Source organism: Euleptes europaea, chromosome 7, assembly GCF_029931775.1.
Source record: "Euleptes europaea isolate rEulEur1 chromosome 7, rEulEur1.hap1, whole genome shotgun sequence".
NCBI lineage: Eukaryota > Metazoa > Chordata > Lepidosauria > Squamata > Sphaerodactylidae > Euleptes > Euleptes europaea.
Window position 1 is genome coordinate 48,070,921 of NC_079318.1, and position 118,973 is coordinate 48,189,893.

Consider the following 118,973-nt stretch of genomic DNA (forward strand, 5'->3'; position numbering starts at 1 on the left):
TCGCCAGCAGCTGTGGCCGGCATCTTCAGAGGAGTAACACTGAAGGACAGTGTCTCTCAGTGTCAAGTGTGTAGGAAGAGTAATATATAGTCAGAAAGGGGTTATTCCAAGACACTGAAAGACTGGACAATTCTACCAACTATTTTGTCAGATTGCACAGAGAAGCCATTGAAATTCATAAACATCAGCACAACTTTAACAGAAAAGAAGTGAGTTTAAGAATAAGGCTTGGCTTCCTGTCCTGAAAACCTCCAGACTAACAAAGACTACAGTCCACAATAGCCATGCAGAGTAGCTTTGGATTTCACACATTAACAGATCACTTCAGGATACAATGGTTCCATATTAACATACCACACCCTCATTAGCACATTATCTTGATACTTACAGGACAATGAGTAGCACATTACCTTTGATACTTTTTGCAGGACAATGATTCAGCTCAAACCCAATCCCTTTCTGACTATATATTACTCTTCCTACACACTTGACACTGAGAGACACTGTCCTTCAGTGTTACTCCTCTGAAGATGCCTGCCACAGCTGCTGGCGAAACGTCAGGAAAGAAAATACCAAGACCACGGTCACACAGCCTGGATAACCTACAAGAACCAATGAACTCTGACCGTGAAAACCTTCGACAATATAATGAAGGGCAATTTTTGCTACTTCATCCTTCTTGCTCAGGAACAGCTTTTCAGAGAAGACACTAAGAAAGGGAAAGTACTGAAAACCCCTACTGTTAACTTCCTCTGTTCACACAAGGATTGGATCCAAAAATTTAGAATTAACTTCTTATTAGCAGCAAAAGTATAGCCTTGTTCAGGCATTACAATTGTTGGTGCTCCTACCTCATGCATCTCATGTATGGGGGAGGGCACACTATGTACAATCTTCATATTTCATAGTTTTGATATACACAAATGTGTATAGCTGCAACATACCTTTTTTTCCCCAGTTGCTCTTACTAAAGCTGGAAAATATGCACATTGTTCAATTCATACAAAATCGTGACTGTGCGTCATGACCAAAAAATATTTCTCTCACAACTATCTTATCTATAGCTTGCATATGTATAATGCGTTCTTCTGGTACACAAGGTAGGAGCGGCAAAATTGTAACAGCAGAACAGTGCTTTGTAGCCCAAAGTGAAGTATGCTTAGCCATTTGTTATGGTTTAGTACATGGACGTGTTGAGAAATCACAATTATACAACAACTAATGGATTTGGTGTGCACAGGAATGTACATGTGTTGACATTTAGGCTGTACTTCTAATTTGCACTAACTGTCACAAACAAGGATGGCAAAGACCTGACAAATAGGAAGCAATGATGTGCGATCAAGTTCTGATCAAACACTATTCTTGTTTAAGCTGTATCCAGTAGAGCTACCTTATTAGAGGATAGGGATACGGGCATTGCTTGCATGGCATTTTCTTTACCAGTATTTGCCCTGTGGCTAAAAGCTTCAACATTAAGGAACATGATTTTATGATTTAAAAAATAAAAACGTGTGAATTTTTGAACACCATCATTACTGATCAAGGCCACAGAGAAAGAAGTGTAAAGGTAATAGAGCTGCATCGACTGTGACATGCATTGAGCTATAGGTAGGATAGAAGTGACAGAAATATTACTTTGGTTGTCATAGAAATGACTCAGTTCCAGACATACAAAGGAGGGGGAAACAGCTTATGATGCAGTTCAGAATACATGTTAGAAAACTATGTCACAATAGAGTTCTTAACAGAAACCAGGGGCTTTAGTTACCAAATATGGAAAACAGAATTGTTCAGAAAATGTGCCCTGTATAACAACTTGGCCCTGACCTGGATGGCCCAGGCTAGCCTGATCTCATCAGATCTCAGAAGCTAAGCAGGGTCAGCCCTGGTTAGTATTTGAATGGGAGACCACCAAGGAATACCAGGGTTGCTGTGCAGAGGAAGGCACTGGCAAACCACCTCTGTTAGTCTCTTGCCAAGAAAACCCAAAAGGGGTCGCCATGAGTCGGCTGCAACATGATGGCACTTTACACACACACATAACATCTTGATCCTTACATCTTCCAAAGTATCTCCTATGCTAAAATACTATCAGCAATGTCATGTTGAATAGCACTGTATGGCCCAGCTTTCCCAGCTCTTGAATTCCTCTCTGTACGGTTACATTCTTCAGAGATCACATGTCCTCTCACGTACCATCTCCTTAAGCGACAGTGCTCACCCTCTAAAGTACCAGACTAGGAGCATGGAAATCTCATGCATAGCGGTGCCATCAGATACAGAGAAAGAACTCTTTGAAAGCAATGTCAATCATATTTGCTTAGGCTCAGGTATGGTTAAGTACAGGGTGACATTTGTTTCTATATCTCAAGTTTTGTTGTTTTGTTTTACATTCAGAACTGTTCTCAGCCTACAGAGCAGGTTAGGTAGACATTTACATTTGTATATACATATATAATTTTTTTCAGGCTTTGCTGCCAAGTGCTAGTAAACTGTACTGTTATGGTACAGTTACAATAGCTGTTGCATTGTGTCTTTCAGTAAATCTAAAGGTGGTTTCCTACTTGAGGATCAAATCCTCAGCGCTCTGATTCAAAGGACCCAATGCCTCCTCCAAGAATTCACAAGTCAAGAAGAACATGGATCTAGATTGCAAGCAGTGCTCTTCACTCTCCAGAGCCTTGTCAACATCAGTCAGGGAAACTAGACTGAACCGATCCAGGTAACAGTGATTACATGGTTCTACATAAACCTCTACCACCTGTGTACTGATTAATTCAGTGTCTAATGAACAGAAGCTTTTACTGGCAAAGTACCATGCAAAATCATCACAAATGCCAAATCACTAACATGTAGAGATTCATTCCTAGGAATTATCTGCTGCCTAATTAAGCTAAATAATTGCACTGGATGCAATTCAGCCGATGCAATGGAAGTGGAAAAATAAGAGTTCTTTGCCTCATAGGCTTTCCAACCATCTCTATAGCATGTTCTGTAAGATTTGGCCCAGTTTTCTGCCACCATTGATGTCTACCAACCCTTCTTGATAACACCCTCAACTCACCTATGAACCAGGGGGCTGGAGTTCTGTTTGAAACCCATACAAGATACTTGGAGGCAACCTTGTCCATTGTCTATTGTCTTTTAAGGAAGAGAACTATCAAAAAGTTTGGACAAGTATAAATGAAGATATACAGAAGTGGGAAAAGCTAAAAATTTCATGGTTAGGAAGAATCTCTGCAGTTAAAATGAATATATTACTGAGGCTGAACTTTTTATTTCAAATGTTACCAATTTATATAGATGAAGAGACATTAAATAAATGGCAGAGAATGATAAATAATTTTATATGGAGTGGAAAGAAGCCAAGAGTAAGATTTAAGGTGTTACAAGATGAAAAAAATACAAGGAGGACTTGATGTACTGAATATTAAATTGTACCATCAACCTGCAGCAGTAGTCTGGATAACAGATTGGGTTCTGGATCTGAAACAGAGGAGTGTAAAATTGGAAACGATATTAAAGTATGAATACATAATTATTTATTGAGTAAGAAGTCATTAAGAACAATCCAAATGCAAGACGGAAGACATATTTTCAGAGATGGTTTGTTAAGAATATAGTTTCAATGCAGAGGCATAATAACAGCCCATTTCTGAAGGGGTGTGTGTGAAACTCCTTTGGAGCCGGCATGACCCTGTGCCAGCGTAGATGCCACCTTGTCATGGAATAAAGTGGCATCTATGCTGGTGCAGGGGCAAACACACCGGCATCCGGGTGCTGCTGGCCCCCGCCACCAGGACATTACCAGAAGGGAAAGCCCACACCTGTGTGTGGGGGCATTCCTGGGGGTGGAGCTGCCTTTAGACAGCTTCCACAGTCCTTTTACCCCGGGAACATCTCCTTGAACACTTTGGTGGTGCAGCCTTGTTGTTTTCAATGGGGTACCGGTATTTTCCCCATTTCCCCCTCTTTTAATTTTAGAAAATGCTTTTTTCCCTCTCTGCCACAGATCTACCCCCCTCAGGACTGTGCTCAAAGTTCCTCAATGTCACCTCTGATATCTCCCATTAATGCGTAGTGCACAATTGCACATGGTTGAAAACGGACTGTATAATTTATGAGAATATGATTGATAAACAAGGGAAAATAAAATCTTGACGTACAGTTAAAATAAAATCTTGACGTACAGTTAAAGCTGAAGTAAAGATTATTCTGTGGTTATTATATCATCAAATATCCTCAAAATTGAGAGAACAAATAACAAGAAAAGGTGGATACTTAAGAAAGGAGACAACTCTTGAACAATTAATTTGGAGACTTAAGACATTTATTAGGGGAAATTTATAAATTGTTATTACAATATGATACTGAAACAGAGCAAGTAAAAGACTGCATGATAAAATGGATGCAAAACTTTGGAGGAAAGATCTTCACTGCAGTAGCCATTTTTGTGGCTAGCTCCATCTCCTGCAGCAGCCCATCCTCACAAGAAACCTGTGCAATAGGTAATTAGGCTGAAAGTGTGTGAGTAGCTCAAAGTCGTTCAGTGAGCTTCATGACCAAGTTGGGATCTGACTTTGTTTCCCTGAGCTGCGGCTTAACACCCTAATCACACTCAAGGCTGGCTCTCCATGCCACAGTCTATCAACAGCAGAAGGCTACTGAGTGTTATTTATTTGCAAAGGCTATTTGACAGAATATGTATCAAATTCTCAGGAATAAAGACTGCACCACTCACAGACCATTTGTAAACAGAAAAGTAGGCCAAAATTAATTATGTATAAGGAATGTTCCATCCATTGTTATTGTGCAGCAAATATGCCTATGTTCATGTTGTTAAGGTTAAGTGCGCTGCCAAGCATCTGAGTGCAGCTCCCCCACATGAAATTCTCAGAGATTGTTAAATTTCCTTTACTGACATCCCACTTTTCCTCATTAAAGGCCACAAACACTGTATGTGTCTCCTCTCCCCTCTCTTGCTCTTCCACCTCCTGATCATATTCTTGCTGCTTCCTTCAGATCTGGGACATCAAAGTCTTATTCTAATGAATCCAGGCACTGAAAAGTTGCACTTCAAATATACAAATGAATATTTTTGTTTGGGCGATGCTTTCTTAACAAGATAGTAACAGTGCAGTATATGGATGTGTCAGCTTTGCTTGGAATGATGACATCAAAGCACAGAAGGCCATAACTTTTAACTACTTTTCATCATGGGAATTCAGAGACATACATGCTTAAGAGCCCATAGATGAGATTCATTTTTAATGGCTGCAGGAGAAAAATGCATTTTTTGAACACCGGTTGCAAATTTCAAGACAGTAACCAACTGCTCTGTTTTGGATTGTACATATTTTGGGTTTGAACAAAATTCAAATTCTGTGGTGGTACTAATTCTGAAAAGGAAAAGCTTGATACATTATTCGAATTAAGCATATTGGTATACAATTGCTGTGCATAATTTATTCTGCTATTGCTAGTGGTGAACAAGAGTAAGCAGGGCACTGGAGCCCTGCTACCTGACTGGCAATCCCGTCAGTCTCTCTACACATTGAAACCTAGCCCAAGGCTCTAGAAATTTGCTTTAAAAAAGAAAAAAAATATATGGAGAAGATGAAGAAGAGTTGGTTTTTATATGCCGACTTTCTCTACCATTTAAGGAAGAATCAAACCGGCTTACAATCACCTACCCTTCCCCTCCCCTCCCCACAACAGACACCCTGTGAGGTAGGTGGGGCTGAGAGAACTCTAAGAGAGCTGTGATTAGCCCAAGGTCACCCAGCTGGCTTCTTGTGTAGGAGTGGGGAAACCAACCCAGTTCACCAGATTAGAGTCCGCCACTCATGTGGAGGAGTGGGGAATCAAACATAGTTCTCCAGATTAGAGTCCTCCACTCCTAATCACCGCTCTTAACCACTACACCACTCTGGCTCTCAGAGTTTCTTAGGATATTGAACACTGCACCCACTACCAAGATAGTAACTGTACACATTGTTGACTATTTTCCATTAGCTGTAGTCTCTTTATGGACCAGATTTAATTGTATGAGCACATGGATGTACAAATGCTATGATGGACTGCGTTCTTTATCTACCCATGGGCTAGGTCAGGCAAAAGAAGAGCAAAATGTGAAGAACAGAGAACCATATGGTTAGGGTTAACACTGCTCAGTAAAAAGATTGGGTTTGACATAACCAAGGAAGTATTTCTTCACACAATGCATAGTAAAATTATGGAACTCCCTGCCCCAGGATGTTGTGATGGCCGCCTTTAAGAGGGAAATGAACATGTTCATGGAGGATAGGGCTATCCATGGCTTCTAGTCAAAATGGCTACTAGTCATGATGCATACCTATTCTCTCCAGGATCAGAGGAGCATGCCTAATATATTAGGTGCTGTGGAACACAGGCAGGATGCTGCTGCAGTCGTCTTGTTTGTGGGCTTCGTTGAGAGGCACCTGGTTGGCCACTATGTGAAAAGACTGCTGGACTTGATGGGCCTTTGGTCTGATCCAGCATGGCTTTTCTTATGTTCTTATAACATAGAAGTTTCAGGGACCAACATTAGAACTATGGTTAGAGCTAGATAGAAGTCTGATGCGATGGCAAGAGGCCTTCTGCTGGTAGCTCCTGTGGAGATGCATGGATGCAGAAGGCAGCAAGATCCCTGACTGAAGACACATCAGCCCTGCTAATCACTTTTTACCGGTCCGTCATTTTCACTGGGAGTATATCAGATATAGGAGCCCCACGGCGCAGAGTGGTAAGCTGCAGTACTGCAGTCCAAAGCTCTGCTCACAACCTGAGTTTGATCCCGATGGAAGTCGGTTTCAGGTAGCTGGCTCAAAGTTGACTCAGCCTTCCATTCTTCTGAGGTCTGTAAAATGAGTACCAGCTTGCTGGGGGTAAAGGGAAGATGACTGGGGAAGGCACTGGCAAACCACCCCGTAAAACAAAGTCTGCCTAGTAAACATCGGGATGTGACATCACCCCATGGGTCAGGAATGAACTTGTGCTTGCACAGGGGACCATTACCTTTTATATCAGATATATGTGTTTATGGCTGGTGATGTAGTTACGTTCTGGAAGAGAAGAGTACAATTTTTTCTCAGTCCCTCAATCTCATCCAGTATTGGCAGAAGCAAAGACAGTGGAAACAATTATTCATATTATAGTTTGGAATTGATGGAAACGTAGCAATTCAGGTTTAAGTAAAGTTAAAGTTGGACTTGAATATCTGAAGTTCATCAAATGAAATTGATTCAAATAGCCGGCATGTGGAAGCCTCCGGCTTCTTCTTTGCATCATCAGGCCTCTGTTAACCTCTATAGTTCTATATTTTGTCCACATTGAATCTCCTGGATAGATTTTTGTCCCATTATTGTGAGAACTGTTCAACATCATATAACCATCATAGTATCAGCTACCAAGAAATTGTATGCAGTTGCCCTATTGAAGCCCCATCAAAGTCCATTAAAATATAGGGCTTTTCTACATGGGTTATTTGCCCCAAAATCAATGTTTTGGGGAAGCGAGATTTCCCCCCAGTTCCCCACAATACTGGTGCATTCTTGTACCTCCAGGGGGAAGTTACCCTGGTTTTTGTCTGATCTTTCCCAAACTTTCTTTGCTGCAATGTTTTGGGAAAGGTCACAGCAAAACTGGAATGGCTGCCATGTAGATGGTCTGGACATTGCCCATTCCTTCCGTTGTCTCTGAGGGTGGCCATTCTCTATGTGCCAATGGGGTAGTTGACTTATTGACATGTCACGGTCTTTGACATAATTATGGTATTTTGTGTACATGTGAAGAATTAATTCAATGTAGAGCTTGAACACAACATACAAACTGAACCACAAACTGCAGAGGTTTGTGTAATGAAAAGCCTGGCAACAGCTTGCAAAATGCAAATGTCCTTAGAACAGGCTGACTGAATTCTCTCAAGGTCTGAATTCTTTCAAGAGCTAACTAACTTACCCTGGTCTTGTCCTTGAAGGGAGAAGAACACTGTCATTCTTCACTTTCTGCCAGAAAGGTGTATCTGAAAGGTGTACCCTTCCTGATTCAGCTGCCAGCTGTCAGCTGCTCATATCTCAAGAGCAGAAAAGTCCTGTTATCCTCAAACCTTGAGAAGGTCTACTCAAAGACCTCAAGGCTATAAGTGCAGTAAGCGTCTTCCTGAAGGCTATGTTTCCTACTGACCAGATGGTTACATGTTACAATGTGAGCAATAATTTTTTTTATGATTTATATAGTTATACATTGTATTGTAGATTTCTAAATAGTCTCATTTTATGTGTGTTGCACTGAAGATGAGAATGGTATGAAAATTGAGTGTATGGAGTGATCATGGAGCTCAGAAATGATTGTTTATACTTTAAGCAAAATAGACTGAAAGGAAAGGAAGCCCATATTTGGACATGGGGAGAAGCTAATAACCTGAACAGCTGCAACTAAGACATTATTGCACTGCTCATGTTATCTGAAAGTGGGGAGGAAGATATCCCTCCTGATGGTAAAAATCAACACTCTTAATGAGTCTGAAACAGTATAAATACGGCCACAGTAAGCCCAGAGAATCAGAACCTTCCAAAGGCTCTCAAGAAAAGGCTGACTGGTATGTATGGCTTAAATACATTACTCTAGACTTTATGAATTAGATACTTTGAACTGAATCAGAATAATTTGACTGTTATATTTTAGAAGTTGGATTTTGAAACTGAATAGTATGTAAGACTTGCTTGCTTTTACTTCATACAGTGTAAATACATACATTGTACTTTGACAAGTTTTTATAGAAGTGTTAAAGACTTGATAATCTGCATTTACACATATTTTACTAGAAGTATATCAATACAAAGACTTGCTTTTTAAAAGTAGGTAAAGTTATTGAGTCCTGCTTACCTGATGACTGGCTGAATAAGATAACTTCACTTCTCAGCAAGTGATACATTCTAAGAGCCTGTCATCTGAACAGCACGACCCGCTTCAGACACACTGCTACAATGGTGTATGGCCAGTAAAACAGTATCCTCAGAAAAGAATCCTGGTGGTGCTAGGGGTGGGGAGGAATAGCCATTGTGGGGGCTGGGACAGGGAAAATGTGGGTAAACCTGCCCTCTAGAAGCCCCACTACCGCTGTGCTGCATTGGCAGCTGCAGCAACAAGGGGGCTCCCACAGGAAAGCATTGCAAAGGTATGCAAAGGTCAGAACTCTGAAGGGAAGGGGAACTTTGTCCCACAGTTGAGCAACTGAATGAACCTCACTTACATGAGAACATAAGAAAGACCATGCTGGATCAGACCAAGTCCAGCAGTCTGTTCACACAGTGGCCAACCAGGTGCTTGATCGATGTACTTGAAATATTGATCTTGATCGATGTACTTCAAGTATTGTCCAACTCTACTTAATTCTGTATTGCTACGTTTTCATAAATTTCACAATTACACAAAAGTGTGAACAACTACTATAGGGGGTATTTATTGTCTCTTCAAAAACAGAATTCATATATTGAAGGTTAGAAGTTCTGGATTTCATTTTTCAGTTCTGAAAATTTTTAAGCACTTTCAAAACTGGCTACATTTCAATTACCATTTGTGAATTTCCCATTTTAGAAATCTGCCTGTCATGTTGCTCTGCTGGTTGCTTAGCAATGGCAGGTCTCTGTAGATGGAAGAAAGCATGTAAATCTGGCCTTGAAAGGTGGGGGGAGAGCAGATAGATCAACTCCCCCCAGTCCTTAAAACTGCAGAAGCACTGTGTGAAAGTCATGAATATTTAGAAAGACAAGATTGCCTTTCTGTGGCATAATTTAGACCACTCTATTGTTTATCACAAAATGTTTGAGTTTCAAAACTAGTTTAGCTTTTTTTAAAAAGCAATCCCTGGAGGATACCTTTGAAGCAAGTTTGGAAAACTGACTCACCAACGACATCAATTTATTCAAACCTGCTGGTCAAACATGCCCCAAACATGGATTTTTATCCCTAGCTGAGGCCTAATCAAAACAATGGAGAACAGGAGGAAATTTCAGTGACCTAGATGTTGGCTCTCGCTCACTGAAGTTCAGTTTGGGTAGAAACAATAATTCATTTACTGCATTATTTATTGCCTTCTTTAATGCATTGCTTAATAACTCTGTGCCTTGGTAACTGCTTCACGCAAGCATAATCCAAGTGGGACATTATAGAAATGAACAATGTTCACTGCGATCTCTCTCCCCCCCACACACACACACACACAAGATAATGGAACAGCCAAGTGTCACTACCCAAAGATAAACAAGGCTGACACTGGTAGCAGTCCAGAGTTCTTGTGCAAAAGCATGACTATTAAAGGCTTACTTTAGTTCAGGAGAATCTTTAGGATGAGTCGAACAGAGCACTTGCTGTAACATCAGGCTGTTTGGCTCAAAATACCTGGCTGCTCTTGGCATAAATTAATCTTGCATCTTGTTCTGTGTATATGTGGGGGGAAGGAATAATAGTGCCCTCCTCAAGGTTTTGACAGTTGCAGTCTTCTTTCTCTGTTCCATATACAAAAATAGAGCAAAGGGATGAGACTTTTGCTTCATTAACTTGTACAGGATGACATAAAGGGCAACATTCATGTCATCCTATAACAGCCTGGTGTAGTGGTTAAGAGCAGTGGTTAGGAGTGGTGGACTCTAATCTGGAGAAACGGGTTTGATTCCCCACTCCTCCACATGAACGGTGGACGCTAATCTGGTGAACAATGTTGGTTTCCCCACTCCTGCACATGAAGCCAGCTGGGTGACCTTGGACTAGTCACAGCTCTCTTAGAGCTCTCTCAGCCCCACTTACCTCACAGGGTGTCTGTTGTGGGGAGGGGAAGGGAAGGTGATTGTAAGCCGGTTTGATTCTTCCTTAAGTGGTAGAGAAAGTCAGCATGTAAAAACCAACTCTTCTTCTTTATAAAAATGCCCTCCTGATTCAGTTTTTCATAGCTTGTAACATAACAGGAGAATGGAAGCCTGTCTGATGTCCTCAGGCAGGCCATTCCATAAAGAGAGGGACAGAACAGAGAATGAATGTGTATGTGTAGTTAATGATCTTGCCCATTTGCAGGGTTCCACCTGCAAAAGGCCCTTCTCAGATAACTGAAGCTGTCATGGTGGAGCATAGGGGAAGAGACAGATATGAGGATTCAAGGCCGTGAAAGACATTGAATGTGATAGCTGATACCTTGAACTGAGCTTGGCAACCCATAGAATAACTGTAGAATGGGGCTAATAGGCACGATTCACCTAGCTCCTAATAATAACCGGGCTGCGTCATTCTGCACCAACTGTAGTCTTTGACTTTGAGTGCATTAGAGTAATCTAGTTTTGATGTTACCATGGTGTGGATCCAGGTGGCCAGATCGGCCAAGTCAACATAGCACATCTTCTGTGTTAAACTACAAGAAGGCTTTTTTTGCAGCGCCATTAACTTGTTTCTCCAGCAGCAATGTTGGATCCAGTCCTAAGTTCTTGACCTGGCCAGCTGAACCCCATCACAGGTGGGAAGCATAATCTCCTTCAAGATCTTTGCCTTCCCACCCAACATTACCTCTGTTTTGTCAGGATTTATGTTAGCATCCCACCATTTCCTCTGCATGTGAATGTGGCAGGTGTGCATTCAAAACTGTGAGTTTGCTACCATCACATGTAGTTCAGGCCTTACATCATGCTATCTCAAGAGACCTAAGTGGGAAGGCAAGCAATTTGGCTGGAGCTATGGATTCTTATTCTTTCTGGATTGGCCCGTCCCTGCTTAACATATCTTTCCCCCCTAGAAACAGTGGAAACTGTACTTATTTTAAGCTGTATTGTTTTAATTAAAATTACAAATCATATACAAACCTCATTTTGTGATTTCCCAAACTAATTATATTAGATCTTAATTTTGCTTCATTTAACCAGATAGCATCCCTGAACAGAAAGACTGTGGTATAGCAGAGTGTCTGAATAGATCAGGGAGTCCTCGATTCAAATCCCCATGCTAATATGAAGCTACTCGGCCAATCTTGGCTGGCTGCTACCGCTCAGATCAGCCTACCTCATAGAATTATTGTAAGGTTAAAATGAGGGGGAATCCATGTATACTGCTGTGGTTTTCTTGTAGGAAGGGCAGGATAAAAATAAACTTTCAAAAAATGCCACAAACAGAGATGACTCAAGGTAATTTGTTTGGTGCCTGAGGCAAAATTTCAAATGGTGCTTCTCACAAAGGTAAAAATAATAATAAAGTTACTCAGGTAGACTTTGGTATTCTTTAATGGTATGCTTCATCTTCCATTTGAGATGAATAAGGCAGTGAACCTAGTACCAGTTCCTGAACATTAGATTTTGAAGTCTAAAAAAATTAATAGCAGAATATTAAAAGTAGGACAAATCGAGTTCAGCCAAAGTACTTCTTAAATTCATCCACCCATGGGTGACTTTTAATATTAAGAGCTCATTCCTGGAGGGGGGTGGATCAGTGGCAGCCGGGAGTGGCCCAGCCAAGCCGCTTCCTCAGAGGCTTCCCAGCTGTCATGGAGGGGAAAAAGCACTTTTTAAAAGTTAAAAAGAAAAAGTGGGAAATATGTCCCATACTGAGCAGTGAGATGGTGCAGCCAGGTGGAGCAGAAAAAGGGCTGGCTGCCTAAGCAAAGACTCCAAAGTACTGGGAAGCTTTTAGAACACTGTAACTTCAAAGTTAAACAGCCAGGCTTAGAATAAGATCAGCTAGTGCATGCATACAGCGATGGACAGAGGAACTGAATTTTTAACCTTTCTTTTGTATTTCTTGCTCAGCCTATTTCTGTGCAGAGTATGTGTGTGTACATTTTACTTTTAATGAATTCATTACTATTTTGAATGCCAGTAGTCGTTCTTCATACCTCATAGACTGCCACTTTTTGAACAAGCTATTAAAAACTGGCACCTTATCCTTTAAATCAATGTTAATCATTTTGTATATTTGCTGGTCAATGACAGTAATAAATTGAATTGATTGAACTGGCACCAGGAAAAGGGAGGCAATCATCTGGCAAACTGCTATTTCCCCAGGAGTGTGCAAATGTGGTAAGCTGTCCCCGTGGTAATCGGTTGCAGGATAGCAGGAGACACAGGCACCAGGCAACACGCAAAACGAAGCTGAGAGCATTGGTCCGCTTGGTGGGTAATTCCTAAAACAGCCAGTCAGTGGCAGCAATTCCAAAATAGGGAGAGAGAACCCCCTGAGCATCAGGAGAGCTGGGAGAGCACTGCATCACCAGGTGTTACTGCCTAGATGCCTCAAAAGGCTGGACAAAGAAGTGCTCATGGGTTAGTGGGACCATTCTACCACAAACCCTGTCAGAGGTTTTGAGCCAGCATTGCTCTCTGGTCTGAGCAAAAATGGGTGTTGTCCTGACCTCACCTCTTCCCTCGTTAGTACAAAATGTAAACAGGGGCAGTAGGATAAAAGAGGTTATTTTTCCCTAGTGTTTCTGTTTCCAAAATTTCATTTCCATTTGTTTCTTGTTTTTGCATTAACTGGCTCTTATTTTCTATTGGTTTTCTATGCAATTAGGATGACGTGTTCAAGGATTGTTCCCTTTGATCAAGGGATATTCTCTGCCATATTTCAGACAGACTGAAGAAAGGTTCCCTTTTTATAGGTAATTAAAATCAAAACACATTTCAGAATGTAATTTATTTTCCAAAATGGGATGAAGGTCTTAGAGACCGTACTCATCACCCAAGAGATCTTTTCTGCCAACTTTCAGGTAGATAGAAGAAAGGGCACTAGTTTTATAGGCAATTAAAACTCTCACTTACATTGAGTATCCCCAAAAGAATTTGCTTTTTAATTAAATCATCATTTTAGGGCAGACACTCAAAGGGCTTTTGTAAAAGTACCGTATGTCATTTAGTAATCCATGATAAATGTGAACTGTGTTTATGTATTTACCTGACTGATATTTCCAGTTAATCCTCTATTACTGCTAGGTTTTTAGCTAACATTTAGGCCTTTATTAGACAAAACACTTGTAATCTGAACTTTTGAATAGGTGGGTAATTTCTTTGCTCAACAAGAATCCTTAAAACTTAAGTGGATACTTTAATCATTTAATCATGGACACAGGAAACCAAAGTGTGTTTTTAGGGGGTTTGTCAGATTCTAGGACTCCGTTGCCTCTCAGGAACCATCAACTTTACTCCAGACGTTAGCAGAGAGTTAAAGTAGAATTTATTTGAAAGGAAGAGTACAGTAATCTATAAAGCACAACGTTACAATGGCGCAAAATCATTTGGAGGGCATTCTTATAGAGTACACAAGCTAGAAATGTTTACAAGTAAAAAGCTTTGAAATGCAAAACATTAGAGGTTCCCCAACACCAAGAGAGAGAATTCACACCTTAAGATCAGAGCAGAATTACAATCAGGAAGTCACTTTGAAATGGAGATTTCTCGAGCCTCCGGCCGTTGCCCCTTCCTTCCTTCCCACGGGAAGGAGAGGTGAAAAGAAAGTCACCTCGCTATCCAGGGTTCGATTGCATGCCCTCGCTGACACTCCGCCTCCCCAAAGGCCCCCCCCCCAGATTTCCTGGTTTGCCAGGGTAATGGCGATGGAAATCCGCTACAAGGGTGGGAGCCTGAACGTGAACAGCGGACACCCACTCATCGTGACTGGAATTTAAATGTTTCCAACGCACAAGATATTCCAGTCGCCCCCTCTGCCTTCGAGAATCGAGCACTTTGGAGATTTCAAAGTGTCGTTCGCCCAGCACCATGATGGGAGTTGCCGCTTCGGGTTCGGGGTGCCATTCTGGTGCTTGTAGAAAAGGTTTTAGCAGACTCACGTGAAACACTGGGTGCACCCCTTGTAAAGATTTGGGTAGATCCAACTCCACCGTAACCTCATTGATAACTCGGGAGATAGGGAACGGACCCACGAACCGTTGGCTCAATTTTTTGCACGGGCGTAAAGACCTGAGATTCTTGGTGGAGAGATACACCTTCTCTCCGACCCTCAATTCCCACTGAGGTGCTCTGTGTTTGTCTGCTTGTATTTTGTACCTGTGTTTAGCCTGTTCCAGGTTTTTTACAAGCCAGGGCCAAGTGTTCCTCACTGTGTGAGCCCATTTAGACACCTCAGGGGGATCGCCTTCTGGTGGTGTAGGTACAGCCCCTAAGGGTCCAAAATCCACCCCATACACCGCTTTGAATGGGCTTATCCCGGTTGCAGAGTGTATTGTAGGCATATTCTGCCAGTGGCAGCAGATCAACCCATTTGTCTTGGTGATAATTAACAAAACAACGCAAGTAACATTCCATCACCGCATTAACCCTTTCGGTCTGCCCATCCGTCTGGGGGTGATAGGCAGATGACAAACCCAACTGAACACCTACAATTCCTAAGAACGCTTTCCAGAACTTGGACACGAACACGGAGCCCCTGTCACTCAGGACCTTCCGTGGAAATCCGTGCAATTTGAATATGCAGTGCACACCAGCCGCTCAACCTAACACTCATATTGCGGCATGCGAGACAGTCCGTCTGCTAGGCAGTTTTCTTTCCCGGGCATGTGTTTGATGGTGAAGTTAAACTTAGAGAAAAAGGTCGCCCAGCGCACTTGTTTGGCGGACAGCTTACGCTGCCCCAAAATCGATTCGAGGTTACGGTGATCTGTCCAAACCACAAAGGGCTCGGCCGCCCCTTCCAGGAACTGTCGCCAAACCGTGAGTGCATGCTTAATTGCCATGGCCTCCTTTTCCCCAATCGGCCAGTTGAGTTCAGGGCCAGAGAACTTCTTAGAAAAATATGCGCAGGGTCTAAGTCTCCCTTGTTCATCCCTCTGAAGGAGTGCGCCTCCCATCGCCTTGTCTGAGGCATCCACCTGTAAGGTGAATGGCCTGGAACAATCTGGGTGTGCCAGCACGGGTTCAGAGGTAAAGCGCTCCTTAAGAGTTTCAAAAGCCGCCTGACACCTGGCGGTCCAAGGCACCTGGTATTGTGCAAAGGTAGCCTCTTGCCCCTTCCCTTTGGTTTTAAGCAAATCAGTGATTGGCAAAGCTATCTGAGCGAAATCCTGAATAAAACTTCTATAAAAGTTAGCAAACCCCAAAAACTGCTGAACCTGTTTGCGAGTTTTGGGAGGTTCCCATTCTAATACTGCCTGCACCTTCTCCGGATCCATGCTTAACCCTTGGGGAGATATCACATAACCCAAAAACAACAATTGGTCCTGGTTGAACGCACATTTTGATAACATAGCATACAAATGATTGTCCCTTAGACGACACAACACCTCCCGCACCAACTCCCTGTGCTCTGCGGGATCCTTGGAGTAAATAAGCAGATCGTCAAGAAAGACTATCACACCTTTAAATAGGAGATCGTGTAGAATCTCATTAATTAACTGCATGAAGCACGATGGCCCCCCCGGACAGACCGAATGGCATTACCATAAATTCAAACAAACCATAGCAACAAGAGAAGGCCGTCTTAGCTTCATCCCCCTCCTTGATCCGGACCCTGTAGTAGGCTTCCGCCAGGTCAATTTTCGAGAAAACACAACCCTCCTGTAATGCACTCAGGAGGTCTGGGATTAAAGGAAGGGGGTAGGCATTAGTCTCAGTAATCGCGTTAAGCCCCCTATAGTCTACACACAGTCTGAGATCCGATGTACCTTTCTTCTTCACGAAGAAGCAGGGAGAAGAAAATGCAGCCTTGGACGGCCGTATGAAACCCCGCTTCAAGTTCTTGTCCAGAAATTCTCGCAGCACTGTTTTCTCGTGAGGACTCATGGAATAAACTCGGGCCTTGGACGGTTTAACGTCCTTAATCAGTTCGATGGCACAATCCGTTGTGCGATGAGGAGGCAATAAGTCACAATCCGTCCCCTCAAATACATCTGCAAAGTCACTATACTCCGGGGGCAACGTGGGCGCCTCCAAAGCAGCGGCGTTCCCCCCTTCTCCTCCGGGTAAGTCGTCCCGGCTGTGTCTCTCGCACTGGGGAGCTCCAAATACCACCTGCCTTTGTTCCCAATCAATGCTTGGGTTATGCCCCGCCAACCAATTGATGCCGAGAACCACCGGGTAGGAAATTTTAGGAACTACCGTGAAGTGGATCTGTTCCCAGTGGTTTCCCACCCCCAACCACATCTTGCGAGTGCGCAAATGAACCGCCCCCCCCCCTCCCGCAGGTCACTCCCATCCATTTGATGGAAATGTAGGGACTGGTCCAGTTCTCGAGTCCCAATTTTCAGACGTTCTACCACCGCCTGATCAATTAGGGTCCGGGAGCACCCGGAGTCCAATATAGCCACAACAGCCACAGGTTCCCCCCCTGGGGGTTTCGTAACACCACAGGTATCAGCAATGTCTCTCCCTGGTCACTCACCCTAGATGGAGCCGGTTTGGTTTCTTCCGAGGGCGCCCTTTGTGCCGGTTCCCTCACAGAAGGCCGTCCTCGTTTTTTGCCGGTGAGGGACTTCGGAAACTATCTCGGGTACAACGGTTGTGGAGATCCGATGAGGTTTCAGCTTGCAGGGCCGCCGTCCCACGGAGACCGTTCATCCCCTCCGCTCTCCTGTGCTCCAGATTCCGAGGTGGTGTCGCCTCCAGCTCTTGTGTCGCCCTGTTGCTCGTCCCTTCTGACGGCGTGCTGGTACATTTTGCTGCAAAATGGCCCATCTTCCCACACTGAAGGCAAGCTCCCTCCCTGAACCGACATGCCCTGTCGAGACTGTAGACTCCTCGATGTCTTCCCTCTCGCCGGGAGCCTGCTGCGTTGTCCCCTCTCGCGGGCAGGATAGGGATCGTCTTCAAAGGACGATCCTTGGAGAACTGGAGGGTGAGCTTGCGATTCTCCACCAGGGCTGCCAAACTTATCCACTCCTCCACCGACTCTGGATCTCCCAAAGTCAAACAGCCATCCAGCACTTCCCACCGCAACCCTTCGCGGAAGTGCTGGACCTTTGTGGCTTCACTCCACTCCCGTATCTTGCACGACAAAGATAAAAAGTCCTGTGCATACTCACTTACTGAGCGGGTTCCCTGCTTCAAACGACGCATGGCAACCTTTGCCTTTTCCCCCCGGTGGGGGTCCTCGAACCGGCATCGCAGAGCAGACAAGAACTCATCCAGGGATGCCAAAACCCTAGGCATAGTTTCTGCCGCCGTCACAGCCCACTCCACCGCCTCCTTCTCCAGCAGGCTGATCACATACCTGACCCGAGCTTCTTCCGAGGCAAAGGTCTCCCCCTGGTCCTTCATGAAGCCGGAGATTTGGAGTAAAAAGTGAGACAACTGTGAGCTGGATCCGTCGAAAGACACCTTCAGGTCTCTGGCCGTAGGGCGTCTGGGCGTGGGAGCCTCCCCAACAACGAGCGGCCCTGTAGTGGGCCGCGTTTGGGGTTGTTGCACGGGCTGTCCAAGCCTCCTCACTGCCCCTAGAACAGCTGCCAGGTCCCGCTGCAAGGTGTCTAGCTGAGTCTGCAGTCCCGATTCTGCAGAATGAGCATCTGATTCTGTCCGCGTATCAGAGTGGCCGCTTCTGCAGTGAGGGTAGGGGTGTGAGCGAGCGTGGGGTCCTTCCACCCTTCCCCTTCTCCATACCAAGCGGCCAGCGGTCCCCGGTAGAAGTCGCCTCCTGGTTCTGACGCTGCTCTCTGCCGCTGCCCGGCTCCCAAGAGTCGGGGGGTCCACGTCAGCCTCCCAGGGACATCGGTAGGCCCGGGTGGGCGCTGCTCCGGGGTCGCTTCTCTCTGGCCAACCTCAATATCGGCGGGAGTCTGCCGAAGCTCCTCTCCCGCGTTGAGCGGCACCGAGGGTGGTACAGACATCCTAATACTACTTCTAACCCGAAAACAAAAAAGGTTGGGATTGTAATGTACTGTCAGATTCTAGGACTCCGTTGCCTCTCAGGAACCATCAACTTTACTCCAGACGTTAGCAGAGAGTTAAAGTAGAATTTATTTGAAAGGAAGAGTACAGTAATCTATGAAGCACAACGTTACAATGGCGCAAAATCATTTGGAGGGCATTCTTATAGAGTACACAAGCTAGAAATGTTTACAAGTAAAAAGCTTTGAAATGCAAAACATTAGAGGTTCCCCAACACCAAGAGAGAGAATTCACACCTTAAGATCAGAGCAGAATTACAATCAGGAAGTCACTTTGAAATGGAGATTTCTCGAGCCTCCGGCGTTGCCCCTTCCTTCCTTCCCACGGGAAGGAGAGGTGAAAAGAAAGTCACCTCGCTATCCAGGGTTCGATTGCATGCCCTCGCTGACAGGGTTGCATGAAGACTGTTCCATATCATAGGGGCTGTAGTTCTATACATACTTAGTTGAAGGGACCCTAGAAATATTTTTAAGGAGACGGTGCGAGTTCCCAATGTGGTCAGGACATGATTAATGCTGTCTGTGCTTCAGATTCATTTATTTAATAGGTAAATAATAGTTATGCACTATAATATTCAATATTGTTTAAATGAATTTATCACACTCGTATATAAACTTGAAAAAGAACATAATACCAACACATAACAAGAAATCTAAGAACCAGTAATTGCTCCAAATGTTCAGACTGATCTCAAAGTGCTTTATATTTATATTCTACTCTTATCTATTCCAGCATATCCTCACAAAATAGAGTTCACACTTTGAAGCTTTATAACAAACACACCTAACTTTCCTTTTTTTCATACACAGAGAATTTATACTTGAAAGATTCATGATGGAATTCACTCTCTGCCTTAACACCTTCTTCCCCCTGTAACCTATTCTGTAAGACAGGGGTGGGGAACGTCAGGCCCGGGGGCCGTTTAAGGCCCACGAAATCATTTGGTCCGGCCCTTCGTGGGTCCTGGCAGATCTTTAGCTCAGGATCTAAGACTGGTCATCCGCCCCCTCCCGCAGACAGGAATAGCCTCTATTCAAGACGGATGTGAGTTTGTTTTGCAGAGAAGGAACCTCCCCCCCTTGTAGAAGAGTTATTAGCTATGGAGCTGCTAAGACCGCCCAAGAATCTGTGTTAACCCTTTCTCACCCAGGCCGTGGAGAAACATATTACCTCTGTACAAGAGGACTGGGAGCGGAAGTGGCGACAATGGAGGGGTTAAAGGAGACAGAGACAGAATGCGCGGGGGGGAGGAGTTCTTAGCCGGTGAGTCCTCATTTCATCCCTGCAGGCGGAGGTAGCAGGAGCTGACTGTAGAATCCAGCCCCGACCATGCAGAGCAGGAGCAACTCTGGTGTGTGGCTGGATGGCTACACCCGGCTGGTGCAACAGACCATCCTGTGCCACCAGGTGGGCGAGTGCGCCACTGGTTGGAGTGCACCTGCCTGCTTGCCCATGCCGGGGGGGGGTGTCATCTGGGGAAGCTGTCTGCTTGGGGCTTGGTCAGCTAATTTTTAAATTGATAATTTTGTATGGCCCGCGAATGATTATAAATATCCAAATGGCCCTTGGCGGAAAAAAGGTTCTCCACCCCTGCTGTAAGAGGATTCCCACATATCTGAACTGAGCTGTGACTTACAAAAGCTCCTACTGTTAGTCTGTAAGGAGCCACTGCACTTTTGTTATCTTCACAATAATGCTAGTGAAGTAGCATTATGGGTAAATTAAATGTCTTGCAATCTTCCTCAAACTCAAAACTTAAAATCACATGAAACTCTACCACAAAATATTCCTAAACTGCTTTTTGCCACTCTATAATAGTGCAATACTAAGCATTAATCTCTTACGTGAATGGTGGCCGGGCTCAAGCCTTCCAGGAACGGACTGAGCAGTCCTTATTACAAGGACAAGAGTCATCTGGCACTCTATACATGCTCAATGGCATTTCCATCTTTACCATTCGATCCCACATGTTCCAAACAGAGCTCTGTGAAAGCTGAAATATTATATACATTTATTTGGGAGTAATCTGGCTAGAACAGGGTTAAATGTAGAACCTCTTATTATTAAGGGTTAGAGCAAGATTTTACCTTTCATCTTTTCTGGTCAGTTCTAGTACAGCATTATTCCTGCAATAAATACCTACTTTCTATCTGCATAGAACATTTTTATTCCACTTTTCCTCCAAGAAGCTCAAGGCAGCATATGCGGTGGTTTGTTTCCCATTTTATCCTCATAGGAAAATTAGGCAGAAAGTGAGTGGCACCATATCATCCAGAGAGCTTCATGACTGAATGGGGATTTTAACTTGGGTCTCCCAGATCCTACTTTAAAATTCTAACCATTGTTTTATTTATTTGCTTGATTTATCCCATCTTTTTCTTTAATGAGGATCCAAAGCAGCTTATATAATTCTCTGCTCCTCCATTTTATCCTCATAACAACCCTGAGATAGGTTAGGCTGAGTGTGTGGCTGGCCCAAGGTCACCCAACCAGATTCCTTGGCAAAGTGGGGATTCAAACCCGGGTCTCATAGATCCTAGTCTGAGACTTTAACCACTATACTACATTGACTCTTAACGTATATGAAGCTTTCTACTAATCACACCAATGGGTTGGTCTGAGTGTAGTCAAATCAAATCAAATTTATTAATACGATCAACTGACCAATCACATGCCAACACATCAAAATGTCCACACTCACTAGTTTTGCACTGCAGAATTACAGACGGCCCGTACAAATAAAGGTGTAAGATCAATAAAAACAACCCCTGATTAAAATTATAACCTTAACATTTAAAAATTGTAAAATATTTTAATGATCATTCTGAGCGTTGTTAACTCTGGCAGGCGGCAGCTCTCTAGGATCTTAGGCTCACGACTATATAAAATTGCTCTATACTGAAATAGCCTATTGGGTCTATCAAGGTCATTACTGACCACCCTGACAGTTGCTCAGAGTCCTAAATAGAGGTCTTTCATATCACAGGCCACCTGATCCTTTTAACTGGAGATGCCAAACCCTGAACCTGGGGCCTTCAGCATGTAAAACAGGTGCTCTCCTGCAGTGCCATAGCTCCATCCTGCTAGACAAAGAAAGGTCTTTCCAAGCAGCCACTGCCAGTACCAGTGGCTACTAGCCATAGTGACTAAAGGGAGTCTGCACATACAGATGCAGTAAACCTCTAAATACCAGTGCCAGGAGCCAACATCAGCAGAAGTCCTGTTGTTGGTCCTCCATAGTAACTGGTTGGTCACCGTGTGAGACAGGATGCTGGACTAGATGAACTAATAGTCTCATCCAACAGGGCTTCAGTTGAAGATGCCAAAGATTGAACCCCAATTCCTCTAAAACAGGGGTGTCAAACTCAATTGTTACGAGGGCCAGATATGACATAAATGTCACTTGGTCGGGCTGGGCCATGCCTCGCCAGCCCAGGTTGAGAGTGTGTGTGGGGGGGTACTACCTTGGCTGGCTCACGGGCTGGAAAACAGTTCTCAAGGGGGCCTTATCCGGCCCCCAGGCCTTATGTTTGACACCCGTGCTTTAAAACTTCGGTTGTCTTAACTGTTAGAAGGAGCAAAAGCAACACACCAGCAGGTTGCTACATAGCAGGTTGCACTTAGGTGGGGGGGGGCTTTTCTCTCACTGTAAGCACTACAGCCAATGACAAAGCAGCATTTCAAGGGGCAAGGACTCAAATGCTTCTTGATTTGAGCTTGGAGACTGCCGGTGCACAGATTCCCAACAGGAAAGTGCAGGGTCCAGCGAGCAACAAACCTCAGGTAAAACTCCCATGCATAAACAACCTTAGTTGGATGTCATTTATCTCCATACCATGAGAAGTCCATTCCTAAACATTAAGACTTTATTAAAAGGTGAGGTCCTTTCTTCCTTCTAGGTGCCGGCAGCCCTATCTAGCGCCTATCCAGGAAACTTGGCGAAATCACCACCCTACGACTAAGAGCTTTTGCAAATTCAGTAAATGTCCCTGCTGCAGAAATGACCTCTTACTTACTTATACTGCAAATACGCAGAACTAAACGTAACAGTTAAAAATAAATGCAAACAAACCCCCGATGACCTAAACAGGCATTGTATGAGTGCGTAAAGTGCCATCAAGTCGCAGCAGAGGTGGTTTTGCCGGCTTATTCACAATTGTTTGCTAATTTCCTTGGAAGAAGTTATAATCCGTATGCGTATGTAATGTTTAAGTGTATGCAATGTTTAAATGGTTAATAATTTTTTAAAAAAATAAATAAATAAATAAAATAAAAATAAATAAAGCAGAGGCTCAGCTGCAAGCACCCCAACCAAAAAGTCAACCCACTGCGCCATCCCAGTCAAAACACGGCCGGCGGCACCGCGCGCCTGCAGGCTGCCCAACAAGCCCCGCCCCGACTCTCTCCCCCGCTGACGTCACGCGCCTAAGACTGAATCACCGCCACAGAGAACCAGCAACGCCGCCCCTCCCAGGGCCACGTGATCGGCGCCGTCGTGCCGCTTCGGCGCCCTCTCTTTTCCCGGACGCGCTTTCCTCTGCGCGCATGCGCAAGAGCGTCGCCTCGGCTTCCGGGTTGGGTTGGCAGTAGGGCGGAGGGTTCTCTGGCCGGGGGTGGTCGCGGTCGAGGAGAGGGTGCCCCCCCCCTTGACGCCATGGCGTGTGCCCTCGTTCCTTTCTGCAGCTTCCAGGACCTGGAGTCGGCGCGGGACTTCCTGTGTTCGCACCTCCGGCAGGGCGGCGCTAGTGCAACCGGGGGCGTCAAGGAAGGTGGCGGCGGTGGTGAGTGCGCCTGTCCGCTTGCTGCATTGGGAGCGGAGCGGAATGAGATGGTGGTGGGGAACATACCCCCACCCCTCATCCCATTGTCACTGCTGCATGATGAGGAATCTGCCCCTTTCAGTCCCTGTGCATCTTGCTCTCTTAAATGGGGAGGGAACGTGTCCGGTGAGAAAGGAGAGATTGGGGGGGGGGTCCTCCCCCCGAATGCATACCCCCCCTTTTCACCATGCGGGCTGGTTCTCTTGCAACAGAATAAGGGGTGAAGTTCTAAAATAGTGTGTTGGATCCTGCCTGCAACTCGAAGAGCTTGTTGTTGTTTGCATTTATCTTTGTATAACTCTCCATACAAATACAAAACCAGTATGGTAGAGAGTGGGCTGAGCTAGGGCCTTTCTCGCTGAAGCTTTTCTCACTGACATGTCAGTAGATCCTTACTTGCAGGGAGCTTTTATGGGGGGGAGCAGTCAAAAACCGTATGCAACATCTGCAGCCTGAACACACATGAAGCGGCCGTACACTGAATCAGACCCTTGGTCCATCAAAATCAGTATGGTCTACTCAGACTGGCAGCGGCTCTCCAGGGTCTCAGGCCCCTACATACCCTACTACCTGGTCCTTTTAACTGGAGATGCTAGGGATTGAATTTAAGATCTCTGTCACTGGAGATACTCTGCCATTGAGCTGTGGCCCCTTCCCTAACTGAAGGGGTGCAGTCCATGCCACTGTCTCTGAGTTTTGCCTCATTCTGCTGCATATGTAGCCAAACCTTGCATATTGTGTTGAGGAAGGAATTTGTGTGAGTAGTCACAGATAGTTACAGGTAGCTGCAGGTGGTGGTAAGGGGACTATGGGGCACTATGCTGTGTGGCCTATCAACTTGGTCTGGTACTCAGTGAGCTGAATATTTAGTGTTATTGGCTGAAGTGACTTTTTGGCACAATTCTGTGGCTACATAGAGCATTTATGTCAAAATGGGCTATCCATGCAACCTTTCTAGTGGTGGTTTGGAGGTTCCTGTTGGATCCTACTGATGGGGTTATCCTAGGAATTTAGATACAACTTCTTGTGTAAGGTCATTTCAGTGGTTATTCTGAAGGTTAAAATAATGTATTGGAACAAGTCCTCACTCGTATTTTCCCATGTATTATGTTCAGCATCCATCAGGGAAGCAGGTTCCTAATGTGCAATTGACTTATGTCTTAGTGCAGCTTTCAAGGGGTAAGTTGTATTCAAGAGAAGGGGTGAACACCTATAAGAAGGGTGGTTATGTAGATGCATGTGCCTGTTCTTGTTCCTTACAAGCTGCAGATGAGTAGATGAACTTGTGTCTCGTCTTCAGAATGCAACTGAGGACTTGCATGATTGATTTGCCCTTCAGCACACAAACAAACAACCCCCTAATGCATAGAAAATTGACATGCCAGAGAAAAGGGATCTATCTAGCTTAGCCTTCTCTCTGACATGTTTGCTTTCTATGTAGGAATTTTTTTTTGAACACAGTAATGTGATGCCCCAACTACAGTTTGAAGTTGTACACACCAGAATGGGTTTACTGTCTTGTGCGCTAGTATGAGAAGAGGTTTGCTTTTCCTCACTTTCAGGGATGATGTCTTTACATCTTTTGGTCCAAGTGTGATCCAAGTTCATTGATGCAGTGGGATACAGTATTGTTCCTGTTTTAACATGCGGGCAGTTCCTTGCTTTTAACCATATCTGTCTTGGTTAAGTAGAAAAGAGCAAGAGTCCAGTAGCTCCTTAAAGACTAACAAAATTTCTGGCAGGGTATGAGTTTTAGTTTTCGTGAGTCACAGCTCACTTCTTCAGATACTGACTCGCGAAAGCTCATACCCTGCCAGAAATTTTGTTAGTCTTTAAGGTGCTTCTGGACTCTTGCTCTTTTCTACTGCTACAGACAGACTAACACACCTACCCATCATGATCTGTCTTGATTGAATAACATTTTATCTATTTAGGGTGCTTAAATACACTTGAATTTGCTCTTGTAACTCATGTTCAGATATGCATTGACTCTTTTAGTACACTTCTCAAAAGGAAGGAGAAAAATGTAGTAAAGGGTGTTATAATTCAGACACTTAATTCTGCAGCAGCAGCAATTCAGTCTTCTTGCAACTACTGTTTTATTCTCTCTTTTTGATCACACGCAGTAGAAATAGGCAACTGTGTTTAGATCAGCATCCCTAAATACTTGATTGAAAAGAGTTGGGTATTTCTGGGGACCTCGGTCTAATTCTGAAATCAGTTTTTTAAATTCACTTTCTTTTGCATCACTAATTTATTTTATTATTAATTAGAATTTTTCTAAGCTGCTTCTTCAGAGTCCTGCTTGAGGCAGCTTGCAATTAAAACAACAATGTAAAATAAGAAGCCAATTAAAAACAAACAATTTGACATAAAAAAACTATCCACAAAACAAGCCTCAGACCAGAAGCAAACCTTTTTTAAAAAATTGGTAAGATAAAACCCTTAATTAAAAGTCTGAGTAAAGTGATGCCTTTTCACCTGGCACCTAGAAGAAAGTGAAGTAGTCACCAGCCTTAAGGGGGAGGACATTCCAAAGGTGAGGTGCAACCACATAAAATGCCCTAATTGCTACCCACCTTACCTCTGAAGATGGAGGTACAGAGAGCAGGACTTGAGAGGCAAGTCTTAAGTGACAGGCTGGACAGTATGGGAGGAGATGGTCCTTTAGTTCTTGCTCCTGCTGATTTGGTCACCTTCTGATTGAGTTGTTTTAGATATATGCTTTATTGTAATGGAGTTACATTTACTTAAGAAGAGCTGGGGATTATAGAATAGTCAAAATATTTTCCTGTTGTCATGTGAACATCGGATTTGGAAATGAGAGGAGTGACCCTTGAAATTCAGCAAAAGTGTAGTAATCCTCTTATAGAACTGTATGACAGATCTTATTTATGAGCTGGACAAGGATTATTACAAGAAGTAATAAGAGTTAAATCCCAGCCTTTCTTTGGAGTTCAAAGTTGTCTGACCTTCTCATTAATTTGGAGTCAATTCAAGTGTAGATTAATTAAGCAGACTTTTCACTAAAGGCAAGCTTTCTTGGGCAGGGCCTTGAGCAAGTCTAGTTTTGGAGGCGGGATTCTAAAGGCAGAGGAAGATCCACATCAGACCGGCTTCATTTAACAAGATACACAAGCACAAAAGGGTATCAAATGGGTGAGAACTCAAGGTGAATAAACTGCAAGCAAGAGCTGGGGCATGCATTGCGAGTAAACAGGGAAAGAGGAAGTGTTGGTGAACTGCTCTGCTTTCTTCACTTTTCATGTAATATGTGAAGTGGGACTTGTAAAGAGATCCATAAACTCAAAATGATTTCTTGGAGCACTGTGGGGCATATTACAGCAGAAGTGGTATTTTAAAAAAACATGAGTTAACTCATGGCTCTCCTGTTCTTGCTTCCGGAGATATGGAAGATCCTTTCTTCATCTTAAGCAAGAAACTGAACGAAAACAAGTTAAGTCACAGCCAAACTGTGAACTCCCTGCTCCTAGATGTGGTGATGGCTGCCAACTTGGAAGGCTTTAAGAGGGGAGTGGACATGTTCGTGGAGGAGAGGGGTATTCTTGGCTACTAATAAAAATGGATACTAGTCATGATGCATGCCTATTCTCTCCAGGAGCAGAGGAGCTTGCCTAATGTATTAAGTGCTGTGGAACACAGGCAGGATGGTGCTGCTGCAGTTGTCTTTGTTTGTGGGCTTCCTAGAGGCCCCTGGTTGGCCACTGTGTAAACAGACTGCTGGACTTGATGGGCCTTTGTCTGATCCAGCATAGTTTTTCTTATGTTCTTATCAACTAGACCCATGCCAAAAATGTAATGACTAAAATCCTTGCATGGACTTTAAACATGCAAGGTTTGCAAGAACAAAATAATGGTAGGTCACAGGAGGTTGAAAAACGAGTAACAGCAAAAGGAAGGAACCTTGAGATTTAAGCAACTCATACTCGGCTTTATAAACCCAGCTTTTGCATTCTGAAGTTTACATTTAATAACTGCGCAAGTTTGGAAGCACTGGTATTAATTTAGTTGAAACTTGTAGTCAAGATTCTAGAAAACATTTTAAAAATATTTTCATGTATGTCAGTATTTTCCTCTAAAGAATATTAAATTCAAAATGTGAAACTTGTTCAAATAGGAATGGTTTGCCTTGAAGTTGCAGCTGACTCATGGCAACCCCAGGACCTTGGGGTTTTCAAAGCAAAAGCTGAGCAGAGGTGGTTTGCCATTGCCTTCCTCGGGATAGCAACCTAGCCTTCCTTGGTGGTCGCCCATCCAAGTACTAACAATGGCCAACCCTGTTTAACTTTCAAGCTGTGATTAGATTGGGGTAGGCTGGGCTGATGGATCACAAATTATGTCACTACATTGCATTATGTGTAATGCGTTTGCTGTGGTTGCAGCAAGAACCTTTTTTACCTGATCAGGTGATGAGTCACAGCTTTCTCCCATACCTGCATCCTTGGGATAATCTTCAAGGAGATCATCAGCCATTGTTATTTAAGCCTCATGTGACTATTTCTTGATTTACCACCTCGGGAGGTGGTGGGCTCTCTTTCTTTGAGGGTTTTAAAGCAGGGGCTAGATGGCCACCTGACAGCAAAGCTGATTCTGTGAACTTAGGCAGATCATGAGAGGGAGGGCAGGAAGGGTTGTGTCACTGCTTGGCTCTCGTGGCCCTTTCTTACATGCCCAGGGAAATGCCAATTACCACTTTGGGCTCAGGAATCAATCTTCCTCCAAGCCAGATTGGCCAGGGATCCTGGAGTTGTTGTTGTTGTTTTTTTGCCATCTTTTGGCCATAGAGTAGGGGTCACTGGGGGTATGTGGGGGAGGTAGTTGTGAATGTCCTGCATTGTGCAGGAGGGTGGACTAGATGACCCTAGAGGTCCCTTCCAGCTCTTCTATGATTCTATGATTGGTTGCTTATTGCAGTTCCATAGGAACTGGAAAGGAGCTTTTCACACCAGCATATGCATCATGATTACGATTGGCTAAACTAAGCTAGAATACTTTTAATCTTTTCATATTAGGTAAGGCTGCAAACTGGGAAGATGAAGACTGGGGCGGTTGGGATGAAGGAGGAGAAGTGCAAGAACCTGTAAGTCTCTTTTTGCTTCCACGATTAATTGTGCACTCTGTAGATGGATTTCCTTTCTTCAGTGCTTTTCAGAATAATTGGAATAATTTCCTGTAGAAACATTCCAGTTAAGTAAGATTGATTTCACATATCCAGTGTACATGGCGATACCACATCTTGTTGCATGCAACTTTTGTTTCTTGTTGTTGGGTATAGCTAATTTGATAGTGTTGTGTGGAGGAAGTCATAATACCAGGAAAATATTCTTGTTTGTGGTTTCCTCAAAAGCTGTCTTTTTTTTGTATGCATTTTTTTGAAATGATATAAATACATCCCTGATAATTAATAGCTTTAAAAATCACTGTGTCCAGGAAGAAGAAGAAGAATCTGCTTCCAAGACACAGGCAAGTTCCTGGCTTCAGGACTGTGTCGTATCCTTGTCGCCAACAAATGATCTCATGGTAATAGCTCGTGAGCAGAAAGCTGTGTTTTTTGTGCGTAAGTATGCTGTATGTGTTTTGTATTCATGCTGTTGTGATGGTGATAATTGCAGCTTTCGGATTAAACTGCCTTGGGACTCATGCGCTGAAGGTTAGATCCAACAGAACATTTCTGCGTGTGGCTTTATCACCTCCCTTCTCCCACTGCAGCTCCAAATGTCCCCCTCATCCTGTTCCTGGGAATCCCCAGTCCTCCAAAAGCAGTTTTTTCAGGGAAGGGAGCATTTGGGGCTGCAGTGGAAGTGGAGAGGCGGGAAAGTGACGGGCCATGGACAGAAATCCTTCCATCCGTGGAAATGCTCTGCTGGATCCAAGCCTGTGTCTTGACTTATCTGTAGCTACAGGTGGTTCTCGTTCACCTTTCCCCTCTGTCCTCCTCCATTTCTTCCAGGGAGTTGCTTATAGTGACAAATACCGTACTTTCTTTATTTAGAATGAGAGCTATAGGAGCAAAATGTTACATTACCTTTAGCAGATACTGTGGTTAGAACTGACATGGCATCTCCCACATCAAATATAAGTGTGGATGTCACGCATGGCTTGGAATCTTGATAGGTCACTTTCTCCAGATGGACTGTTTAGGGACTTGTATGTGTCCTGTGTTAGCTGAAAAATGATACTAAGTAATATTGATGTATATACAGAAATGGTTTGCTCTTAAAGTAAAGCGTTGTCGTGTGGCATATAACTGGGGACCCATGACCTTCTGCAGAATATTTTTATTTTTATGAAGGTTGCATTTCATACATAACACACAACTGTTAATGCAGATGTGCAGGGATGCCATGTGTTTAATATACTTGTGGGAAATCAGCTCACCAGAATGTTAAAATGGACAGCTTTGCTTCTTGTAAAAAATTACATCCCATCATTTCATAAATGTAAGGTTACTATGTATGGGTGTGAAAGCTGGAAAGTGAAGAAAGCTGATAGGAAGAAAATAGATTCCTTTGAAATGTGGTGTTGGAGGAGAGTGTTACGGATTCCGTGGACTGCCAAAAAAACAAATCAGTGGGTTATAGATCAAATCAAGCTTGAACTGACCCTAGAAGCTAAAATGACTAAACTGAGGCTGTCGTATTTTGGTCATGTCATGAGACGACAAGAGTCACTGGAAAAGACAGTCATTCTAGGAAAAGTTGAGGGCAGCAGGAAAAGAGGAAGACCCAACAAGAGATGGATTGACTCAATAAAGGAAGCCACCGCCTTCAATTTGCAAGATCTGAACAAGGCTGTCAAAGATAGGACATTTTGGAGGACTTTCATTCATAGGGTCGCCATGAGTCGGAAGCGACTTGACGGCACTTAACACACACACACACACACGCGGTTACTTACAGTATCAAAAGTTGAAACCAATTCATCATAAACCACTGTGAAAACAATTTAAAAAATTGAAAGAACATCATGGTTCAGCATAAAAACCAATAGTCGTTCCTGTCTAGGAAGGCTCTAAGGTTTTAGAACTTAGCCATCTTTCCAAACTCATTGTCTAGATTTTTGTATGATCGATAGAGGAGCTTCCCTGCATTCCTTTACACCTTAGCATGACTCATTGCCGTTTGATACAAGCTTCATCTATCATTTCCAGGCCCACACTGAGGTGTACACGAGTACAAAATGAAGATCAAACATAACAAAATGGGGGTCCCTGTGGGGTGAGGGCCTCAGGGGCATTGGCCAGCCATGACAAAATCTTGCCTAATCCCATAATATTCTCATGAGTTCCCTGCAAATTTGTTCCAGTACCCATTCATCCAATAAAATTCACACTAAATCACTCGCTTAATTTTCTTGCCATTGCATGAATGAAAGCTATTTTCAATTTTGTGAATTGCAATTTTCAATTCTTTGAAAGTTGTTGTTCTGCTTAGCAGCATGTGGGCCCTTTCAGTCTCTAGCTGAAATGGGAGAAAACTTGCCTGTTTTCTTGTGTGTCCATAGTTTTTCACTGCTGTGTGAATAGAGACCACCTCCTTTCCTGCTTCATCTGGAGATTTAAAGGGCACCGTCCATCTGATATGAGAAGTAACTCTAATCTTTCCATACAATTTCCTTTCCCATTTTTGTGGTGGAACTTGAAGTTTTGCTTGACTGTCGAAATTCCTTGTGAACAGATGGTAATAGTAACGGTTTCTTAATATATTACGAATTTTCCTGTAACATCATGAGTATCAGATTAAAAACTGGACACAAACTATTATGCATACATAGGGCTTTGACTTTAAAGAAGTTCCTCATTCAAAATGTTTTTTTTTAAAGAGATCAATGCTTTGATTGACCTGCTGTGAGAGAAATTTTAATTGCCCTCTGTATGGTAGTTGTTTAATTATGGGCAGAAAGGTCAGCTGTGACAACAAATAAGCATGATTATAGATGGAAGTGTAAGGGTAGCATTATCAATTTTAATTTTTGCAGAAACGTAACTCATTAAAGAACCAAAACAACACCTCATGAACCACTTGATTAAGTTTTGGTAGCTTCTGGTAGCCTTGATGTAATAAATTGTTATTGAAAATAATAATTGTCATTGAAAAATTGGTATTCTTCCCTGAACCATATTGTGTTTCGGTTTGCTTCCAACTGTTGTTCAAAATTTAATACTACCCAGAATGAAGAAGTAGCTTCTAATAATGCAATGATCACATTGTGAAAATAACAAGACTAGGATGGCTACAAAAACATCTGTTTAAATTTTGCTTTATGCATTGATAGAAATATTAGTCTCTATCTCATTGCTACTAAGTAGAGCAAATTAAAATGGCTCAATTACCACATTAAATAATTTCAGAGGAAAAGCTTTTATTAGGCAAAGCCTTTGTACTATAGAAGATAAAAACATAACTGGGCTTGAATGCCTGGGAGCGGAATCCAAATACATTCACACTAAAGATCAAATGCAGATTTCTAATAATTTAAAAAGGCTGTTGAACAGCTTAACTAGGGATTTGAGGTATTTTTTTACATTGCACGTTCAACAATGTTAAGCCAGAAATTACAAGCTTTGAACTGCAGGACAGATTTTATTAGATGTGTTAATGTAGCCCGTCAAACTAGACTTTGATTGGCCTCGTCTGTAAATCCTGAGGAGTATGCTGTATACTTGACAACCTTCAAACATGGGCAGAGAAATCCTGTGAGGCGCCTGCGCAGCAGTGGCCAGCTGTGGCGTAATTGTGGCACTGCTAGTCTGCTCCCTAAATGGGTTTGGTTATGCAACGGCCAGCAGGAAAAAAGTGTCAGTAGTTAGCTTTCAGTAGCCGCGACCTCGTTGGCATCCATAGCAACTGTGCCGCTGTATTCCTTGGAGGTGTTAGGATGAGGTGGCAGAGCTGTGACAGCCAGGACAGCCAGAACCCATCAGGGTTCACCTTGCACGTGGTCGGGGGGGGGGGGGGAAGCCAAGTACACATCAAGGCCCAGGGTCTGAAAAGGATGTGGCCAGGAATGCTGGCTTGCTGTCAGCAGCACGCCCCCCAATTAAGGGGTCCAAGTCCTGTCACAAGCCCCTGGGCACCTGCCCGTGTTGGCACGAGCCCAACATCCCCTCCACGGACTCCCCAAGCCGGCCCCCTGACCACACAGAGCAGCATGTGCCCACATCTCGGAAGGGGAAGGGGGAGGTGTCATGGGTCGTCTGTGCAGTTGTGGGAGCCCTCTACTCATCAGCGGCCGCGCCTTCCACCTGGACAACCATTCTGCCAAGGTGCCAGCTCACCATCCCTGCTGGGGCGGGGCATAGCGCGGGGACTTGAAGCTCCTCCGACCGGTCTCCCAGCAGCCTCTTGCTGTGCACCTGTCCCTCCTCTACGTCCTTCGCAATGGCAAGCAGTCCCTCCAGGTGTCTGGCAGCCACCATCACAGATGCTGCCAGCCCTTCCGTTCACTGTGGAGAAGGCTTCCCACCACTCTCGGTGGCTCTCCAGCCGCTCCCGCTCAATCACCGCCCACGCAGATAAGAGGGTGGGGGAATGGGCTGAGCTGGGCGTGGGCCCCGTGCCCGGGGATCAGGCAAGGGATTGGAATCCCCTGCATTGCCTGGGGCACCAACAGCCACGCCATCCAGCTCCAGAGGACGCAACTTGCCTCTGCCCCCCACATTCTCCCCAGTCTCCACTGCCCCCACTCTGCTGGCATCTAAAAACATCGAGTCTGCCCTTTGCATGGGCTTATCCTCAGCCGCTTGCCTCGGGATTCTGTGATGTCCAGTGTCCACAGGACGACTTACCTGGCCGCCACAGCTAACCTCGTGGGGGTCAGGGCGTCAACTGCAAATGTCAGGGGAAAGGGCCTGGTGTGTGTGTGTGGGGGGGGACACAGAGAATGGAGTGTCAGCCTGTGTGGGCACCCATTACCATCTGCTTTGGCATCACCACTCGGCCTCACAGTCACTTCACCTCTGTTGCCCCCCACCTCTGCAGCCTGGCCCCTGTGGTCCTCCCCGTCGCTTAGCTCAGAGAAGAGACAGAGCTGACACCCATCCGGGCAGGATTCGAGGCAGTCAGAGGCTTCCTCAACATAGTGGGAGCTGTGGACTGTACCCTCATAGTCCCCCTGTGGACAGTACCCTCATAGACACAGGTATACCAAAACCGCCATCACTTCTACAGCCTGAACGTTCAAGGTCCTGCAATCCCCAGGGCATTTTCACAGACCCCACGGCCAAGTTCTGAGGCAGCATTTGTGATGCACAGATATTTGGCATCTGTCCTCAGCCGCCTGCTGGCTGCGTGGCCAGAAGGCCAAAGATGGCTCCCAAGTCAGTCGTCTGGGAAGGGGGGGCGGGCCAGCAGGCAGGAGGCCTCACTCCTGATGGGTCTCATTCTATCCACACTAGGTATCCGTGGATACCTCCTCCCATACTTGCTGACCCCGTGTCTTGACAACCTACCAGACAACCAAGCATACAACCAAACCCACTGCCAAACATGCATGACCATCAAGCGGGCATCTGGCCAACTGAAGGTGCGATTCCATTGCCTCATCATACAGGATGGCGTCGGGCTATGCAGCCCCTGGCAGTTGCCAGTCCCTTTGATGTCCGTGTGATGCTTCACAACATGGCCATATGCCAAGGGCTGCTACCACCCCTTGTTGGGGGCTTGGTGGAGGGCCCCCTGGGTTGGGGGGGGCACCCAGACCACCTTTTGGGGAGCTTCGCCCTCTGGCACCCTTGGAGAGGGATGCTGCAGCAGCCACCGGATGAGCAAAGCCCAGTTGTCTCCACCATTCGTAGGGGATCTGCACGACTCCACAACATCACTCACTCCCACAGTTGCCGTTTGTGGCCCCCATGCTGCGCCCAAGGCATTTGGGAGAAGTCGCCATAAGCAGGGAGGGCTGGTTTTGGGGAGCCATCCCCGATGATGTTCCCTCAACTTGGCACCTGCACAGCCTGGCTGGAGGCACCTGTCCGAGAGTGTGGGGAGGGGTGAAGCTGTGAGCTGCTGCACTGACCACATCCAGCTGTATTCTTCTCTATAGGCATACGTCACCCTGAGCCAGCCAACACAGATGAACAAAGGGGATGGCTATTAGCAGCCCAGTAGGTGGCAAGAGGGGCTTTCCAAGGCCCATTCCAGAGTTTTGTGTTCTGCCTTTTACTTCTCTTTTGTTTCCCTGAAGAGGGGATGGGGCGACTGTGTCTTCAGAACTAGGAACTCCCACATTGCGCGAACAGCAAATATTCTGCTTCATCAGTTTGTGGGTTCGTTTCTGCTGGCAAAGGACATCCGCAGCAGCTTGAGTAATTTGACAAGGTGTTTTCTTGAGTTTTACTTTGAAAGTTAAAATATGAAAACTGTCCATGAACAGTTCTGTGTTTTTTTGTTTCTTTCAGCAAAGTGGAAGCACAGTGAAAAAGGGAAAGAAGAAATGCAATATGCCGTTGGCTGGAGTGGCTCTTTAAATGTCGAAGAAGGGTAGGGATGGAACTAGAAATGCTGTGAATGACTATATTGTCCCCTTTTTATTACTTTGCTGGTGAAACTGTTAACCTGGGATGTGATCCAAAGGTCTTAGCATACACAGGCTGCATATTCTTTCCAGTTAAGAAATAGGCTTTTTTCCTACTTTGCACTTGGAGTTTCTCATTCATAGAGGAGAATGGGAGAGCCTGTGCATGTGCAGATAGACATATACATGAGACCTGTTAGGTAGGAATCATGGGGTTTTAAAAAAAACCCCACATTTTTATTATTCCACTCAGTACATATAATTCTGTAAATACATTTCAGTATATCAGCAACGCACCAATTGTACTGTACAGAAAAAAATCACCAAAGACGAATACACGCACAATCTTAGAACACTGCAAAGAAAATGGCGGTACATTGTTTTGGAATTTATTATTCCAGTACATCCCAAACATGGCTCATGTTTCAGTAAACCGATTGGTGTTAGGCCTTCAGTTAATTCTGGTTCTGGTGCAATATCCCACATCCTTTTATTGAAAGAGGAGGCTGCATTTTCTTCTAGCAGGAGGCAGAGATTAAGCCCAGTTTTTTAAACGACCCCTCCATGAATAATATTGTCAAGGTTAGTGTGTCCTACTGTGATCTGGGAGACCCAGGTTCGAATCCCCACTGTGCAGTGATGCTTATGGGGTCTCCATGGGCTAGTCACTGTCCCTCAGCCTGATCTAACCTTCAGGGTTGCTATGAAGGTAGGATAGGGAAGAGAAAATCATGTACTCCACCTTGAGCTCCTTGGGAATAAAAATGTCATTGACAATATTTAATTATTAAATGTTGTGAGCATACATTTATTACACTGTCCATTAATTTGAGCTATAGGCTTTAATAGTTGATATGATGCAGTTAAATGATTTTAAATATTATAGATTTAAAATTTCTCCTTTTGATCAATTGCTTGCAATACTTTGAGAGTTCTGAGTTCTGCAGACTCCCCCTCCCCCAAATCCTATTTTAGGTGCTACTCTGGTTGGTGTTTAAATTCTCTGCAGCTGCTCTGGGCAACTGTCTCCGACATCCATTTTAGGATCTCTGTGGTACTGCCTGAAACTCACTAGGCAGTTGAGCACTGAGCGCTACTGAGAAGTAGCAGGAGGAAAGGCAGGGAAAAGTAGGAAGGATGGTGGAGGAACAGCTATAGGGATTCTGTTTTGGGCTTCGTTCACAAGATGAGGTTAAGTGTGCAGCAGTTCACGTTCTTGAATTTGGGATTGATGGATCTGAGAAGTCCGCTTCCTTGACACAGGTAACTAGCAAAGTTGGAGCTGGAGCTAAACGAGTAACTTGTCTTATTCATCTGCCTGTGATACTTTACTATGTACACAGATAGGTGATGTCTTATGTGAAAGAGGACCTATATGAAACATTTCCTTGGTTCTAGGTTCCCTGGATAGTACCTTAGATGCTAAAATTCTCACAAGCAGTGCCCTTTTTAAAGCAGTCAACTGAAATCTAAAGAGAGATTGCCTTTGATTTTGAGTCAGCCATCTTGGGTGGCTTTTCACATTATCTGGTACAGAGAAACAGCCAGAGAGAGGGTATCGTCCATACAACATTCCCCAGTATGTCACGTGTGTTTAATGCTCCTCTTCAGTCTGGTTTCTCATGAAAGTAATTGTTTTGAAGGGACAAAGCTTACTGTGATTGGTCTGTGTTATTTTTTTTTCTGGACACTTTTCTGTTCTTCCTCTTTCATAGTTGAAGGCTTGTCCCCCCTTCTCCCCATGACAGTCCGTTTGCACTTGCCTTCACACAGACAACTGGTTTCTTTTAGCAGAACCTAATTGGCTATTTAACATTCTTGGAATCCCCCGCCTCCAAAATTCCATCCCTTCTCTCTCTCTCTCCTCCCTCTTTAGCATACTTGTGGCTTACAGCTTTGGGGAGGGTGCACAAGTTAGGTTGGCACTGTGATAAAAAAGGGGAAGCCTTGAGCCTGAAACGCTGAGAGGAAGATGCATATGTGGAGAGGAAATGCACAACATTTAGTAGAAGAGAATGGGGCACTATAGTAAAACGCTGTAAGAGCAGTTCTGAACCTGAGCATATGCAGGGCTGGCTTAAAGGACCGGCACAGCCACTAACGCCGAATTAGCCATCAGCAGCTCTGTCTCACCATTCTATTCAAATTGCCTTTTCTGTCCTCTGTGCAACAGAGTCTGTCACAAAACTCTTAAAATCCTTTTTCCCCCCTCCTCTAGTGAATGTGTAAGCAGCACATTGTGCATCCCGCTGGCAAGTCAAAAGAGGTAAGTATAGAGTATTTAAACCCTCAAAGAGCCTGGGTGAAAAATAATAATTGGATGTGTGATATAACTGAGAATAAGAATAACTCCTTTTATTTTCTTTGTACGAGACAGGAGCTCCACAGGCCGGCCTGACTGGACCTGTATTGTTGTAGGCTTCACCTCTGGCTATGTTCGCTTCTACACAGAGGTTAGTTATTTTCCCTGTAGTTTGACTGCCTGCAAAGGACTGTTTCGTACACCACATTTTCCTCACAGAGGTAGTCGATAGTGCTTTGGAACGCAGTGCATCTGTTTGATGTGGGTTTTCCAGCGAGGCAGCTGTGTATAACAGATGCCTGTTTGCAGGGGGAGATGCTAGAGCCCTGTTACAAAACAGTGTGAAGGAAAATCTGTGCAGTGATCCCTACAGTGTTAGGAAAATGTAACATGTCGGGGGTGGTGGTGAGGCTGTGGCTTGTAAACTACTTTCTAGAGGGCATGTTGTAATGCCCCCCTCTGGTCCTTTACTCCCCTAATCCCTAGTATGAGAGAGATTACATATTAATGTTTGTGTCTCACCTTTTTAGAATGGAGTATTGCTTCTGGCACAGCTTTTAAATGAAGATCCAGTCCTGCAGCTTAAATGCAGAACGTACGAGATTCCCCGGCATCCTGGAGTTACTGAACAGGTACTAGGTATTTTTCCTACAGTGAAATCATCACAAGACCTAGGCTGCCATCCTAAGAACACTTTTCTGAGAGTAAGCCTCGTTGCACTGCAAATGGTGGCAATTGCTGTTTTTCTTTCACTGTAGGGGCTGGTTTCAAGGATAACACTGAAGCATGAGGGAGATGGTTCCCCCCAGTTGGGAGTGTAGTACTTCCCGCAGGATAGCAAAAATTCATAAGTTCATCAGGATAACAAAAATAGCAGTTTACCAACCAAATACATTTACCAACCAAATACATTTACCTGACATTCTCCTTAATTTTTTTTAACACAGAATGAGGAAATGAGTATCTTATATCCTTCTGCAGTTGTAACAATTGATGGTTTCAGCCTATTTCAGTCCCTCCGTGCTTGTCGAAATCAGGTTGCAAGAGGTAAGTCCAGGACTGAGGGCACTTTTACCCGTTTCTGTTGGGCTTTTCATGATGGAAGGCGTTAAACTGTGTTACTCCTTGTCAACACCTAAGGGGATGTTAGTAAACAGTCGTGTGTCAGAAGGAAAGGCTGTTCCACTTGGAATTCTGACAGTTCTCAGAAAACCGCACAGCGGCTCCTACAGAGCAGACCCACTTTGGGGGAGGGGGGATCCCCCCCAGCTTTCTTTCATGCATCTGCTCTGTTAGCTGCCTCTGGTTACTGAGTACACTCTGAATGCTGGATATTTCATGGCTAGGGTTGCCAGGTCCCTCTTCGCCACCAGCGGGAGGTTTTGGGGGCAGAGCTTGAGGAGGGTGGGGTTTGAGGAAGGGAGGGACTTCAACGTCATAGAGTCCAATTGCCAAAATGACCATTTTCTCCAGGTGAACTGATCTCTATTGGCTGGAGATCGGTTATAATAGCAGATCTCCAGCTTGTACCTGGAGGCTGGCAACCCTGCTCATGGCTTGCACCACCTGCATTTGGCGGGCCTGAAGCAGAACCTCTTCCTGGATCAAGGAATCATTGCCAGTTTGACTTTTCCCCCTGTACAGTGGAAATAAACAAATGGCTGTAGAAAAGGAAAAAGCTTTAAGCATTATAGCTTATTTAGACTTCTTTCCCAGCCTGTCCTAAGGGCTCGTAGCTAGTTACAATTTCCCCTGTATCTTGCCCCAGGTTAACTCCATTCAGTTTCGTTCCTGAAGAGGGATTTGGACATAGATTGCTCCCTTCTGTAATAGTATCACACTGGCTAGAAGCAGAAATACCGTGACTTCAAGGAATTACTGAACAATTGTGTGTGAACTCAGTAGGCAAGACAGTTCGACAGTATGCATGTTTACCAGTGCTGCTCATTGATATATCCATATACTGAGGATAGTATTCTAGCTAATAATTCTATGTAATCTCTATACTTTTTTCACAATATGGGCAGCTACAGCTTCAGGCAATGAGAACGTTCAGCCACCTCCATTAGCTTATAAGAAATGGGGCCTGCAGGATGTGGATACCATAGTTGATCATGTTAGTATTGGTAAGTACTGTCATGTTGGGCAACAACCATGAATGAATAGTTCTGATCCATGAGTCACTAAATGAGCAGTTTAGAGGATTAGAAATGAGCGTTTATATAGTATTTCAAAGCGCCTCACATGCGCTAGCACAGTAAGCCTTACGACAACTCCATAAGGTACATCCATCCATAGGATTATCCCCCTCTTGCAGTGTGGCTTCACTAAGGCCTCTTAGCGGGTAACTGGTGGAAAGTTAGTTTGAAACAGGAGATTCCTAATTCGCAGGTTGCATTATGTGGCTGTTTTCCAATGTAAGCGTCCTATCATCCCTGTGTAAAGGTTTCTGATGCTACCTTGCTAGACCAAGAGCCAGTGGAATAGTAGTCCTCACCAGTATTCTCCCTTCTCCTGGCTGGGTCATGTTACTGACAACCCTTTGCACTATGAGGGCTGTACTGTACTCCCTGAATTTATGAATTGCTGCAGCCCTGTGCAAATCCTTACTGCATGCCATTCTGTTTCTTTCTGTCTGTCTCGTCTTTCTTTCTTTGGCTGAGGTTGGTTAATTGTCCAAAATAAAGCTCAATAATAATTGTTCAAAATTATGCTCAATGAAATGTCTAAAATGTCAGATTTACATATTCTATAAGGGCACTTACAGAGCAATTCTATGCCTGGTTACTCCAGTCTCAAGACGCATAGATCTGCATAGGATTTTACTGTTTTCTTAACAGTTTCAAGAAACTGCAGATCTGTTTTCCCCCCTGAACTTAGGAACATGTTTGGACCTTATTTCTTGTACAAATTTAGAATTGTCCGTGCTGAACTTTTTTTTAATAATAGGTATCATGACTCTGTCACCCTTTGATCAAATGAAGACTGCTTCCAACATTGGTGGATATAATGCAGCCATAAAGAATAGCCCTCCTGCTATGTCTCAGTACATCACTGTAGGGTCAAATCCGTTCACTGGTTTCTTTTATGCCCTTGAGGTAAGCCTTGACCATAAATTGGTGGCTGGGAGCAGAACATTGCCTTGTGTGGTTAACTTGGTCTTTAATCGGTTTCCTTTTTGCTGACATTCTGAGATTTTTTGGGGGTGGGAGGCCAGATGGGAGGTGGCACAGCCTGGCAGCTTGCTTCTGAAGTTCAGTGCTTTTGAAAGTGTAGTGATATGTCTTGGATTTAGCTGTCTGTTTAGATCCAAGTAGGTTATTTATGAGTCCCTTTCTTAAAGGAAAAAAATTGACAAATGGCTTTAAAGTAAGAGTTTGTTTCTAATAAAACATTCTTTTTTTCAATATTATCTTTTGCTATATTCTGGGGTGTGAATCTTGAGCATCCAGCCAGTATGTTCCACAGTAAACAATGTCATAATTCTTTGGAAAACCGGTTAACCTTTTACAGTACTTTCATTACCTGCATCTGACAGTATTTTTTAAAGGGAAGGGGCTTCTTAGGCATGATTCAGATGTAGTGGCAGCTATGGTTTATCATTGTGTAAACAAGCCTGGCGGTTCTTTGAACTTCCCTCTCCAGTGTGGTGTAGTGGTTAAGAGTGGTGGTTTGGAGTGGTGGACTCTGATCTGGAGAATCAGATTTGATTCCCCATTCCTCCACATGAAGCCAGCTGGGTGACCCCGGGCTAATCACACTCTCTCAGCCCCACCTACCTCACAGGGTGTCTGTTGGGGGGAAGGGAAGGGAAGGTAGTTGTAAGCTGGTTTGATTCTTCCTTAAGTGGTAGAGAAAGTCGGCATATAAAAACCAACTCTTCTTCCTTTTACTCTTTGTGTGGGACTTTTGCTTTCATGAAAAATCATAACTCGTTATTGCATCCAGTCCGCAAGTAATGGTTCACACGTTTCCCTACACATTTTTATTTAATATGTGTTATTGAAAAGAGCGCCCTGACCTGGATAGTCCCAGGCTAGCCTGATCTCCTCAGATGCTAAGCAGGGTAGGCCCTGGCAAGTATTTGGATGGGAGACCTCTGGGGAATACCAGAGTCATGACCTGGAGGTAGGCAGTGGTAAACCACCTCCGAATGTCTCTTGCCTTGAAATCCCTACGGGGTCGGCTTAAGTTAGCTGTGACTTGATGGCAAAAAAATAAAATTAGAGAAGAGCACAAATAATAATTAATGGTTTGAGTGTAACAATAGACTTGCTGCAAACCAGAGTCGTCTCTCACTCTGTGTTTGCCAGTAGAGGGGCTGAGGGTGGAGGGACAGCATGAGTCTGAGAATCCTCTAAGCTCATTCTCATAACTATAAGACTCTTACTGTGCTGACTGCACCTTGAGTAGCAAAGTTGCCATATGGGGAGCTGCATTCGTGTTGACTTTAGTGCAGGAAAGTTATTTCGTGTGTCTGTGTGTGTACTTCCATTAGTTGGTGCGATAATTACTGTGTGCGGGCAGTTGGTTACTTCGTTTGTTCCCTGTGCACTGTGTTGGCCTTTCTTATGCCTACAGTAAAAATTCTCCTCTATTTTTATTTATTTTTGAGGTATTTATACTCTCGTTTTCTCTCTGATGGGAGAAAGAGGTGTATAACATTGTTCTTCCCTCTTCCATTTTACCCTAGCCTATGAAGTAGTTTAGGCTGAGAGAGAGAGAGAGAGAGAGAGAGAGACTGGCTCAGTGTCACCCAGTGAGCTTCCATGGCAGAGGGAAGACTTAAATCTGGGTCTCCCTGATCCTAGTCCAACATTCTAGCCACTACACCATGCTGTGTGCCTCTGAAATGCATCTGTGTATTTACCAACCAAGTGATAGTCTCTTCAGTTTCCCAGGAAAACAGCACAGTATAAAATGGAGGTCCTTTTAGCAAAGTCCTGCAAGGCCTAGAGATTGTCAGGATCACAAAGTTTAACTAGTTGAAATATTGGGTAGTTTGTCAGAGGGGCTGTACGAAAATGACATGTATGAAAATGTACATGAAATGTACGAAAACGGCATGAAATGTAATAGATCTTTCAAGGTTTTGGTCATTTGTCCATTGTTGTAGCTGGGGACAGTTTCCTGTCTGTGGGCAATGTGCCCTGAGGATGTTAAGGAATTGTTGATTATTTTGATAATTTATCAGCCCCTTTGTGTCTTTCCTTAGGGTAGTTCACAGCCGCTCTTGTCTCATGTGGCTTTAGCTGTCGCAAGCAAGCTGACATCTGCATTGTTTAATGCTGCCAGGTAATGACGGCCAATACTGTCACATAGAATGGATGGACGTTTCAATGACTTAGCGTTTTCTGGGTGTTTTCTTGAAGTTTTGGCTGTGACAATGCTGATTTTTTTCTATTTCCAGTGGTTGGCTCGGCTGGAAGCACAAACAGGAAGAAGAGTCGATACAGAAGCAGAAACCCAAAGTAGAGCCTGCGACTCCTTTAGCCGTAAGGCAAGTGTTAATAGGAATTAGTGTTAACCACATTATATGCATTTTTTGCATGGTCTGCCGATTCCCGTTTCCCCCCCTTATCGGTTAAGAAGGCACCCAGACATGAGTCATCTCATCACTTAAGTGGTGAAGCAGTAAGAGACAAAGGCCACTTCTGTAGCTGTGGCTTACTGCTGCTCTGATTCAGTATAACACAGCAAACAACAGCACAAGCTGGTAAATGGATATCATGAGGAGGACGCTAAATGGTAACTTCAAGTAAATCAGAATCAGTCTGTACAAACGAAAGTAATAAAGTAAAATAGAGGTGGCAACAACCTTTTTTATAATTGCAAGGCGGTATTCAGGGAAATATACAGTAACACCAGTAGAAATACAAAACAGTACAGCCGGTTAGAAACAACAAAGCATCAATTAGAGCAGCTGGTTTGGCAACTGCCTTGATTGTAATCACAAAGCAGCGTTCAAGAAATTATCCAGTAGCAGTGATAGCAATACAAATCAATACAGCCGAGTAGAAGCAACAAAGCACCAATTAAAGCAGCAGGTACGGTTCGTCTGGAGTAGTCTAAACCGTTTCACACAGGAAGACTTAACTTGAGAACATTTTGTTGCAATTAAAGGGCTTGCATATACGCAATGCTTGTAAGCATCAGGGCGAATGGTTCAAGACCAGTGATTCAGTATAAGGCAGCTTCATGTGTGTACTAATGCCGCTTCTTTGCCATTCAATGTATCCTCTGACCCCTGTGGATCAAGAGTATGGGTTGGTTTACCCTAGCTGCTGGCTTCTGGTGGGAACATTGGCAGGCTTGTGTATGAATACTGGTTGCATTTAATATGTTGTCCATTTTTTTTAAAGAGTTTTTAACATTTGTTTTCATTTATTTTTCAAATTTTTAGCCTGCCCTGAGGCCGGGCTCAGGGTGGGTTACACAAACTGTGAACATGAGCTGTGAAGTTCAATATGATTTCAGAGAGCAAAACATGCAGCGTTTTTAGGTTTTTCCTCACTACTGCTGTTTTCCCTGACATTGCCGTACTTGGAGGGAAAGCATTCATTTCTATCTGCTGAACTCATGTACTGATGGAACTTAATAGATGGTCTGACTTTAATTTTTGCTTAATGTCTGAAGCTATCAAGCATATCATTTCTGAACATTATTTTATACTTTTAGTTTTGTTTGGTTATAGGTTTGGAATTCCAGATTCCCGCCGTCATGGCGAGAGGATATGCCTTTCTCCCTGTAATTCTTTGGCAGCAGTAACTGATGATTTTGGAAGGATTCTTCTGTTGGATGTTGCAAGAGGACTTGCTATTCGCATGTGGAAGGGTATGACAATTTTGGTGGGCCTTTGGAGCGGGGAGGTGAGATGGTAGGCTGTGCATTTTAATGGTGTTTAATTTCATTTTTGGCTCGTTTAATTGTATCATGGTGGTTACTGGTAATATTCCAAAGTAGATATTCTGATTTAGAAAGGATCACAAAGAAAGACTTTCTGAAATAGTAACTTCTATAGTGTGGTGGTTAATATCTCAGGCTGTTTCTTCATGTGTACATAGACTTACATGGACATGTTTGTTAAGTGCTGTCAAGTTGTTTCTGACTCTTTGTGACCCCATGAATCACTGTCCTCCAAAACATCCTATCGTTAACAGCCTTGTTCAGGTCTTGCAAACTGAGGGCCGTGGCTTCCCTTATAGAAGCAATCCATCTCAGGTTGGGTCTTCCTCTTTTCCTGCTGCCTTCATGGACATACACAGATTTTGATTTAAAGCATAAACCAGCCCTCCATAAAACAGGCCCACAGAGTGGGTTGTGAACAACAAAGATGCCAAGTCAAGACTTATTTCTATACAATATCAGCTGTAGGTAGAAAAATATGCAATAATATCTCTCAGAAGCAACAGTTTAAAATATTTCTAAGAACCTCCGTGGAGGGTAGCAGTAAAGCAACAGAAAAGTCTTATTGTAGCTCACCAAGGGTCTAGGCAAATAAAATCACTTTAATTTATTCCTAAAGGGCAGAAGGGGCGGTCGGTGCCAAATAAATGGTTCCTGGATGGGTAATCAATGGTAGGGGTGTCCAGTGAATGAAGGGATTACAAACAGGCAGGTTTGTTTCAATGGGCAAACATCCACATTCTCTTTCTCTCTCACCGCTTTTACATATGCTGAAGTTAAGACTGGGGCAAACGGGTGAGCTGCAAAGGTGTATCGAGGGAGGATCTCTGGCAAAGCCTCTCGCTTCTCACACTGTGAAGGGAGGGAAAGCTCATTTCTGGGCGTTACTGACTGAGGGGCGAAATATTCTGCCACAGCCTGTTCATACTGCAGACGCATTCAAAGTTCAAAGAGCCTTTGGGTTGTTTTTTAAAGCTCGCAAGTCGGTGCTGCTAGTCTTTATGCCTTTGTGCGTTTTAAAATACATCCCTGGTTAAAGAATATTTCCTAACCTGAGCAAGTGGAGGAGTGGATAGAGGAGGAGAGGCATGGTATGGTGGGGAAAACAGCTGTTCTGAAAGTTCCTTTGTAGATAGAACAATATCAAGTGGGGTTGGCATAGCTGGCTGATGAAAGTAGAGTGCCCAGATTGCAGCCCCTAAAGTGGGTGATGCTTGGAAGAAAGCAAGCAGGCCCTAACTTTGCTCCCCAACCTCATTGTGCTGGTCTGGAAATTGCTGCCTTGCTGGTACTACTGCCGTTTTCAGTCAAAGGAGCACAGCATTGCAGTATTATGGATGTGGTTGTGCTCTGGTTTAAGTGTACTTCCTAAAAGCCTGGAATGTGGGTTGCTTTATATGTTTGCCTGCTCCCTGTAGGACAAAGCATACTGCACGTGCAAGGTGTTGTTCGTGTGTCTGTTTTAATGTGGATACAGAATTGTCGTTGCAATTGCTGTTGAATTGTCAACTAGTAACAGCAGAAGCAGTAGCCCTGTGGAGTAGGGGGCGGGAAAGTATTTGGGAGGGGGGCTGTGAGGTTGGCAGTGGAAACAGGAAGATCTTAGTTGAGGAGAGCTGGGCTTGAGGAGGGTCTGCTTTAACATGGCCAGCAGAGGCTGATGTGCACTGCTTAACTTAGGAGATCCAGTGGCAGCGCATTTAACCAAGAGAATCGTACAGGGTGTCTGCAAGTTAACGAATTCCTTTCCTTTTATTCTCAGGTTACCGTGATGCCCAGGTTGGGTGGATTCAGACTGTGGAAGATCTTCATGAAAGGGAAGCTGAAAAGATGGATTTTTCTCCTGTGTGCAGTTCTCAGGGGCCAAGCAGAGTGGCTCAGTTTCTTGTAATTTATGCCCCCAGGAGAGGAATTCTGGAGGTGTGGAGCACACAACAGGGTCCAAGGGTTGGAGCCTTCAATGTTGGAAAACACTGCAGGTAAGAACTGAGAACAGGTTGACAGAGAAGCACAGAATAGCAGTGTAGAAGAAGACGGGAAAATTTTATTTATTTACAACTTTTATACCCCAGTTCGGTCTCCAGCGCTGATCTTCCTTCCTCCATTTTATTCTCGTAACCATCCTGTGAGGTAGATCAGGCTGAGAGTATGTGACTGGCCCAGGGTCAGCTATCAAGTTTCCATGGCAGAGTGGAAATTTAAACCTGTCTCCCCCAGATCATAGCCTGACACTAACTGTTATACCATGCTGACTCATAAAGCCACAAAAACAAAAAAAGCGGAGATTTAATAGCCAGGCAGTTTTCCAGGGAGTATACAAGGGTTAAATCAAGCATTTAAAGATGCAGTTATCCAAGGCAACCTTTTCAGTGCAGTCCCAGCCTTGAAGTTTTAGGTGTATTTTCTAAAAATCCCAGCAATCTCATTTAGGATTGGAGTAAGATATATCTGCACCCAAATTTGTGTTTCTCATCTCTGTTGGATAGTAATTTGTTATAAAAAGGGAATTGAACGTGTTCAGCCGGCGGAAGCAAATGTCTCTGTTCTTTGTCTCCATTTGTTAGGTTTGTGCTTGTAGAGATCTCTGCATGCATATTAAAAACTTGTTCAGATGCAACTGTGCCTTTCAGTGCCATCGAAATGAAACAAAATCAAAGCCCCTTGAAAATTAGCTATTTGTGTGCCAAAAAAACCTAAACAACATTGGGGGGGGGGGAGTTTACACAGAGAAGCGATTTTGAATTTTCTTTCTATTTGGTTTGTTTCCCTGTGAGAACTCCTTTTCTTGGGGCTGCACACATGCAGGCCTATGGGAAAGAAAACATTTCCCCTGGTGTTCGCTGTCTACACAGACACGGAGGGAAGAACAGGGCAAAACTTATCTCCAAAAAGCATGAAAACCCCTTGAACTTTCCACTGGATCTCATGCTGATCTGGTTTCATTCCAAAGAGCAGTCTGATGAGGGAGGACCAATATTTGATTGGGAAATTGCCCTAATAGTGAGTTGTGATCATCCCTTGATATTTCACTGGTCTGGTGAAAAGTATAAGTGTTCCCTGAGTGAGGGAAAACAATAGTTGTAATGGCACTGCTTGTTGTTCTTTTGCACTATGCAAAAAAAAAAAAAAAGGCTCCACTATTCACTCTAATGATTAAATTTGTGTTTTAGGTTACTGTATCCTGGCTATAAAATAATGGGCTTGAACAATGTAACGAGTAAGGGCTGGCAGCCTCAAACTTACCAGATCTGCCTTGTTGACCCAGTGTCAGGAACAGTGAAAACTGTTCATGTACCTTTCCATTTAGCACTGAGGTAAGGCTTACTGAACAACTACTGTATAGCTGAAGCAATTAATGCAATATTTTCTTAGGGCATGGATGCTGTCTTTGTGCTGTCTGATAATCCAGCAGGTTCCTCTGCTATTTCAGATGTGTAGTTGTTGCTGCGCTGGTGTTGTGGGGAACCCAGACTTGAAGGGATGCTGCATTTTCTCAGCACTCAGACATAAATATTATTCTGAGGGGGAAATGAAGTCTATTGTGCTCAGATATGGAAGAAGGGAACCCAACCCCCCAAAAAGCAGGTTAGGAACCAAAAAGGTTGAGCTAACAAAAAAATAACGAAGTAATACTTTATTTATTGTGTGCACCAATTCATAAAAAGATTAAAAATCAAAGCCTCATAGAGGTATTAAAACTGCCATATATAAATGATACTATTTAGTAACGCACATAAACCACTATGACCAGATGCGTTTTGGCCGAAAGGCCTTCCTCAGTGGTCTCAGAAAATGTGTACACTCATACAAAGATAAATTCTATTTATCTTTATCTGTTTACTCTATGGTTGGTTCATGCATGGACACACATCACAAATAGAACAACAGCCATGAGCAGTACGGTTGTGGCACTACCAAACAGACTGATGGGGACTCCTAGACAAGTTCAGGTCTGATAAAAAAATTTTTCTTTGAGTCCTTATTATAATAATATATGGTTTAACATGCAACCTGCTCAGGCTTGGAAAATAACAGTATAATTTGTTTGAATTTTCAAAAAGGTGTCGTAGGTATTTGCTAGTTTCAGAGACTGAGCATTCCCCACAGAATTTGCAAATAATCTTTTACCAAAAAAAGGTAAAAATTAGGAAGTTAATACTCAGAAGAAGAGTCTCAAAGTGGCTTACAGTCACCACAACAGGCACCTTGCGAGGCAGGTGAGGCTGAGAGAGTTCTGAGAGAACAGTGACTGGCCCAAGGTCACCCAGTTGGGCTGCATGTGGAGGAGTGGGGAAACAAACCCGGTTCTCCAGGTGAGAGTCCTCTGCTCTTAACCAATACACCATGCTGGCTCTCAGAGGCAGAAGACCTTTGAAAACTGGTTGCTGAAAGAAGCAGAAGGAGAATGTTTTTGCTCTCATGCTTTGCTTGCGACTTCCTTGAGGCACCTGTCAGGTTGCTTCTGGAAACCCAAGGGCTGGATCAGGTGGACCTTGGTCTGATCCAGAAGGGCCCTTCTATTCCCCACCCCACCCCACTTTCATAGACCCCTTTTCTAGTTTAAATAGTTATTTGAATGTAATGTGCTCCTCTTTTTGTTGCTGCAGTGTTCATGAAATTATTTTGTATTTAAACAATTTCACTGTCTGCTTATTTAAAATATCTTCCAGCGATAAGAAAAGTGAACGAGCAAAAGATGTGCATCTAGTGAAGAAGTTAGCTGCTTTGCTGAAAGCTAAAACATTAAATCTTGGTAGGTTTAAAAACAACAACGATTTCTGTCTTGGAGTCTGTTTCAGTCTTTTTGAGGGACACACTAAGGGCTTTAATTTATTTATTAAAGTATTTATACTCTGCCTTTCGTCTTGGCTCAAGTGCTTAGTGGAGATGTGTAAACTGGTTGGCATAGCATGGAACAATAACCAGTAATTGGGCAGAAAGGCAGCATACACATTTTATAAATAAATAAATAATAAGCATTGTGGGAGAAACTGTTTTCTGTGTAAAATCTTTGTGGGTTCAATGCTAATTAAACATCTTTTCCCACTCATGCAGAGGCTGTTCTGTGCAATTGGCTGAACTGACCAGTAGACAGTCTGAAGGCGATATGGGTTGGATCCCTCAATCTGCTGATGGTTGCGGATCTTTCCTGCATTCCGCTTCCCTCAGCAATTCTTTCCAACCCTGAAAAGCCTTTCTGGAGTCGTGGGGCCTGCGTGTGGACTCATAGTTACCTGGGTTGGTAGGCTGCACTGGGGGTGGGGGAAGGGAACAATATTGTCCCTTCTGCCTCTTTCATCAGCACAGCTCTGCTGGCAGGAGGGCAGTTTTGCCCCCTTTCCCTTCCCCATTGCAACCTTCTGACCCACGTGGCTGTTAGACCACATGGATCCTGCAACCCTGGGAATACATTCTCCCAGGGTTGGAAAGGACTGCTGGAGCAAAGGGCGCTTTGGAAAGATCTGAGATGTTTGTGTTCGCAGATCTCTGGATCCAACTCTAGAACAGCTTCTGTGGAGCGCTCCCTGCTGTTCTGTGTTTTGATGGCTGCCACTTGATTGGTGTAACATTTGACTGGTCTCCCGATTCACTGGGAATTTTTCATATAAAACCTTTTAATGCGAAGGGGTATTACAGTAGTGTTGCTTATGCTGAAGAAGTCTGGGGAAATGTGGCTTCTGCTGTTACTTGCTGCAGAGGGTTCTTTTGCCCTTGCACTTCACTGGAGACTTGTTCTGAAGTGTGTATTTTTTTAATTTCACGTGCTGGGTTTCAGGGAAACATGGCTTAATGATTTCAAAGGGGTAGCTGTGTTTCTTCCAGCATCACTGTTTTTGAATCATAGAATCGGAAGGGACCACCAGGGTCATCTAGCACATACAGGAAATTGACAACTACCCTCCCCCCACACCCCCAGTGACCCCCCCACTACATACACAGAAGATGACCAAGATGCGTTCCCTGACAGATGACCATCTAACCTCTTCTTAAAAACCTCCAGGGAAGGAGAACTTACCACCTCCCGAGGAAGCCTGTTCCACTGAGGAACCGCTCTAACTGTTAGAAAATTCTTCCTAATGTCTAGACGGAAACTCTTTTGATTTAATTTCAACCCGTTGTTTCTGGTCCGACCTTCTGGGGCAACAGAAAACAACTCGGCACCATCCTCTACATGACAGCCCTTCAAGTACTTGAAGATGGTTATCATATCCCCTCTCAGTCTTCTCTTCAGGCTAAACATACCCAGCTTCTTCAACCTTTCCTCATAGGACTTGGTCTCCAGACCCCCTCACCATCTTGGTTGCGCTCCTCTGGACATGTTCCAGCTTGTCTACATCTTTCTTAGATTGCGGTGCCCAAAACTGAACACAGTACTCTAGGTGAAGTCTAACCAGAGCAGAGTAAAGCGATACCATCACTTTGCGTTATCTGGACACTATACTTCTGTTGATGCAGCCCACGACCGCATTTTCCTTTTTAGCTATCGCATCACACTGCTGACTCATGTTCAGATCTCTCTTCTTCAGATGCAGGTGGAATGAACATTGTACAGGAACACTTAAGGTGGGCGGAGAGGAGGAGTTGGGGCACATTGTAAATCCTTCAGGTTTTAGTCTTGGTGTGAGAGACAAGAGTGGATATCGTTGTTACACTTAATGAATGATGGGGGAAGTCACAGGTTCCAGCCTCCCATGGGGTTCAGTACAGAGAGATGAACCAAGAGGTTTGAGCCGTCAGCTCAAGGATAGGAGCAGTGAGCTTCCCAGTCAGGAAATAGACTCTCTGGAGAGGCAGCACAGAAAATTTCTAAATACATAAGTAGGTGGCTTCCTTGTCTGTGTAAATTTAGCAGACGTATCAGCATTACAGAGGGGCCAACTTATCTCCAGATTACCTTTCATTGGGGGTGTTTCTTTAGAATTCTAACAATTTTGAAATGGCCTTAAGCAAAAATACGGTGAAGGGAGCTTGCTTAGGAAAGGAGATCCTGAAACAGGAAGGGGGGAAAATTAAAGATCCAAGAGTTTATGAAACACTATTTCCAAAGCGTACTTTTTGTGCCCTGGTGATGGTGGTGGCGGCGTAATATTCAAGTTACATTAATCCGTGTTGTATTGTAGGTGGGATCCTCCTAGAGGGCAGGTTAAATGAACCTTGCGGTTTCTTAGCACAGCCACGTGATAGTTTGTAATCTGAAGAAATTAATTAAATTGGGCTTCATATTCTCCATTTGATTTTAATCGAACAGGCTCCATCAACTCTGTTTCCGTGAGCAACATGTTGATTTTCACCAGTGATTTTGAAATAGCTGTTTATCTCTTAAACCCCTAGTGGAAGTCAAGCCATGTGCATGGGCCTGTAAGACGTGAGATGTTCTGCCAGGCCTATAGTTGAGGACAATGACTGTTTCTATCTTAGCTGGCTTCCTTTCCCTCCTCCCCTTCCACCCCCCTTCCTTTTACCTACTTATCTACTTTACCTACTTCTATCCCCATCCCTTCCCTTACTGAGGGTACCTCATTGTTCCTCCCTTCCCTATTCTTTCTCTTCTTGGGATGGTTCCCTGCTGTTGTCTATGGTTTAAGGGCACCATTGGAATTTTTAAGGTATACTGAGGATTCTTAATTGTAAACTGATGTGACTGTTGTTGGATTCTGCTGAAAGCCGCCCTGAGCCTGACTTGGTTGGGAAAGGGCGGCATAGAAGTAGAAATAATAAATAAAATGACACATTCTGACAACCTTTTGCATGAGAAGTGCACCTCTGCCACCCTTGATATCCTCAGGAAACGCTCACATGCCAGGATGCAAGTTTGGCATTGTCATCCTAAGCAGAATTACACCCTTCTGAGCCCATTGACTCCAGTGTATTTAGAAGGGTATTGGTCAGCGGGTGGCACTGTCACTCTTCTTGTATTTGACTTTGGTCCAGATCAGTAGCCTTTTGGGGGGGGATAGTTTAATTACTTGCAAAATTCATGTGTGTGAACTTATATCAAGTGACTTATTCCCCCTAGTGACTATTAGCGAGTCTCGAAAAGAGCTCTGTTTATTTAAATTGCTTTTTCAAATCCTCTTGGTGATTCACCTCATTCTGTTTACAGATCTGGTTGAGGCTGAAGTGAAGGAATTAATTCTTGATATTAAATATCCTGCTACTAAAAAACAGGTAAATATCCACCGCACGTGGCTTGTCATGATTTTTTTTACATGCCTGCCAGTTCTGCTGCCATGGACAAACATTCAGTTCTTTAAACAGGGAGTTAGTTTCTACCAACTTAAACAATGTATCGGCTTGGATCCCACCTAGATTTCTGCTGGTGTAATGGGGGGGGGTGTGTGTTTGGTGCTGCCTCTCTGCTCCCATTGGTGACCTCTTGTTCCCCTGAGCATCATTTGGGGTGGTGTTTGTGGCTGTTGGGGGGGGGGGTAATTGGTGAAAGACCTCCCTTGTGCCAGTGGAACTCTAGGCAGGATCTGATCCACTGTACTGTTTTGTGTGGCATAGTGGTGAGAGGTGAAACTTGATCTTCTGGCCCCACCAAGATGCTTATATATGGAGAAGTTCTTGGCTTTTGGCAACAGCCTTTACCTCTTTAGATAGACTCATTTGTCAGTTCAAAAACTGTTGTAATGGGTAATTTTTTCCATTGGAGTGGCTTACACAGTCTCTCCTTTGAATGTATAAATCTGGTTTGTGAGATCAAATCCATTTACATAGTAAGATCATGACACAGGACATGTAGGCATTTTATTTACAACAACAGCATCACCACCTTTATTGGCATATATTTGCAGTGCAAAACAAAAACAAGAGAACACAGAAAGCTAGGGCTGAGCAAAATCAGGATTTATTTTGCAGTCCTGTTCTATAAGATGTAAGCAGCCTCAAGCTTCTAACCCACCAAACATTTCCATTCCATTCCAAGAGAAAGAAACATTAAGCATTATTGAAAATAGTTCTGGTTTGTGGTAGTGTGTGATATCTGTATTTGTTCTTTAATCATTGCTTGGAATATTTGCTGTGATGTGTATTTATTTATATTAATACATGTATGTATATTTTCTAAGGCTTTGGAAAGCATTCTGGCAAATGAGCGCTTGCCACTTTCTTCTCTAACAACCATCACACAGACATTGATGGATACCTTAAGAAATCAGGGTAAGAGAAAATGTATTTTGGAACAATCAGTTCTATGACTGGGATCCATAGTAGCAATATTAGAAGAAAAAAAATAGCTGTCTGGTTTCCTTGAAGACTTCTGCAAATGTCAGAACTTTCATGTCTCCATTTGTGAGTAGCAGTTAATGGAAAAGTGACTGAATTTCATATAAGAGAAATAAGAGGGACCTTGGAAGGAATTGGGGGAGGGGCTCTTTTTTCTTTCTGTCCTTCCTTTCTGCAATGAATTGATTAGAGCAGAGATCATCCTTTCAGAAAGCTTCCTTATTTATTAAATTTATTAATTAAAACATTTATAAACCATCCTTCTCTACGTAGTAGGCTTCAGAGCCTCCCATTTTCTGCCTCCCATTCCCCTGAAGTTGCTTTGGCAGCAAAGGGAGGCTGAACCCCATGGTAGCTGTCCTGCTGGAGTGAGGGAGAGCCAGTGCTTTCATATTGCCTCTCCTCCCAGGAAAGCAAGCATGTGCTATCTTTGTGGCTTCTGGAGAGAGATGTTGGCAGTCATTCTAGCACCCTCTATTGCAAGGGTCTGCAAGGGTCAAGGATCTCTAATATTAGTACAGATCCCACCCCATTTGTCAACTTCCATTCTTTACAAATCGATCACGATTTGTAGGAAATTCCTCAAATGTGTAAGTAGCAATATCAGTTATCAAATATCTTTTGTTGTATGAGTTTCTGATGCAAAACAAATTCATCGTTGTATGTAAATTTGCAGCAAATAGACCTTTCATTTGTACTTGTATTGGTTTGCAGTAATTTTCTGTTTATACGTATGATGGATTTACACATATAGTGACAAAGGTGTTGTCATTTCCCCCCTCTCCGCACTGAAACCAGTGCAACAGTTGAGAGTAATCTGCTTGAAAAAACTCAGTATGGCTTTTGTGTTATACTGTATGTTGCATCCTAAGTGGGAACTCATAAAGGTAATACCCCCTTACTACATGGGACTTAAACCTGCATTTTGAGAATGAGCTAGTGAACTGAATTAAGTAATCGTGCTCATTTAGTTAATTGTCAGAAAAGGCTAGGAAGTTGCTTGATTTGAGACTTCCAGTTTTGAGGACTATTGATTTTGTTTATTGAGAGATAAGCATGAATGTGCTTATCACGTGTGGCAGTGTATGTGTGGAAAATAAGGTGTTTCCTACATGGTATTACTGTGCAGGCAGTTTGCTTTGGACATAGGTGTCATGAATTGGAAACCCTTTAAACTGGTATTGGAAATCTTCTGGATAACACACTTGTACTCAGGGTTGCATTTGCTGTCATGTTAAAACTCTGTTTTCAGAGCGACAGTTCCTTTGTCTGTAGGCAAAATTCACCCAAGATGGACCCTCTCTGGATTAAAAAAAATGTCTTGCAATCCTTGTGTTCACTGGAAATATTGTTTCACAAAGCATTCAAAGAAACTGCAAAGCGATTTCGTTTAAAGAAACTGCAAAGCGATTTCACAGCTTTGTTTACACATTCATTCAGACTAACATGCCTCTTTATTTCTGTTGGCGTCTTTAGAGGGAGAGTGTGTGGACGAAGGGCTGCTGCAGTTCTGTGCAAACAAGTTGAAGCTGCTGCAGCTTCATGAGTCTGTCAGCAAGATAAACGGTGTGACTGTGCCGCTGGAGATGGTACCATCTGATAATGTGAGTGACTTGCAGATATATTTTTTTGCTAGGGAATAAAATGAAGCCTCTTTGCAGGGAGTGCATTATAGAAGAGGAATTTTCAAAAGTATTCCTTTTTACAAAGAAGCTCATACATCCACGAAATTGTGTCTAATGAACCCACATTCTGTCCAAGGCAAGGTTCTGAGCTTGTGTCATAGAATCATAGAGTTGGAAGGGACCTCCAGGGTCTAGTCTTAGTTCTTATAAATGGAGCTGGTATTCTGTATCAAGGAAACCAGGTTCTGTATTTTAAAAACAAAGGTACTTTACTCAGGTTCCTGTTACCTTGGTTTCTGTCCCAAGGTAGGTATTAAGGATGCTCTGTATATGGCATATTCCTACATGGAAACCAAGTACCCCACCTGGGACTCTCTGTGCTTGGTTGGGGGTGGAGAGGGAAACCTAGTAGATGTGGGGCAGCAAGATGGGCCCAGGCATGTTTGGAGGGGGGATGTTGGTGCCTTGCAATGCAGGTTGGAGCCAGTTATGGGGGCAGCACATCTGGGGCAGATCAGGGAGGAGCCTTCTCTTTTCCTCTGTGGTCCATATTTGACTCAGCTTGGGTCATGGCCCGCTCCTCCCGCAGTCTTCCTGTTCTCCAATCTGAGTCTTTGTTTACTTGTGTCGGTTCTCCTCTTCTATGGACCTTGCATGGTCAGACACACACACGCACGCACGCACATCCACACCCTTACCTCAGGAATCCCTACCATATTGTGAAGGCATCCTGGGAGACTCAATTCTAAATATGCAATAAGATAATAGATAGAAGGTGGCAAAGTGCTTCCAGTGAACACTGTTAGAGAATGAAACTTTGTGACGAATGGAATCAGTTTTTACAGTGTTTCCACCTGTATTGGGTACTCATGATCGTCACTGTTCCATGTTTGACATGTCTCATTTTTAAGGACTTGGCTAAATTACTCAGGTTAGATGAAAAAGAGTTCGCTAGGCTGCAGATGCTCCTGGAGAATTACAAGCTGCAGGACACCCAACTTTCTGTCCATTTTGCGGAGGATAAAGATGGAGTGCTGCCGGTGAAAACTTTCTTAGACCATTTGGAGTGTGAAAAAGACACGATCGATGTGAAGAAGCTAGAGGAACGAGAATATGTGGCTTTAGGTAAGAGCTTTTTGCTGCTAGGCACTGCCTTTCCATTTATGTACTTGTTTTCACCCTTTTCCCCAACCCAATCAGTTGGGCTCCCTAAGTGGTTTTGGATTAACTATTAATACAGGTATCAGCTGCGATACAGTTTGGAGTGAGATCTTAATCCTGGCATGGTGTGCGTGTGCCCGGCCTCTCTCTACCAGATGGTAGTTGGAAGGAGGTCAACTCTTAGCCAGGGCTACTTAATCAGTGCTTCAGAGGTGTGGTTCAGTCCTGTGACTTCTTGCAGGTGTAAGGACTCCAATGTACGCATGGAAGTTCCCTGCTTCCAGGGGATCCTCTGAGTAGTGAGCACTACTCCATCTATTGAAATTAGTGGTGGAGTTCCCTGTGTAAGCACCGGAGTGAACAAGGGGCTGTGGATGAGGAAGATACTGCGATCCTCTTGAGGCAGCCCTAAGGGATGCCTAGATTTACTGAAATGTTTACTGAGCACTTCTCCTTAGTCAGATGTGTGGTGTGGGAATAAATTTAGAAGGAGCAGAAAGGAGCATATGTAGCCCTCGTTAGCATTAACTGGTGGCCGTTTTAGCTGTCCAGACCTCTTGAGTGCTGCTTGCTTACTGGTCCCTGAAAAGGAAGACAGTCGGTTCCTAGAAGAAGCTTCCCTTTTAATGATAGAAACTGTGTTTGGTGTTCTGTCTCTCTCTCTCTCTCTCTCTCTGTGTGTGTATGTATAGGAAGCTTTTTTTTCTGGAAATGTTTACATGGCAAAAGTTCAACAGAAGAAATGTGCCATATCCTGGTGTCTGCAGGATTTAGTCCCCAGCGGTTACTGGTGAGGAGCATGTTATCTTTTAGGGTTTTACTCTTAAAATTGGGGCTCGGTGGACCTACTTTCTAGGTGTTGTCTGCTCTTGAGAAATCAGCTACAAGTCTAAAAAGGAAGAGAAATAGCTTGGGGTTAGGAGGACCCAGAAGATGCTGCTGGGAATGTGTGGCAAGAGAAGGTGGCTGCACCTCAAGGGGTCTCTTGCTGGTGTGTATGAAATGTTTGTCCATCGTCACTTCTGAGGTAGCAAGTGTAGTGAAGGGTGCTCCTGTGAAACATCTCTTCCTTTCAGATTGGCCTTGTGTAGTGCAATGCTTCTTAAACTGTGGGTCGCGACCCCATATGGGGTCGCATAACTGAATCTGGGGGGTCGCCAAAAATTTGCTTTCATCTTTAATAAATGGTAAAATTATATTGTATCCCAAAGAATTGTTTTAAAATAAATTTCTTTATGATTTATTATCAGTAAATGTTTGATTTGTATACCTGTTTTATATATCAATATACCCGGGGTCGCGTAAAAATTTCTCCAGCGAAAGGGGGTCGTGAGTGGAAAAAGTTTAAGAAGCCCTGGTCTAGTGGGCTCAGCTGGCTGAGCGTGGAATGGGTGCCTCAGTATGGATTGAAAATGGGGTTGGTGTGTTGGGTACATCAGGTGTGTAAGGGCCTGGATGGTGTGAAGGAAGTGTGTGTGAGAGACAGAGAGAGACAGATCCAACCCTTGTGAAGCAGCAAATTGAAATAGGACGGGAGTTTGTTGCCGTGGGTGTTGTGGAGGCTGTCATAATCCGTTGGTGGTTTGTTTCTAACCCCCTTTAGAATTGAAAGCTCAGGAGAGGCACTTTCTTGAATGTATTTCCGTTGTTAAGAGAAGGCTTTCTCAAAGCAGGTTATTTTTTTCCCCTTCTCAGTCCCTGCTTCTCAGTGTGTGGCTTTCCAAGGAAAAAGACATTCTTCATAGGACACAGTCCATTTGCTGCCTTCACGCTGCATTGTCCCTTCTGAGCAAAATGACTGGTAAGATGAGCTCACAGGATGGAAATGAGCCAGCCCTTGTTCCTTGGAAATGTGCTGTAGCCCTGATTGTGTTAGTCATAATTAAAACCCAAAGCCAAAGTTAGTCTTGCGTTAAATGCATTTCAGAATAAATGAGCCAATGAATCAATTTAGAAGCCTGCTTTGGGAGAAGTGTGGGTTTAGCTGTGTTCTCGTCACGGTATCTAGAAGGCCTGAACTTTTGCATAAGGGGATACAGCAGCCCTTTTGAATGACCAGTTGAACTGCTGGTGGAAACTTCATCTGAGCTGCTGTCTCCCTCTCCTGCTGTCAGCCTGGTGTTATGTTCAAGCAGTGGCATAGTGTTGCAATGTCAAATTAATACTAGGGGTTCAAGCTGAAAATTATGTCTGCTATAATCACCACTGCCCTCTCATCCAAGTAGTGCCTCGGTATGGGCTTGACCAGCATCTTGGTGTTCAACTTCTCAGCATCTTGTGAAGTGGATCAGTGTTCCCTATTCTACAGACAGAAAGAGCACCAAATTAGAGTCCATCGCTCATGTGGAGGAGTGAGGAATCAAACCCGGTTCTCCAGACTAGAGTCCACCACTGTTAACCACTACACCACATTGGCTCTTAGAGGAAGTCTTCATCCTCCTCTTCTCCCAGAGCAGCGGGTGTCTGTTCTGCGAATAACACCAGAGCTCGCTAGTCCTGCGTAATGAAGCAAATCCTTGTAATGGCAGGCATTGTCCTATAAGATACATTACCTTGTGTGTATGAGAGAAGAAGAAATACTTCTTCTAAGGCCCAGTTCACACATGCAGGAGAATGAGGTGATAGAAGGGAGTGTCCCACTTCAGATTGCAGGTCAAGAATCATTGGAGGATCACATTTTTGAATGCTCCCCACACGTAAAACCCTGCATAGAATCTTGTATGTGAAGGAAAGATTCACAGCTTGGAGTCTGAAGTTACAGTTCATTCTGCCACTTCATTCCCACTTCATTCCCTAGCATGTAGGAACCAGCTCTAAGATGGTATTTGCTGCTCTGTAAGTACTTATTTTTAAAAAAGTTTTCTTTCCTTAACAATCGGGGCCACTTTTTGGTCTTGGTATTTTTTAATCACTTAGTTTAATGCATTCACTGAACTTCATGTCTACAAAACTGCTGTGGCATTGAGTCTGCTGGCTTTGATTTAAAAAAAAAAGCAGTTTCTTTTCCTTTTAGACAGTATTGGGATCTGCCTAATTTTAGCTCACAATCTGTGTCTCCCAAGTGTCTCCCTTTCTGTTTTAGTTGATATTGACGAGTCATGGGATTCCCAGTCAGTCTCCCCATGGTGGCAGCAAATGCGCACAGCCTGTGTTCAGTCGGAGAATAACGGAGCTGCCTTATTATCAGCTCACATAGGGCATTGTGTAACAGCGCAGATAACTGATAGCATAGCTGAGAAAAAGGTAAGTAACACTTAGCTTTCTTTACCTTGGGCATATAGCAACTGATGTCTTCCTAGAAGAAAACTGACCTTCCTTTCACTTAGCATTAGGGTTGCCAACTGCCAGGTACTAGCTGGAGATCTGCTAATTCAACTGATTTCCAGCCGTTAGAGATTGGTTCACCTGGAGAAAATGGCTGCTTTGGCAATTGGACTGTATGGCATTTAAGTCCCTCCCCTCCCCAAAAACCTCCCGCCGGTGGCAAAGAAGGATCTGGCAACCCTACTTAGCATTATCTGGAACCCTTAGTTAAGGGGTTTCAGATTCACAGTGATCTGGAGAGTAATGGCCAAAGTCCCGTTTCTGGTGTGTTTATTAATTAAAACATTTCTACCCTACCCAAGGAACATAAAAGCAAACCTCTTGTTGCAGACCCTTGTCTATTAAAGGTATTGGTTGAACAAACAGCAGTTTGCTTTCATTTTCAAATTTGTAAAACATGTATGCATTTTACTTTCTCAGGTGTGTTCTTACTGTTCCATCCTTGGGGAGGAGATAACTTTAAATAGATGGACAGTTGCCCAGAAAATTCTCTAAACAAGTTGGTCTAATAGTTCAGTTTTAATACATATATATCTGTGGGGAATTTCTTCCAAGCTCTGAGAAGCACTCACTTCATACCATCAGAAGTGACAAATTGGAAGGCTTTGTTGTGGTCACTTGAGTTTCATGTAACTGGGCCTATATAGGCACCCAAGACACCCCCGAATCTCTCAGAAGTGGGTTGTGTGAGACTATCTAATCTTTCTGAAAGCACTCTGGTGAGAATCTCATAAATTGTAGTCACTTGACACCTGGAACTTATGACAGTCAGAGGGCTGTTACCCATATAGATCAGGTATCAAAGAGAATAGTCATCTCAATATAGCCCTGTGATTCAAAGATTAGTGCATTGCTTTGGAACAGGAATGAGACCCTTTGTTTCCATGTCTCTTTTTTAAAAGGAATGCTTCTCTTACGGTTTTCACCTGTTACACACTAGTAAAGCGGCCTGGACTACTAACTTAAATTGGATTACACATTCCCAAACAGGTTGTTCAAATATGCTTCCTGAGGGTTTATAGTCTGCACTGAAAGTTAATACAGTTAAGAGTTTGCAGTCTTCTCTGAAATGCTGGGTGATTTTGGGATAGAGAGAGATTACAATATCATTTCCCTACTTCTGTTTTAAAAATGGTAGCAAAAGTTGATACTTATAAACAAGTATTTGTCATGTCTTTCTTAGTGGAATGACCTTTTTGTTTAATTTAGGGGATTTCTGCCCCATATTTTTGTTACCAAAAAACACAAGGGCATACAAGTAAAACAATGACAAGAAAACAGATAAAATTAATGAATAGTTCGTAAAACTACAGCAAATCAGACAAATAGAATAGCAAGCAATAAAATCATAGAGGGCATCAAATCAGAAAAAGAAGAGTTGGTTTTTATACCCCACTTTTCTTTACCTTTAAGGAGTCTCAAAGTGGCTTTCAATTACTTTCCCTCCCCCTTCCCACAAAAGACACCTTGTGAGGTAGGTGGGACTGAGAGAGTTCTGAGACTAGCCCAGGCTTCACGTGGAGGAGTGGGGAATCAAACCTGGTTCTCCAGATTAGAGTTTGCTACTCTTAACCACTATGCCATATTGGCTTTCTGACAAGCAGCCTTGTCAACTGATAAAATCAACAAAATGCTTAACCCAAAGTGTCAAGCAATAAAGGTTCTTTGGAACAAGACAGATTTACCTGTTCCTGGAAGGTCATAAGCAAGGGTCTGGGGTAGGGAATTTTACAATTTAGGGATGGCCCCTGTAGATGTCCTGCTTCTTACGCTTAACAGATGCACATCTCTTGTTGATGGCATGCAGAGCACCAGATGATGACTTCATATGGATGGATATGGACCTTCAACTGCCCTGGTCCAAAGTTGTTCAGGCTTCCAGACTTGGGCTTGGAAGCAAATCAGCAGCCAGAGCAGCTGATAAAGCAATGGAATAGCATGTTCACCATGCCAAGTTCCAGTCAGGGCAAAAGTCTGGATCAAACCCATTGCCGTCACATTCTGGACCACCGGAAGGCTTGACCGATAACTTTTGTGATTGCTTTCGCTCTGTGTTTCCTCTCCAAGGGCCACATTTTTTTTTTAAGGTGTATACACAAGATGTTTTGGTGTAATGTCAGCTGTGCATGTGACAAATAAGTGTATTTTACAGGTTGTCTGATCAGGGAGCTTCATTTGGTTGCAGCTGTCTGTGCAGTGTACACTCAGTGAGCTGCCTTGCTTCTGCGTAATGTGTGAAATGATCATAACGTACCAGTGCAGCCACCTAGCTGAATGTCAGAGTTAACAGATGATTTCCCCCCCTCTGCTAGTTTTCCCAGATAACAGTAGGTGCTGACACGGACCCTTGGGAAGCGCTCTCCCTTGACACGGAGTACTGGAAGCTTCTGCTGAAGCAGTTAGAGGACTGCCTAATACTTCAGACCCTCCTGCATAGCAAAGTGGGCAAGAAAAGAAGCCAGTCATCCTCTGTGCAGACTGAGCCGCTTGGCAGACTCTCTGTAAAGAAGCTGCTCGAAGGAGGAAAAGGTGAGCTTGCCAAAAGAGCTTGGGCATTTGTGTTCCACCTTCTCAAGACCAAATTCTCTGACTTGTATGTGGACTGGCGCTTTGCAAGTGTCCAATGAACTGCTCCACTTAACTCACTAGCGGTGAAATTCTAGGCAGAAATTCTAAGTCCACTGAAGTAAATTAACTTTAAAGGCTGTAGTTCTCCTTAGGATTGTATTGTAAGTGTTGTGTCTGTCATTTTACAGCTGTGCTTTGTTCTTCAGTGTAGAGCTTTTATTCCTTTATATTGTTTGGCCAGCATTGAGCTGATTAAAAAAAAGGAAAGGAGCGGAATCAGTGAAACTAAAGTCATGTGACTTTTTATAGTGGGGTGAAGATTTTGGGGTGCCTTTGGGAGTCCTCTAAAGCTGTCGGCAGGTGCCTGCTTTCAGGAGAATTGCCATGGCGTGGATAGGTATGAAGGGAGAGGTCAGAGAATGTGTCTTCTTTTTTATTTTTTAACAATTTTGAATATCCAGTCATTGCAACTTTCTATCTGAGACAGAAGAGAAACTCAGGGTATCAAAATTTCAGTCAGATGGAAAACCTACATGGATCTTTCATAACCACTAGAATATGAAAATAATCCATTATCTCCTGGTAGTTCTCACTGTTTAAACAGTTCATCTGTTTCTAAATCAGTTTAAACAGAAATCCACATCTTCAGTGTAAAGACAGAGAATACAGAACTTGCCCCAAGCTTTTCCAATGTGGGAATGGATTAGACAGTAGTATCTAAACTGGGTGAGATATGAAATGAATTTCAGAATAAGAAGGTAGTTGGGGGAAAAAAGATGTTCAAATATGAATAATTCACATTGCAGGGAATCAGATGGGTTTTCGTCCATATTGGTCTTAATTAACTGCAAGGTGGTAAATCTCTTATCTGGGATTTGTGTTCCTAGTTAATGTGGCATATGGCCTTGTACATATGCGACAAGAGGAAATAGGATGCAGTACATTTTGATGTTCTTCCTTGTGAGCAAGATACTAAGATTGTATTACATTATCTTAATGTAAAAACAAAATATGCGGGAAATGACATTACTTCTTGTAAGTGGTGACCGTGACTGCCATTGTTTGCAATTCTTGATAGTTGTCTTCTAGAGGAATACATCATGTGAAATACTGTGAATCACAGCTGAACTGAATATAGCAGAACTTTCCCCTCCAAGCAGTTTACTAAGGGGCAGCCCTGACATGTGCAGAGGGGAATTGGCCCTCTCGCCCAATTCCATCTAACAAATGGCCCATGAAGAGTTTCGGAAAGAAAAAACTGCTCAGTTAGTTGAATGAGAGAGTGGGAGATGTAAACGCAGGCGACATTAGTACCACACTTCATTAAAAAAAACAAAAACCTTTTCTTGCCGCTTTCCAGGATGATACAGATGATCAAGTTAACTCAGGTTGAGTGTATTCCACATGAGGCCGGTTGGTTGTCATGTTTAAAAATTTCTGGAACAAATTCCAGTGTTTTAATTTTTAGAGGAACAAATTTTCCATTTCCGTTGAGCCATGACACCAACAAATGGATGCCATTGTCAACGCAATGCTAGGCAAGCATGACAGTTTCAGAGTTGCAATTAGGAATTGCGTAAGAGAGAACCTGTATGTTTTATTGTCAGTGGGATAAAAACGGCAAATACATACAGTAATCCAAATAAAAATCAAGTTATACGTTCCCCTCTGCAGGTCAAATCCCAAGCAGAGCTTCAATTCTTACTTGTCTCCTCTCTTACATGGCTTAAGGGATATCACAGTCCCCTATCTAATTTAGAACTAACAAGTGACGTTATGGAAAATGGTGAAATGGAGGTATCCCAGTGACCTCCATGGGACAGAATTAAATTATGTTGAAATATATGGGTGGATGGTCATGCCTATGACATATGCACAGTTCTTTTTGTGTGCTAAAATTTGTGTGTCGTGGTTTTCAGTGCCTGCAGGTTTATTTCCTTAAAATTGTTGGAAGGAGCACTATAAATGGCAGAATGTAATGTCTTAGTTTTCTATCCAGGCATGGATGGGACCATAAATGTTGAATGTGAAACAGTTCTGCTTACTGCATCCTCTAGGCGTGTGCTTGTGTGTATTTGCTTATATGTTTGTACCTGCATCAGAGTGTGATGTATGTAGTTGAATGGGTCCAGCTGCTTGGGGGTATCTTGCCCTGGTAGCCCACCCCCCACCCATCCTGGTGCCGTCTGTGAATTTAGGAACCATCCTAGGATGGAAATGCCTGAGGACTGGTGCAGTATGTGTGTCAAATACCCCCCCCCCCGAAAAACACCATGCATTTGCTGAATCATACGAACGTAAGAAATAAGAAAGGCCATGCTGGATCAGACCAAGGTCCATCAAGTCCAGCAGTCTATTCACACAGTGGCCAACCAAGTGCCTCTAGGAAGCCCACAAACAAGACGACTGCAGCAGCATTATTAACTCCATGAACATGTTCTCTCCCCTCTGAAAGTCTTCCAAGTTGGCAGCCATCACCACATGCTGGGGGCAGGGAGTTCCACAATATATGCGTTGTGTGAAGAAATACTTCCTTTTATATGTTTTGACTCTCTCACCCTCCAGCTTCAGCAGATGACCCTGCGTTCTGGTATTATGAGAGAGGGAGAAAAGCTTCTCCCTGTCCACTCTGCTACCATGCATAATTTTTATAGACCTCTATCATGTCTCCCTTTAACCGCCTTCTTTCCAAGCTTTCCAAGCTCAACAGCCCTAAGTGTTTTAACTGCTCCTCGTAGGGCAGTTTATTTCAGTCCATTTTCTTGGATTAGCCACACCAGTCATTTTGGCGATGAAAGCTATGGGCTAGTCAACAGAATCCAGTGGTAAAACGTTTCCTGGTGGTTTCACATGGGAGCATTCAAACATGCCACTTCTGCTCTGTAATTTGAAAACACCCCACCACACAAGAGCTTTAATGCTTGATCCTGTTTGTATAGACTGGCCCTAAGCTTACCTTACAAGAGTCTGGATTTTTATTTTTAACTTTCAGGAGGCATTGCAGATAGTGTCGCAAAATGGGTTTTCAAGCAAGACCTCAGTCCAACCTTTCTTCGATTGGGATGGAAAAAAGAAAGTGAAGAAGAACCTCTGGAGGCTGGCAGTATCCTTCTAGTTGAGGGTGAGGAAGACCAGGCTGGACTAGAAACCATACTAGGTAAAGATGTGAAGCAAACTTTTGAATGTCAAGTAATTTTGGAAGTAAACTGAGGTGGTTCGCTAGTTTCCCTGCTGACAAAGAGTGAAAGAACGAAAAAACAAACAAACAAAAGCTGTTCATGATCTTGTCTTACTTGCTTTCTAGAATTGCTGCATTTAGCATATCAGCAGTTTCCTTGCAGCCTGGAGCTGGATGTACTCCATGCGCATTGCTGTTGGGAGTATGTTGTGCAATGGAACAAATACCCGGAGGTAACGGGACATTTTAATTTCTTATAGCTCCCCCTTCCTGTGTCATCTTTGTGGTAGTGGAGGTCCAGGTGAATAATGTAAAGTGGTGTTGATTAAAATTAGACTTGGAGAATTTAGGAAGAAAAAAGCTTCTTTGATCAATTTCATTTTTGAACATTATGTTACTGCATACTTCATTTTCTAGCCCTTCTGTTTTGCATCTGCCTGTATTTCTGTTGCAAACGGCAGGATGAAATGGCATTGCATTTGTATATGGACAATTGAACTGTTAGCTGACAGCATACATCCAGTCAAGACTCTAGCTCCCGTTACCCTGCAGCAGGGGTCCCCAACGTTTCTGAGCATGTTTGGGATTTTGAAGGAGGGTGGGGATGCCACCACAAAATGTCTGTTGCAGGAAGCAGAACCAGCTACAAAATGGTTGGCACAGGAGGTGGAGCCAACCACAAGCCCCCCCCCCCCCACACACATGTGAGCAGGGAAGAGAGGTTTGGGAATATAAACAGAAGAATATGGAGGGGGTAATAAAACACACAAACCTCCAAACAAGTCCAAGGGTGGTATAAATGAGGCATAAAACATCTACACAAGAAGCCAAAGGGGAAATAACATGGATAGCGCATAGCGCAAGGGGGTGGAGGAGGAATAAGACGCAAATAAGCCAAACAAGGGGGAGAAATGTTTTACCCCCTTTCGGCATTCATTTTGTTTCTTGCTTGCTGGCTTGCCACCCCCCCCCCCCCCAAGCTGCTGGAGCACAACAGGAGGAAGCTAAGCATTTCTCCTCAAAGCCAGAGCAAGAAATAAAGTGGAGAAGCATTTAACAGTTTGCACGGGAGGCAGTGCCCTTACCTGGATAGCCCAGGCTAGCCCGATCTCATCAGATCTCAGAAGCTAAGGAAGGTTAGCCCTGGCTAGTATTTGGATGGGCGACCTCCAAGGAATACCAGGGCCATGAGGTGGAGGCAGGCAATGGCCAACCACCTCTAAACATCTCTTGCCTTGATAACCCCACCAGGGGTCGCCATATGTCAGATGGGACTTGATGGCACTGTCCACCACCACAGGAGGCAGCCATGCTTAACTTGTTTCTCTTGTTGCATTGACCGATTTTAACGCTTTCTCCTTAATCCTTTTATACAAGGAAGCACACTTCCTCACCAGGTCTATAGATCATCTCAAATGCATTGTTAATGCTCATATCCAGCACGGTGAGTATAAAACACCTGTTCAGCAGAATGTTGCCTTTCAGTTAATGTCAACTTGCAATCTATGTAGGGTGGTGTTTTTTTTTAAAAAAATAACCAACCCATACTGACATTATGTGAAGCCAGCCTCCGCTTCTAAGAGGGATGGACCTTAAATCTGAACCTCAGGAAAACCATCCGCCTGTCCTCAACCAGAGCCAGGGCTTTTTCGTTTCTCACCCCAGCCTGGTGGAATTCTGTCCAGTGAGACCCGGACTCGGCGGGATGTAGCTCAGTTCCGCAGCGCCTGTAAGACAGATGTTTCACCGGGCTTATGGTTGAGGGCAGCAACGGTATAGATCAAGTGCTAGCCTCCTTTCCCTTTCTTCCCTTCCCTTCCCTTCCTTGGTCCATTCATTATCACCTTCCTTCTGTCCTTCCTTCTCCCTCCCTTCCTCCTTCCCTCTGTTCATCCATCTCCATCCTCCCCCCACTCCCTGGATAGAGTAACACCAATAGTGGGTGTTGCTGCATGGCTGCCTTGAAACAACATCCTCCCTAAGATGGAGTAGTTGGGTGCCTTTTAAGATGACTAGTTGTGTTTTTAACACATGAACACATGAAGCTGCCTTATACAGAATCAGATCCTTGATCCATCAAAGTCAGTATTGTCTACTCAGACGGGCAGCGGCTCTCCAGGGTCTCAGGCAGAGGTCTTTCGCATCACCAACTTGCCTGCTCTACCACTGAGCCGCAGCTCCTCCCCAATTTAAAACCAATTTTAGATTGGGTTTAAACTGTATATTGTATGAGTAATAAAAATTTATGAGTAATTGTATGAGTAATAAAAATTTGGAGACACTGTCCTTCAGTGTTACTCCTCTGAAGATGCCTGCCACAGCTGCTGGCGAAACGTCAGGAAAGAAAATACCAAGACCACGGTCACACAGCCCGGATAACCTACAAGAACCAATAAAAAATTATTTTTGACATCCCATCCTACTTGACCTTTTAATGTCATGTTCTTGTTTCAGGAATTGCTCTAATGATGTGGAACACTTTCATAGTGAAAAGGCTTTCTGCTGCTACCTACTTAATGGACAAGGTAAATGTTAGAATTCCCCATTTATTTTTGTCAGACGGGGAAAGGATTGAGGCCTTACATTTCTAAAGTGACATTTTTAACTAGGAGTGTTACCCTTAGAACAGGGGTGTTGAACTCAATTGTTACGAGGGCCAGATATGACATAAATATCAGTCGGGCTGGGCCATGCCTTGCCAGCCCAGATCGAGGGTGGGGGGGCAGCTGCCTTAGCTGGCTCGTGGGCTAGATAAGAGCTCTGATGGGGCCGGAACTGGCCCCCGGGCCTTATGTTTGACACCCCTGCTGTAGAAGAAGTCTCAAAGACCAGCTTCAGGAGATCCATGCTTAGAAAGCCTTGTGTTTCTGTTTTTACTTGACGTGGGGCTCTGGATTTGACTGGAGCAGCATCCTTTTTTCCCTGTGCTACTTCCCCACTATCAATTACAGTAGAAGAAGAAAGCTGGCATGCCAGCACCACTGCTCCAAACAAATTGGAACAACCCCCCCCCCTCGCAGGTGCCTGACTTAAAGTAAAAATAAAAAGCATGGGAGATCTGATCTCAGATTTCCTGTGCCCTTTTAAATCTTTAAATTTGTGTGTGAATAAGCTGTGCTGAAAAAATGAATGCAAGAGAGTATGTCCCTTCACCCATGTAAGCAATGAACAATGGCAGGGTGTACTGGCTGGTCTCAGCCTGGCGTCTTGGCTGGGGTTGATACTTGTGCTTCCAGTAGCTTCAAGTTGAGATCTTTGTAAAGGTGCTGTTCTAAGTCACAGGTCCGGTGCAGTGGCTCTAATTGATGAACCACCATTGTTTGTGTTAAGGAGCAGCACTAAGTCTAGGGGAAGGAAAAAAAACCTTTCTAAATTACCTGATGGAATGTTTCCTCTCATTTATCTGTTTTGTGGGAGATGAGCATTTCAGGGTTTGTGCGGAAAGAGAGAAACTGGTCCTTGATGGAATCGGAGGAAGGGGTTGAAGTTTAATAGCTGTTACCAAATGGATTATTAACAAGAGAAAATTTTCTGTAATAGGTTGGGAAAGCGCCGAAGGACAGATTATGCAGAAGGGCAAGTAAATTTTTTTACTGTTTATTGAAGAAATGTGTGACTGACCTGATAATAGCCTGAGATGAGAGATTTCGAATAAGCTCACAGGTGTGGGAAGGAGGCCTGAGGCACTTTCCCTGAGCTCAGGCTGAGAGAACCTGGCCAGTTTATCAGTCTAGTTCTTGCACACCTTTTTGCCCGTTGACTGTCCCACCACGTGTCTCAAAGCTGCACTTGGAGTGCACCCCTAGCCTGGCCAGGGACCAGAGCCATTGATTAAGCTGGTCGTCCAATTTGAGCTTTACTTTAACTACCAATTTGAAGGGAAAAAATTGCAGCAAGACAAGGGAATGTTGGCCTGAGGCACAGATTTCCTCGTTTCTACTATTTCGGTAGCTTCATCATAAGAACTCTTTTGGGTAAGGGATAGATTTTGTTGGCAGAGTGCTAAGTACATAGAGAAGCATCAGACTCACCAATTAAAGATAACGTTGCTCTTTATTGAGGGACCTATATTTTAGGATAGGAAAGCTGAGAGACAGAGCCTCTAGCTGACTAACTAGCTAAGGAGGGAGGGGGAGAGTAGAGTGACTTCCCAGAAGAAGTCCCTGAGGATAGTCAAGAGGTGTGAAAAGGGTGGAAAGGTCTCTAGCCTTACAGCCATAACTAACTGACTGCTCACCTGCCCCCTGCCGGGTCTTCTTCTCAGCCCCTTTGCACTCTGGACATTGCAACTCTTCCGACATATTTAACTGATGTTACGGAATATTTTAGATTTTTTTTCTGTTACCAGGTTCTTGCTATTCAGGAGTATATTTTGGCATCAAGCCTACTAGCTCTTGATGCAAAAATGTTTTTAAAACGTATTCAGGAGAAATCACTCTGCACGGGCTAATGGCTCTTTCTCCAATAGGACGTAGGGATGAGCGATGCCGCCGTGACGTCTTTCCTTGGCTGTTGCTCAGATCTTCTTCAGACACTCATGGAGGTACTGCACTTCCTTTCACTTATTCAAAATTTCTCCTAATAATAGGCTTGGGCATTTTGCCTACTATGGGCAGAGTTTTTTTTAAAGCTTCTGTATAATAAAGGGCTCATATGTCACTCAAAGCTACAATTGACACAAACACTTTCTCGCACTGTAAACTTCTTCTTTTAGGAATACAGTTTGATAAGAAATACCAATGAAATTTCTACTAAACTGTGATCTTAAAAGGTAAAAGGTAGCTTTAAGTGAATTTGCTTTTATTTCATTTGGAGCATTTAATATTTTTACAGGTGAAATTTTTCAACTCCTGGTTTTGCACTTTTAACTATTGAAAGCTGAATCTCTCTGTAAATTAAATTTGTTTCTATTAAAACACGGCTTTACTTGGTCACCCCCAGGCTGATGTACGGAGTGATGAAATGCAACTTCCTGTGCTGGACATGGAAGATGCTTGGGCGTCTGTCGAAGGCCAGATCTCATTGGTGGAATTAGCCCTGGAGCAGAAACACATCCATTACCCTCTTGTGGAACACCAGTCTGTGCTCAGCACTGTCCTGTACGGGATCATGAAGTTTTCACTGAAGAGTGTGAAACCCCTTTCTCTTTTTGACAGTAAGGTATGGCTATAGAAGACTTGTTATAAGCAATAACGTAGTCCTGTCTTGCCTTCTGACAAAATACCTAAGCTAATAAATTAAACATTTTTAGTACAGGGAAGCCAAGAGATCAGAAGGAGATTGAGACTGGGAAGGGCAGCCATGAAGGAGCTAGAAAAGATTCTCAAGTGTAAGGATGTGTCACTGGCAACCAAGAGCAGGTTAATTCATGCCATAGTATTCCCCATTACTATGTATGGGTGTGAAAGCTGGACAATGAAGAAGGCTGATAGGAAGAAAGTAGATTCCTTTGAAGTGTGGTGTTGCAGGAGAGTAGTATGGATACCGTGGACTGCCAAAAAAACAACAACAACACAAATCAGTGGGTTCTAGATCAAACCAAACCTGAACTGACCATGGAAACTAAAATGACTAAACTGAGGCTATCATACTTTGGTCACATTATGAGAAGACAAGAGTCACTGGAAAAGACAGTCATGCTAGGAAAAGTTGAAAGGAAGCAGAAAAAGAGGAAAACCCAACAAGAGATGGATTGACTCTGTAAGGAAGCCACAACCCTCAATTTGCAAGACCTGAGCAAGGCGGTTAAAGATAGGATGTTTTGGAGGACATTGATTTATAGGGTCACCATGAGTCGGAAGCGACTTGGTGGCACTTAACACACACAGTACAAGGATGAGAGCCCCGTGGCGCAGAGTGATAAGCTGCAGTACTGCAGTCAAAAGCTCTGCTCACAATCCGAGTCTGATCCTGACAAGTTGGGTTCAAGTAGCCCCCTCAAGGTTGACTCAGCCTTCCATCCTTCCGAGGTAGGCAAGACGAGTACTCAGCTTGCTGGGGGCAAAGTGTAGATGATGGGGGAAGGCACTGGCAAACCACCCCATAAACATATTCTGACTAGTAAACATTGGGATGTGACATCACCCCATGGGTTAGTAATGACCTGGTCCTTGCTAGGGTACTGCCTTTACCTTTTTAGTACAGGGATGGGAGGTTGAAGACTCAAAATTGAATCCAAACCACTGCCTATGCATATATAAAATATATCCAGAGAGAGGTTTGTCAAACTTTTCCAATTTGTATTAGTCCCCTGTGGCCCCCCAAAAGTTGTTCCTAAAGCTCCCATGACCCTCCAGAGCAGCGTCTGATACGGTGCTGGGAACTGAAGCCAGAAGATCTACAACCGTGCTGTACACTTGGAAGCACCGCAGACTGCACGGGTGGCCTTCTCCACAGCTGTCTGGGCTGCTTCCCATTCTCAGAGCGCTTCATTTAACTTGCACGTAAATTACACGTGACAATTGGGTATGTGTGGTTTTGTTCAGCGCATACGTGCTGATGCAGTTGACCACATCTTCCATGCATGTGTTTTTTATTTAATTGCCCCTCTATTTCTAGAATAGTTTGGGAAAGCACCAAAGGGCAGATTATGCAGAAGGGCAAGTATTTTTTTTTTTACTATTTATAGAAGAAATGTGTGGGCTCCCACAGCTGCAATTATATAAAACATGCACATGGAAGATGTTGTCAACTGTATCCTGCCAGCACATGTAAAGCTTGAACACCAGGCCTGCGATTAGAAATGCCTACAGAGGAAAAAAACGGACTCTTTCAAGTGCTTGTACTGTTTAATCTCCCATCTTTATTACTGAAGAGGGTGTTCTGTTCTTGTTCTTTGCGTAGGGCAAAAATGCCTTTTTCAAAGACCTGACTTCAATCCAGTTGCTGCCCAGTGGTGATGTAGATCCTGCTCTGTTGGTTGCACGACTTCAAGTGAGTCAAACCCCTGTGGGAAACTGGTAACTCCGCGTTTGTCAAACTGAAGTGCTGCTGACATGGGGATCTTTGTTTTCCTTGCCAGTTCTTAACCAAGCTGCTGACTGCGGTGGTGCAAGCCCAGTCTTCATTCCAGAAAAGCAAAGGTGGCCCAGAGGAGTCGGTAGTCCTGTCGGTGAAGGACAGAGATTGGCCGGCACTGGCTGTGGATTTGGCTCAGCGCCTTCAGGTCAACGAGGACGTGATCAGGCAGCACTATGTGTGCGAGCTTTATAACTATGGCCTGGATCATCTTGGAGAAGAGGTAAACCGATCGCAGGACGGTGCGGTAATGACCTCGGTTTCTCTAGGGCTGCAGCAGACTTGCAGCTAGAGAGGGCAGCTCTGGATCCCACCCTAATGCATTGCATGCTCTTCAACAGCTCAATTTAGTTTTAGGACATAACCAAACTTGAATTTTTTTTGAAGGGCGGAAAGTAGAGCTCTTCTCTTTCAGAGTTGAAAACATAGGCCAGTTGCCCTAGGCTTTGACAGTGCAGTGGAGGGGGTCTCAGGCATTTTGCTTGCGGGGAAGAATCACTGCCTTCTGTGTTGCTTTTGTTGGCTGGACAGGCCAACACTGCAGTGGTTCCTCCTCTTCTGTTTCTCTGGAATGCACAGATCTCAGTGGCAACACACACAGAGTGTCTTGATAAGAGTTGAACACATGAAGCTGCCTTCTACTGAATCAGACCCTCGGTCCATCAGTCAGTATTGTCTACGACTGGCAGCGGGTCTCAGGCAGGGGTCTTTCACCTAACCTACTTGCCTAGTCCCTTTAATTGGAGATGCCGGGGATTGAACCTGGGGTCTTCTGCATGCCAAGCAGATGCTCTACCACTGAGCCACAGTTCCACTCCAAGGATTAGGCTCCTGAAGGTGTTTTGTGTAGTGTTCTGTTCAAAGCCGACCATCACATGTCCCAATGTCAGTAGAAAGAAACAAGGCAGCCACCCAGTCTGAAATTCATTCCCCATCCCTTTTTTTTCCTGGCTTCTGTATTAAGTGAGCAGCTTGGGAAGCAAGCCAGGCAGGCTTTTGTCACTGGATTAAAAAGAAGCCTTGACTGGGAGTTCTGTTGTCTTCTCATACTCAGGCCATTCTTCAAGTACATGACAAGGAAGTCCTTGCATCTCAGCTGCTGGTGCTGACGGGCCAGAGGCTGGCCTATGCCTTACTGCACACCCAGACCAAGGAAGGCATGGAGCTGCTCGCCAGGCTTCCTCCAACACTCTGCACTTGGCTTAAAGCTATGGTGAGTTCCTTCGACCGGACACAGATCAAGTCCTGTATCCAGCACTTGTCATTTATAAAGTGTTTCATGCGGTAGGCACCATGCAATGAAGTTCTAGAAGAGTATTTTATATGTGTAAATGTTGCCTCCATAGCAAGACTCACTTTGCTCTTAGCTGTGTATAAGGCAGCATCCACTCATCCAAATGAAGATACAGGCACCAAAAAACAACACCCCTCCAAAGATCTGGACTACTTTGTAGAAAGGGACTATTAATCTTTAGCCAGAAAATGCCACGCATAACATTGGAGCGGGACTGAATACACAAGAATCTCTCGCTGGCATTAAGAAAGCACATTGTCTAGTACTTGTTGGGAGGAATATTGAGAAATGAGTAATAACTTCAGGAAGCCTCTCATTTTCTCTTTTTGCTCTCCTAGCAAAAAGTTCAGTTGAGGACCCCTGATTTGGAGGATGTGTAAGAATATTCCGCATAACTTGGAAATTATCCCTCCTGTGTGTTGCTTAGAAAGTGCAAACATGAAACTGGCTGATAGAAGTGAGTTCCTGAAGGCTGTGTGCCTCTCCTTCCACAGGACCCCCAGGATCTTCAAAATGTCGAAGTGCCGATCGCTATGACTGCAAAGCTCGTTGACAAGGTGATAGAACACTTACCTGAAAACCATGGGCAGTACAGTGTTGCCTTGAATCTAATTGAGGCAGTGGAGGCCATGTCATGACAGCAGTGCTACCAGTTCCACTGATCGTAAACTGTTCTCTAGGATAAGTTAAACGCATGGCTCTTTTACATACAGAAGCAGAAATGTCACTTGGGATTCCCCCCCCCCCCAGATCTTTATGAACTAACATAAGTATTGCGTTTTCAGGAGGTGGTATCCTTGGGACGTCTGCCATCCTGTGGTAGGCACTACCAGCAGTCTGTCTCTTGTATATTTGTCTATACCCTTAAATATTTATTTCTAATTTAGTCACCTGTGCAGTAGTTTAGGTTTCAGAGCAGCTTTCCTGCTGCTCCAATTAACTTGCTAGGATTTCCCTTATGCTGAAGGTAAGAAATTAGGTGTTGCTTAATGACAAGTTAATCAGAAGCCAACCCCCACCCCAAACTCCTGCATTTTATGAATGTTGCTTAGAAGAGCTTCTGGTTTAACAAAGGAAAGGGCCTGACAAGAAGCCTACAGCACACAAACATCATGTTAAGATCGAGTGGCTGCTGGGTGGGCCTCTGATGTTTTGTGTTCTACATTGATGTAGAACTACAATCAGGAATCTAATCAAGTTCTACAGAAACACCTGTCTTTTGTAACTCTTCCCCCTCCATTGTTGTACAGCTTACTGTAAAAATATTGTAAATTGTGTCCAGCACTAGATTTCCTGCGTTGAAACTTCCTGCCTCCCTTATAGCTGTTCAAGATATTGAAATTGTCAGGATTGTTAATCTCCTTTGGTGTGTTAATCCATACCTTGGAAGGCTAAAAAATTTACAGGTGATGCCTGAAAGCTCTGAATATCTACAAACGGTAGCACTACAGAAGCTGTTCTGCTTGCTTTGAAGGCGTGTAATGCTGCTGGCTCTTCAAATGAAGCTAGCAGTCATGTGAAGAACGCTACAGAGTCTAAGAATCATTAGCCTGAGACTTGCCTCTGATAGGGTGGTTTTGCTTTAAGTTAATCATACTGAGGGAAGGGACTCAATTTGGAGATGTAAGCAGTGTGGAATTAGGACTAGGGGTGAAGATGGATGGTGTTCTCATTACAAGGTCAATGTAAAAACTGCCATGTCAAGCAAGGATAGAATTGACTCAAATCTGTAATGTATTAAAGGATTTTCTATACTAATGTTGTTGGAGTTGTTACATGTTTGTGGAATGCAACTGTTAATTTACAGCTTGTTTACATTAAAAAGTAAAGGTCCCCTGTGCAAGCACCAGGTCATTCCTGACCCATGGGGTCCCAACGTTTACTAGGCAGACTTTGTTTTCGGGGTGGTTTGCCAGTACCTTCCCCAGTCATCTTCCCTTTACCCCCAGCAAGCTGGGTACTCATTTGACTGACCTCGGAAGGCTGAGTCAACCTTGAGCCGGCTACCGGAAACTGACTTCCGTCGGGATTGAACTCAGGTCGTGAGCAGAGCTTGGACTGCAGTACTGCAGCTTACCACTGAGCTACAGGGCTCCTTGTTTACATTAGTGAGACCTTAATGATGAGATCAGCAACCACTCTTTCACATGTCCCCTTCTGTCCTTTCCCTGCAGTTTGCTAATGAGAGGCTGAAACTAAGTTCAGTCAGTAGGAAACATGCAATTTACCGCATCCCGCTACTTTCGACCATGGTTAGAGTGCTCAGCATTATAGCTACTCTCACAAGAATAAGTAGTTTGATAAAACCTAGTTGCAGTATTCTTTGCTCAGAACAGTGAACAATTCTGTTCCCAAACGCATATGTAATAGATTCCTTTTTAGCAGTTTAAGCTGCTGAAAAGTGCTAGTACTGGTCAAGCATTGAGAAATGTGTAAGTAGTACAGCATGGACCACTGAGCATCTTTTAAGAACACTTTATTAAGTATACAAGTATGAGTGAATATGCTTCTCAACACTATCCCCCCCACAGGAATAGCAAAACCTTCTCCGTGTACATTTCTACATACCTTCCTGTTTTCCAGAAAGGAGGAATCTAGCAAATGTGTCCATCTACTGTAGCCATAGCATTAAGTCTGATTGGGACTTAAAATGTTCATCACTTCCCCCCAAGGATTTCCATGCAGCGTGCACATGGTGTTTCTGGGGAATCCGCAGTGTACTTTCGACATCGGAGGCATTTTGACTTAGCAGCTGGCAGAACTATGACTTTATACGAGGACTCTTCCCGGATGTCACCACCTGTTGAAAGAATCCAATTAAGTATCATTTGCAGCAAGGGAAGTCCAAAGCACTAGCTGCCACCACTTGCACTTACCTTCCAGGTTAATCAAAAATGTCCCCTTTATTATGTTGTCCTCAGCAACCACATCTCTAGGTACTTCGGTCAGCAGAGAGGTCTGTGATGCCATCATTATTTCATTGAGCTGGGATGTACTGGAAGACTCCTCCTGTTGGAGCACCTGGGGAAGAATTAAAACTGAGTGGTAAAATCTTCTGCAATGATAATACAAGTTGGAGCCTGACAGTTCTGTTGCTCATGTCAAGTACATTCCTCCAACTTTTTTTGTGGGGAAGAGTGGCAGCATTCTGAGCTGATAGGAGAAAGCGCAAGGAACGCAACTCCTAAATGAAGATTACCATTAGCAAGTTCTAATCTAAGGGAAAAGTCCAGCCGCACATCCGCAGCAGTACTCTTATGCAGCCACTACGCTTACACTTGCCCAAAACCCACCAAAAGAAACGGTGGTCATGATAAACACAACTATAGGAGAGCCTTTCGCTCTTAATAGACACAAACAGGATGATGGGAGTTCTTCATAACCTCCATACCAAAAACTCACATCACAAAGACAGAAAGAACAGAAGGGCACATGGCCTAGACATGCTGTGGACATGTGCGGGGTTTTGCCTAAGGCAGAAGTACTTTATTATTGTCACCAGTGTGGAGGGGTCATTCATAAAACGACAGGGAACAAAGACAGGCTTTATGCTACTGTTACATGCAGTGAACGATGCTTTCCGAACTAGACTGGAGGAATCAAGCCCTGTCAGGTTTTCTTCTTCTGCTGACAGAGGTATTAATATGATTTTGAATCTTTAAGGCATTATAGTTATCCAGTGCTGTAATGTACTGCACAGAGATGGGGCAAAGAATCAGAAACTACAAAGGCAAGTCGGGTAAACAGTCGACCTGAACCAAAAGCCAACTTTGGGAAACTCAGTGTGGCCTCTTGTGCTGGGAAGGGATGTTGTTCCCACAGCAAGGTGTTGCTTTTGTAACTGTTCAGTGTATCGATGCTACTGGCCCCAGAGCCAGGAAGGGCCCTTTCCACTTTTGAGAAGGCTAGACCAAGGAACCTATGTGAACATGGTTAAGGGGGCTGCAGTGAGACAGAGGACGAGATCACCACTTCCCCTCTTGTGCCAGTAGACAGCCTAGTAGGATGTAGCCCTTTTCTTAATATTCAGGAACATTCGAGACAGCTGCCGTGGCTGGAGTTCAGATTTCCCAGGTAGGCTGGTGACGATTTTTCACACTCACCTCCATTAATTCAAAGAGCAGGCCAGGCTCGATGACCAGGATCACCTGATGTTCCAAAAAGTTTTTGCCTGGGATCGAACTGAGGAAGGCATCTCGCATGGCACAGGCTCCTTCCACTGCCTCCTCAAGGCCTGGTTTTTTCCATACGGGGCTCGTGTTCATCCACCCAGAACGAAACACACTATCTGACTCTTGCCAAGGAAGGGGAAAAAAACGAGTTAGCACCAGAGGCTCTTTAATAGCTTTCAAACTCTTGCTGCACCACACTGTGGATTTATAAACTTTAAGAACTGAGGTTAGCAGTTACTTTAATAAAAGCCCTACTTGTTCTTAACAGACTTATAGCAAACTCCATTTTGTCTGTAGGCTAAGAGCCACCCACCTCCCTTTTTAGGGCTCAGCCTGCCCATTTACTTCCTTTTTCCTACCAGAATCTGCTGATCCTGGGATACACTAATTTGTTTCCCCTGCCCTTCAGTAAAGCTCAAAGCAGTACACACCTCAACAAATGACATGTCTCTTACAGTTCTCTGGGGACCTTCCACCTTTCTGGCAAACCATTGTTGCATCTGGAGTTCCTCAGGTTTTTCACTCACAAGGTATCTGGTGGTTGTACCAGGTTTCATACTGTGTTGGCGTCCTCCCCACCTGATGTGTTATTTAGTTCTCTTATTCGGTTAAAAGCCTTTTTAACCCACATTCCAGGAGCCTGCACTCAGGATCTCTTGAATTGTGTGGAAAGTAAGGTCAGTCCCTCCCTGTCAGAGCTCTTAAGGACCCCGCAGACATGTTCAAGCCAATGCCTTCCCAGTTGCTGCTTTGTTCTAAAGAAGCACACGCCCAACTCCACTTTCAACATGTCTCAAACAGAGTGTCTAAAGTGTAAGTCAATTCTGTGGGGCCTTATCAGGTTAGATGGTGAAAGAAAAACTTTGTACATGCATTTTTAGGAGGTTTGTTTGTATTTGTCCCTGTCATTATGATTTCCTGCTATCGTTAATGTTTTACCTTTTTTGCTTTTAAGTCTGTGTGCTTCGGATGTTTTACATCATGCTTTGGTCACATGTACTAGGCTGTTCCCCAGATAACTGGGAGGCTCTTTGTAATAAAGGAAATGAAGAGGTACCAATCGGTGGCCAAACAACGGCTCAGGTGATGGCAGCTTTGACGTGTATGCCTGTCCCTGGTTGGAGCTATGATACATTAAGTCTGTTCAGTCTAAAAGATACGCTGCACATGCTCAGCAACCTGGAGCTTCGCAACTGGGATGTCTGGCACTTATCACATTTAGACTAGAAATTGCACCCTTATGTAGGCCATCTGACATTCCAGCTCAGCAGCCTATGTTCAGCCAACTGACTTCCCTTCCACCAAATCCAACAGATTTGGGACTGTTGTTTTGGGACTGCCATCACTTGATGAAGCTCAATTTTATATCCATGGTTGCACAAGCAACTTACCTTTTGTATAGGGAAGGTACTGGAATACCTCCTCAGCCAGATGTGGAAGGATTGGGGCAAAAGAACGAACCAACGTGTCCAAGACCTCTGCTAAAGCTGTTTGACAGGAACGGCGTTTAGGATCTTTTTCTTCTTCACAGTAAAGTCTGAAATAAAATGGAGAGACGTGGCACTCACCCACCTTTAATTTCTATCTGGATGCAACTATAAACCTAAAAATCGGACTTCTAATTGAGCACTAGACTTTCCCCTGGGGGGGACTTCTATTCAACCTTCTCAAGGCAAGTGAGCTTGACAAAAAATGTATTACTCAGCTGTACATATTAAACAATAGAAATAAAACTATCGGGGAGAAGGTAATGCTGGAACAATCAGAAGTTAATAATGATGATAGTCAAGTATGCCTATTCCATGTCTCCACACATAACAAAGAACAGAATTCCTTGCATGGACTAGAAAGGAAGGTACACTGCAGCACAACTGGAAGATCAGAAAGACATGTTTCCTTAACACAGTAATAACAGGGAGTGTGACTTATCATACCTACCTGTCCTTGACTATACTGAAGTAAAAACTGGAGAGCTCTCTAGAATGGAAGGCTTGTAGTAATCGAATGACTTTGCCATAGTCATACTCCTTATATGCACCTGTAACCTGGGGCAAGAAATGCAAAAATACACAGCTGAAAAACAATGCCAATGATAAGAAGTCAGAAAATAGAGGAAGGGAGACCTCTGAAATCACACCATAGATTTGGTGACAACGGTGTTTTACTAAAAATGTCCGCTAACCAAGTGTGGCATACTGCAACCCACAGACTTGCATAGTTATCACTGGTACCACCAAGATTAAATCTTGGTAAAAGGGGAAAAGAGTTATGCAGCAAGGTCAGGAAAGTCTGTACTGCACTGGATCATGAATTCCTTTCCAGCACAAACCATGAAGCTCCCAGGTTCAGGTATCTTCAGTTAGATCTCTAGCTGAGATCCTGGACAGCCACTACCAGTCAAAACAAACAATACATTGACAGATGGGGCCCTTAAAACATTCTGCAATAACTATTCTAAACAACTGTTCAAAAGATGATCCCAACACACCTAAAGTCCTCTAAATCTGGATTTTATTTATTTTACAAAATTTATACCCACCCTTCTGCTCTTGTAAAGGACACCAAGTCAGCTATCAAATTAAACATATATAATAAAATCACATCTGAAATATTAACACCAACAAAAGATACATTAAACCTATTAAAACCAGAGATAAAATACATACAAAAGAATAAAAAAAATTAAAACACTGGAAAGAAGGAGGGATCATTGAGGGAACACCAGACAAAATAAATCCTTCACCTGCTGGCAGAAGATGGCAACAGAAGGGGTCATGCAAATCTCCCTGGGAAGAGAGTTCCAGAGTTTTGGTGCCACTACTGAGAAGGCTCTCTCCTGGGTTGCCACCTGCCTAATCTCTGAAAGTGGGGGCACCTGAAGCAGGGCCTCTGAAGATGCCTGCAGTGGTCAGATAGCTCCATAAGGGCAGTCCTTCGGGGCTGTTGGTCACAAGCCATATAAGGATATGATTATAGCATGGATAACACTGGCCAAATTTGGCTTTTTCTAGGAAAGGATGCAGCTGGCAAATCAGCCAAAGCTCATTTAAAAGCAGTATGTGCCACAGATGAGATCTGAATGTCCACTGGAAGCAAATGCACCTTATACCACCCCCATTCTTTCAAGTGGAATGCAACTCATCTAAAAGAGACTGTTGTCTTAACCTATGATCAGAATTATGGCTGACAAACAGCACCTCGGTCTTGTCTGAATTAGCCTTTTGTTTATTGGGCTTCAACCCAGAACACTGCAGTCTCCAGCCACCTACTCAGAATGTCCATCTCACTGAACCCTCCTGGAAAAGGAATTATCTGCCACCAGCATATTGATGACACCATTCCAAATCTTCAGAGGACCTCTCTCAGTAGGGTCAAGTAGATATTAAAATATCTGCCTACAACTACACCGACAGTTTTAGCAAACACCCAACAAGCTAGTAAGAAATCACCTCAGCGCTTCAAAATAACACTTCTTGCCAGGTGATGGTTCAGTGACCCGTAAGCCCCACACCATGACACCATCACCACCCAGGAACGCCATGAAGTTCTCCCCTTGCTTACCTTGTTTGCGTAGCCCTGCAGCAAGTGGAGCATATACTGGTCTATTACATACATCTCTGCAGTGGGGATTGCATCTGTCCCTGGATCGAAGCCAGCCAGATTGCCCAACAAAAACCGGAGCGTATTCCGAAGCTATCAACAAACCATTTCAGTAATAAGCGTTAAACAAAGAAGCATTCCACAAAGTCCAGGACTGTGAAGTATTAATGTCAAGACAGCCAAAGCAATTTCTAGATTTTATGCCCCCTCTCTAAGGCTCTTTTCTATCACAAGGCTTATCATGACACACTGAGAACAGAAGGAAAGAAGCAATTCACACTGCCTGGAAGGCACCTATGGAAGCTCCTTAATGCTGTCAGGATTGGGCCCAGTCGTTGCTACATGACCTCCAAATGGGGTTTTTTGCCCTTCTGTCCTCAAAGCTCCAAGTGAAGCTCTGTGCATGTGTATTAGAGCAAAGCTTCTTAAACTGTGGGTCGTGACCCCATATGTGGACGCATAACTGAATATGGGGTCGCAAAAACAAGCACATCCATCTCTTTAGTATGCAAATTTGCTTTTGTCTTTAATAAATGGTATAATTATATGTATACCAAATAATGGTTTTAAAATAAATTTCTTTATGATTTATTATCAGTAAATGTTGGATTTGTATACCTATTATATATACCTATATACCTGGGGTTGCGTAAAAATTTCTCGGGCAAAAAGAGGTAGTGAGTGGAAAAAGTTTAAGAAGCCCTGCATTAGAGCATCAAATATGAAGGCTGACTGCTTTGGCTGGTACCCAGAGCTCAAGCTGAAACTAGATGTTAAGGCAAGCACGGAGGCTGGTGCCCAAAGAAACAGCCCCCTCCCTCGTTTTCCCCTGAAGGGCTATTATCAGCTCCATAGATGATGCAATGTCATTATACTAATAGTTTCCCTGCCCTGAAAGTAGCAGAATGGCAACATTCAGCATGATGAAATCACACAATGAACAGCTTCAGATGCTAAGAGAGAGGGAAAAGAAGGTCATGTTGAGGCACTCTGACAGCAGCCTTGTGTTGCACTTTCAGAAGTCCCAGTAAGAACCACTAAGCAGAAATTTAGCAAACCGATAAAAGATGGCATGAACAAACGGTTGAAGGCAAAACATGCTAGAAAAGATTTGGTTATCCCTTGACACCAAGTTATACGAGCCAGGCATGCACTAGTGTATTATTCAAGGGAAAAAAACTTTTTAAATAGTAAAGGCTTGAATACATTCTTTCTAGTTACGCACTCCAAATGCCAAGCTAACATTTTCATTCTGGAATGGCTTCTAGTCAAGAGGCATCATCGTTCAGTTTTGCTTCCTACCTTGTTGATATCATCTCGTGCAGAGTTAAGCACTGCTGGTCCAATCAGTACTTCCGTAAAAACATTTGACTCAGCCACCCACCAGCGTAGAGTATCAGCACCATATGGAGGGTTTGTGCTGTGGTCCTGTGTAGTGATGAGATGTGACAATTTTAATGCTGTAAAACTACCCAATGAAGAACATGACAAGTACTACAAAATCCTCAGAACAACAGACTTTTAAGTTGTCTCTTATGTTGGCAATGAGTGCATTCCCTCAAGTACATCATAAGTATATCTAATCCTAAACATGGCTCCATTGTGGATACTCAAACTCAGAGATTAGAGCCATGGACAGACAAGACAGACTTTTCTACAAACCTGAAAAATGCTCAAGATTTGCAGAAAGATCTGAAATATTTAAAGAACACAGATGGGTGTTAAACCCACCCAAAGTGATAGAAGAAGCTTTAAGAAACAAAGGCCTTCAGTGGCCATTACTAGTCAACAACAACTTTAAGCAGCCTTCAAGCCTTGGCTTCTGAAGAAGTTCTCATTCATTTACTTTTAAACCTCATTTTTTTATTTTACAATGGAAACACTTCTCAAGGTGTACCAACAGTGGTGTATGTGAAAAGATTTTGTCTGAAACCACACTAATGTGATTACATCCAGTCTCCAAACAGGAGAGTGGACGCTGTGCTACATATTAACTATATATGAACTAGTGCTCATATGTGTCAGGGTTTGGTGGATTTCCCCCCTCTATCTCCCAAATTACTGTACTGGGAGAGAGAAAAAAACTCCTACCATGCATGTATGTGCAGTAGTCTAGTAGGGTACCCCTCCCTCAATGAGGCAGAAACTGTCTGAAATAGCACCGATGCAAATAAAGTGGGGAAAGAAATGTAACCAGTCATCCCTACACCACAGCTGTATGACAGCACCACAGTGAATGGCTTGCTCAGGAACTCCTCCCCAGTTACTGAAGTTTGAGGACTCAAAGGCCAAGAAGCCTTCTGAAGCATTTTAAGAACAATTCCAATGGTAGTTTTACTGTTCAGTATTTGATATTTTAATAGGCTCTTTGGTCCTCTCACACTGTTTTATCATTCAGTTTCAAGAAAGGGGAAAGGGCAAAACTCTAAACACCCCCCCCCCAAAAAAACCCATCACAACGGTTCAGCAGGATTATACACTGCGAGGTTAACAGCCTTGCTTGCAGTAAGAACTGCAGGCTTGCAACAAGTCAACACATTCTTTCTTTTGGTACAGGACAGAGTCCTCAAGGCTCCAGAAAAAAAATGCTGTTGTTTATAATCTACCAATTTTCTTTCAGCATGAGCTGCTGCCAGACTCCTCCCGTTTGATCATTATTTCAAACAATTGCTTTGCAAGGTGAGCTTCAATAAAAGAACTCCCCCTGCTGAGTGAGACATCCTGAACAGATCCTCCAGTCAACTTAGTAATGTATATTCATACATTTCAACTTATGAGACAATGACACGGGGCTGAATCCAAAGGTTGCTGCTTTCTGGCTGGCGTTGTCACTTCTGCCAGTGAAAAAGCTGGGTGGTTTTTGCTGATTCCCCACCCCCACCCTGCTGCAATTCATTGGGCTTCTCAAAATGGTGCTCTTGGGACGCTCAGGAACAGAAGAAGAAAAGTTGGTTTTTATGTGCCAACTTTCTCTCCCTTTTAAGGAGAATCTTGGAATACAAGAAGGCAACCAAAAGGAGAATCAAGCCGGCTTACAATCACCTTCCCTTCCCCTCCCCACAACAGAGACCTTGTGAGGTAGGCGGAGCTGAGAGTTCAGGCAGAACTGTGACTAGCCCAAGGTCACCCAGCAGGCTTCATGTAGAGGAGTGGAGAAACCAACCCGGTTCTCCAGATTAGAGTCTGCTGTTCATGTGGAGGAGTGGGGAATCAAACATGGTTTGATTAGAGTCCGCTGCTCTTAACCACCACACCACACTGGCTCTCATTAGAGGTGATCTGCAGCAGAAGGGGGGGGAATTAAGCAAGTGCCACCTCCCCCTTCTGTTGGGAGAAATAACTTACCAGCAGAAAACAACCACTGAATTCAACCCATGAACTCTTCCTCATTATGCCTAATGGATGCAAGCGCCAAAAGAAAAGCACAACCATCAAGTGTATCAGATGTAGTTTTTATCTGCAATTAAGCAGTTTCAAAGAGAATCCTGATATTTAGTGCACAACAATGACGCATCAGTTCAAATGCATCTCAACAATCCAAAACAGAACAAGGCTCCTAAAAGCTCCTTGGAATTGTTTCTTTTTGCCTGCTTTGATTGTTTCTCTGGAACTCCCTGCCACCTCCTGCACTCCAAATGGGACTACAGATGACCAACAGTAAAATGCACAGGCTTATGTAAGCCAGTGAACAGTGAGGGAAGAAGGTAATTTGGTAGCAACTGTAAGCCCCTAAATTTAAGATTTTTTCCACCTCCCACAAACACTTGCATGAATGAGTATATACTCGGGTATAAGCCGACCCCCCCAAATTTGAGGCCAGAAAAGGGAATTTCTTATTGACCCGCGTATAAGCCGAGGGTCAATAAGAAATTCCCTTTACCGGTAATGCTGCGCTCTAAAATGGCGGCCGCCATTTTAGAGCGCAGGGATGATCTCACCCCTGCCCCAGGTCGCCCTCCCGCCGCCCTCCCGGGCCCTCCCAACCCACCCCGACCCCAGTGCCATCCAAGGGGGGGAGGGGGAAGAGCCCCTGACCCCCTACTCACCGGGAGAGGCGGCGAATCGGCGGCGGCGGTGGCGCGGCCTTCCTGCCCCTGCAGGCCGCTGCCGGCCGCAGGAAGCCGTGCGGTCCCGGCAGCAGCAGTGCGGCCTTCCCGGGCCTGCAGGAGGCCCCTGCAGGCTGCTGCTGGCCGGAGGAAGCCGCGAGGGCCCGACGGCGATGGCGGCGGTAAGTTCCCCCCCTCCTCCCCCCTCTACCGTATTGACCCGCGTATAAGCCGAGTTCGGCTTTTTCAGCCCTTTTTTTGGGCTGAAAAACTCGGCTTATACGCCAGTATATACGGTATATATCAGGGGTGGGGAACCTTTTTCCTGCCAAGGGCCATTTGCACATTTATAACATCATTCGGGGGCCATTCCAGGTGTAGATCTCCCGGTGTGGGAGGGAGAGGCTAGATTTGCCAGGTCTCTGGCCACCACTTGGAGGTTGGCAACCCCAGGGGAGGCCACGCAGAGAAGGCCTGGAGGGTGCCCCCGCTCCCCCGGTCCTCCCCCCCAGGCGGGAGGGTAGCCAGCGGTGGGCCCGAGCAAACGAGGCGCCAGGGGGGCGCAGCACGCGGTCTATCAGCAAGGGAGGAAGAGAGGAAGGAAGGAAAACAGAGAAAGAGGAAAAGGGAGAGAGGGAGAAAGAAATGGAAAGAGGGGAAAAAAGAAAATGACCGAGACAGACAAAGAAAGAGACAGAAAGAGAGGGAGAGAGAAAAGCCTTCCCCCCCCACACACACACACACACACCGGCCCCAAACAACCTGGCCCCAGGCTCCATGCCCTCCCCCCCACAGAGTCCACAAAAAGCCCCCGAAGCCCGATCGGCTCCTGCGCACATGCTCTGCCACTGGGAGCCGTGGGCCTCTTCCCCCCCCCCTCGCTGCTCAACAGCCGACAGGCAGCGAGAGGGGCTTACAGAGTGCCCTGGTGTTCCTGCATGCTGCAGCTATAGGGGGCAGCCTTGGGGGAAGCGTCCTTCCTCCTCCTCTCGCCGACCAACAGCTGTCAGTCGGTGAGAGGAGGTCCAAAGGGCGCCGCAGCGCCTCTGCAAGTCATGGTCCCAGGAACACCCTAAGGGAGGGCTGCCCTGCCTTGCCCCTCCGTGGCAGGGCCCCGGAGCTCCTGAGGGCCACAAAAAATGTCCTCAGGGGCCACATACGGCCCCCGGGCCTGAAGTTCCCCATCCCTGGTATGTATATTTATTGATACAGTCTGTTCAGCCAGCCAAAAGTTAACACATAAAATTATCTGACTTAATAAAACCGTAAAACTAGTATAAATAAAAAATTAGATAAAAGACTAATGATGTTAAAATGTAGGATATTAAAACAAATCACAAGATTTAACTTAACAACTTAATATTTCTAAAAGTATAGCCCGGTTTAGTAATTTTTTTCCACTCTATTTTTGCAAATTTTAATTGCAATGACACAGAATTTGGCAGTTGGGAGTGAAAAGTGTGGAGTTTCACCCATCAGGAGCCTCTTAGTCAGGAATTCTACTGGCTTATCGGGGAATTCACTGATTAGGGGAGCAATGAATCTAATACGGGAGCCAGCGTGGTGTAGGGGTTAAGAGCGGTGGTTTGGAGCGGTGGAGTCTGATCTGGAGAACCGGGTTTGATTCCCCACTCCTCCACATGAGTGGTGGAGGCTAATCTGGTGAACTGGATTTGTTTCCCCACTCCTACACACAAAGCCAGCTTGGTGACCTTAAGCAAGTCACACTCTCAGCCTCACTCACCTCACAGGGTGTCTGTTGTGGGGAGGGGAAGGGAAGGTGATTGTAAACCGGTTTGAGTCTCCTTTAAGTGGTAGAGTCGGCATATCAAAACCAACTCTTCTTCATGGTAGAATGAACAGCTAAACAATACATGCTTGGTGGTTTCGATGTCTGTTGACCTGCAGGGTCTGCATGAATGATTTCCTTAATATACATCAGAATCTAAGGGCCAAACCAGATGTGATGGCATCCTCAAGGCTACCATCAGGATGCCACCACATCTAGTTTGACCCCCCTCCCTTTACTACATCTAGTTTGACACACACACCCATGTCTGGACAGGGAGGACAGGCGTACAAGTATCAGCCCACTGAGCAAAAGATTCAAGCTGAGCTCCAGTGGAGCATAAAGCCATCAAGCCTGGAAACCATCCACCCAATAAAGCAGGCACTGATAACCAAGTAAAAGGAGCCATAAAACATTCTCTATTTTTATGATGGCCGGGGGGGAGGGTACTGTGGTCACAAGCAGCATGAACATCAGTACTGTACAGAAAAGGCAATCATAGCTGTGACTTTCTAGCTCATTTCAGTTTACTGTTCACGCAGGAGGGAGGTGGGAGATTTCATCCAATTCCCCTTGCTTACTGCAGCCTGCCATGTCATCTATCAATGAGGCTCCCCGACCTCCAGCATTGGCTTTGGTGGGAGGGGTGTGTGTGACTGCAAGGGGAAACATCCACCTCTGCAAGTGAAACACTCATAGGATCCAACCCACTGTCTCCTATATCTTTCACAAGTTATTCACATAGGTGTTGGATGCTATTTTATTTATTTTGCAATGCCAGGATAAAAAGGACTTACCCTTTTCTTTAAAGTAGGAAGCAAACTGGAATTCTCAGGGAGAGGGAAATTCCCTAAAGGACCACTACCACTGTATAGTAGGTCATGTATACAGATGACTGATCAAATTCAGGTTTCGCTGTTGTGGGGAGCAGTTAATAACTCAGTGTTTCTCAGAAAGGATTTTTTGGGCATTCTCATGAATAATCCCGAACGGCAAACAGGAGCACTCTTCCCCAGGCACCACTCAATTCAACAAGGTTCGGCGGGTAATTTTCTTGGCAGGGTGTGTCCAAAAATCCCCTCGCAGAATGCTAGTATCCCACATGTCTTGAATTAGGAAAGCTATATCGCTCGAGTGTGGCCAAGTGCTTCACCCGGCCACTTTGCTTCCTCTAGGGCTGCTTGGATCAGGAAGATAACTTCACTATTAAAACCAACATCTTGTCACTATTAGCATCAACATCTCGTCACAGATTACTAAACCTGAAAAGGCGACGAATAGGAATTTAATTAGCCTTTCTGTCAGTCCTTCGGTCAGTGATGAACAGGGGTAGGCTGAACGGAGAAGCAGCCTTTGAGGCTGTAATGAGTGGTAACAAGCTGACACTTGGGGCACCTCTCAGTGCCATATTTCAGGGACTAGTGGACTATATTTTCAGACTGGGAATGCAGCCATGTAATGACTTACGTTGCCTCCATTAATAACCACGTCTGGGTCGACGACGTTTCCAATCGATTTTGACATCTTCTCTCCTTTTTCACCAAGAGTAAATCCATGAACCAGAAGGGCCCTAAAACAAAGACCTCCGGACAATGCAATTTTTCATAACGGATCCAGTAAACAGTGCCTACTGCTGTTGCTGCCCAAGGTCAATCGCTTCCCATTAATGTTCTGCTCCAGAAACACCGACTTACTTGTAAGGTGCCTTTTTTCGGGTCGCCACGCTCGTCAAGAGAGAAGACTGAAACCAACCTCCCAGCTGGTCTTTTCCTTCCAGGTATAGATCAGCCCTTTCACCTACATCTGAAGACACACAGAAGCAGGGCATTTTAAAACAGGATCTTTACATTGCTAGTTGGATGCTGGCAGCTTCTTGTCCTTTAGCTTCAGTTCTGATTTTTTTTAAAGCCCCAATATCAAAGTTCAGCAAAATTTATAGAATCTATTTGCTATAATGATCTCAACATACATCATACATGACATTTCTTACTATTTTAAAGGAATATACCTTTTCTTAAAAGTGTTTAGGATTTAGGTGGCATTGAACAAGCGACCCATGCGTCCTATGAAGATGAGGGAACGGGATTTTTTCTTTTTAAAACACAGTGTCCAGTCACTCCTTTTACAAGCCCATTTAAACAAGCCTCTGTTTACTAAACGTTAAATTATATTTACATCCAACTGTAACAAGTACAATGGTTTCCAAATGTGACCAACTACATTCTATAATGAATGTGGCATTTTCAACAAAGCTCCCCAATAATTGTTAATGTGAAGCATCACTTGTCAAAATGAATTTGAATACATGAAATTTGTTCTTCAACTCAATATTAAATAAATAGAAGAGGCAACCAAGATGATGGTGTTTGTGCCCCATGCATGGCTGTGAGATTCAACATTTATTATTTTAAAATGTCTATCCCTCCTTCCGTCAATGCAGATCTCTAAAGAGGCTGACAGTATACAAGCAACAAAAATTAAAAATAATGAAACACAAAGGAACAATAATTCATTTAGAGAAACGTAAAGGAAACCATTGTCAACCAAAACCAACTTTAGTTGCCATTGAAATATTGCCAGATTGTCGAATAAAACGGGAGAGTGAGTACCAACATCTGGCTGCTCCCTCAGAGAAGGTCCTACACACATAGCTAGGTTTTCTGCAAGATCTTACCACTTCACCTCAGGCAGAAGCAGCTGCATTTGTGGATCCATTCGTGTTATGGATCTGCCCCGACACTGAAGGGAACGTGCAGACCTTGCACATGACCGCTCAGTGTGCACAAGAGACCTCCAGCAGAGATATGGATTGGAGAGGGGCACCTGAGAACCCCAAGCTTTCAATTAAAAAGCAAAAATCCTTTAACTGGATTAAAAACTCTGGCCTAGAATTTCAGGGAGGGGGGCTAACTCTGATTAGCCAAGGCACCTACATTTGTACCTCTTGGTAACCACTAGGCTTGGATCCTATCCCTTTCCATTAGCATGGCAGAGTCCTCCATTGCAAAGTGTGCTTCTCCAGCATTTTGGTGCTTTCTTTTTTCTGTTGCCCCAGAAGTTCAGACCAGTTGCCCCAGAAGTTCAGACCAGAAGTTCAGACCAGAAACAACAAAAATTGAATCAAAAGAGTTTCCGGTTATACATTAAGAAGAACTTCCTGACAGTTAGAGCAATTCCTCAGTGGAACAGGCTTCCTCTGGAAATGGTTGGCTCTCTTTTTTGGAGGTTTTTAAGCGGAGGCTAGATGCCATCTGTCAGCAATGCTGATTCTGAGAACTCAGGCAGATCATGAGAGGGAGGGCAGGAAGGGTTGCGTCACTGCTTGGCTCTCGTGACCCTTTCTTACATGCCCAGGGAAATGCCGATTGCCATTTTGAGGTCCGGAAGCAATTTTCCTCCAGGCCAGATTGACCAGGAATCCTGGAGGGCTTTGTTGCCATCTTCTGGGCATGGAATAGGGGTCACCGGGGTGTGGGGGGATGCAGTTGTGAATTTCCTGCATTGTAAAGGGGGTTGGACTAGATGACCCTGGTGGTCCCTTCCAACTCTGATGCTATGGTTCTCATGCAAGATGCTGTGTCTTGTATGAACAGAAAGCATCTAGAACTAGAGGTGTACACTCCACAATGGAGGACTGCACTTTGCAAGAGGAAGGAAAGTACAGGATCCAAGGCTGAGTTCCTCACTGGGATTCTCCATGCAAGAAATAAGGGGATGGGGGAAGAAGGCTGAGTGCCCATGAGAGCACTGCAAGGATGCCAGGTTGAGGCATGGCCTGGTTTTACTTCTGGGTACAAATGTGACATATGAATGCTGTCTGAGTCTGATACAAAAAAACACACACATCTCTTAGGCAATCACAAAGCACATAAAACTGAATACAATTAAATTGCTCCGTCAAATGTAAAATTCATTGTCTGTCTGAAAGTCAATTCTTGCTCAATTATCAGCTCCCAACTGTTCAAACACCCTCTGAGATTGCAGAAAATGCACTCTATTCGTCTTAATTTATTGCAAAGGGAGAAGAATTCATTCCAGTTGTATACACATTGGATGCAGACAGCTCTGCCCCTTTCCTGTCCCTCCTCCCATCCAGCATATATTCTAGCAGCTTGTGTTTCACACGCTTGAAAAGGGGGCTAGGAAGCTTTAATTATGGTTATTATTTACAGTTCAGAGGGCAAAGGGCTTTAGGACTTAATAATCATTCTTCATTTTGAGTTCAGTATCTTTGATCATAAAGGACTTTAACCTACAGATTAAGCACACTGTACTTTAATGGCAACCACAATTATCCAGGCCTTTCCCGGAAAATGCCCTGTCAGCACATAAGCTCAAGCAAGATAGGCTTGTTATAAAACAATCCCATTCGTTTAGTTAAACATTAGAAGAAAAGCTCCCAGGGGAATTATGCTGCTGAAGGCTGGAGTTCTGGCAAGAGACACATTTTGGAGCTTGGACCAAACAATTTGGCCGCAGTGGTTGCCTGGTGCCCCATCTTCGCACATCTTTAAGTACAGGCTTGGCAAGTCATTTTGCATAAGGAACCTGGGATACAAGCATGATTCAGAAAAAGGCAGATTCATGTGTTCATTCAGGCCATCTAGTCTAACCCCCTGCTCAATGCAGGATTAGCCTAGAGCATCCCTGACAAGTGATTGTCCAGCCTCTGCTTAAAGACTGACAGTGAAGGGGAGCTCACCACCTCCCTAGGTAGCTGGTTCCACTGTCGAACAATTCTTACTGTAATTTTTTTCTCCTGATATCTAGTCGGTACCTTTCCTCCCACAATTTAAACCCATTATTGCTAGTCCTATCCTCTGCTGCCAACAGGAATAGCTCCCTGCCCTCCTCTAAATGACAGCCCTTCAAATACTTTAAGAGAGCAATCATGTCCCCCTTCAACCTCCCCTTCTCCAGACTAAACATTCCCAACTCCCTCAGCCTTTCCTCAGAGGTCTTGGTCTCCAGGCCTCTGATCATCCTCATCACTCTCCTCTGCACCCGCTCCGTTCTCTCCATATCCTTTTTTAAATGAGGCCTGACAATTTTTAAGACAGGCTAAAGCCACGTAAGCTTCTCAAATGACCACTGCAGCCATGTGGACAGATAACAATTCACCACCACTCTGCAACTGCTTACAACTTCAAAGGAAGTAGAGAAATTGTAAACATGGAACATGTTTATGGACTAGAAAGCATTTCCCAACTTGGCCACAGATGGCATGCATTTTAAGCAGGGGGTACATAACTCCTGGATCAGTGTGCACTCAAAATACACACGAGGAAGAGAAAATACAGCACCAACGCAACACCATGCGATTATGAACTCTGATGGTAAAAACCTTTCTTTCAAAAAGAACAGACAGAAGTGAAACTTTATTAATGAATTCTGTACCAATTTTACAACTGCAAATCAGCTCTGCAAAATTCATTATCGTTTAACTGAACAGTTTCATGACAGGGTGCAAAGAACCCTTAGATAAACCCACTGTTTGCTGATGATACCATTGCTTCTCTGTGTTGCCAGGAAATAAAACCCCTGGGCCAATATGCTTTACAATTGTAACAGATCGCTATCAGAGGTTTGTGTATTCCAGGTTTAAAGTTCAAAAGCACTTGATGCCCTGGACAAGAGTCCTACTCATAGAAGTTCTCTTTCACTATTCTGGACACCACTGTAGACAATGGGTTGCTTTTCCACCATTGCACTGAAGCTACTTCCACAAATATTCAAAAACTTTCATACTTGAAGCACACAACTGCAGACACAGTGACCTACTTGACAAATGAGTGACCTAATCTACAAGGAACCTACTATCTGTAAGAAGTCAATCTGTACTTAAGGTACATGTTAATTTTGTTGCCTGAAGGAGGAGAAATATGCAACACACAAAATTTCGCCAACTCTGCAAGATATTCTGAACATAAAATGTGATGATATCTATACATTCTGAGAATATCTAATCCTTTAAGGCTGTCATTAAGTTGTATTTAAAAAAAAAATCATGGCCTTAGATAATATAGAATATGAGCAGATGGATACACTTAGATGCAATTCTTTTTTTCTTGCTCTCTCCATTCCCCAGTAGCTCCACCCAAGGCCCCCCAAATACTAATGCTGGAGGTGTGAGATTTGTATGAACAACAACAACAACAAATACATGGTCTGGGAGACTCACCACTGACAGAGGAACACAACTGATGAAAGGGGAGGATAATTTAACATTTCCCTTTTCCTACTACAGCTTCCTGAACTACGCAGATCTTTACTTAACATCTGACATATCCAGCAGGAGTCTTCTGAGGTCTCAGGAAACTGCTGCAGGAAGTGGATGGGTAACAATGAACCACATTGTAACCTTTCACACTTGCACTCCATGAGATTTATGTTGCAAAGGAGTCACTTATCAGCTTAACCTATCTCATGCCTAGAGACTAATGTTGCAAGCTCAGGTAGCTACAATGACCCATGGCATGATTCAAGACACAACCAATTTAGAACTTACCTTCTAAAACATGAGCCCAGGATGTTCCACTGTCAAACCAGATATCGAGAACATCCTGCCCTGGTACATAATCTTGGACATTATGGGCACCAACCTGATTCAGAAATAGGTAGAAGGATGTCAAAAAGGAAAATCAACAGAATTCTCCGCAAGTTAGATTATGTACACAGATCTACGTTCTTCCATTTTTATCCCTTATGTTCTTTACATTTAAATTCACAAAGAATCAGCTACAGAATAATCTTTTGGTTCATTCCTAAAGAAAGAGGCAGAATGGGATCATCCAGTTTGCCATGCCCATTTTATATAGATTGCTTTGGCCAGCTTACTGACATCCCTTTCACAAGGTGATGGTTGCTGGTGTAGTTACCCTAGGCTAGCTCAGATCCAGCTACCTTGGCCTTCTGCTCAATTACCCCAGCCAACCGCTACAGATGGGACTTGAATCAAAATAGTGAATTCAGGGTCAAAATTAACATGAGCGACTCTGTGGACAGACCTGGTCTTCACAGAACGACCCCAAAATTACCTTTGCCAAAGCCTCACTGGGAAGAAGCTGCTCAATAGGAAGAGTCCACCAGGCATCGCTGCCATGCTGCTCCACTATTTTAATCACATTCTCAATACTTTTCCTGTGAATGAAATTAAACGGTTTTCAACAGGTCAGGAGATTACTATTATCTCTTCTTCAACATCACTCAGTCCAAGTTTTAAATGTGAATGTATCATGTAAATAAAAATGGCCCAATATTTATTTACTTACTTATTTAAAGTACTCCTTTTTCACTGAGACACAAAGGGGATTAGAGAATTAAAACAACGCAACAGTATAAAATGTACGGCAGTGGATAAAACTGGATTATGAAATTAGAGGCCAATACGCTAACGGCATAACACATACCAACAATGCAACAGAGTTGGACTGCAAACAACAAACCATACAAGAAACAAAGTAATGAAACCTGCCTAAAATTCGCAGATGTTAATTGCAAAACCCTTACACTGCCTCAAAAGTAGACCTCTGAAAACCAATGTGAATAATATCAGAATTATTCAAACTTCTTTTGTCTGTGTTAGCCCTGTGGATTTCTACACTAATGTCCCACATTTGGCCCCATTCATGTACTTGGCATGGAAGAGGACAAAGAAGTCAGGCAAGTTCTACCCAACTGTAACAAGAACAAAGTAAAGATGACAGCAGATGGTGATGGAAAAGTAACAGCTGGTTCATTACAATACTTGCTGCTAAAACCTTTTTTGTTGTTGCTGTTTGTTTTGACATTTATACCTAGTGTAACATTTTGATGTTTTCATATGCTGCTTGATTTATGACTTTTGACAACACATTCTAAAATCAACTCAGTTTAACACCTCTTGACATTCTCAGCCTGAACAGTTCATTGAAACTGCCTTAGAAACTCTTCATACCAAGCTTTAGAAATTCTTTACACAAAGCCTTACGAGGTTTTATTAAAAAAATTTACACCCCACCTTTCCTCACAGCTTGAGGAGGTCAAGGTTACAACATACCCCTCCCTTACTCTCCTACCACTAAATATGGAAGAATCTGGAAGAGGAAGAACTCCATGGAGGGCTATGATGTCATGCAGTTGGCTTTCCATTAATCAGAAGAACTGACAGTTCAATCCAAACAGAGTTAAACCTTTCTAAACCCACTGACTTCAGTGGACTTAGAAGGGTGTAATTCAGTTTAGAATTTTACTGTGAGTCAACTAGATGCGATGAGAGACGAAGTTCTTAGGGCTAACTAATGTGAAAAACTGGACACCGGGTCACAATAGCACAAACCTGAGCGTACCCAAAGAGTATTCTAACAGAAGCATGCAACAGTGCCACTATAATCTGCCTGTTCCAGAGGACTGGAAAGTAGTAAAGTAATGCCCCTTAAGAAATATTCTGACATTCGAGAGGAGAGGAGATTTAGAAGGTGGCAAAACCCCTTCAGCAAATTCATTTCATTTGCAGTATAGGATACAATTCACAGTTTCTTTCTGCAGAAATATTGACTAGAGCTGTTTAATTAGCGGCAAGAGTTTGCACGGGCAAAGTTGAGAGGGCCAACAGAGGAACTGGTCTGATTTTCCATTATAAGGTACCCTTAACTGCATCCACACAGCAGTTGTTATTTTAATGTGGAGGCTTTGCCAAATCCTGAGGTGCCTTTTCAAGCCTTGTGATAGAAAGCCTTTTTCTGAAGATGGCAGTTCCCAGATCTGTGCCACTCTCAAAGCTTTCACAGAAGCCCTAGGTTTCAGGCTCGTAGATGAAAGCCTGGGAAGGGGACTGCAGCTTCCTATCCCAATGCAAAAGGATCTCGGTTTGCTTTGCAATCTTGTGATTCTTACCCTGGGGGGGGGAGCGCGGTTCTGCCACTGTGTTTTATCTGCCACTACGTGATCATTGTGAGAAGAGGCATTCGAGCCTAGCTTTTATTAAGAGATACACTGGCCCAACATACCGCATCTGATGAAGTGCAGGAAAGCTTTAATAAAAAATCTTAGGTGCCACAAGACCACATTTTGGCTCTGCTGCAACAGGCAAAGGTGGCTGACTCGCTAAATGCTGGACTTCAGCAACACAGATAAATAGATACGTGACAATGATACCAAGTCACTATCAGATTCCCTGAGAAACCCGAAGGCCAACAGCAATTCAGCACACGTTATGCTAAGATTAGATAATTATCTACTTTACTCTACTATTAAGTCAATGGTTGAAAGCTAGCAAGGAAAAAACACACACACACACACACACACTGGGAGTTACAGCAAGTTTGGCCATAGGATGTGCTCATTATTAATAGTCTTCCAACAGAAGAAACTACAGCTGGTGGACACCTTTGGTTTTATATGCAGGCTTGTAAATAAAAAATTGCCTATGACAATTAAGAATTTCTTCCAGGCAACTAGGCAGGAAAATTGCTACCTTTTAAAAGATAGGTTTAAGCTACAAATGACCAGCATATTTATGTGGTTCGATAAAACAAATGTTATGGCCTAGTAACTTTTGTACACTTGTTTACAACTTTTACAATTAGTCTAAAAGCAACTATGCTTAAGACCCTACTGCCCCCCCCCCGCCCCTTTTGACTTGTTTCCATATCTTCAACACTTTCACTACTGGATTTTCAGAATTTGCTCTTGTATGGACTAAAAGCTGGTTTCTGAAAATGGCACAAAAGATATTTCAGGAGACTTCCATCATTTAATTATAATTATCACCTGAAAAATCTATTGTGTGTGTGTGTGCGCGCGCGCTAAGTGCCGTCAAGTCGCTTCCGACTCATGGCGACCCTATGAATCAATGTCCTCCAAAATGTCCTATCTTTGACAGCCTTGCTCAGGTCTTGCAAACTGAGGGCTGTGGCTTCCTTTATTGAGTCAATCCATCTCTTGTTGGGTCTTCCTCTTTTCCTGCCGCCCTCAACTTTTCCCAACATGATTGTTTTCTCTAGTGACTCTTGTCTTCTCATAATGTGACCAAAATATGATAGCCTCAGTTTTGTCATTTTAGCTTCTAGGGTCAGATCAGGCTTGATTTGATCTATAACCCACTGATTTGGTTTTTTTGGCAGTTCACAGTATCCATAACACTCTCCTCCAACCCCACATTTCAAAGGAATCTACTTTCTATTATCTAAATGCTGAACTGAACTCTCCCCCCTCATGAATAAAACTATTAGGCAATTTATAAAAAAAACCCTATTCTGGTAGCATAGTTAAAACTACAAATGTGATTTCACTGATTTATTTACTAACCAAAGCGGATCAGGAAATTGCTGTTAAAATTAGTTGCACATTATTTGGCTTTTAAGAAACACGTGGTAGTCTATATCTTTGCAATATTTCTCAAAACTGAAGTATGTTCCAGTTTAGTTCCTCTTGGAAACCCTCCTGTAAGTTTTAGCAATATGATTATGAATGCCAAAAGTATTCTTCTCATTTCACCCCAAGGTGAAAGTTCTCTCCACAGTGTACATTCAGTGTGCCAGTCCAACACCTTGCTCAAATAACTACTTATCACTCTACAAATGACAAGCTTCAGTTTGAAAATCATAATTCACAGAGTAAGCAATAAGCAGCCCTGTTGTAAAACTTTGCCCTGTATTCATGTGCCATATCGGATAGAGCTTGCATTACGTGTCACCCTAGCCACAAAAATCCACCAGGCGATGCACGCAACCATGACGCCAACCAATCATTTTGAACCCTGATACTGATTACGCCAAATGCTTATTTAGTGGGAAATTAAGCAGCACTGAGAAGTTTTCCAGGAGGGAAAAGAAACAGTTGGTCGCTATTGCTTCCTTGTGTACAACAATGAGAAATGCCAGGTAACTTTTTTTTTTTACTTAACACATTACTTTTAACTTTCAAGATATTTAAGTACAGGGGTTTTAGAAGTTCATAGAATTTAAGGCATATTTCAGCTACAAAAAATTACTATCTTAGAAGGCTTAGATCACTCAGGATATTGGGTTGGATCCAAACAGCTTTTTTGCAAGTGAAAAAGAGAAGGTTTCCTGTCGAGTACCAAAAAAGGCTATGTATGTTCAAAAGCCATGTTGAACAGGGGCTATAGGAAGAAGGAGAACTGAAAGAGACAGTGAAAAAGCTGGCTGTATCCAATCCATTATTTAAATTTTTACTAAATTAAATAGGCTAACTAGTAGTAAAACCACACACACAAATCCTTTAACACTCAGATGGATTAATTCACACACACAAAATTAACGGGATTATTTGGAAAACAGTTTAAATGGGATTTACTTAAATTGCAAACTTCTGATTAACTGGGTTTGGGAACCAGCATGTATTTCTAATCCATTCATTTCAACACATTAGTTAATATCTTGTAGAAGACATGAAAAGCCAAGCTGCAAATATGCATGCTTTTCATTTTGTATATAATTTATTCATTGCTGTTGTATACTACTGATCTTGGTCGTTGAACATTCTGGTTCCAACTTTTGACTGCATAAATTTTAAGCAAGACTAGTCATGGCTGTTGCCACTATTTCTATACATAGGAAATATATACCTGCAATCCCATGGTTCTAAAAAACTGAATCCTCTGATACTTATAAGAAATGTCTTTGTCTAATATGACATATCTAAATATATCCTTAAAGCAACCAGCAGTCATTGACAAATATACAATTTTTCATCAATAATTTTCATTTCTCTGGAAGTTTAAAGGCTCTTTTGATTTGAAGGAGAAATCTCTTAATCTTGCTTATCTTTTAAGTCCTCAGTAAACTACTAGTACCTGCTGCTTCTGCTCCAACCTTTTTAGTACTATGCTTGAGGGGTCCTGTGAGTCATTAGATTCTTGTGTGTGTTAAGTGCCGTCAAGTCGCTTCGGACTCATGGCGACCTTATGAATGAAAGTCCTCCAAAATGTCCTATCTTTGACAGCCCTGCTCAGATCCTGCAAACTGAAGGCCGTGGCTTCCTTTATTGAGTCAATCCATCTCTTGTTGGGTCTTCTTAGAGACACACATATAGCACTGGATAAAAAAAAACAAAGGTGGGTGGAAAAAGACTAAATACTAATGTCTGGTTTTCAGGTTTTAAAAAGTGTTGTCAGAAAGAGACATTTAAATAAACATTTTATGGTTTATGCAACAAATCATTCCAAACAAGAGTACTGTCTCTTCACCCACAGCCTTACTTACTGAGACCTGCCTGGGAGAAAATAACTTTCGTATTTCAAACTAGCTGCAACAGGAGCGCTCATGGACAAGATGGTGGAGAGGAAACAGATGCTGTCCAAACAGTGTTGTCAAGTGTAACAGCAACTCCATGTGGACTAGGCAAATTTCCAGTGGAGGTGCTGTTACTTTTGAAGGCCACTGACCAGACTGGAGTAGATATTGACTGAAGATCTGCCCATCAGGACAGAGATTATGGCAGAGAACCATGATCAGCCAAATTTGTTATTCCAGTTATGTCTATTACGCGCCGTAGGGAAAATACTGTTTTTCCTTCCAATGTATTTTCTTTCTATTATGCAAGCATATGAAAGTATTACGTGTTCCATGGAAAAAGCAGCAAGGGGAAACAGGATCCATCAACGTTTCTGTCCAAACTTGAGGTCCAGGGTAATGACCTATGATTTGACAGACTGTGCTTTCCAAGTCTGCCTGTCATTTCTGTAGGCCAATACACTGCATACTTTCACCACTCAGCAAATTACGCAGAAGATCATGTTGGGGGGAAATGAATTTGTACACAACGTAGATGACTACAGTTCAGACTGAAGAAACTTCATATTACTCTACAGCCTTGCTGTGCATCCCCACCTGCATCCACGTACAGTTTGTAATAATTTATGAATATTGTACTTAAAACAAACATGAAGCTTCTGACTCACTTGAAATGGTTTCCCATAAACTGCCCCTAGCTTAAGGCTGTAACAGAACCATAGACCACTTTGGAGCTGTACTTGGGCTTAAGATATTAAACTCAAGAGTGGTTCTACATCAATGTTTCCAACACTTAAGTGGCATTTTCATTTATAAATTCTATTTTCTGAAGGAAATATTAAAGTGCCTTTTTGTTGCTTCTGGTGAACAAACTGTCTTTTTTAAAACCTCTCATTTTAAAAAGCAAAGAGCAATAAATACGGTTTTTATCTCTCCATAAAATATCTAAAACAACCATTTTCAAAAGGAACTCAAGCTCGCCCTTCAGTGTCTTTCTCCTTTGTCACATCTGTGTCTGTATTGTGGCAAGAATTTTATATGGACTCTCAGGAAGGATTATTTTGCATTCAGCCTTTATCATATGACTACAAGAATTTGACACAACAGATACCACAAGTAGCCACTAATATATGAAATACATGTTTATAAGCACCATAAAGGGAAGTAAATCAAGTATGACTGATGTCATCAACTAAAGCAGAGAACCAATCCTTCCTATAATGTGATATTTCCCACCAATTATACATCAGTTATTTGCAAAGCTCGGTCCCAGCGCACAAGAAAACCTTAAGGGATTAAGTCATGGGATTGTGCACGTTTATGTCCTTGGTCTACATGAAGCTGTCTTATACTGAGACAGACCATGGTTAGTCCATCCAGCCCACTATCATCTACCCTGACTTGCAGTGGTTGTTCAAGGCCCCAGGACGGAGATCTTTCCTAGTCTGAGACCCTACACATGTGAAGCATGTGTTCTAACACTAAACAACTGAACTCTTAACCTCCCTCTTATTTAGAAATTTATATCTTGCTTTTCTCCCAAATGGGGACCCAAAGCAACTTACATCAATCTCCTCTCCTTGATTTTATCCCCACAGCAACCCTGTAAGGTAAGTTAGGCTGAGAGAGAGTGACTGGCCCAAAGTCACCCTATGAACTTCCATGGTAGTGGGGATTTGAATCTGGGTCTCTTGCGTCCTAGTCCAATGCTCTAATTACTACACTATACTGGTTTATCAAGAAGTATTATTGTATTTCCAAAACAGGTAATAGAATGCATGGTTTACAGTGACTGATATTTACACAATAGAGCTCAGTACTGTAAACCATGCATTCCATGACTTGTCACAACCCACCACTCAATGAGTTTCCATGGCAGAATAGGAATTCAAACCTGGGATCTCCCAGATCCTAGTTCAGTGCTCTAACCACTACACCATAATGGCTGTACGAATTTCAGTACAGTCACATTCATCTTAAGTGGAATTATAACATACACTGGTGGAATCTGTGCATGGGAGCAGAAGGCAGAAGGGAGGGCATGTATGATCCTACAGATTGCTTCCTGAGCTACATGCAAACTAAATTTGAAGAAGAAGAGTTGGTTTTTATATGCTGACTTTCTATACCTCTTAAAGAAGAATCAAACCAGCTTACAATCACCTTCCCCTCCCCTCCCCACAACAGGTCGGGCTGAGAGAGCTCTAAGAGAGCTGTGACTAGCCCAAGGACACCCAGCTGGCTTCATATGTAGGAATGGGGAAACCAACCCAGTTCACCAGATTAGCATCCACTGCTCATGTGGAGGAGTGGGGAATCAAACCCAGTTCTCCAGATTAGAGTCCACCGCTCCAAAACACTGTACCATGTTGGCTCTCTTATGCTGATTGCAGCAAGGTCGCCTAGCGCTGTGCACTTTGCAAGAATCCCAGCAGGCACTTAGTGGTTCGCTGGAAATCAGTCTAGCAGTGGATCACAATCGGCTTACATCTGCTCTAAAGAAAACATCCATTTGCACCTAGTGCAACCATTCTATGTTGTCTTCCAGAGGACAATGAATTTTAAAGTTTATCAAATCAGAACACTGACTGTTCACATAAGCAAACTAGTAAGTTTTTAAAAAACAACAACGCAAGAACTTCATGGATGAAGCATGCTTTAAACTCCTTTGATGGGAAGGGAAGAACTGATTTAAGTCAGCTGGTCACTTTATGTCACTAAACACCAGAGAAAATGACATGAGGCAGGCTTGGTTCTGGCTCCCTTCCTTTTAGTAATTATTAACTCCTAACGCCCTTCTTCCCAATGAAAGGGCGGGAGGGGATGAAAAAGTCTCTTTCCCATGGTGCATATAGTTCTTCTCTTTCTTGTCAGGCTTACTTCTTTTCACCCCCACTCATGCTTTAATATTTTAAGCAGCAGATCAAACCAAAGCTCAGTAAAAGTAACCTCAGTCCGCCTGTACCAAAAATATGAATTCAATTACAGTCCTAGAGGTTTTTAAACAAAGGAAAATGAAAACAAATGCGAACCAACCTCACTGATTACTGGCAATTTGAGAACAAATGCAAAACAAATTTTGATGGCTTTGCAATGTTTTGCCAATGTACCAGTATTGGCATGCACATTTAATAGCATAAATAAGGTATTTCGAGTTGCAATTATTGAAGCTATTGATTACAAAATTGCGACCCGTCGCCGGGTTAGTAATCTCACGGACAGGTAGCATAAACTTGCAGCTTTGGCATGACCCGCATCTAAAGTTCCCTTTAGGTAGGGTCGATGTAAGTGCCGGGAGTGGCATGCTGCTTACCAAAATATCCTTAAAGGAACAAGTACATTTATCCACAATTCGTGGAAATTGTTGGCAACCTGGTAAGTGCTGGACTAAATGCCTGTGTCTATGCAAAATCTGCCTAACGTAAGGGGACATTGACATGTGTTGCAGTACACAGGTAAGTTGCAAATCTGATTTATCTATACATCAGAACCAAACTCTATTAAACATAACTGGTTTGCCATTTCCTAAAATTTCTGATCTTTTACAGCTCAGTTTTCCCACAAAGATATATCCTGAAATTTAGCTGACCACTGAGCCTTATAAGGGACATGATTAACATGCCACTAGGGAAGTCTTCACCACAATTAAGGTCTCCGACACCTTCAGCCTAGTAAACATTTTCAGACCAATGTAAGTTGTACTGGGGCCTCTGGGATGCCACAACTCACAATTTCACTAATGCTTTTTGGAACCAGATGTCTCTGACTTTCACAGCTTCGCCATAAATTAAAATTAGTACCCTTCTGATTTCACTCCTCCCACTCTCTGTCCAACCTCTTCCTATAAACATACTTGAGTTAGCACAGTGTTAAATACTGTGGGCTTCTCATTTTGAATAAGGAAGCAAGGGAATTAAGTCTGGGCCACACTGGAGAAAACTCCCTAATAATGGCAATGCCTCCCAACCCCAACTTCCCTTTATTAATGAACAAATCACAGCCAAACCTTGTCCATCTGCAATTAGAAGACAGAACTTCCCAGAGAACACTGCTCCTGAATTTAGAGTAATGATCTCACAAAGTACTCCCCCCCTCCAAACAGCCACTTTTAGGGTTTCCCTCCCCACATTCACCAAGGGGGTTTCCTCTGGCATTCCTTCTTTGGAAGCCAGCTTCTATTTACTTAGTTATCTCTCCCCAAACTGTCACCAACAATCAACTCCACACACCCCTCCCTCACTGACTTCAGTGTTTTTCATATTTGTTTTAAGAGGGTGTGCTTAAAACTTTCACATGCTCAAGAAGCCGTGGGGTCTTTCTTTAGCTCAACAGAGACTGTATGGATCATAGTGAACATTTTGTCCCAAGTTTTTTTTTCCTTTAGCCATCATGTAAATCCTGGACTAAGGCAGTGCAATCATATTGTCAACATCATACATACATAAAAATCTACCAAAACTTTTTACTAACTCAAAAAGGCCATAAACTGAGGAGAGTCACACTATAATTGAACCATGTGTTCTTTTTTACTCATTTCCTGATAATCTTCCCTTCCCCTGTATCCTCTAAGGGCACTTTCTACACCACAACTGTAAGCCTCCCTTCTCTTTCTCCTCTGCTCCATACTTTTACTGTTGTTCCCTTCTCTGTATCAATATATCTACTTATCAACATAGCCAAATCTGTGGATTCTTAAATCCAGAGATTTGAGCCATGAATAGAGACAAGACACATCTTTCTACAAACCTGAAAAATGCTTGAGCTTTGCAGAAAGATCTGAAATCTAAAAACAAGTACATCTTGGCGATGAGACCCTCCAAAATAACAGAAGCAGCACCTGTAGCTTTAAGAAACAAATGCCCTTGCTGGCCATTGCTAGGCAAATGCAACAGTACTGCCAGCCTTCAAGCCTTGGTTTCTGTGAGTAAAAGGCAGTGGAAGGGGGTAGGGCCCTTTCCAGGACTTTGGTCTTTGAGGGAGGACTCATTGGAGCCAGGCCTGGCAGCGACTTATTACCATGTGGCCTGCATCACTTATCCAGGCCTAGCTGTTTGCTACAGTTCAACAGCAGCTACCCCATAAAAGCCAGTAAGGTGTAGTGGCTAGTTTGAGACCAGGATCTGAGAGACCCAGGTTTGAATCACCACTCTACCAGTTAAGCTCACTGGGTGACCTTGAGCTAGTCACACATTCTCAGCCTAACTTACCACGTAGGGTTGTTGTGAGGATAAAATGAAGGAGAGAAGAATGATGTAAGCTGTTTGGCTCCCTATTGTGGAGAAAGGTGAGGTATAAATAAAGTAAATAATAAATATAGCTGAAGGGGGGCAGAGAAAAGGTAGTTTGGTTTGTTGGTGGGCAAGAAGGAAAGAAGAAGGGAAAAGGTGAGGATATGGGGTTGCCAGGAACTAGTGTGGGGAACTAGCGTGGGGAAGGGGATACAGGGGGAAACGAGGTGCCTCTGCAAGTACTGGAAGATTTGGTACTGCACCACTGGGCCACAATTTTCCCAAGAAGAGGCTGCAAGGGGGAGGGAAAGCTGAAGATGGGCAGATAAAGGTAGGTTGTTCGGTGGGTGGATAGATGGAAGCAGAAAAACGGGACAGGCTGGGGGGGTTGCTAGGGAAGGACAAGAAGAAATATTGGGAGAGGGGAAAATGAGATTCTGCCCCACCCCCACCCCTGGGAAGTCCTTGCAGCTCTCCTCCTTGTTAAACCTGGCCTCCACAGGCCACACCTCTGATACTGGATAGCCCAGCTTGCAGTCAGATTTATTATTAATACAGCATAAGCCGGTAAGCCACATGTGTCATTTATACAAAAAGTAAAAAATTATAGCCATTCAACCGAAAACATTCCTAATTTAAAATTTCCAAATAATTTATTATAGACTAAAATTGACCAAATTATGCCCAACTTGCAGTCCTCCACACACATTCTGTAGTGAGACCCCAAAGTGTATGTGTGCATATCCTTGAAATGCAAAAAGCCCTCCCTTCACACGTACCCTGTTGGTCAATGAATGGGCACTTGATTATACAAAATAAACAATTATTTGTTTGTGGTTCCCTTTTTAATCACACCGTGAAGCCTCATTTATATAAAAGCCCAATCCTGTGGCCACCTGTGTGCGCAGGAACTGCAATATGCATGCCACCACAAGAGCTCCCCGCTGGACTTCAATCCCATCCTGTGCAGACCCAAACATAAAAATAAAGAGGACAACATGCTTGCTCCAACCCAGCTCCTGAAGGACAACAACACGGACCCAGCACACTGTCACTTTGGCTGCTCCATCCCCTGAGTGAATTCTTACGCCAATATGCATGTTGATGAAGCAAGCACGGAAATGGTATTGCCTGCACAGTTTCCACAAAGCACCTGTCACAAGTACAAGGACAGCCAAGGCCAAAACATGTTGGGGTTTTGAAGTATTCTCTTTGCCAATTGTTGCTGTATGCAAAAAAACACAGAAAGCCGTATTTCCAAGCCAAATTACATTTTGAAATAAAGAAAAGCCCGTAAAATGCATACCTGTTGATTAAGGATTCACCCGTTGTCTTATGGTAAAAAACTGGAATGGGGACTCCCCAGCGCCTCTGTCTGGATATACACCAGTATGTTCTTCTGTCCAGCATTTCTAGCATTCCATTCATCCCTGAAGCTGGGACACATTTGACTTTCTTTAGTGCCTCCTGTAAAACATCCAGAAAAAGCCTTGGGAGTCTGACCAAGTTGATATGTCAAAGAGAGGCAACGACACTATTTCCCCACAAAACTGTTTTGCAAAAACAAACTTTACAAGAGGGTGCCCTTCCATTTGGATTTCTCTTACTTTAAACAAAAGGTCTCACAGCTGTATTTTTGAAATCAATACTATATATTTAGAAGTACAGATCACATTCAGAGTTGCTGGGGGGGGGCAGCAAAATTGAAGAAGAAGAGTTGGTTTTTATATGCCGACTTTCTCTACCACTTAAGGAAGAATCAAACCGGCTTACAACCGCCTCCCCACCCCCTCCCCACAACAGACACCCTGAGAGGTAGGTGGGGCTGAGAGAGTTTGACTAGCCCAAGGTCACCCAGCTAGCTTCATGTGTAGGAGTGGGGAAACAAATCCAGTTCACCAGATTAGCCTCCCCCGCTCCTGTGGAGGAGTGGGGAACCAAACCCGGTTCTCCAGATTGGAGTCCACTGCTCCAAACCACCGCTCTTAACCACTACACCCTGCTGGCTCCTGCACATAATGCAAATGTGTGATTTATGAGCGGCACCAACACATCAAGAAATCTGTCCCAGGTGAGTCTATGTTCCTTCTTAAGCAGCCTGGCAAACAGCAGCGACCACAAATGTCAAGCTGCCAGGGGACTGGACACTGTGTGCTTTCATGGGTGGGATTCCAAGATCTGCCCTCTTGGCAAGAGGTGGTTTCTTACTTCATCTGTTTCTGCCTCCATGCCCCCCCAAAACATGGGATGTGACCGGGGGGGGGGGCGGCTTTATCTTGAGTGGAAAACCCACAAAACCCCTGCTATCCTCTGAATATGCATAAATCTAACCCACTGCCTTTCTAGATCCCTCATGAGGTTCTCATCTGGAGGTGACTTACTGGCATTCAGAACCAGATGGAAACATTTTGAATAGTTTAGCAAGAAAGGTTCAGAGAGTCTTTGGTTCTTGTAGGTTATCCGGGCTGTGTAACCGTGGTCTTGGAATTTTCTTTCCTGACGTTTCGCCAGCAACTGTGGCAGGCATCTTCAGAGTAGTAACACTGAAGGACAGTGTCTCTCAGTGTCAAGGGTGTAGGAAGAGTAATATATAGTCAGAAAGGGGTTGGGTTTGAGCTGAGTATTGTCCTGCAAAAGTATTGTCCTGTAAGTATCAAGATAATGTGCTAATGAGGGTATGGTATGTTAATATGGAACCATTGTATCCTGAAGTGATCTGTTAATGTGTGTAATCCAAAACTAATCTGTATGGCTATTGTTGAATGTTGTCTTTGTCTGGAGGTTTTTCAGGGCAGGAAGCCTGAAAAACCTCCAGACAAAGACAACATTCAACAATAGCCATACAGATTAGTTTTGGATTACACACATTAACAGATCACTTCAGGATACAATGGTTCCATATTAACATACCATACCCTCATTAGCACATTATCTTGATACTTACAGGACAATACTTTTGCAGGACAATACTCAGCTCAAACCCAACCCCTTTCTGACTATATATTACTCTTCCTACACCCTTGACACTGAGAGACACTGTCCTTCAGTGTTACTACTCTGAAGATGCCTGCCACAGTTGCTGGCGAAACGTCAGGAAAGAAAATTCCAAGACCACGGTTACACAGCCCGGATAACCTACAAGAACCAATGAACTCTGACCGTGAAAGCCTTCGACAATATTCAGAGAGTCTGTATGGTACCTGAGCAGCAGCCTTGAGGTTCGCTGTATTAATGAACCACTGCTTGCTGGCACGAATAATCACGGGCTTTTTAGTCCTCCAGTCATATGGGTAGCTGTGTGTGAATTTCTCTTCTTTTAATAAATTCTTGGCGGCTTGAAGCATCTGAATCACTGCGGAAAGCCACAAAAAGATCACCGTGAATCTCAAACGCCGTAGCAAAGCACAACTTCCGATTAGCTCTGCTACGTCCTACCTGACTTTCCAGTAGAAATCACGATACAGACCTGTTTCGTTTCCTTCTTCAAGAACAGCTTTGTTGTGAAGTTCTGAACCTGCAGCTTCTGTGAAAAATCCACCTTCATCCACCAGACAATCCTAGAAGAACATTAGTTGGGGTTATATTTAAAAGTTGAGAATGCTTTAACAGACATGTTTTACAAGGAATTGATCAAAGACAGCTGGTGAAAATGGCTGAATTAGGGAGTTCTTGGTGCAACTTCTACTTCTGTAGAGAACTCATTAGGTGACCTTACATGAACTACACTTTCTTAGCTCAGCCCCCATTCTGAAATATGAGGAAGAATACCGACCTGCTTTAATAGGGCTTATTGTAAGGACATATGCTTTACACATCTGAAAGCACTATAGAACCATCTGTCTATAAATCTAATAGCTAAGGAACTTCCATGTGGACATGCAAATCCATCCAACAGGGCCAGCCACAGCTGCAATACAGGCTTCTACAAAACTAGAGAAACTCCCAGGCTTGCAAGAAAAACTTAATTTAAAAATCTACACATGTGTGCAGATGTATCAACCTCCTCCTGCACATCAAAGTTCCAGAGCATTTTGGCTAGCAACCCAAAATGGAGCTCAAAAACATGGCAACAACCGCCAGTAGGAACAGGGAAAGCTGGAGCCACTCCTGGCTTGCTTCCCCCATGCTCATTTCTCCCCTTGTTATGTGTGTGTGCACAGGGGACGGGGAGAAAGTGAGCAGGAAGGAGGGGAAGGCAAGCCAGAGAAGAGACGGAGGGGAAGAGGCAATGCTGATGATGGAGAAATGGGAGTGCCCTTTCCATGCAAGTCCTCACATAAATAAATAATCTCTCTAAAATGAGGCTCAAGATACTGGCACATATCCTACCACTTTAAAGTTTGCAGTCTTTCTTCAGCCTGAGGAGAAAGAGTACTGTTCTGCTGGAGAAGAGTACTACCAGCTGACTATAGAGATGGCAAAAGGATTCACAAAGGAGTTTATCCATATACAATAAACTGCATTTACTTGAGGATTCCCAACACTTGACTGGATAGTTTTCAGGATGGAGTCATTCTGCTTTGGCACACAAGTGCCTCAGAAGGGTCTTCTTTTCCTGGCCAATCCCATGAACAGAACTCCAGGGCCAAATTACACATGATGTTGGAAATCCATGACTGGATCTTCCAAAGTATAAAGCCCTGGGGGGGGGGGACCTTGGACTGGGGCACATATGCAAGTAGCTCTTTCCATCTACATTGTTTCCCAAGAATGTTCCTCTCCCCCAGATGCTAACAGACCTAATATGGGGGTAAAATAAAGGCACCATGCTGGTGCCTGTCCTCTTCCTCCCACACCCAATTGGCTATAACTAGAGCTGGGGAGAGACAGACTTCTCTTGGGAAATGGCAGGGGATGGGGGAGATCACTTCTCCCCAGACAAGATCCAACCCAGAATGACCAGTGACCAAACACATGTTTTAAGAGCAATTAGCCACTCTCGGGAGAGCTTAAAAATTATATTAAGAGCTTCCACTCTTTCTTGCTCCATCTATACATGTCTGAAATCAAGAATTTTTGAAAAAGAAAAACATAGATTAAAAAACCAAGCAAGCAAAACCACAGTACCATGGGAAGTTGGTGGTGAGAAGCTACACTGTAATCTTCCATACCATGAGCTGGGGCTGTGTGAACTAATCCTGTTCCTTTTGACATGGTCACATGATTTGCAGGCAGAAGTGGGGACTGTTTTCCAGGAATTGTAGGATGTGAACACACACCATTTTCCAAATCTACCCCTTAATTTAAAAAAAGGCAAACAAACATACACAAAACACAGAAGCAGAAACATAAGAATCACGTTTGACATGATGGGAACTGAACTCTGGTCACGTGTTAAAGTAAGATTGTGGCCCAACTGTATAAACTTCTTCCCCACCCCCCACTGTCCACAAGTCTTCAGTATTTCTGCCAGACACTTTAATATACTGGCATATAACAAAACAAAGATCTATACCATATTTCAGGATTGCTTCCCTTGAATGAGCAATTAGACAAGTAACTGAAGCTACCAAAGTTTCTAAATTTTAAAAAACACTCAGCAAATTGCTATTATTAAAATCAAATTAAACAGCACCACCGAAAACGACGCCCAAGGATTATCTCAAAGGCAACTCCTGAAGTAGAATACCTGGGTTTATAATCTGAGATTAATTATTGTACAACAACAAAATGTACCAAACAAGGTATCAGAATGCAAGCAGTGCTCACTAGTCAGAAAATGATAATCCACCGCATCAGTATTTTTACATATAAGCACTTAAGGTTTCTTACAATCAGAGTATTAAAGCTTTTACCTTTACATGTTGAAATCACATCAAACTCTGTATCCAAAATGGCAGCTATAGACTGAACTCTGTCCGCACCCACAATAAAGTGCTCCCCAGTATCAGTGCACTTCACGATGGAATACCTACAATTTTAAGGACAGCCTAAATAGGTCACAGTGAACATTATCTATACCTGTCTCCAGTTGCAAACAGAGGCAAACTTAAGTGAGATTTGGTATCTGGAAATAAATTTAATAGTTTAGAGAGAACAACTTTTTAACTACTTTCCATGAATTTGGCCAAAGTCTAGTAGTAAATCAACCCATTCCACTTTAGCATGGGGGAAAACGCTAGGTAAAATGCATTGCACACTCTTCAATTCTACTACTATTTAATTTATCTGCATCCTTCTGCTTAGGTGCTACATACTTAAAATTGCTAGACACTAGAAATTAAGCAAAGCTAACGAAGTGACATTTCCCTTGTTTTCTCTGTTAGTAACTATCTGTGCCAAATGACATAACACACTTTAAGCTCAGGGGTACCCAGATATTAAAAAATAGACTAGGAACTTGGCAGTGGAACTTGTGGCAGAGCTGATAGGAAACCATAAATGTGCAGATTTGGTGTATCCACATCTACAATCTTATCCAATGTTTTTAGATTACTGTAAGCATTCCATTCAATGGAAATGAGGCTTACAATTAATTTACTACTAACTGTCTTTTCACATTTAAGGGCACAAATATGTTCCAAAGGAATGAAAGCAGACAAGAACAGAACTTAATTTAGCACTACATTTAGCGGTTACAAAAAAGGGAAGTACCTATGTGAAAGAAAACATGCAAGTCTCCTTTTTGGATCTGTAGCATTTTGGATTTGTGTATTTAAATAACAATGTTGTCAAATTATTCATTCACAGCTCTACACCCATACTTCCCTGGATGTAAACACTGGCACTTGATTCTGAGTAAACAAATCAGATCAAGTAGTCCACATGACTAGTTCAGCACTAATATTTACACCATGACACTGTAAACGTGCACACAAATTTCAAGTCACTCCAGTACCAGAGATAAATTAAATCAAATGATTACGTACTCTGAATTTGGCATGTAACACACAGCTTGATTGGCTGGAATAGTCCAGGGTTGTGTGGTCCAGACTATCAAACTCACAGCCGGTGTTCCATCTAGAGACAGAAATTCATTCCATTAATCCATCTATTTGAAGAACCAAAATAAATGAACACACACACTGAACTGGGAACACAAGGCATACCTATAAGAGAAGCCAATTTGGGTGGTGGTTTCAACAAGGGAAATCTGACGTACGCAGCATGGCTAACGTGCTGCTGATTGTACTCAAGCTCAGCTTCGGCCAGGGCTGTACTGGATAAAGAACAAGCATATAAGACACCAGCTCAAATACCTTCCTTCCAACAGCAGCTTGACAAGGGGCACTGCTTGAGGCCCTTCCCCTGCCTTCGCCTAGGGCCGCTAACATTTCTTCCCGACTCATTCCCACAGCCATCTTAAAGAAAAAATGGCAGGCCTGCATGCCCAATAAGGCTTCATAAGCTCTTGCAATGCATCTTGCAACACTGTGTTTCAAGACACAGTGTGGCAAGATGTCTTGGGGAAGGAGTGTTAGCTGCTTAGGTACAGTACCAAGGTGATAGCTCCCCACTCCCAAATGTGCCACTCACTACACAGCCACTCACTACACTCTGCTCCTGCCCCTTCCAAAATTATACTTGAGGATAAAAAAACAAGATGGGCACTTACTTTGTTGAAGGAGACCAAAACACTGGCTTATAATCCTGATAAATATAATCCTAAAGGAAGAAAAAGAAAGCTAAAATCATCAAGACTGACTGGTTTTCTGAAAACTGAAGATTATGTCATAGTACCAAGTGTTAATCTACCTTGTCATACATTTGGTGAAAAACACTCAGCTGTTTTGCTTCATACTTTTTATCAAAGGTGTGGTAGCTGTTCTCCCAATCTGCCATTATGCCCCAGCGAATGAAGGCTGCTTTCTGCTTTTCAATCACTTTTTGTGCAAATTCTTTGGCTGAAAAGAGAAAATAGGTGGCTAATAGCAATTTGGCCAATACCAAGAAAGTGTTGGCTTAATGATCAGTCTCAGCTAACAAAAAATAGAAACACAAACCATAAACTGATGCAGAGCACAACTAGACATGTGGCTACCAACATGTGGCTACCAACCCAAGAATTCAGAGCTCTTAAATTTTCTTTAAAATCAGCTATAGAGAATGATTGGACCAAGTATGCAGCAATGGTGGGAAAGTTTAATCTCTCACACAACACACCTCCATACCATTTCCCTGAGAGAAAGTGGTGTGTACCTAAGCCGCTGTAAATTCTAGTATAAAAAGTCATCTTAATTTTGCTTGTTATTTAATTAAAGTGCTATTTGTTAGCAAGGGCAGGAGTGAGCGCTGCTTGCCCCACCCCTCCAGCAGTCAGGGGCAGATCTACCAGTGTAGGATACAAGCCAAATATTCACTCCCCCGTTCACATTTATGGAAATATTACTTCAGTTTGTTAAAAATCAGAATGAAGAAGAGTTGGTTTTTATATGCCGACTTTCTCTACGACTTAAGGGAGACTCAAACCGGCTTACAATCACCTTCCCCTCCCCACAATAGGCACCCTGTAAGGTAGGTGGGGCTGAGAGAGCTCTAACAGAGCTGTAACTTGCCCAAGGCTGGCTTTGTGTGTAGGAATGGGGAAGCAAATCCAGTTCACCAGATTAGCCTCCGCTGCTCATGCGGAGGAGTGGGGAATCAAACCAGGTTCTCCAGATCAGAATCCACCGCTCCAAACTACCACTCTCAACCACTACACCATGCAGGCGCTAATCACCATTTGTTAAAAATTATAATTAGTTTTAAAGATAAATCCATTGTTTCAAAAACAAACAAAACCCCCACAAAAGACCTGACCATATGACTAGTTGCCGAGCTCTTCTCTGACTACCAAATGCCTACCTCTTTGGTATGTTTTCATTTTCCTAAGACCCTTTCAATGAGAAATTACGTCATTGATCTATGAGGGTATAATCCATCAAATATTTCAAGGGACACATTCTTATAACCAAGGCTCTTATGCTCACATAGCAGCAGCACACCCATGTCACAAACCTTCCACAGAAAGTTTGCAAAATACCTCTCTGTCTGATTTCCATTGCTGAAAGATGCTGTGTTCCCTCAAGTTCTGATAATGCTTTCAGCTCAATGGGTAGTCCATGGCAATCCCATCCTGGCACATAATGTACCGTGTAGCCTCGCATCACATAAAATCGATTGGTGATGTCTTTCAAAATCTAAAAGGGGAGGAAAAAAGGATATCCTTCCAATCTGACCCTTCGAATTCACAAGGGCCCTACAATGCTGGCTTTAGATTTCAAATGCTTCAGCAACATACCGGGAGTGTTACATGTATCTCTCTCTTCTGGTACTTAATTTCTAAAAGAATGTTACTAAGGCATTTTGAGAAAAAGCATACAGGCTAGACTCAAAGATAGTAAATCTCAAAGCTTTCACTTGCAAAACATAAATCATACTATATGACTGATCCCTTGCCATTCTCAAGAGCATGAAGACACAGATGGTGGATTGTTTCTGTGCTTCGTGGGCACTCACTTCCACAGTTTGGAATGCCAGTGAGAGTCAAGGGCAAATCTGAAGTAAGCTAATAACTGAATTCCTGTCAGTATTCCTATCAGTAGTGACTGACATATACATCAAACCAAGCAGGCCATTATATTTGTAGATTAACAAAAAGAAAAGAGGATTGTTTCTTTGCACTTTATTGCTTTTAATATTTACTTGACAGCAAATTCTGAAGACAATATTAACCACAGGATAAAATGCAGAATCAATTGTTTGCAACCAGATGTCAAGATGGCCAAATACATTTGATATCATCCCTGAGCAAGTCACAGTTACAGTAATAACCCTTCAACATATAATTAGTAACTGATTCTGAAACCACCAAGTAAACAATAATAAAAGTTTGTAGCATTTGTATAGCACTTCTGAGCACTCAAATCATTTTATACATATTATCTTATTGTAACCTTTACAGACACCAGGCAAGATGAGGATAATACTGATTTATGTGTGTGGAGGGTGGAGGTGCAAAGTTAGGAGGGGCAGAGTGGCTTATCTGAAACCACCAAGTAATTCACACCAAATTAGAGACTTATCAATTATCAGTGTAGAATCCATAGGCATAGGAATGTGAATCTAGATTTATCTCCCTTCCATAAACTCATATCATATTTGATATTAAAGGTCTCAGTTTGATTTAAAGCTGGAAATACCCAATTTTGCTTGCTAAAAGACTTATAGGATGCTGATAACTGAAAGATGCATAAAATAGTCATGATACATCACTCCAGCTGTTCTTGAAAAAGGTACTCTTGTTGAGGGGTGATGAAATTGCTGCATAAGAAATGGGAAAAAATCACAGAACAGAAGCTGCTGTTGAGAGAATTAGGACTGTCAGGGGAGATACTTATTAGTGTCTGATCTGAGATGTACTTGGGTCTACAGGGTTTCTTGCTCAGGAGCATTAGTAGTCATTGTTTAATGTGTCCTTTTAATATGTAGCCTGAAAACCGTCTCACAACATGAGAAGGCACCAAGTAATGCTTTGAATAAAGCTGACCAAGCTTTGTTTGAACCACCAAGAATATATTTCAGTATGCTGTCTGCCTATGTGCATTCAATCAAAAAGGAACTCTGCAACTAGGAGATGAAACATACATACGTTTCAAATATTAAAGACTAGACCATCCTTTCCAGCAGCAGGAATAAAGCAAAATGATTCAAGAAATGGGGTTAAACTGGCAGAAGAATTTAGCAATCATTCTATGCTTTTAAGTGCACATGAATCTAAAATTATATATTAGATATTGAACGTTTAACCAAATACTGAGTACATAGCAAATGTCACGCCAGTTTTTTAAAAGGGGTCCAGGGAGATCCAGGAAATTACAGGCCAGTTAGCTTGACAGTGTTCCAGGTAAATTAGAAAAAACAATTATTAAAGAGAGAATTGTTAAGCACAGAGGAACAAAGCCTACTGATGGAAAATCAGCATGGCTTCTGCAAAAATAAACCCTGCTTCACCAACCTCTTGGAGTTCTTTGAGCAGGTTAACAAGCATGTGATTAAGGTAGGCATCATACACGTGAATTTACAAAAGGCTTTTGACAAGGTACCTCATCAAAGACTCCTGTGTAAGCTTAGCTGTCATAGGACAGGTCCTCTTATGCATTAAAAGTTGGTTAAATGTCAGGAAGCAGACAAGAGGAATAAATGGGACAGTTCTAACAATAGAGGGGAGTGAACAATGGGGTCCTAGAAGGACTTGTATTGGGACCAGTGCTATTTAATTTGTTCATAAATGATATGGAATTGGAGCCAATGATACCAAATTATTCAGGATAGTGAAAACCAAGGCAGATTGTGAAGAGCTACAGGAGGCTCTCTCTAAATTGGATGAGTGGGCAATAATGTGGCAAATAAATTTCAACATGGGTAAGTGAAAGCTGATGCATACTGGAACAAAAAATCTTAATTTAAAGTATATACTGATCGGGCTGGAACTGGCAGAGAGGTATCGTGGGGTAGTGGTGGAAAGCTCAATGAAAATGTCAACCCACTGTACAGCTACAGTAAAAAAGACAAACTCCATGATAGGAATTATTAGGAAAGGGGTTGAGATAGAACAGCCAATGTTATAATACCCTTGTATAAAGGTATGATGCTTCATTTTTGTGCAATTCTGATCATTATATCTTAAAACCAATATTGTGGAGCTAGAAGTACAAAGGATGTTATGGAAGAATTGGTGCTGGATGAGCCTGAAGGAAGGGCACTGCTTAACCCAGGGGCCTCTACTGAAAAATCCATGTCTCTGGTTGCCACCTGCCTCACTTCTAAAGGCAGGGCACAGATAGCAGGACTTGTCCATCCTGCCAGTTAAGATCTGCCTCACAATATGGGAAGAACGTATGTTCTTATGTACCATGAAGACAAAGCAAATCAATTTAACATAAATATACTCACTTTATTCAACGCATGACCAACATGTGGGTCTCCATTGGCATATGGTGGTCCATCATGAAGACAAAATTCTTGCTTCGTTTTCCTTTGTCTTTGCCATGAATACAGTTCTGAAAAGCCACATTTCTGCAGAGACATAGCACCAGAATGCAGTTTTACTTAAAATAACAAGTTAAAAAAACCCAGAAAACTATATTAAAAACAGAAGACTGAAACATGTTCTCATATTCAGCTTCAGCAAGCTAACACATAGCACCTAATAAATGTTAGTTATGCTGTTTTCAAATACAAAAACAATTTGTTTAACAATTACTGACAAGCATTACGTCAAATGAACTTGATTTTTACAGACGCATTCCCACTTTAAAAATCAAACCCTCTAGTTAACACTTTGGGCACATAGCTACATGACAAAGTTGTACTGTTTTATACTAGTATAACAATAACAATGTGCCAACAAGTCACAACCAACTCATTACAACCTCAGGACAATGAGTTTTCAAGGCAAGGGATGAACAGAGGTGGTTTGCCATTGCATTCTTCAATACTGTAACCCCAATCTCCTTTGGTGGGCTCCCTTCCAAGTACCAACCATGGCCAACTCTGCTTAGCTTCCAAGCTCTGACAAGATCAGGCTGGGCTGTTAGGCTGCTTCTTCCACAGGCTTCCAGGAAAGTGATCCACAGACATCACCTTTGCTAGATTTCCTGGTTAAATTACATTTCCTTGAATTGTAAAAGGTAAGGTAAAGGTCCTCTGTGCAAGCACCGGGTCATTCCTGACCCATGGGGTGACGTCACATCCTGACGTTTACTAGGCAGACTATGTTTATGGGGTGGTTTGCCAGTTGCTTATTTTCTGCAGGCTACAATCCTATGCATCCTTACCTGGAAATAACAACAAGACTTTGTTGAGAGTACACGTGCACATCACTGCACCTTAAACCCATCAATAGTTATCCGTTCTATGAACAGCTTAATTCCAGGTATTTGATTAAGGTACTCTGTGCTGTATATCATGCGCGTTAATCTGAGGGGTGCTAATTGTGAGTGAGCAACCCCAGAAAGCGCCCGATCTGGCTCCTTCTATTGCACTGGGACGCGCTCGTGCCTGATGCAACTCCCTTCCTCTACGCAGCCTCCTCCCTCAACCCGACTCCCCCTGTTCATTCAAGCGGCCCCCGTTTTCCTCCGCCCTCTACCTGCTGTATCTCCAGCTCAGTTTCGGGCTGCAGCCGGCCGGGCAGTTGAACAGGGAAGTCGCTGCGGGGCAGCAACACCGTTTCCCGGTACCTGGCGTCCGGCCTCGCTTTCTGACTCCTGTTGGCCCCGGAGGAGGCCACCCAGCGAGCCCAGCACCAGGCACGCGGCGGGGACCGCACCAGCGGCGATGCCCACAACATCCTCCACACCTGGCCGACAAGCACTTCCGGGCGCGTGACAGCTGACCGGGAACGCGTAACGGTCTCCGAGGGGGGACACGCCGCTAAGCTCAAAAACGTTGCAAGTCGGGGCTTGATTCTCAAGCGCCCCCTAGAGCTCGGTCCTCCTTCCTGCACCCCGAGATGCTCAATCGGGTACAAAGGCGCCAGGGAGGTTTTGCCTTGGATTTGCTGCTCTCTAAATGCATATTTCCCCCAGCCAAATTCTCAGAACTCAAAAATAAGCCCCCAGGCAGAGTTTGGAGAATTCAGATGGGGCAAAGGTGCATCTAGAGAGCGGCGAATCCAAGGCAAACCCTCCCGTGCGTTTTCGCCCCTGATGTGTTAGAAAGGGTCGTGCTGCCTGGAGCGCCCGCTGTTTTCGAAGGCAGAACTTATGCAAGGAGCCTATGGAAACGAATCCCAGCCGCCGCAAAAAGCGCCCAAACAGTCTTCAGAAAAAGTGCACAGGAAGCACGGGGGTCCATCCCACTCCAGAGCTACTCTGCGGTGTCTTAGTATGTTTTTTGTTTGGCACAACTGACCTCAACTTAACCTGAGTACGCATCCCTTTTCTAGAACAAACCTCCTGGACTCAGCTGGATTAACTCTGCATAAAACTGCATCGCCAGTGCTCAATTTCACAACAAGACCAAAGCCCTGCCGCGTTTATTATAGTTGGAACGAACTTCTGCATCGACATCGTGTGCGCTCAGGAGTAATTTCAGTGGAACGTACTCTCTCATAGGTTGCAATCCTACGT

The 118,973-nt window shown here is 43.5% G+C and overlaps 2 protein-coding genes across 2 annotated transcripts; one reads left to right on the plus strand and one right to left on the minus strand.

Moving 5' to 3' along the window:
- Positions 1–23,544: 23,544 nt before the first annotated feature.
- Positions 23,545–74,505, plus strand: RAB3GAP2 (RAB3 GTPase activating non-catalytic protein subunit 2). The gene is made up of 35 exons (XM_056852842.1): positions 23,545–23,668; positions 28,744–28,811; positions 29,162–29,288; positions 35,130–35,211; positions 37,464–37,511; positions 37,623–37,698; positions 38,078–38,179; positions 38,495–38,594; positions 39,575–39,673; positions 40,497–40,645; positions 42,763–42,842; positions 42,958–43,047; positions 44,242–44,381; positions 46,216–46,432; positions 47,624–47,767; positions 49,124–49,206; positions 52,558–52,622; positions 53,525–53,615; positions 55,158–55,285; positions 56,218–56,431; positions 57,160–57,257; positions 58,163–58,268; positions 59,550–59,710; positions 62,104–62,320; positions 65,352–65,516; positions 65,664–65,770; positions 66,915–66,981; positions 67,992–68,062; positions 69,078–69,113; positions 70,006–70,080; positions 70,479–70,697; positions 72,381–72,470; positions 72,559–72,777; positions 73,609–73,767; positions 74,343–74,505. The coding sequence occupies exons 1-35, from the start codon at positions 23,545–23,547 to the stop codon at positions 74,484–74,486; spliced, it is 4,161 nt and encodes a 1,386-aa protein (XP_056708820.1). The 3' UTR covers positions 74,487–74,505.
- A 1,887-nt stretch (positions 74,506–76,392) lies between these two features.
- IARS2 (isoleucyl-tRNA synthetase 2, mitochondrial) lies at positions 76,393–118,192 on the minus strand. Its single transcript, XM_056852828.1, has 23 exons — positions 117,992–118,192; positions 116,794–116,916; positions 113,882–114,038; positions 112,615–112,763; positions 112,475–112,524; positions 111,969–112,078; positions 111,789–111,879; positions 110,715–110,830; positions 109,987–110,156; positions 108,386–108,476; positions 108,120–108,271; positions 106,226–106,386; positions 94,493–94,595; positions 93,964–94,057; positions 89,150–89,258; positions 88,923–89,025; positions 82,923–83,048; positions 81,582–81,713; positions 79,959–80,065; positions 79,412–79,557; positions 77,952–78,142; positions 76,725–76,869; positions 76,393–76,648 (listed from the first exon to the last, which is right to left on the minus strand). Exons 1-23 carry the CDS (start codon positions 118,190–118,192, stop codon positions 76,506–76,508), a joined length of 2,970 nt encoding a protein of 989 aa, XP_056708806.1. The 3' UTR covers positions 76,393–76,505.
- Between the last annotated feature and the right edge of the window lie 781 nt (positions 118,193–118,973).

What these genes read in the sequence shown, in the direction of transcription:
- RAB3GAP2 (XM_056852842.1), top strand. Translation starts at nt 23,545, where the DNA reads ATGGCGTGTGCCCTCGTTCCTTTCTGCAGCTTCCAGGACCTGGAGTCG. An exon ending in CGTCAAGGAAGGTGGCGGCG is followed by an intron (nt 23,669 to 28,743) that starts GTGGTGAGTGCG and finishes TTTTCATATTAG; the next exon opens with GTAAGGCTGCAAACTGGGAA. An exon ending in CCTTTCCATTTAGCACTGAG is followed by an intron (nt 47,768 to 49,123) that starts GTAAGGCTTACT and finishes AATATCTTCCAG; the next exon opens with CGATAAGAAAAGTGAACGAG.
- IARS2 (XM_056852828.1), bottom strand. Translation starts at nt 118,192, where the DNA reads ATGTTGTGGGCATCGCCGCTGGTGCGGTCCCCGCCGCGTGCCTGGTGC. An exon ending in GGTGAATCCTTAATCAACAG is followed by an intron (nt 94,596 to 106,225) that starts GTATGCATTTTA and finishes TTTCATTCACAG; the next exon opens with GAAAAGTATTGAGAATGTGA. An exon ending in CTGGGCTCATGTTTTAGAAG is followed by an intron (nt 89,259 to 93,963) that starts GTAAGTTCTAAA and finishes GTGTGTCTTCAG; the next exon opens with ATGTAGGTGAAAGGGCTGAT.